At 43.2% G+C, this 121,896-nt stretch overlaps 2 protein-coding genes and 1 long non-coding RNA gene across 9 annotated transcripts; 2 read left to right on the top strand and 1 right to left on the bottom strand.

Moving 5' to 3' along the window:
- The first annotated feature begins 532 nt into the window (after positions 1–532).
- On the top strand, positions 533–43,423 carry Bbs4 (Bardet-Biedl syndrome 4). Of its 4 annotated transcripts, XM_040730234.1 has the most exons (17): positions 533–836; positions 12,006–12,048; positions 13,528–13,607; positions 15,167–15,230; positions 16,268–16,379; positions 17,322–17,394; positions 22,784–22,837; positions 24,978–25,105; positions 27,776–27,830; positions 29,603–29,671; positions 30,936–31,088; positions 31,187–31,358; positions 33,432–33,501; positions 34,090–34,231; positions 34,729–34,930; positions 35,333–35,494; positions 41,634–43,423. In XM_040730234.1, the coding sequence occupies exons 1-16, from the start codon at positions 813–815 to the stop codon at positions 35,443–35,445; spliced, it is 1,554 nt and encodes a 517-aa protein (XP_040586168.1). In that variant the 5' UTR covers positions 533–812; the 3' UTR covers positions 35,446–35,494; positions 41,634–43,423. The 4 variants fall into 4 exon arrangements, with proteins under 4 accessions (XP_040586168.1, XP_012968436.1, XP_040586169.1 ...); XM_013112982.3 differs by lacking the exon at positions 41,634–43,423 and having other exon boundaries at positions 534–836; positions 35,333–38,510; XM_040730236.1 differs by lacking the exons at positions 533–836; positions 41,634–43,423 and having other exon boundaries at positions 12,020–12,047; positions 13,526–13,607; positions 35,333–38,510.
- Positions 41,797–58,909, bottom strand: Adpgk (ADP dependent glucokinase). 2 transcript variants are annotated; one of them, XM_005069630.4, is made up of 7 exons: positions 58,560–58,909; positions 53,147–53,372; positions 52,347–52,409; positions 47,842–47,962; positions 44,926–45,122; positions 44,276–44,374; positions 41,797–43,267 (listed from the first exon to the last, which is right to left on the bottom strand). In XM_005069630.4, the coding sequence occupies exons 1-7, from the start codon at positions 58,892–58,894 to the stop codon at positions 42,716–42,718; spliced, it is 1,593 nt and encodes a 530-aa protein (XP_005069687.2). In that variant the 5' UTR covers positions 58,895–58,909; the 3' UTR covers positions 41,797–42,715. The 2 variants fall into 2 exon arrangements, with proteins under 2 accessions (XP_005069687.2, XP_005069688.2); XM_005069631.4 differs by having other exon boundaries at positions 41,797–43,264.
- LOC121133544 lies at positions 58,888–73,560 on the top strand. 3 transcript variants are annotated; one of them, XR_005870423.1, is made up of 5 exons: positions 59,047–59,470; positions 59,782–59,921; positions 62,145–62,422; positions 67,880–67,995; positions 73,211–73,560. It is a non-coding gene; the product is annotated as an uncharacterized LOC121133544 (long non-coding RNA). The 3 variants fall into 3 exon arrangements; XR_005870424.1 differs by lacking the exons at positions 59,047–59,470; positions 67,880–67,995 and adding an exon at positions 58,888–58,966; XR_005870422.1 differs by lacking the exon at positions 67,880–67,995.
- The last annotated feature ends 48,336 nt before the right edge of the window (positions 73,561–121,896 follow it).

The raw sequence follows: 121,896 nt of genomic DNA, 5'->3' as shown, positions 1-121,896 counted from the left end.
TTAGTAACAGAAATACTATATGCACTTTTGCACATTGTCATTATCTGTTAGTGTGCCTTGGCAATTCTTATCATGTAAATAATTGCCTCTTTTCATATGCCACGTAATATGAACTTATTATAATTTATTTAATTTCTGCTTGGGAGTTTTGGGTTGTTTTTCAGGCTTTGGTTGATTCCAAACAATGACACATTGGATATCTTTGTATGTAAAGTCATGTCTATACATATAGAATAAAGTCCTATAACTGAAACAACTGGGTTAAGGGTTATGTGTATTTCTAATTTTGGTAATTGTTGCTAAGCTGCTCTCACTGGAAGTTTGACCAATTCATTTCTACTGGTGGTGAAGAAAGCATGTTTTCCTCATAAATATGTCAGTGTAAAATTTTGTTGTCAACGTTAAGAGGTACATCAAATCTCTTGCATTATTTCTCTTCCTGGCAGCTTTATTTTTGTATGTTCAGGGGCTAATTGTATTTATTGAGTGAACTGTTTCTTTATAAGCTTGGCTTCTTTTTCTGATATCTAACATGCTACACTCTAAAGTCGTCCAGTCCGGTGCAGCGATTATGTCTGACCAGTGGCTGCGCGTTCTCTCACCTTTTCCTTCCGAGTTATGCCATCTGTGCCGGCCTCCACTCCGTGGAGACTCCAAGAGTTTACAACTCACCCTACCTAGCTTCCACTCAGCAACCTACTTCCTTCCTGGCTCAGGTTTTTCCTCCTTCCTTCCTCGGCCTACAACTTCCGGTTCTGCTGGGCGTCTGGGAAACGGTTGGCTTCCGGTCGCGCAGCGGTGGGCGGAGCAAGATGGCTGAGGAGAAGCTTAGGATGGTAAGCGCTGAGGTTCTCTGAAGTATCTTGGCATCCACAGGGCGGGGCCCTGCAGGGCGGTGAGGCCGGGCGGGGCGCCGAGGCCCGCAAGTGCGTACATCGAGCCCCTCGCTGCCGCCGTAGGGAAACGACGCAGCCAGGTCGCGCTCCCCGCCAGGCTGGGCGAATGCGAGCCTGCTGCGCTCGATCTGTATTGGGACTGCCTCTCCGCTTGGGCAGAAGAGCGCGTTTTACACTGGACATGCTGTTTTTCCTACTCTCTAGTTTTTTGTTTTTGGTCGGGGGCGTACTGCATCTTTGCTAGACAGCTTTTGATAACCCATGGATTAGAAATTGGATAGGACGAAGCCTGGAAGCTCTCATCGCTCCTGCCCTCTCTCACTGCGACCCGTCCATGTTTTCTCTTGTGGTTATGTTTTGGAAATGTAATTCTGTGTTAGTTAACTCCACAAAACAGCCTACGTGAATTCAGGCTGACCGTTTAGTCGGCTTTTTGCATCACTGTACATCTCCCGACCTTACTTGTTGGTGACTGTTTTGTATATACATAGTATTTGCCATGTAGTCCAGGCTGGTTTCGGATTTGCCTCAATCCTCAACCTTAATCTCTCTAGTGCAGGGATTATAGGAGTGCGTCATCACTCCCACCTGAATTTTTTAGTTAATGTATAATAATTGTACGTTTATGAGGTACAGTGTGATAATTCAGCACACTCGAACTGTGTATAATGGTCAAATCAGTGTAATTAGCACTTCTATTTTAGCATTTATTCTTTGCGGGTTTGGAGCCTTTAAACTCCTTTCCCCCTAGTGCTTTATAGGATATAAATTGTGAACAGTGGCCGTCCTACTGTGCTGCAGAACATCAGCATTTGCTCCTCCTGTCTATTGGTATTTGATTCCTATTATTGAACCTTTCTCCACTCCAAGTTCTCCGTTTCCTAACTTGTTTTCCTACTTTCTCAACCTCTTGTTCTACTCTATTTTCCCATTAAAAAAAAAAAAAAAACCTTTTTTAGCTTCTACAGAGGAGCAAGAAGGTGCCTTGGCTTTCTCTTCTTGGTATATTTTACTTAGTATAATTTTTCTCACACTGCTGCAGATTAGACTGCACTCGTTTTCATAACTAAATGATACATGCATACCACAATTTATTTACCCGTTTGTTTGTGAATCTCTTGTTGGGCTCCTCTGTTGATTCTCTACTTTAATACTGTGAGCAGTGCTGCAGTAGATGCACAGTATCTCTTTGACACGATGGCTGTATTTTCTTGAGGTATGTACTCAGTGGGAGGATCGCTGGGTCATAGGGATATTTTGTTGTGGTGAGCTAGGGTCTTCTCACATATCCCAGACTAGCATCAAATTGCCGTTCTCTTGTCTCAGCACCATGTTCTTGCCACTGGGCAAGGCCTGATTATTCTGTTTTTAGTTTTAGGGTTTTTTGGTGGTGGTTGTTCTTGATTTTTTTAAGACAGGGTTCCTCTGTGTAATAATCCTAGCTGTCCCAGAACTCACTGAGATCTATCTGAGTGCTGGGATTAAAGGTGTACATCACTACTGCCCATAGTCTATTTTTAGGTTTTTTTTAAGGAATATGTTTATAGTTGGATCAGATTTCTGAGAAATTTCAAATGTGAAACCGTGTCCCTTACTTTATTGCTGCCTTTCAAACCCTGCCCTGCACTAATGGAATGGTTTTAGTTTTTTTTATTATTATTATATTTGGAAAACACCATGGGAAATGTACTAAATTAGCTGTCTCGGTTTTATAATGTAGTGTTGTCTTAGGTAGGGCCCTCTGTTATTTGCCTTTTTATTTGCAGAGTAATTGCAGCAGTCTATAATCAGAAAACTCAATACAGAGAAGGAAGCTTAACGCATAAATTAAAATTAAAGTTAGTATGATTAATGTTACTGGGTTTAAGATATTGGCTCGGACATTAATTTAAGACAATAGAAAGTATTGGCTGGCTGGCTGGAGACTATACTAGGTGTTCAGGATCCCAGTGTAGCACCAAGCCTTTCTTAGGGTGAACTTTTAAGCATAAAAACCATACTCTGATTTAACATAATTCAGTGAATAAGAACAGTTAGATGGAAGTAGAACTACAGAAGCCAAAAGGGAAGGTTAGCACATTTAGAGACATTCCCAGAACTATGAACTTTGATAGATTAGGCCTTTTTTTTTTTTTTTTTTTTTTTTTTTGGCAGGTGGTGCTTTCTGTGTGCTGAGTTTTATGGCTTGAATGATACTTCCACATGGAATGAGCTGTGCTAAGGTCTTGGCCTACTAAGGTCTGGAGGCCTGTTATAACCATAGGAGAAATGCATAATGTACACAATCTTAAATATTAGATATGAAGAGTAATATAATTCCACAATATCACTGTACTATGCCTTTTTACTTTTTTTTTTTTTGAGGTAGGGTATTAATATGTAGCCTTGTATATCCTGGGCTAGACTTTAACTAACTGAGATCCTCCTGTCTCTTCCTCCCATGTGTAGTGCTGGGATCAGAGATGTGTGCCACTGTACTTAGTGTGTATCTTACTGCTATAGAAGATAAGTGTGCAACAGACCTTGAATTTAATTTGTTTGGAGGCAGAAATTGTTCAGTATGTTCGAGTATAATTATATTAAGAAAGAATGACTTTAGGTTTTTGTTTTTTTCGGGGGGGAAGTTTTGAGGCAGGGATTGTCTGTGGCTTTGGAGTCTGTCCTGGAACTGGCTCTTGTAGACCAGGCTGGTCTCAAACTCTCAGAGATCAGTCTTCCAAGTGCTGGGTTCAAAGGCGTGGGCCACCATTGCCCGGCATGGCTTTAGTTTTGAAATGACTTTAATACTTGGCCCTTCAGTTACTTATTTTCATTGTTAAATTCACTACTAGAAGTTTTGGTTTTTTGTAGTAAATTTGTATTTTCAGTGCATGGAAACTAGAATTTCAGGGGTGGGGTTGTTTGTCATTATTGTTTTGAGATGGGGGTCTCATTAGGTAGCTTTGGTTGGCTTTGAGTGAGATAATGTAGACCAGGCTGGCCTCAAACTCACAGGGAAATTCCTGTCTCTACTTCCCAAGTGCAAGGATTATTTGTTCACTTAAAAAGTGATCTATGGGCTAGAGGCTAGAGAGTTGGCTCAGTGGTTAAGAGCACTTGCTTGAGGATCCCCTTCTAGAGGATCCAGGTTGGGTTCCTATAACCCACATGGTGGTCTTCATGTTCGGAAAACATACATAGATCTGTAAATGGATACTGTTGTTTAGTAAGAGAGGAGCTAGAGGTGTAACATCCTGGTGTAGTACTTACATAGCACATGTGAGCCTAGGTACATCAAGACAAAAAGTAGAACTACAGCAGGACAAAACATACCAAAACAAAAATAAAAGCCCTCACTTTCCCCACCATAGTTCTAGCCTTGGCATTGCTGTCATGGTTAAGAGTTGTTCTAGGATATACCTGCTGGTGAATTGCTGGGTCATTGCATGTGTACAACTTTAGCTTAATTGTTTATAAAAAACACTTAAGGTGTTTATCATAACTTACGCTTCTACCAGCAGTTCTTTAGATTTCTTACATCCTTAAGACACCAAACATGCATGTAGCACACAGACATACATGCAAACAAAACACTTATACATATAAAATAAATAAATCTTTTTTTAAAAGGATGATTGCTTATAGGCTGAGTGGGGAAACCCAGCAGTGATGGTATAGTCAGTCTTGGCCTCTGTACAGTATTCTTAGAATATGATCTGCAATGGGGGGAGGGTATTGATAGTGTATCAGATTGGATAAAGAATCTCTTTATAGGCCAGCAGTACCAAGGCCAAGGGAGATTCAGGTTCTTATGACTTGTCTAGTACCTATGGCATGTCTCGGGAAGAGAACAGATCAAAAGAGGCCTGGGGAAAGGGAGTAGTAGGAAGGGGAGGAGGAATGGGGAGGAAGTAGGGAGAGAGATGCTTTGAAGCCTTTAATAATGTCCCAGTAGTGTCCTAACCATTGAGGGTTATAAGCTAGTAACCATTTAATTGTGTGTGTATCTATATATGTCACAACTCTTCTGTGAAACAGAAGTTCTTAATTGTAATGTAATTGAATATGAACTCTTTTCCTTTTTATATACTGCTTAATCCTTTCTGTATACTTTAAAAATTTTGCCTTTCTGCTTTAGTCTTTAGTCCACTCTAACAAATTTTCTTTTTGAATGTTTCCTCTGAGGTCCATTTTATCTAGTGTGTTAATATTGATACTTTGGTTCCTTTTTTGTAATTTCTTGAGATATCTTTTCCTATCCTTTTTCTTTGCCTTAATATCTTAATTTTCTATTCATAAAATAACATACATCTAGTTTTTAATGTTTTACCTTATTTTTCGCATCTTTTTGTTGATTAATTTAGTGTATATGTGTGCGGGTGCCTTTGTGGGTGCATAGTACAGCACATGTGTGGAGGTCAGAGGACAACCTAAGGCCGTCAGTTCTTCCCCTATCGTATGGGGTCTAGGTTTGCACTCAGGGTGGCAGGCTTGGCAGCAGGTGCCTTTACCTGCTGAGCCATCTCACCAGCCCTAGATATTTTTTGTTTGGGGATGAGTTCTTGCTGTGTTTCTTAGATCGGTTACAAACTCTGGCTTAAGTGTTCCACCTGCCTCAGCCTCATGAGTAGCCGGGGCTATAGACACACGCCACTATACTTTGCTTCATAATTTTAAAGATCTTTTTTGATTTTTTTCTTCTATCTGAGAGAATTTCGATTTGCTTTTCTTGTCCTTCTATCCCTCTAGTTTTAAGTGTTGGAAGTCATATACCTGGAGCTGCAGAGTATTTCCTCCTTGGAGAGGGACCTTGTGACTCTAGTACCTGCTGAGCTTCCTGAAAAGTTCTTGTAAGTTTCCTTAGTCCTCCAGTTCCATCAGGAGGGAGTGTTATAGTTTGGAGGAAATAGCTACACAGCACCACCCCACTTCTGCCAGCGCTCTGACCTTCTGTCACTTACTTCGGAGGTGTGGTACTGGTTATTTTTCTCCATTTTTGGTTTGAACATTATTGGGCCTTTGGCCTATTATGCCATAGCAACAGTCATTTATTCTCAGAAGCTTGATTAAGGTTATGAGTTTACGCTGCTCATTGCAAAAGTGAAATTTCCCTCTATGGCCAACCAAAGACAGCAGTAGCAGTAATCTGTGCGCCAAAGAACAGATGTCTAGAAGGCAGTTTAACAAGCATGTCATGTTTGTTTAATAAGACGTGAACAGTTGCTTCTCCGCTAGAGCCTATGACCTCTACAGCCACAGGTCTTTTTTCTTAGCTTGTAGTACCAGACAGATGTTTCCCCTAGTGATGCCAGCCTTCAATCCAGTCAGAAAGTAATTGATTACCCTAGTGGGCACCTCATGCATGTTGGTAGTGGAACTACCATACAGAGCAGGACTGTTAGCAATAGTCATCTCCCCACCCTCACCTGCCTACAGATTGCTTTTCCACATTTGGAAAGCCAACCAGCAATGCTGGAGCTCCCAGCTCAACCCCCACCCTGACGTCTCCGTGTCTTCCAACTGAAGTATGTGGTGTTTTAAGCAGTAAAGTCCTCCTATAGTTCTGGCTTGCCTTCAACAGCAGTAGCAGTAGCCTGTATTGCTTTGGAGGCCTTAGGGACCTCCTTAGCCAATAACTCATGGGAGGTAGCCTATCCCTTATACTAGGATTTTTACCTAACAACCTTAATGTTGCCTGAATGCCCTTTCCTCCCCATGCATGCTTTTATTCTGATTCCCTAATTGCTATTGTTACTACCTTTCCAGATCCTTTTTGATATCTGTAATACTCTTAATACCTAGTATTATGTAACAAAGGCTTTTCTTTTGCATATATTTGTGTACATGCTGTGTGTATGTATGTTTCCATATGTGTAGGCTTATATCTATGGTGGGTGAGTGTACACATGATGCATGTGGAGGCCCAAAGGTATGATATCTGGTCTTTCCCTGTTGCTCTTTAATTCTGTTTATTGAGGCAGGGTCTCTCATTTGAACTCAGATTGTACCAATCACTAGTCTAGCTAGCCAGTTTTCTTAGAGGATATTGTTTCTGCCTGCCATGCCACCCAGCTTCTATGTGGGTTCTGGGGATCTGTATTCCAGTTTTCACACTTGTAGGACAAGTGTTTTCTCCATGAAGTATCTCCCAGCACTAATGAAAACTTTTTATAGAGGGTGGGTAGGATCACTAAAAGTCTATTGTCTGCTGCAAGCAAGTGCCAGATGGTCTTGGGTGGCTAAGGAGATGCTAAAAATGAAACGGTAGGTGGGCGGTGGTGGCATACGCCTTTGATCTCAGCACTTGAGAGGCAGAGGCAGGCAGATCTCTGTGAGTTCGAGACCAGCCTGGTCTACAAGAGCGAGGTCTCTGGAAAAACAAAAAGGATCCAGTTTTCTGTTTCCACTGTGGGTTGCAGTGATTGAACTCAGGTTGTCAGGCTTGTGAGGCAAAAGCTTTCACCTGCTGAGCCATCTCACTGGTCCTTCTTTCTTTAAAACTTTTTTTTATATTTATTTACGTGTGTATGCCCACGCACGTGTGTGTACAGTAACACACATGTGGAGGTCTGAGGCCCTCCTTTTACCATGTGGATTCTGGGGAATGAACTCAAGTTGTTAGACTTACTGAGCCATCTTATAGTGCTTTTAGGCCCAGTAGACTGGGCATCCAATCCTGCTTTTTTTCATGCCTAATCCCTCAGTAATGTCTGTCCCTCTACTGTCTTCCAGGGACCTTAGCCTGTAATAACCGAGTCCCTAATGATTTATGTGAGCCAGTCCATCAGAGACTTTATTTACCTTGTATTGCCTTAGGTTATGCAGCCTTTGACTCAAGGAAGGATGGGTGGTATATTACTGTTCTGCTTGCACAGCACTGGGACCAAACACATCCACCTCCATGTCTATAGTCTCAGGCTATGAGAAACTCTTTGATTCCCTGTTTAAAAGTCTTCCCCAGCCTGCCAGGCATTGGTGGTGCACGCCTTTAATACCAGACTAGGAGGCAGAGGCAGACAGATCTCTGAGTTCGAGGCCAGCCCTGTTTATGGAGTGAGTTCCAGGACAGCCTCCAAAACAATACAGAGAAACTCTGTCTCAAAAAACCAAAAAAAAAAAAAAAAGGGGGGGGGGGGCGGGGGGCCTTCCCCAGTCCAAGAGTTCAGACACAGACTAGTCCCTAACTAAGTATCACAGTTTACTATTCAGGGCCATTATTGAGGCCTCTACACACTGAATTGTGGGCTTTCCCCTTCCTGTCTTGAAGGTTAGACTTGAGGGGCATCTTCTCACTTCTGTTCTTTTACACTCCAGTTCTTCCCATGGGTTCCAAGTTCTTGGGTCCTAGACAGAGTGCTTCAGATCTGATTAGTATTCCTTCCCTTGTATCCTGTCAGCTGTAAGACATGGCAAGGTAGCATCTCCATGTTACCCTCCCCCTTTCCTGCTAGATCAGAGGCTGATGTAGAGGACAGCACTTACAAATTTTTTAATGTAGGCAAGTTCTTTGGGACAGATAGCTGAACCTCCGTTGTATGTCTTCTTGCCCACAGTAAAGTTTATACAATAGTGTTAAAGTCTGTTTAAGGTCTCGTCCCTTAGACATATGCACTATATCAGAGACTGCAGTGTATTCTCTAGTACATCAGTGGGTTGGTCCCCTTTTATTAAGGAATTTTGCTACCTCATACTATATACTATATACTATACACTATACTGGGATTCCTCTGTAAAGACACTTCAGTCTTAGATGGTGTGGCCTTGATCAGATGTCTTATCACCCATTGCAGGATGCATGTAACTGCCACTATAAGAAGGAGGCATAATATGCCGTTCTTTTTTTTTTTTTTTTTTTTTGGTTTTTCAAGACAGGGTTTCTCTATAGCTTTGGAGGCTGTCCTGGAACTCACTTTGTAGACCAGGCTGGCCTCGAACTCACAGAGATCCACCTGCCTCTGCCTCGCGAGTGCTGGGATTAAAGGCGTGCGCCACCAACGCCCAGCCCATTCTATCTAGGGAAATATAGTCATGTCAGAATTATCCCTGCTCCACCCTCAGACAGATCAGCCTCAGTTAACATGTGTCCTCACCCATTATCACAGGGACCATGCAACCGCTCTTCCCCACTCCTCTTTGGTTCTATTGGTCCATGTTTGGGTACCAGTTATGTTAATGCATCATTTCTTGGGGCTATATGAACCAACATTTGTCCTCACTAAGAAAGGTGCTAATAACAAACCAAAAAAATGATTCTCCTTGACTAGTTGGTGAACCAGTGAGTTTGTGTGTGGGGTTACTTTTGGGAACATGGATGACCTAAAGGCAGTTACATCACAGGAAATCCCACCCTAGCATTGGTGAGGCTCCCCAAACCTGCATTCCTGCATAGCTTCAGTCTCTCCAGCAATTATTTACTACTTTCATGACCTTGTGTGTGTGAATCTTGAGCTTCATGAGAACAGTAAGTATCTTTAACTCCTTGAGTCTAGTAAGAGTCTCTCCTTCCTCCAGGAGAAAGAAGCCACATAGCATTTTCCTTTTGTGAGTATTGAAGACATTTCAGAATGCAGACTTAATTTCTGCATGCTGCAGGAATCATCAGAAACTTTACAGCCCATTGTTATCTGCCTGTTTATTCCAGTGTTTTTAGTTTTGTACTCCTGCCTTGTACATACCACAAGCTACACTTTTCCTTTGTGTAGCAAGGTGCTGAGAATACTCACATGCTTTTGTCAATTTTTTTGCTTATTTCATTCATTCTATGATGGTTCTCTTAGTTCCTAATATAATTTCTTTAAAAGTTTAAGAGTCTATAAACTGAAATTCTGAGTCCTCTATTGTTGGGTAAAGCCTTCCTGCCAGCCTGGTCCCAGAGCCGCATCAGTCCCAAATGAACACACAGGATGCTATATTAATTATGAAGCTGTTGGCCTTGCTTGTTTCTTACTGGCTAGCTTTGGCTTAAGTATTTACTTGATAATTGTTAATCTAAGTATTTCTTTTACCGGAGAAAAGGGTCCGGACTTCTTACCCTTATGACAACTACATGATGACTCTCTGTGTTTCTCCTTCCCAGAATCCTCCTCGACTCCTAGTCCCACCTATCTTGCTTCCCTATTGGCCAACAGTGCTTTATTGACATATACACAGGACTTCCCCATCACTCTGTGTTTACTTTTTATTAGTATTATTATTACTGTTATTATTTGCGGAACTGAGAAATAAACCTGGATCTCATACATGCTACGCCTGTACTGTACCACTGCATGACATCTCAGCCCTTTAGAATTTGCTGAGCTAGGACTGGATTTCAGTGGGAATTACTTAGTGTGCAGTTTTTGACTACCCTTGCTGTACTTCTCTTTGTTGCTTTTATTGTTCGTTTTTAGTTTTTTTTTTTTTTTACAAAAGATTGTGTGTAGGGTTTATCTGAGTATGTGTGGGTGCACCACCTGTGTGCCTGATGCCCACATAGGCACCCCATGAGTGTTGGGAATTGAACCTGGGCCCTCTGTAAAAATAGTCAGTGCTCTTAACAACTGAGCCATCATCTCCAGTCTTGTTTTGTTTTTTGAAACCAGGTTTGCTTATGTACCTGTGGTTATCCTCAAACTGGAGATCATCCTTTCTCAACCTTCCAAGTGACGGGATTGTAGGCCTGCATCGCCATGCTTGGCTTGGTACCTTCCTCATGATATATCAGAGTGTAGAGTTTCTTTTGCCAGTTATGGAGATACAGTTAGTAGTATTTGTTGAAGAGGCAGAGGTAGGAGGATCATGAGTTTTAGGCAACTGGAGAGATGGCTCAGTGGTTAAGATAGTTTGCTCTTGTTCTTGCAAAGGACCCAGATTACATTCTCAGCACCTACATGCTGACTCACAACCATCTGTGACTGATTCCAGGGATCCAGTGCCTCTTCTGACCTTCGTGGGCAACACACACACACACACACGCACACACGCATGCACACACACGTACACACACACACGCATACACACATACACACTCAAACGCACGTGCACATGCATGCACACAGGCAAAACATTCATATACATAAATATTTTAAAGTGTCTTTTATTACTTCTGAAAAAATTACAGCCAGTATTCCCCCCCCCTTATATTAAGGCATCCATATCTTTTTGCACTTCTTGTTTATGTTTTGAGACGGGCTCTTACTATATGGCACTGGCTGTCCTAGATAGATTGCTAGTCTCTAACTCTGATATCCTACTGGGTCTGCCTTCCTGAAGACTAAAGGTATGTGCCACCACAACTGGCCCATGTCATGGTGTATAATGTATAAAATTAGGAAAGTGATACAAGAAAAATCCATTGAAAGATTTTTCTAGTAAGTTAACAGTACACTATCTTCATGTCCAGTGCCTTCCTCTTTTGCTCTCCACCTTATTTTTTAAGCCTCTCACTGCACCTGGAGTTATTGATTTGGCTAGGCTGGCTGGCCAGTAAGCTCCAGGGGTCTGCTTGATTCTCTTTCCCCAGTACACACATGCTTCTCTACCAGCTTTTATTTGAGTACTGACCACTGGAACTTGAGTCTTCATGCTTGTGCTAAAGGTACTTTACTGACTGAGCTGTCTACCTTCCTTCTGTCAAACAGAGATCATGGGCTGGTGAGAAGACTTAGTGGATAAAAGGGATTGCTACCAAGCCGGACAAGAGTTAGGTCCTTGGAACCCCTATTGGTGAAGAGAATTAAAGACTCTTGAAAGATGTCCCCTCTGCACATGCATGTGTATGTACACACACACACACACACACACACCCTGTAAAAAAAATTCAAACATTTTCTGGTTTGGTTGCTGAGAAGTAGAGCACTAAATGAGGTATCTTAACAATTTAGTATATTAATATGAGTATATGTTGTACATTATTATTTTGGTACACTATAAATGCACATATAATATGTATTATACATTATGAGCAAGTTGGATAGCTAAAAAATAATGTGGTAATTTAAGTGATAATCAGAATGCCTCTTTATATATCTCTTCATTTAATGGATTGAGTACATTTCTGGTGAGTTACTGATCATTCTTGTTATGAATGTGCTTTCAATTAGGAAAACATGGGGCTGCTATAACACAGATAACTTCTTTCTTTCATTTCAGAAAACTCAGGTTCCTGAATCTCAAAGACCCAGACCAAAAAAAGGTCTGTATGCAATTTCATTATATACTATATATATATATAGTTGTTACCCATTTCTTTGTCTCATTGATTGTTATATATACCAGAGCTTTGTAAATTGTGTTAGGAAAAGCAGTAATGGTTCAACTCTTACATAATATCAGCCTTTTTATTTTATCCCATTACATTTATTATTGACATGTAATGTACTTAAATGTTGTTTGGTTAATATGTCAGTGTACACTAATTTTTAATTCGTGTAATAAGCATTCAGTTCTTGTACAAAACAGACTGCTAATTTTATGTATGTTAAGTGTGGCATTTAATTTTACTTTAAAACTTTTTTGTTTTTTTTTTTCCAAGACAGGGCTTTGCTGTGTCTATTTCCTGAGGGAAGAATTTATGCCCCATTTATCTTTGTTTAAGACTGGCCCAAGCTGGGTGGTGGTGCCACACACCTTTAATCCCAGCACTCGGGAGGCAGAGGCAGGAGGATCTCTGTGAGTTTGAGACCAGCCTGGTCTACACAGCTAGTTCCAAGATGACCAGGACTACACAGAGAAACACTGTCTCAAAAATTGGGGAGTGGGGGAGAAAAACCTCCGTCTCAGAAAAACAAGCAAGAGATTGGTCCAAACTTACTGCATAGCTCAAGCTGGTCTTGAACTTAAAATACTTCTTTCTCAGCTGAGATTTATGAAATTCAGTTGTAATTTTGCAAGTATCTGACTTAATTACTAGTATTTTTATACCATTTCTAGATATGAGAATCATCCTGCTATTACCTCACTTAATAACCAAATGATTGAGCTAGTTAGGTAGGACTAGTATATGCTGTGATTGTCAATCCAGTATGTATTTTACCTTTTCCTTAGAGCCAGATCCATGGGTCAGTTGGCCACAGGCCTAGAAGAGGACTGTATATCAACCAAGAATTATTCCAAGGGTCAGCAAGATGGCTCAGTGGGTTAAAGGACGTGCTGCCAATCTGATGATCCAAATTCAATTTCTAGGACCCACATGGTGGAAGGAGAGAACCACTTTCTCCAATATTGTTCTCTGATTTCTGCATGTGTGCTATGTGTACCCACACATGGAGAGCCACAAAATAAACAAATATAACTCAGAAAACAAGATCTTTACATAAATTTCCAAATTCCATGAAGAATTTAATGTGCTGTTGGTTTTTTTTTATTGTTTGTTTTTTTATAAGTGTGTCACTGTGGGGGCAGGCTTTGAGGATTCCTATTTATTTATTTGTAATTCTATGTGCACTGGTGTCAGAATCCCCTGGAACTGGAGTTAGACAGTTATGAGCTGCCATGTGGTTGCTGGGAATTGAACCCGGGTCCTCCTGAAGAGCAGTCTTTGCTCTTAACCACTGATCCGTCTCTCTAGCCCTTAATGTGCTATTGTAATTACTTAGTTAAGACATGAGGACATGCTAAAAAAGAAAATCAAACACTGATTATATTGTTTGTTATGTCAAAATATGATTTCTAGCTTCAGAGTTTCCTGTTGTGGAAAAACTGAACTGGCTGATCCATCTCCACTATATCCGGAAGGATTATGAAGCATGCAAGGTGAGAGACTACAACAATGGAGGGAATGAGAGGCAGGCTGGGCAAAACTAGCAGGGTCTGAAGCACATTGTGGCAGTTGATGTCTTGAATTTGCACCCCCTACCTTCCTGCTTTAAGCTTTTTGGTTTTCTTTGTTTTGGTTTTTTTCGAGACAGGGTTTCTCTGTGGCTTTGGAGGCTGTTCTGGAACTCCCTTGGTAGTCCAGGCTGGTCTCGAACTCACAAAGATCCGCCTGCCTCTGCCTCCCGAGTGCTGGGATTAAAGGCGTGCGCCACCACCGCCCGGCCCTGCTTTAAGCTTTATGTGTAGCTTTGACTTTAATTTTGTCTCTTCAGTGTGTTTCTGTATAGTAAATAGGACCAGGTTCCTTCCTGCTTAAAACTATCACGATTTTTCCCATTATACTAAAACCCTTTAGTATGACATTTTTAGTCATCCTCTTTCAACCCTCTCATTTGACTTAGCTTTTCTTCTACCCCTTGCCAACATACAGTTTGAAACTTTTTGCTTTGGGAAGCCTTCCTTAATTCACTGAGTTAGAATCAGAGATGCTGCTGTCTATTGAGCTCTGAAAGTACCTAAGCCAAGCCCATCGCTATATAGAACCCATGTGATTTACTCATCAGAGGATCCTAGTGTCTGTAATTAATGGTGCTTAGAAGGCTTCTCCTGTTTTTCTAGCTTCACTCGTTAGATTTTAAATCGGGTTGAGAACTTTTTTCTGTCATGAGCTATATAGTAACTTAATTTAATTTTTTTGAGATATGGCCTCACTTTGTATCCCTGGCTAACCTGGAACTTGCTAAGTAGACCAGGCTGGCCTTAAACTCACAGAGATTCACCTGCCTCTGCCTCCTGAGTGCTGGAATTAAATGTGTGTTTGCCTCCATGTCTGGCCAAGACAGTAATTTATAGATTTTAGTGTTGCTGTAGTCATCATCTCATATTTGTCATCATCATTTTGTTGTTTTTTGTTTTTGTTTGAAACAGGATTTCATGTAGCCCAGGTTAACCTCAAATTCAATAGGTAGTAGAGGATGACCTTGATTTCTTGATCTTGTTTCCACCTCCTGAGTGCTGGGATTGTAGGCATGTTCGATAATGCATGGCTTCTTTTTTAAATAACACAAAACAGAAAACTTTTTTAAAAAATTTAAATTTATGTGCTTGAATATTTTGCATACATTTATGTCTGTGCACAACATGCAAACAGTTCTCGAGGAGGCCAGAGATGGTGTCAAGTACTGGAGTTACAATTGTGAGTTGCCTTGTTGATGCTGGTTATCTAACCCCAGTCCTTTGGAAGAGCAGCAAGTGCTCTTAACTGCTGGGCTGTCTTTCCAGTTCTAAAAGTATTCTAAATGAAGGATATACAGAAATATCCCAAGAGCCCTTAGAGTGCTAACCTTCGTCTAAAATAAGTAATCATAAAAAAATTCTGAATGAACTACCTAATTAGTCATTATTAGTGTCCTCTGTATCTCATACATGCCCCTTGTCTATTTCTACTGTTTTCTTGGTAACGCCTAATCACTAACTCAGGTGTTCTTATTTTTTAGGCTGTGATCAAAGAACAACTTCAGGAGACTCAGGGGTTATGTGAATATGCTATCTATGTCCAAGGTAAGACATGTTGTTTCTTTTCTTAGTGGAAAAATATATTTAGCCTAGGTCCTTGAGAAACAAAGAACTTGGGAAATACTTAAATTCAAAAATTTTTTACAAAAGTTTTATTCACTATCCTTTGAAATTTGAACACAATTCTGTGTGTGTGTTGTGCATATACCTGGAAGCCAGTACATGACATCGGGTGAATATCTTTTTAAATATATTTTGAAATTATTGTTTTATATGTTTGAGTGTTTTGTCTGAATATATATCTGTGTGTTATGTTCATGCCTGGTGCCTGTGGAGGCTAGTAGACAGCATTGGAGCCCCTGGAACTGGAGTTACAGATGGTTGTGAGCCACCATGTGGATACTGGGAATTGAACCCCTGTCCTCTGCAAAATAATATTCTTTTTTTTTTTTTTTTACGAGACAGGGTTTCTCTGTATTGTTTTGGAGGCTGTCGGTCCTGCCTGGCCTTGAACTCACAGAGATCCACCTGCCTCTGCCTCCCGAGTGCTGGGATTAAAGGCGTGCGCCACCACCGCCCGGCCAAAATATTATTCTTATGAAGAATTTCTGTATCTGCAAAAAGACCAGTTACCTGATGCCGGGCGTTGGTGGCGCACGCCTTTAATCCCAGCACTCGGGAGGCAGAGGCAGGCGGATCTCTGTGAGTTCGAGGCCAGCCTGGTCTACAGAGCGAGTGCCAGGACAGCCTCCAAAACTACACAGAGAAACCCTGTCTCGAAAAACCAAAAAAAAAAAAAAAAAAAAAAAAGACCAGTTATCTGGGTATAGATGCTGGGAACAGAGTGGGTAGGTGGAAGTTAACTTATTATAGATTTTACCTTACTAACACTTTACTTGCTTTTATCCATTTAGTAATGACTGGTTGGATTAAAAGTTATCCAAAGGCTTTCTCTGATGTGGTATCTTATCTCCTCCTCCTCTTCCTCCTCTTCCTCCTCCTCCTCCTCCTCCAGTTTTTCTGATGCCAGCCTTTTCTTCCAAGAATATGGTTTATTTTCTATATTTTCTTTTGCTTGGCAGCACTGATTTTCCGCCTGGAAGGAAATATCCAAGAATCCCTAGAACTCTTTCAGACATGTGCTGTTCTCAGCCCTCAGTGTGCTGATAATCTCAAACAAGTGGCCAGATCTTTGTGAGTATTGGAGCAGTCACAGAAGACCACATACAATCTTTTCTCCTAGCCGGGTGGTGGTGGTGCTCACCTTTAATTCCAGCACTTGGGAGGCAGAGACTGGAGGATCTCTGTGAGTTCCAGGCCAGTCTGTTCTACAGAGATAGTTCCAGGACAGCTAGGTTGTTACACAGTAATACCCTACCTTGGGGTGGGGGGGATTTCTCCTGGGCCAGGCATTGGTGGCACACGCGAGACAGAGACAGGTGGGATCTCTATGAATTTGAGGTCAGCCTGCTCTACAGAGCGAGTTCCAGGCAGCCAGAGCTATACAGAAAAGGCTGGGGTGGTGGTGTCACAAGCCTTTAATATCCAGCACTTGGGAGGCAGAGGCAGGTGGATCTCTGTTAGTTCAAGGCCAGGGCTATACAAAGAAACCCTGTCTTGAAGAGAGAGAGAGAGAGAGAGAGAGGGAGGGAGGGAGGGAGGGAGGGAGGGGGAGAGGGGAGAGAGAGAGAGGGAGAGAGAGAGAGAGAGAGAAAAGAGAAGAGAGAGAAAGACAGAAAGAAAGAAAGAAAAAGAAAAAACAAACATAAATAAAAAGGCTTTCTCCTGAAATGCATTCTGGGGAGGGCCTGTTGCTGGCAGCCAGATTCCTGATAGGTAGAAGGCTGGTACTAGCTCAAGTTTTTAAAAAATTTCAACATTTTTAAAGTCTGTGGAATATGTAGAATGTGGAATATGAATTTGTAGAGTTAATCTTAGAAGACCTTAGGTTAGCTGGGTATGGCAGTACACACATGTAATCCTTGTACTTGAAGGTGGAGCCATGAGGATCAGAAGTTCAAAGTCATCCTTGGTTACACAGTGAATTGGAGGCTTGCCTGAGTTACATGAGAACCTGCCTCAAAAGAAACCAAAAACAGTGAAATATGAATAACTGTAGAAAATGTATTTTCACAGATTTCTTCTGGGAAAACATAAAGCCGCCACTGAAGTTTATAATGAAGCAGCTAAACTTAACCAGAAAGATTGGGTAAGAAATGCCATTTCTTTCTTAGCATGTTATTGGTTCCATTTATCAAGTGGCTTTTTCTTTGGAGATATGGTTTCATTATATGTATAGCCCTGGCTGGTCTCAAAAATCATTGTGTAGAGCAGACTGGCCTCAAACTCAGATAGATCTGCCTGCCTTCTGCGTCCATAGTGACCAGCCCTTGGCTAGAATTCTTAGATGATCAAACTGTCTTTTTGATTCTTTTTTCAGCATGGCATTTCTACATAACTTTGCAGGCATTGTTTTATAGTTTCCAGCTGTTAGTGTTGCTGATAGTTTCTCACTGGTCTGATCATCCCATCTTATTTCCAAGAGCTTTAAGAACTGAGTTGTTTTACCTTTGGAATCTGAAAGCATCAGCAGTAGATGTCTTCATTGCATGTTTTGTATTTTTTCCCTATCTGCTTGGCAATCAGCTGTTTCTTTTGCCTTTCTTTGGGTCATGGTAACTTTAAGAGGCTCTTTATTTTTCCTTCCATCATCTTCCCTTTCTTATTAGTGTATATTAATTGTAAAAACAATGTGTTTCACTGTGACATTTTCATAGTTTGATCATAGTCACTTCCTGTATTTCTTTATTTCCATCAGGTATTCATATAAATTGGGGATTATGTGTAAGTACAATACAAAATCAGACTAAACATTCTCTTTGCAAATTAACAGATTTTTCCCCCCTTGAAAAACCACACCACTGGTTTTGGCATTTACTTGGTAGTCCTAGAATTTCAGGGCTGAGACTTACTGAAGGTTAGTTAAATGGTGACCGCTGTAGCTCAGAAGTATTAATTCTTAGATAAGGAGCTCCAAGAAGCAAGGAAGAGCAGTCCCTGATAGAACCTTTGTTTCAGCCACAGCCTCTAAAAGGAAGGCTGGAAAGTACCATTTAAATCTGGAACTCAGCTGGAATTGGATTCTCTAGTAAAGTGTCTCTGGTGGATGAGCAGTTCCCAGTCTGTACACTGAATGTCACTTCCTATTGAAAAACCTCGGCATCAAAGCACCGGGCACTGAACTGAACCCTCTGCCCAAGAACTGGGGCCAGACCACTGGCTGCAAATGCAAGAGGTGATTTATTGAGTACACAGGCGCCTGCAGATGCTACTGCAACTCGGGTGCAGAGCATACCGGGCTTTCAGGGAGTACAATATTTATAGAGTTTCAATGGTTACATAAGTAACAGGCATTTCATTGGTTCATCTTGGGGGCAGGAGTAGTTCCCACGGACTAAGTTTCCTGATATTACTTTATGAAAGACCCAGGCATGCTTCAGCAATTATTATCCTGGTCCCATGACTACTATGGTGATCATAGACACAACTGGGAGCAAGGGTAGTTGCCAAGGACTAGGTGTCCTGGTATTGTCATATGAAAGTTCCCAGCACGCTTCAGTAATTATTATCCGGGTCCCATGATTGCTGTAGTGATCAGACACAATTGGGGGCCAGGGTAGTTGCCAAGGACTAGGTTTTCTAGTATTGTCATATGAAAGTTCCCAGCACGCTTCAGCAATTATTATCCGGGTCCCATGACTGCTATAGTGATCACAGACATCCTGTTTTGAGGGTGAGACATCTGGTCTGGGTTTCTTTCATTAGGCAACGGCCTGGCCTTGCTTTTCTTTTCCTAGGGGGTCCTGGGTAGGGGTCTTTCACTATCAGACACAGCAGCTCTGTGGCTTTTAACTTGCCTCTCATTTTCTATTATTTTACTCTTTACACCCATTTTTACATCTTTGCATTTCTCAGTCTTATTGCCCAGATCACTGTTTTTGCTATTAGCTATATATATCCTAGTAGCCTATCCTTTCCCTTAATTTCAGTAGTTGTATTTTGATTTCTAATTTGTCTTCTCTCCCTCCCTCCCTCCCTCCCTCCCTCCCTCCCTCCCTCCCTCACTCTATCTTGTTTGTTTGCCTGTTTGAGACAGGGTTTCACTATGTAGCCCTGGCTGTCCTGGCACTTGCTCTGTAGGCCAGGCTGACCTCAAACTCACAGAGATCCGCCTGCCTCTGCCTCCCAAGTGCTGGGATTAAAGGCGTGCGCCACCATGCCTGGCTTTTCTTTTCTATCCCCACCCCCTCTCCTCTTATAGCACTCTCTCCGAATCTTAGTCTTGAAGTTCTGTAAGTTTCCACAATTACCTTTGTCTTTCTGCTTTCCTTTTAGTTCTTTTTATACTGTTGACTGATTCTTGAAGAGACCTTCCTATCAGAGAAGTAGATTGATTATACTAGAGAGATAGCATGGTTCCCCTTGGAGTCCTTAGGGCACTATTTATTAAAAGTTTAATAATATTTTATTTATTGTGTGTTCACAGGGCATTTGGAGTGGGGGCAGGGGTAACCCATGTGAGCTCGTTCTCTCCCTTCACCATGGGTGGAGGGTTTGAACTCAGGTCTGTGGACTTGGCCAAAAGTACCTTTGCCCAATGAGCCTTCTTGGCAGCATTATTATTTTCTAAGTATATTTCAATCTCAGTTATTTTTTCCCTCAGGGTGTGATTCTTAAGTTAATTTTTTATCACATCAATATTTATTTTTGTGTATGTACTTTATGTATATGTGAGGACACATATGCTCTGGTGAGTGTAGAGGTTAAAGGACAGCTTGCAGGAGTTGGTGCTTTCCTTCAGTAGATTGTCAGGGTTAGTGGCAAGTGCTTTTGCCCACTGAGTCTTCTTAGTGTCGTCTCCCTTGTCTTTGTAGACAAGGTCACATTTAGCCCAGGCTGGCCTTGAATTAGCTGTATAGCAGAGGATAGCCTTGAATTCCTGATCTCTCTGTCGTTACCTCCCAAGGGCTGAGCTGAGTTGAATCATTAGTGGCCAGTGTGAAACTACACATCCAGTTAGATTAGAGCTGGAAGCAGCTCAGGAGGCTCTGGGCCCTGCAGGTGAGCATGAGTAAATACACACTCATTTATTTTCTGATTTTTGGACAAAGTAAGTTTTAGGTTCTGGTAAGATATCTAAACTGAGATCTGTCCAGTGCATAGTTGGATGAAGAGTCATGATATTCTAGGTTATATATAAATATTTTGGAGTCAGGAACATAAAGTTAGTAAGTGAAACCATGAAACTGGTTGAGATAGTCAGTTGGCAGTGAGTTGAGGGTGGAGCTCAAGAAGAGCAGAACAGAAAAAAAAGATGGAAGATGAGTCAGGAGGGCTGGGCAAAGGGGAGATGAAGTATGTCTGCTGCTCCATGTAGCTGAAAGAGTTCACTTGGTATTATGACTCACTTGGGACATCAAACAGCCAGGTATCATCTTGTGGGAAACCTTTTAGCTCTACTTTCTTGTACTCATCATGAGATTCCACAATCTGGTTCTAACAAGGAGTTAATACCTTAATGCTATTGTCTGGACTTCAGAATGAACTGTTAAGTAGGGGGCATTTCCACTGATGTCAAGAGAGAAAGCTGAGACTTTGGGGGATGCAATGACATGGCAAAGGGCACACAGTGAGGTGGCAGAAGAGCAGAAGGAAGTTGCAAGCGCAGTCTAGGATTGCTAAATATAGCCTAAGAGTTTTCTGCAGTGTCTACTGCCTTGGCAAGATGTCCCTGGATACTCAGAGAGAGATAGGATTTGACTCCAATTTGTTCTATTTTCCTTTCCACATTTCCTGTGCTGTTCATTGTTTAAGGCATCCTGATGCTATCTTCTCAAATATCACCTATAGCAGTGATTCACAAGATTAAGGGTCAGTTAATATGCAGAGTATTAAATGACAAGAAAGGTGTTTCTCTTGTCTGTTCATGTACTTATAACCTGATGAAGTGGAGTACATGTAAGTTTTGGAGACAGGCTTGAACTGAAGGCACAGTTCTTGGTAATGTAAACATTATTTCAGTTGTAGTTTAAGAGAAATTAGAGCACTTGCATACATAGCAAGTGCAAGGGCTTGAGTTTGGCCGTCTGCAAAGCCAGAAGAGGACATTGAATCTCCTGAAAGTTAGGTTATAGATGGCAGTGAGCCACCATGTGGGTGCTGGGAATGAACCCAGGTCCTATGCAAGAACAACAAAGTGCTCTTAACTGTGAAGCCATCTCTTTAGTCCTGAATTTTTTTAAAGACCATGTCGTTTGAGAAATGTACTGAAATACTTGTGAGTGAAATGTTACAACTGTTTGGTAATTGGTTATAAAATAATAGTAGACAGGGTAAGGATTGTATGGTTGTAGGACTTATTAGTCTGTGGTTTTGCTATTTACATTTGTACATAGAATACAAAACTAAACAAAGAAGAAAAAAATCCCAGCACTGTCACTTTCTGTGTTAGGAAAACTATCTAACCTCTCTGAGCTTTGGTCTCCTATAAAGCTAAAAAAAAAAAAAATACTGATGTGGCAGATTTCTTGGAAAATTAAATATATAACAACATCTGGCATGGAGCCTACTATATAATAGGTGATCTACCACTGATTGCTTTGTTCCAGAAGATGTGGAACAAGACGCATTAAACTACTTGTCTGTGTTCCTGAAACAGGGTTGCATCCCTACCACTTGTAGGGTGCTGGGCCCTTGCTGCCTTCCAGGAACACTTTTCTTAATCCTGGTTTCTTTTCTAAAGCTGCTAATGTCAGATTTATTACAAAGGAATTCCGGAGGTTTCACAACACTTATGGTCAGAAGACAGATTAGTCTTACAGTGAACTAGAATTAGAAATTGTCAGCAGCCAAGGCAGTCACTGTGGATTTTTGATTCATCTTTCTTTTCTGCAGGTCCGAGGCTGGCAAACTCTTTTTTTGCAAGGAACTATTTAGTATACAGCCATTACATGTATTTATATAGTATTGCAGGTTTTTACACTTACAGCTACTTAACTCTGTAGCTTTGGTTCTAGTGTAGAAGGAAAGGAAGTAACCCTGTTCTGATAGAATGTAATTTACAAAGGAGAAGAATGGACTTGCCCCCACTGACCTCTGCTATAGATTTCAGTAGATTAGCCACAGATCTGGGAAGATTCTGTCAGCTCTTTTGCATCTTATAATTTTTTTTAAATTTTATGTCTGGGTGTTTTTGTCTACATGTATGTCTGTGCACCACATATATGCCTGGTGCTTGGAGGCCAGAAGAGGGCATGTAACTCCTGGAACTGGAGTTACAGATAGGTTGTGAGCTGCCATGTGGGTGTTGGTACTCAAAACTCAGTTCCTCTACAAGAACATTCAATGCTCCTAACTGCTGAGCCATCACTCCAACCATACATTTTATAATTGTAATTAAAATGATATATACTTAGGAAGTTTTTTTTGTAGAATCCCGTGTATTTATGAACACCAAAAACCCCAACTACAGTCTTTAGACTGCTGTGTTCAACTGCTTACTGTAGACTAACTCCTCACCACTCTCTTTTCTTTTGTAGGAGATCTGCCACAACCTGGGGGTGTGCTATACTTATCTAAAGCAGTTCAACAAGGTAATTCATAAAAATGGTGATGGTGGTTGACGGGAATTTACTGTGGTTCATTTGTCACAGAAGAGCCACTGTCTACTATTTTTGGTTCTACTGTCTGCAGAGCTTGGGTAGTAAAAATTGCCTTTTATAGTCATTGCTGTGTTAATACTTATCATTACTCATTTTCCCTACTTTCTTATGATTTATTTATTTTTATTTTATGTGCATTGGTGTTTTGTCTGCATGTATGCCTGTTGTGAGGGTGTCAGATACATTGGAACTGGAGTTACATATGGTTGTGAGCTTCCATGTTGGTGCTGAGAATTTAACCTGGATCCTTGGAAGTGCAGCCAGTACTCTTAACCACTGAGCCATCTCTCCAACCTATTTTTTCCTACTTTTGATTTAAAGGGGGGGCAGAATTCTAGACTATCAGTGGCAGTCCAGTTGCCTTCTCTCTCCTTTCTCTCCACCTCCCATTAAATGTTCTAGTATAGAAACACATATACAGTAAGACACGTATCAAAAAGTGGACCTTCTCAAGGCTGGAAAATGAATTTATGTGTGTTGAATTTTGTTTTATGATAAGATTTTTTTTTCTGATGTGAATTTATATTTCACTCTGACAAACTCTGTGCTCTAAGACTTTAATATAAGACAAAGCATGTTAATCTTACCTTGGTTATCAAATTAAGAAATAGTTACCTGTTTTTTTTGTTTTGTTTTGAATTAAAATTTGGAAATTTTTAATTTTACTATGTGTATTGATGTTTTGCCTGAATGTATGTCTGTGCACCATGTGTGTGCCTTTGGATGCCAGAAATTTGTTCCCCAACTGCATGTTGGGAATTGAACCCCAGGTCATCTGGAAGAGCAGCCAGTGTTCCTAACTACTGATTCATCTCTCTAGCCCTAGATACATTAATTGAAGAACAGGTGAATTTTTGAGAGTTCCAAAGAGTAGTGATGGTGATTATAGTTTCCTTCGTAAACTGAGGCTTTATCCTCCTTTTTTTTTTTTTTTTTTTTTTTTGCTGCCACCAAGACTGACTCTCATTAATACCCATTTAACAATGCTTTGCAAGACCACAGTATAAACTAGTCTATCTTTCAGGATATGACAAATGTCTGCATATAGCAAGTGGAGTGTAAGAATTATTCTTTGTAAGTCATATATAATACAATATGTATTCAGTGGGACACATAGGTTTTCTTTTTCTTTTTTTAAAGGTTTATTTACTTATTACGTATACAGTGTTCTGTCTGCATGTATGCCTGCAGGTCAGAAGAGGGTACCAGATGTCACTACAGATAGTTGTGAGCCACCATGTGGTTGCTGGGGATTGAACTCAGGACCTCTGGAAGAGCAACCTGTGTTCTTAACCGCTGAGCTGATTAAATTTTTCTCTTCAGAGACTTTTTGATCAAGTACATTCCTGTTCATAGTATAGCTAAGTCTTCAGTATTAGTCTTTGGACCTGTAGTGAGGTAGAGCATTATATTTAGATTTATTATAATGCCTAACAGGCTAAACAAACACAACACCTTTATAGAAGCCCTTTTTGAATTGGTGAATGAACAAGTTTTTTTTTTCAGCCTACTAAGATGTAGGCTCTTCCAGAGCAAAAAGTTATTTTATATTTGCTCTTTGTTGTGTGGTGTTGGAGACTAAACCCAGAGCCTCGACGAGGCAGGCACAACCATAGCATTATTTTCTTGTTAACTCTAGTATACCAGGCATCTGGACCAGCAGGTCCACAATGAGTACTTGTTGAGTGAATAAGTGGAACAACTTTGGTGTTTGTTTGTTTTCACACTGTAGAGGCAAACAACCCAGCTGGTGAAGGTTGTACAGGCAGTCAGGAGTGTAGGTGTGGTTGAGTTTGCAGTGGTATCCTATACTGTACTATAATGTCCCGTTGAGGTTTTGAAGTTTAAGTCATTAGGTATAAATACCAAACAGCAAGCATTCAGAAACTTGATCATCACATATGAGCTCAGCAAAAGGCTATGCTTGGTTTTTAGGTGGTAAAAGCTATTTTTTGAGACATGATGTTCCCACATAAGAACATCAAAGCTCTGCCTTCACATTCACCATAGAAAACCACTGTCCTTCAGCAGTATTGATTTGGTTATCTTTACTCCATTAAACTTTAATTAGGCACAAGACCAATTGCACAGTGCCCTCCAGCTTAACAAGCATGATCTGACTTACATAATGCTGGGGAAGATCCACTTACTGGAGGGAGACTTGGACAAAGCCATTGAGATCTACAAGAAAGCAGTAGAGTAAGTGTCTCTTTCTCTTAGACTCTAAAGAGCTTGCCTACCCTTTTAACATTGTAACATGAAATTATCACCTACAAAGTTCACCCTCAAGAACTGCACAATTGAATATCAAAAAAAAATTATTAACCCCTCCACACAAATCTCAGTTTTCTGTAATCTACCATTTTTGTTGGGACACATTCATAACTATCATGGAACCCTTGCAGCCCATGGGCACAGGTTGAACACACCTACTGGAAGCAATGAGAAAAGCAATGGAACAGATATGTAAACTCTTAGGAGAACAGATTGTTTCTTTTTTCTACAACAGTATCTTCACAGGCCAAGTGGAGATTTAGGTTCTTTAGTGTTTTTTTTTGTTTTGTTTTGTGTTTTTTGTTTTTCACCTGCATGATTAAAGGTGGGTAACTTAACTGTAACATGCATTCTAGACCATATGGAAGCAAGATGATACTGGAAGCTAAATATGGAATAAGCATCTCTACCTTTAAATAACCCTAAAATTGTACACTTTTTGAAATTTGATAGGAGCACACAGCTGTAAAGGAAGAGGGTGGGCATCCACTCTGGCATGAATTTGGGGTCAGCTGGTAGTGTAATCATCTAGCTTAATACTTTATAGCAGATCCTGTGTTCCTAGAGATCACATTAGGGACAGAAACCTCCTAGCTCAGTAACAGACATGTGGTTTTATTAGTCTGAGACCATTGTCTTGTATTACTGTTATTTTACCTTTTTATGCCGAAGATACCATCTTGCCCATGCTTAATCAAACACAAGTGCTACAACTCAGCTGCACTCCAGTCACAATATCATGGGTTTTGTTGTTGTTGCTGTTTAAAAAAATATCAAGGTAGCCTATTAACCTCTCGATAATGGATGACTGAATTTCTCATGCTACTGTCCCAAGTTTCCTTTCTAGGGACACATGAACTCTTGTCTTTTCTGTATAGTATTATCTTGTTTTATTTATTTGAGACAGGATCTCAGCATGTAGCCCTGGCTGCCTTGAACTTGCTATGTAGACCACATTGGTCTGGAACTTATAGAAAGCCTCCTGTCTCTGCACCAGGCTTGATTTTTTTTTTAATAGGACAACTTTACTAAAATACTCAGGTGTTTTGTTTGATCACAGAATAGAATGTGTGTGACTCATGAACTAAAATTTTGAATTGGTGTAGAGTACCGGTCACTTCTTAGATTCATCTATCCAGGGTGAATTTCCTGCCTATATCACTCATAGCATTTCTTTATGCATTTTATTTAACTACATTTTGTGACAGAAAAATCTCTTGTATTTGGTAAGCTACAGCAAATTCTATCATCAAAAAGGTCAGGTTTATGTAGACAAGTAGGAAGGATCCATCAAACAAATCAAAGGCTTCAGTAATGCTGGAGAGTAGGCTTATTCCTGACCCTTGTCCTATATAAATTGGCATTTTGAGTTAATACACATAAACCCAGTAAGGGTACTGACAGTGACTGCTCAAGAGAGTTGAGTCACTTTCCAAGGAGAAAACCAGACAGTTGAGCATCTGAGATGGTAGGTTCAGGACCCGAAGCTCTGCAGAGAACTGTTCTTGGCAGGAGAACGGATACAGATGGAGTCAGAAGAATGGGAAGCACAAGTTACATATGTGGTTTGGGACAGGGCATGATCAAAATGGATCCTTACTACAGAAAGGTGAGAGGCAAATTCTCTATTGCACTGAGAAAGCTGTTTGGCAGCTCAGGCATAGGTTGGGCTTTGGTGGTTCTGGACTTTCTACAAGGAACGAGCATTTTCCTTTCCTTTCCTTCCTCTCTCCCTCCCTCCCTCCCTCCCTCCCTCCCTCCCTCCCTCCCTCCCTCCCTTCCTCCCTCCCTCCCTCCCAAGCAAGAGACAGTTCCTTGTTCTTTGATGCTTTAAACATTGAAACTGATGACCCTATATTTAGATGATCTCACCTCTGTTGCTTTGGCTTTTTGACAAAGACAAGTATCAGTGAGAGACTGAGAAGGCAGATAATACTTAGGTGAGTGTTTTCCCCAAGACCCAGCATCAAAGTCTGTCCAGGGCTGGAATGTGCCTTTCTTCTTTTGCTTAGTTTGGCAAGTTAGTTTAGAGAGCAGTGTCAGGGGCCTTTGAGTCCTAAATAACACAGGAAGAAAGATGTCTACCATTGTTAAGCAGAGAGACTTCCCAACAGAGGGACTAGCATAACTGTGCCCTGACTGACTTGGCTTGAGCTTGGTTATTTTCAGTGTGATGAGTCATTCCACACAGTTCTTTTTTAAGGTTGCTGGATTCTAAGCCCCATTTCATTCTGCTAAGCAAGCTGGGCGTTGGTGGCGCACGCCTTTAATCCTAGCACTTGGGAGGCAGAGGCAGGCAGATCTCTGTGAGTTTGAGGCCAGCCTGGTCTACAGAACAGAACAGCCTCCAAAATAATACAGAGAAACCATGTCTCAAAGGAAAAAGAAAACAAACAAACCATTCTGCTAAGCAGGTCTTCTCTGTTTCCAGGATTGAGATGTTTTGCTTTTGAAGGAAATTGCCAAACTGCCCTCAGTTGACCTGGGAACAGAAGAGGTTTAATAAAGGGTCCTGAGTGTTGGCAGTGGGGCAGATAGCTGTCCAAGTCTGTACCTCACAACCATTGTTTCCTTGTGAGCATCTCTATGTTACAGGTTCTCGCCAGAAAATACAGACCTTCTTACAACTTTAGGATTACTCTACTTACAGGTAATGAAAACTGTTTATTTACACATTGGCATTAGAAATGCTTTAGGGTTTGTATCTATGGTGGTTTTCTTCATTTTTCTATTTGACACATTTTACTAACAGTCACAGTACACACAATAAACACTGGTTTGCTTTTATATACTAAAGAATTAACATTGGTTCTCAAGACAATTCTATTTCAGTCTAGAGTAGTAGCAATTCTTATGCAATAGGGTGTATATATATACATATATATATACACACACATACACACACATACACACACACATATATATATGTGTGTATATATATATACACACATACACACACATATATATATGTGTGTATATATATATATATGAATGAAATGGCTGTGTGACTTGGGGCCATTATCTTATTGTTGGGTGGAAGGAAGAGAAACTGATGTATTTTTACTACTTTGTGGGGCTTTGAGGCCAAGACTGTTCCCATTTGTTCATCTTGCTAGCTAAGGTCCTGCAGGAGATAGGAGTAAGGGATAGAATTTTAGAGAGGAAACCTCCCCTTCCTTTCAGTTCCTAATCGTGGATGGGACTCTTAAGTCTGCCACTTCTGTCCACCTGAGTCCCTGAAGCCCCAGATGTCTTACCCTGCCTACCCTGCAGGTTCCTGCTCAGCTGATATGAATCTGAAGTAGTTTTTATAACTATTGCTTTAAGAAGAACCAAGGGTTTACCTCTCAGTCCTCTGGGCTTTATTGTGAGCAGGCTCAAAGGACATGAAGCTAACTACCATAGTCCCAGCTAGGAGGCATTAATATTGATCAAAATGAGTGTTTCTGAAATGGTTTTTTGGGCAGAAGATATTTTAACCTTATTAGGAGAAAAATAAGAAAACCACAAACATGGAGATTTGCATTTTATTTGGCATATCACTTTTTTTGAGTCTTTATTTTTTACATTCCAATCCCAGTTCCCCCTCCCTTCTCTCCTCCCACTTCCTCTACTTCCTCCCTATGCCACCTCCCATCTGCTCCTCAGAGAGGGTAAGGCCTCCCCTAGGAAGTCTACTAAGTCTGTCCCATCATCTCGTTGAGGCAGGACCAAGGTACCTCCTCACCCACCACACCTCTGTGTCTAGGCTGAGCAAGGTATCTCTCCATATAGAATGGGCTCCACTAAGTCAGTTTGTGCATTAGAGTTAGATCTTGAGCCCACTGCCTGTGGCCTCATACATTGTCTCAGTTGCACCATTGTCCCTATATAAGGGAGTCTAGTTCTGTCTTATGCAGGTTCCGCATTTGTCAGACTGGAGTCAGTGATCTTTCACTAGCTCGGGTCAGCTGATTCTGTGGGTTTCCCCATCATGGTCTTGACTCTTTTGTTCATATTATTGTTCTTTCACTTCAGTTGTATTATAGGACCTTGGCCCAATGGTTAGTTGTGGATTTCTACATCTGCTTCTATCTGTTTCTGGAAGAGGGTTTAACTTCTCTGGGGTTGTGGATTGTAGACTGGGTCTTTTGCTGTATGTCTGGTATCCACTTATGAGTGAGTACATACTATATTTGTTTTTCTAGGTCTGCATTACATCACTCATGATGCTTTTTTCTAGTTCTGTCCATTTGTCTGCAAATTTTAGGATGTCATTATTATTATTTATTATTACTATTACTACTATTACTACTACTATGGTGGGATGGGATCAAGAAAACTCACAAATGACTGCATGTTTCCATTCAGGGTACAGTTGGCCAGACTTCAGAACTGACATCTGCCCCCTGAGGTAAATCCTTTGGTTTGCTTTCTTTCAAGCTCGGAGTTTACCAGAAGGCATTTGAACATCTTGGGAATGCACTGACTTACGACCCTGCCAACTACAAGGTATTGCAGGCTGTTGAACCACAGAGCCTTCCTATAGATAGTCCCATGCTCTCTATAGATGATTAGACCCTAGGAAACAGGGGATAGGTTTATCATTTTAACACCCAAGAAGTTTACTTTGTGTGTATCGGTATGTTGGTACTAGGGAACAAAACCAGAGCTTTGTGTGTGCTAGGCAACTAATCTACCACTGAGGTACATCCCTGTCTCAGAAATCACCTTTTATTTATAATTCTCACTTTTAAAAGTTAGTTTTGGGGCTACAGAGATGGCTCAGTGATAAAGAGCACTGGCTGCTCTTCCAGAGGTCCTGAGTTCAATTCCCAGCAACCACACGTTGGCTCACAGTCATCTATAATGAGATCTAGTGCCCTCTTCCAGTGCACAGGAAGAACACTGTATATATAATAAATAAATAAATCTTTTTTTAAAGGTTAGTTCTTACTGAAATAATAGTTAAGTGTTGATGCTCAGTTTCTTTAAAAGGAGTACATTTGTGGTAAAAGACTGTCACAAAGTTCAAGTGCCATTAGAATTCATGTGTTGCTTGAGAATTTAGACAAGCTTCCACAACAATTGTCTTGATCCTAATGAATTTGAAATTATAACTTCCAGATGTGACTTGGGGGTAAGAAAGAGAATGAACATTAATGAGGGAGACAGCTGTTCGACACAAACTTGGTCATCATTTAGGAAGTCAGTAGCCTGGCTCTGTTGGTTCCCCACCTGATACCTTTCCTTAAAGAAATGATAGGGCTGGACTGATAAAAACTAAAGCTAAGCTCGGCATAGTGACTCGTGTCTTTTATCCCAGAACTCGGGACGCAGAGGCAAGGCAGGTAGATATCTGTGAGTTCCAGGCCAGCTTGGCCTACAAAGGGCCGGACAGCCAGTTGTTACAGAGAAATCCTGTCTTGAAAAACCAAAAGCAAACAAAAACCCAAAAACTAAAGCCTCTATGTGAGGTATCTGAGCATTTAGTAATTGTAAGCATTTAGTATACAAAGTAAGGCAGATGAAAGGCAGCCATTACTAGAATACTGGTTTCCCTAGCTAGAAGTAGGAGACAAATGGAGCAAGATAGAGCCAGTGACATTATATGGTTTTTATACTGTGGGATTCCAAAGACATTTCTTACGAGTACCTGTCCTAGTAGTTTGTTGGTCATGTCTGTGCTGATGGGCTTACTGTGTACACTCAGGAGACTGTCTCATGGCCTTCTTGGATGACTGAATTACTAACTTTACATGAACTATGTTTTCAGGCCATCTTGGCAGCAGGCAGCATGATGCAGACCCATGGGGACTTTGATGTTGCTCTCACCAAGTACAGAGTTGTAGCTTGTGCTATTCCAGAAAGTCCTCCACTTTGGAATAACATTGGAATGTGTTTCTTTGGCAAGAAGAAGTATGTGGCAGTGAGTGTTCCTTATAATCTTTGTTGGATACTCATCCATGTGGGTATTGGGTCTGCTGAGCTTGTCTTATGCTGAGTTGAGTGCCCCTGTTTCTACAGGCTATCAGCTGCTTAAAACGAGCCAATTACTTGGCACCCTTCGATTGGAAGATTCTGTACAATCTGGGCCTTGTCCATTTGACTATGCAGCAGTATGCATCAGCATTCCATTTTCTCAGTGCAGCTATCAACTTCCAGCCAAAGATGGGGGAACTCTACATGCTCTTGGCTGGTAAGGGACATTTATATAAAAATCCCTTCCTGTGAGTCATAATGAGGGAACAGTTTATTAGAATCATAGTTAAATGTACTAAAGTAGACATTCCTTTGGAGATCCTATAGGAATTTGAATTACTGTCTTAGAGTTTGAAGAAGTTTAAAATAAAAGGTGTCCAGGTAGTGGTGGCACATGCCTTTAACCTTAGCACTTAGGAGGCCAGTCTGGTCTCCTGAGTAAGGTCCAGGACAGCCTCCAAAGTTATAGAGAAACTGTCTCAGGGAAAACAAAAACAAAAACAAAAAAGAAAGAAAAGGTGACCAGGTATCTGGTTGCTTGTAACCTGAAGGTTTTGAACTCAGTCTTGACAGGTTAAATTAAAATCATCCTTTTTCTTTTGAAAAGACTGGATCCTTGCTGGCCTGAAACTTACTATAATCTTCAACTCAGAGATCTGTATGCCTCTGCTTCTAGAGTGCTGGGATTAAAGGAGTGTACCACCACACCTAGCTTTTTTAAAGAAGAATTTAAAATTTATTTTTAAATGTCTGTGTGTAAGTTTGTGCACACGAGTCTAGAAAAAGGCATTGGGTTCTTTGGAACTAGAGATATAGAGCCATCTGATGTGGGTGTTCTCACAACCAAACTTGGGGATCCTCTGCAAGAGCTGCAAGTACCCTTAACCATTGAGCAATCCCCTCAGAGTTCTCCTTTTCCCTATTTTTTTTTTTTTTTTTGTGCTGGAGATTGAACTCTGGGCCTTGCATGTAGCTTAGGTAAACATTCTACCACTGAGCTGAACTCACAGTCCTCATATATATTGAACCTAATTGATTTGAGCTCACTAATTAAGAACCTGGGTGTAAGTACAGTGGAGTTCTGCCAGGATACTAATTGTATATACTCAGGGTTGATATGAGATTATATGACTAAACATAATAAATGTTTAAACTTTGGGGGTTTATCATGGTTACTAAATCCTTTGATCCTTTGTCCCTTTTCAAAAACAAAACAACAACAACAAAAATTTATACCACAGTGCACATATGGAGGTCAGAGGACAACTTGAGGGAAAAGTTTGTCCCTTCCAGGAACCCAACTCAGGTCATCAGACAGCAAGCACCTTCACTCATGAGCCATCTCACTGATCCCATTGTTATCTTTGTTAATATAACTGGTAGTTCAAATGAAATAGACAATCATTCTAGCCCCAACTTCCATTTATGCTATACAAAATAAATTAAGGTGGGCAGAGGTGGATCATGTCTATATCTCTGGCTTTTGAGGTAGAGGTAGGGAGATAATGAATTTGAAGCCAGACTGAGCTACATTAGTGAGACCCCTTATACTGTTTCAAAAGAACACAACAAAAAGCATTTTAAAGAACTTAATAGTCCTTTTAGGGAGTTTTTCCTAGTGTATATTTTGATCATTACTGTGGTGTTTTCAATTTATGAAAGATCAAATGCAACCACATGAAGGTTGTTTGGAGAACACCAGAATACAAAGCTTGTTCAAATTTCAGGAGAGGCGCAGAACCTTACTGTAAGAGAAGAATGTCTCACTGCTTACATTAGGGCAGAAGCACCAGTTCTAACTTGACAAAGTAGAGCCAGCCTCACACGGCCCTAAGGACAGACTAAACTTGAATGTCCACATAGTATATGGCTGTGGAATGGTGCATGATCCTTCTGTATTCCTAGGTCTCATAGTTGCCTGTTTGACTGCTGGGAAGGTGGAGCTGCTATTTTTAGGTTTATATATTAGACTTTCAAGATATCCTGAGTTTAAAAAAAGAGGGGAATTGTCTGTGGCTCACTAAGTTTTAAGGATCATGGTCATAGGTGATGGGGAACAAGTGAGGACTCTTAGGTAGGACAGTAATGTGGTCAGTTTGTAGGTCAGCAGGAGGATGGAGGCAGGTATAGACAAATGGAGAACTTGGTTTGGGCTTGAACCCATGACACTGCAGCTAATTGCTGTGGTGGGGCATCTGAGCTGAAGGATGAAAGCGACTTTATTTTGAGAGTGGTCTAAAGTATAATTTTTGCTGTCTAAGATAAGCTCTCCTGATTTTCTCTGTGGCAGTGGCATTGACCAATCTGGAAGATACAGAAAATGCAAAGAGAGCATATGAAGAAGCTGTCCGCCTGGATAAGTGAGCATTCTGTTCTGTGGGGAAGGGCCAGGGAGTGTTATTCTGCAAAGTGTGCCATAGGACTAATGCTGCTGGAGTCAGCTTAGCACTGTGCAGCATAAATTTGGAAGGTTGTGGTTTTTAAGCCAAGCAGAGCATAGCAAGAATTAAAAGCCTGAGAATACAATTCCTGAGTTTTGTAATCTAAAGCAAGTCACGAGCTGGCAGCACTCTGGTTTGGGTTGCTAATAAGCTGTGAGCTAACCAGATGAGCAGGTGAGACTCTGGGCTCAGCTTAATGAAAGACAAATGAGATTCCTGGGGGAATTTATTCCCCCATAATTTGCTACTCAGCAGGTCTGAGACCTCTTGTTCAGCCCTTCCCCTGGTGGCTTTGTTGGTGACAGACTTGGTCCTTATCCTGCTTGGCTGCTTGGGCAGTTAGTTCCTTGACTCTGTCCCATGGGTCGGTCAGTCACATAGCACTTTGCTGTATAATGGGGACAACCCTAGTTAGCTTTGTTTGGATTTCATATAACGAGAAGGATCTTCAAATGACTAATTTTTGCAGAGCCCCAGTCCCACAGAGTCCCTGTCTCTCTGCCACAGATGTAACCCTTTAGTAAACCTGAACTATGCTGTGCTGCTGTATAACCAGGGTGAGAAAAAGGGTGCCCTGGCCCAGTACCGGGAGATGGAGAAGAAGGTCAACTTTCTCAAGGACCACAGTCCTCTGGAATTTGATGCTGAGGTATGTCTCTTATTAGCAGTTATCACTATCCTGTCTCTTGTTAGCATCATTACTATCACGTCTCTTATTAAGTAGGTGTTAGTAGATGAAAGGTATCATAAGCTCATGTTTCTTTGGGCTTCATGTTCATTGCAGCATGAATTTGCCAGTTAGTTACAGTCTGAGACAAACTTTGCTAGAAGAAAGTAACAAAATAATTCAGGCTTACTGAGCTGTGTTCTCACTAATACAGCTTATCAGAACAGGAAGTTTGACCAGGGAAGCATCAAACTTGAATTATTGGATTTTGAGATCCTGTAAGGAGTCCTCTTGGTATCTAGTAAGCAGCCTGTATTCTTTATTAGAGAATGACTTCCTTAGGCCAAGTGCTGTAATCCTAGCACTAGAAAGTGATTTCCTTATTATAAATATTTTCCTCCTTCAACTGCTATTACCAGCAGGCAGCTTGGCTCTGCTGGTCTTTTCAATGGCTTGTTTTCTTCCTATGCGGGCACAAGATGGTCGAGATGGCTCAGAAGTTGGGAGCGGCCCTCCAGGTTGGAGAGGCACTGGTCTGGACCAAACCAGTCAAAGACCCAAAGTCAAAGCACAGGACCAATTCAGCCAACAAATCTGCTGCTCTCCAGCAGCCTCTGGGCTCCAATCAAGCTCTAGGACAAGCAATGTCTTCAGCAGCTGCATACAGGAAGCTCCCTTCAGGTAGGAGGCTACACAGAGCTCTGTGAAGACTTAGTGGGGATAAGCTACTTCTATCAGCAGAGATCCCAGCTTTGAGCGAGACTTGCACTCTGCAAACTAATGGCCAGTTTAGTACTAGCCAGAGAGGAAAAGCCCAGAGTGACCAAACTGGCATTTGTTTCTAAAGGGCAAGCTGTTAGGTAGATAATTTTTAGGTTTAGAAATGCATTACTAAGTGCATGCTGTTGTACATTTTTGCTTTAATTTTCACAAGCTTAATGTTTTATTTCTTCAGTTATGGGCATCCCTCCTAGCTGAAGGATGCATTACAGTCTTGGTAGTCTCAGACAATACAAGGTTCCCTCTTAAATGATTTCTTCTGAAATGGAATATCTAAGAATTCAAGTTTTGTTTCCTTGCAAGGTGCTGTCGGAGCCCAGCTCACAAAGCCACCATCACTTCCATTGGAGCCAGAGCCAGAGGCCACTGTGGAGGCAAGCCCAACAGAAGTATCAGAACAAAAGAAAGAAAAATAGCAACAAACACAAGAAAAACAGGATGACCCTGGAGTAGGGAGTCTCTTAGGTGAGACCATGTAGAAGGTGGTCATATGACCAGGCAGGTGGAGGCCAGCCCTGTTCCCTGGGTGGGCACTGCAGAATTAAAACAGAACACAGGGTGCGCTGTGATGATCAAGAGGAGCCTAAAGCCCACGCAGCTCTTACCTGGCCCCATCATCAAGGAACGAGGGAGAAGAAAGACATGCTAGATAGGCTTGAAGCCCCACATGTATAGCTCCAAGAGTCAGCAAGATGATCAAAGACCATTACTCGATGAAGGACTTTTATCTTGGTAAAGGGAAAGGGACCTCTGCTCAGCAGCCTGTGGTGATGAAGCCCCATTCTAACTGGACTGGGGGAACACATCAGTCCCCGCTGTAAACAAACCTTGGATTAAGAACCTAGTTAAATAACCCCACCCCTCTTTAGATTAAGTTGAGACCCAATCTGGAATGTATTCTAGCTCTGTTTGCTCAAAGAGAATCTAAAACAAGTTCCTATTTTCATTCTTAAAAGAGGTCAGAGTCTGGAGCCAGATCATGTCAGTATAAGTAGCAGGAGTCAAGACTGATCTGGATTTGGCACCAAGGATTTAAAGAAAAGGGTGTGGGTAGGGTGACTGAGGGCATAGTTCAGTTGTTAGAGCTCTGGGTTCAATCCCCAGTACTTCTGAAAACAAAAAAACAGCTCTTAGCCAAAGAGTTTTAAGCAAGACAATCAATGATGAATGCTGACAGATGCTCTCATGGCCTTTGTAAAGATTATGGACTACCAAGAGGTCACATTAAAAGCTTTTTAAAAAACAAAACAAAACAAAAACAACTTATGGTCACTGTCTATCTTTACCCATTTCCAAGCCTTGTTTGAGCTGAAACCACCTCAGAGCCAAGCTGGTCTTGGGTATAGTGTGGCCTCACAGCAGCCTAAAAGGTTGGCTTTCTCTAAGGCAGCCCCGGTTTTCACCGTAACTGGCAGCTAGAAAACCGACGTACTATCAAGCCAGAAGAGTATGGAGTTTTTGATATTATGGTTGGGTCTGATTTGACAAACTGAACAGAGGTCCTCTTTGGTTCTCTTTCGTCAGAAGGCAAGCACGATACCAGAGGTGATTCCTTTGCCTAGGTAGCAGGTTTGTCATGGAGCAATCAAGAAAACTCCCTTCTGCATCTTGATGAATGGTGGGATAGACTGAGTTGATTGACCAAAACTAAAAGGTCTTGGTGAGAAATAATAAGGGTACAAACTTAGAAGGAGAGGAGAAAGAAAAATGTGAAAGAAACCCAGGAGCTAAATCAGCAGAAAGGAGGGCCTGGCTGTAGGTGAGATATGACAAGAAACTATATAGGGTAGGTAGGTAGATAACTCATTCTGAATTTAAGACTAGGAATATGGGTGAGTAGGATCGAGGACTTTTCAAGTCTGATTTTAGACAGGTTTGTCTTTGAGATAACCCAATTATACCTTACTAAACACCTAGATAACCTGACTTGAGAAACAAAATCTGTTTAAAGATTTTGCTAGAGAAGTGGTTTTCAACCTGTGGGTTGCAGCCCCTTTTGGTGTCATACAGCCCTTTCACAAGGATTGCATATAAGATATCCTACATATCAGATAATGCATACTATGGTTTGTAACACCAGCAAAATTAGTTATCAAGTAGCAACAAAATAATTTTATGGTGGGGGTCACCACAATATGAGGAACTGTATTAAAAGGTCAAATCAATAGGATGGTTGAGAGCCACTGTGCTAGAGAAATCTGGATTTTTGTGCTAGCTCAAGAGCTTGGACTTAGAAAGTCTCTTAAGATGAAAGCAGCTATTTAAGGAGAAAAGCAAGAGTAAAAGGGGAAAAGTTCAGAAGGGAGGTCAGTCTTGGGAGTGTGACTACCACAAAATTACTGTCAGGAAGCACAAGTCTATTGGGGAGGAACCTATAATTGGGAAAGAAAACCCATTTCAGAAGGTACATGCCAGGATTAGAACCTACGACTGGGCATAGCCCCTGATGGTTCATCACCAAGCAGCTCTTGGGGGAGCAGTGGAGAAGACCTTATTTTTTAAGACAGGGTCTCATGTAACCCAGGCTAACCTCAAACAATGTAGCACAGAGAATAGCCTTTATTCCTCATCTTCCTTCCTCTACCTCCAAATGCTATGGCGAATAGGTGTGCATCACCACCCCAAGCTAAAATCTTAGTATCTAACGATAGACAAGTGCACAGTGCTGTTCTCTCCAGGTGAAGTTTGGCAGAAACTAAGAGGCCTACTTAGTTTTTCCATCCCTCAGGGGCAGTATGGTACCTGTCTTCCAGGAATAGTCACAAAGCAATGCCTTCCATAGTGCTTGGACATAGGTTTTCTTAGATAACAGGCTACACATGTCCAATCTGCTAGGTGTCTGGATTTGCAGTTTCTCTTTCATTCTGAAAAGAATAAGTTATTCTATGAAGACAGGTCACAACACAATTTTAACAGATTTAGGAAAATGAGACCAAAATAATAATCACAGATACAGGTATGGTTTTGACCCTTCAGAAAGACTGAAATCCAAAACATTGACAATACTAAGTGCTAGCAAGGCTTCAGCATAGGTAGATACCTTGGAACTAAATTTGGCAGATCCTTAAAAAAATTTAAACTAAACATATAATACAAGAGTTACACTTAAAAGTATTTGCCAAAATGAATTGGAAACAATCTCAAATCCCCTACACAGATGCCTAAACCTGTAGGAATCAAGATATCCACAAGTGGGTGAATAAACTTCAGTAGAGCCAGACAAAATGTAAAGTGCAAAAAGGAGCTATATTAAGCTAGAAAATATATGGTCAGTGCATGATACTAAGTGAAAATGCCAGTTTGAAATACCTACAAAGTACATGATCCCAATGATATGTTCTAGAAATTTAGCCATTCCACAATGTGAGCATATTTCAAAACTACGTTATCTACTATGTATATGTACATATATGTGTGTGTGTGTGTTATATATCTCCAGTAAAAAAAAAATACTAATAAATCTGTCCTCAGGTTAACACTATGCATAGGAATTTAGTCAAACTACATTACAGGACCTAAAACTGTTAACACTGAGGTTATAAAGTGCCAAGAGCCAGCTGGTGGTGATGCATGCCTTTTATCCCAGCACTGGGGAGGCAGAGGAAGGTGGATCTCTATGAGCTCGAGGCCAGCCTGATCACTACATAGAGAAACCCTGTCTCTAAAACCCAAAAGAATAGCTGGGTGTTGATGGCGCACGCCTTTAATCCCAGCACTCGGGAGGCAAAGGTAGGCGGATCTCTGAGAGTTCAAGGCCAGCCTGGTCTACAAATCGAGTTCCAGGAGAGCCTCCAAAACAATATAGAGAAACCCTGCCTCAAAAAAAACCAAAAAATAAAAATAAACCAAAAGAATAAAATAAAGAGTAAAGTGCCAAGAAACCCTGAGACTGCATGGATTATGTGTCATTATGTTTCTCAGAGAAGACAACTATTAGGACAGTAACATAAACATCAGGCTACAACTTGGAGAAAATAGACCCGACAAAGACCTTATCATACCTGAAAACATGAAAAAATCTTATAGCTCAGTAATAAGAAAAGCAAACATCATGCCAACTCAAATACCCAATTAGAACAAAGTGTTGTGCAACTTTATAAAGGAAAGTCTAGTGTGGCCAACTGTCATGTGGGAAACAAAAACCAGTGAGTATCCACTAAAATGCCTCCAACTGAACACTGAAGATTCCCACTGTTAGCAAGCACAGGATAGAATCAGAACAATTAGAAGTTGTCAGCATAAGTGTAGAATGGTTTAGCCACTTCTAGAAGGTCTTTGCCTGGCCATTCTCATCCTACAGATTCCCACCTGAGAAGTACCTATTCAAGCTCTTATTGGTGAGAGCTTATTCACCTGAAAGTGTAAACCTGCATGTAATTAGAGGCATAAAATAGGAAACATGCATGGCTCTCCAAAGTACACTCAATGAGCAGCTTTATACAGGAACAGGCAGTGAATATTTCACCGATAAACCCAGAACAGGCAAGTTTTTAAAAACATTTTTAATTTATTTTTTTACATTCCAATCTCAGTCTCCCTTCCCCTCCCCCCCCCCCAACCTGCTCCTTAGAGAGGGTAATGCCTCCCCTAGGAACAAGCTGCTTGTTTCTGGAAGTATAAAATAGGGGTCAGGGTTAGGGATGGGATGACTTGGAGCAGGCATGCTGGTGATGGACACACATTTGCTGAAACTTACCAAGTGATAAATGTGCATCATCATCACAAATTTTTAACCTAAAACGTAACCAGAAAAAGCTGGGTTACAACAGCTTCCAAATGACTTAAAGTGGTCTTAGACCCAGAGGTTGCCTGTTCAGCTTAGTGAGAATTCGTGATTTATTAAACTTAAAAGTATGTGCTACATACTATGCTAAATACATGCAGAGCATCTGTCTCTCTTATCAACAGCCCTGAGAGGAAGGTACCAGGATAGCTCCATTTTACAGCTGAGGTAAATGAGGTTAAGCCAAGGCATTATCAAGTAATAATCCCCAACTCAAATACCCTTCATGAATATGGATTATGCCTACTGATGTCTACCTGTCTCAGGCCCCACAGTAAGGGAATGAAATACGGGATTGAATGGATAAGGGTTACCCGCTTCTAGCTGCCATCTTACCTTTTGTCTAGTGGTGCTGCAGGCTGCAGCTTTTCTCAGGTTAAATCAGTTTCAAGTGAGTGGAACAGGGAGTGCACAGTTTCTAGGTAGCCTCTGTTACTGGCTAGGGGATGTTCATACCCTTTGTCTCTTATACTGTGTGGGAGCCAGGTGGTGGTGGCACGTGCCTTTAATCCCAGCAGAGGCAGGTGGATCTCTATGAGTTTGAGGCCAGCCTAGTATACAGAGTTCCAGGACAGACTCTAAAGCTACACAAAGAAACCCTGTCTTGAAAAACCAAAAAAGAAAAACAACAAAAATTAACCCTGTGTGGAAACCTCAGTCAGATGCCATCCACTGCCCCACCTGTTCTGTTTCACCCACCTCCACACCCTCATGGAATGGGCTCCAGTCTCTTTTATGGCCTAGCCTCCTCCACAGGAAGGCATTCTGCAGACTGTCAAGTCTGTGTGCATTTATGCTATACAACACAGTTAATATCTTCTCACATACATTCTGGTACATTTTACTCTCCCCACAAAATTGACCTGTCAACTTTAGACAAACTTAGTATGACAGTGTAGGTGCTGGGATCTGAACTGGGTGGGTCCTCATGACTGCAGTTTGCACTCTCCAGCCTCCTGAATCTAGCATCTGTTAATGCCCAAGGCCCATCTGCTGACAAACACTTGGAGGGGCTAGGGCTGGAGCTTGGTGCCAAAGCTGGCCCTCAAGGGGAAGCCAACATAAAGACTACTGGCCTAGGTAGATACTCACTACACTTCTGTCTATACTATAGTCTTTACTGCCATTACCAGCAGCACCCATCAAGGGGGCAGAAGCCGAACAAGTAACTTGAAGACTATGGAAAAGAACACGAGAGTTTACAAAGTCATGGCTTTAAGAAAGTTAACTCTTTTCACTTCAGCTTTCCTAATAGGCTGAAGCCATGGTGGTACACACCTGTAATCTCAGCACTTAGGTAAGCCCCACCTAAAAAGAAAAATCAAACAAACTTTTTGAGACCAGGCTGACCTCAAACGCAAAGATCTGCTTGTTTCTGCCTCCCAGGAAACTAATTTTCTTTTTTTTTTCTTTTTTTTGGGGGGGGGTTTATGAGACAGGGTTTTTCTGTGTAGCCTTGACTGTCCTGGAACTCACTCTGTAGACCATGCTGGTCTCTAACTCACAGAGGGAAAATAATTTTAAATGAGCTTCCTTGGAGGCAGAGGGTTAAGCAGCAGCCACCAACATCCTTAGTGAAACGTTTGCTTCCAATTTCAAGATTCATAATTATGTAGGCTTTACTTTTCTCTAAAAATAAATAAGACTTTCCCTCTTACCCGAAGCAGGGAGGAGAGGTTTGTGGTTCCACGAGCAGCTGCAGGGACTGGTGTGGATGGCCCCTGTCCTGGGCAGACAAGCTTCCGACTGCACACACACCTTGCATTTTGAACTAGAAAGCTATTGGCTCTCTGACATGGCTATACTTCCGCTTATCTTCAGGGTAGCTCCACAGCAGTAGCTTCTGAGACTTTAAGCTTGAGAGACCTACTGCTTGGGTCAGCTCGGGGACTGCCAATGGCAGGAACAAAGAACAAATGCCTCAGCAGCCAAGTGACAATGCAAGTTACTAGATCCTTCCAGAGTCAGGTAAGAAGAAAATCAATTAGATTTTAAAAGCACACAGAAATCTTGATTTATTAAAAAAATATACAACATGACACATTTATTCATGATCTTGGGGCTCTTATGAGGTCAAACTCTTTGATGGCTGCGTCAAAGCAAACACAAAGCACACGTGTTCTACACAGAAGCACATTCCAGTTGTAAAGCAAACCTCTTCAAGGCTCAGCAGGAACAAGTACCAGGGTTCTGCAGAGAACTCTTCCAGGGCTGAGCAATGAGGCTGAGCCCAGCCAGCCTGTCTACAGAGCTGGGGCAGGAAGGCATGGTCCTTCTGAGCAAGTTTAGGGTCATCAGGAATCTTAGGACTGGCCAAGCATCTCCAGTTGGTAACCATTAAAGCAGAGGACTATTTTGTCCGTTCTTGTTGCTCTGACCTATGTCTGAGAGCAGGAGGCTGAGAAGGTATGCACATCAAATATTGTCACTGTAACCCTGAATGGACAGCTTGATTCTGCCCAAGGAGCGCAAGCTGTCATGACTGCCTTCTCCTTGCTTTATGAGCAGTCAGGCTTGTGGGAAGGGACTGCCCTTCTTTAGAGGGCAAAGAGAGAAGTGCTCTGTGTGGCTGGACAAGCTCTCCAAAGTGTATCATGTAACACATGATGGTACATCAACTGGGGACCCAGGAATGGAGGTTTTAACCTTTGTAATACAACATTAAAAAAATCCAGTTTCATTAGTACATAAATAAGTTTCAATTAAACCTGAAGTGTTTTTATGTAATTGCCAACAGGCTGGAATGTATCTGTACAGTTTAATCTGCTGTGATTTCTTTGGCTGTCTTCCAATTAGATCTAGGAACTGTTCTGACACCAACAGCTTATTTTCCAAGCTATGTTCTTCCTGGAATTCTTAAGATAGGTGGTTTTCATTCCTCACACAAACTGCTTACAGCCTTCCTAATGAGGGTGTGCTTCTGAATAGAAGAGGCCTTCAGCTGAAATGGCATCACCAAGGCCGACAGTTCGAATAGGGTCTTTACACACCAACACAGGTGTGAAGTGGAAGGTTACTCCCTCCCTGTGCCATTCCACCACCGGCTTATTTGGGTTTAGTACAATTTTGGAGCCGGGCTCCGAATGGGATGTCATGAACTCCTGAGGTGCCCTTAGAGATACGCGGCTGGCATCTATGGTTTCAGTGGCACAGGCTTGTGTCCCAGCCACACGAGCTCCTGCAGCCACAGCTGCAAGCTGGTTGGCCCAGTGTCCATCCACGGTTGCCAGGATGTGGTAGACCAGTGTGTGGAAATGGATTCTGGTGAGATCTGAGGATCTGCTTTTACTCCTCCCATGTTCTTTCAAGATCCAGAAGAGAATGTCACTGACCATGCCCACATCAGGAATACCATCCCAGGAGGAGAGAGAAGCATGGGGTCCAGATGCTGACTGGCTGAGAAACAGCAACTCCTGTTCATTCAGCCCGAGAGAAGTCACTGCGGGAAAGACCTGCTAACAAAAATAATGACAGGTCTCTTTTTGGTGGACACAAAAAGCTCCTGGAGTATTAGGATACAGCCAATGACTAAATGCCAGACAGGCATCATTTTCTTCTTACCATGGCCCCTGTCTCTGAAACTAGTTTCATGTATTAAATCTTTAACTGTCTCCACCTTCATGACCACTTGGGAAACTGTAGCGTTGCCTCAACACCCTCCAGACCTATTCTTAGTATGTGTTACTGTAAAAAGGGCAGAAGACATACTGTGGAGGCTCTTTCCTGTGCCTTTGCTTCTGTACACAGATCAGATCTCTTACCACTGAGGGCTGGCTCATGGGTGTCAGCAGGCATCCTGCCTGATAATACTTCCATGTTTTCTTACAAATGCATAGAAAAGCACTGGAGCTACAAATGAAACTGATGAGATTCCTGAGGGCAGGTATCTGGGAGGAAGCAGAAGAGTTTGATGAGGGAGCTCTCACTCCACATCTTCTCACACTTTCTGGGTATAGGTTCAAATATTTCCTAAGTTCATGAAGCTAATGAGTAACCAAGCTGACATGCCAGCCGAGGTGTGAAAAACGTGTTTAGGCCTGGCTCACCAGGACTTACCCAAACCATCCCTGCCATCTAAAGGGAAGTGACTTAAAAGAGCTAGCACTAGGGAGTCATGTGCACCTCAAGTTTGTGTTTAATTGAAAGCAGCTGAGTTGGGCTTTCAGTTTGCCTCTGGAATTTGAAAAAACAAAAACCCCAACACTCTTCACTTCAGTATCCTCACTTTAAAGGAAGAATCAGGCCCATCAGTTATTCCGGCACAGTCCTAACCCAGTAGGAGACATTATCCCCAACAGTCCTGGCTCCATTCTGGCTCCCCTGTACTCAGATCTGAGTGATACAGCACTCACATGTCAGATAGTAATCCTCACAGAGCCTAGATGTCTGGTCTCATGGGAGAAAGGAACTTGCTTTTTAGCCCTCAGGGTCAAGGGCAGCCTGTGAATGGCCTGTGTTGTTACCTGATGCACAATGCTGCTCATGAGTTCCCTGTTAGTCATACTGGCCAGCTCTAGGTGAATTGGAATGCCAGTGGGGATGTCAGAAATGGAGGTCACAACCTGCAGAGAGGACAGCAGTGTCATTAAGGATAGAAGTCAGGCAGGAGGGAAGGCAAGATTAGGCCCTGAGAAGCCTGGATGTACTCAAAACACCCTTTGCATCCTTAAGAACATAAGTAGCGTGGGTCCCCACCTTCTCTGGACAATAGCTACTATTCTCAATAGAAAAACTCTACGCTGCAGGGAGCAACCAGGGATTTGGAATCTGAGGACACAGAACAGCACCCATATGTTAATGCTGTCTTCTTTTCCTGGGGCCTAAACTGAGCAGTTGGTCCCAGTGTATACAACCTGCACGATCACAGCATAACTAGTGTGAAGTGAGATGGTACAGAAAACACAGGACATAGCTACAAACCCTGCAGCTTGCAGCCACACTCAGTTAAGCACAGGATGTAGCAGCTCAGGCAAGATGTCTTCAGTTGCCTTACTCCTGCTACTGCTTTGACAGAGCAGAGCCTAAGACAAGGCAGCATCAGCTAGAGGCTCAGTGGCAGGAGCCTGAAAGAAAATACCAGCTGAGACCTGTAGGTCTGTAACAGAACTATTACCTCCAAGAGTCTCTTCCTTTGGAGCTCCTTGCTTTGTCCCTCCATCATGTGCAATCCAGAGAGGACCACCAGGTCAGGCTGGAACTCCTCCAGGCTAGACACAAACACCTCCAGCATATTCATGGCCCCGTTGGAGAGGTCGTGAGAGAAGATGAACCGGTTGGCATGGGGAGCTTTAAACGGGCCCCACTCCTCCCCTAGAAAATCCCAGTCAACACAGTGGGAAGAAAGGAAGAGGCTTTCAGTCTCCCAGCTGCAGGACACTTGCAGGGCCTCACAGGAGCCTTGGCTCCGAGCAGACCCCTACAGCGATGTAAGGTCAGCAGGTACTGCATCCAGGATACGACTGCAGTAAATAAATCGAAACCTAAACCCAAATCTAATAAAGAAACAGAAACAAGGTGAGCCCTGTGCCTTTTAAGGTCATTAGCTCTCCTTAAGTTCCAAGAAAGCTCTGCTGAACTAAAAGCACGGGTCACAACTACAGAGCACATGACCGCCCCATACGAGCACACAGAATGTAACAGCATACATAGCATATCAGCACACCCAACAGACAGGCCAGGCTGCCCTCCCAAGGGCCGCACCCTGAGCACTTTTCACTGAGGTGGAAGCTATACAGGCTGAAAGCTGGAGCCTAGCTGACTAGACCTCTTCCTGCTGCCCCCTGGAGGTTTCTGAATTTGTGGTCTAGACTATCTGGGTGTTCCAGCCATTTCTATGCAGAATTGCTTTGGAGTAGTGACTGTTCAGTGGCAAGTTAAAGTGCTACTTCTTTGCTAAATGTGTCCTCCTGTCCCACCCCCATAAAGATATGGTTACTTCCTTGGCAGGGCCACTAATGTGCCCTATTGTAGGCCCTGGCACAGTACTGCACTGACCTGTTCAGGTCTCCATCTCCATCAGCCCCTGAGCTGAGGGCATGCCTGTGCTTCCCTCATCACATCCCTCCTGCTTCTCTACAGTGCACCTGCCACAGCCACAAGAGTGAATTAGCAAAGAATAGGGGAATCGGAGAGCAGACAGATGAGCTAAATGACCATGAAGACAAAAAAAAAAAAAAAAAAAATCAGTACTTCTGCAATCAAGACTGCACAATGGTAAAAATAACATACTCTCCACAGGACACTGCTACCATCCATCCAGCTTAGCCTAAGGGAAAAGAGCCACACACATTTTAAAAACAACTGAGTTCTTCAGGGAATGGTTAGGCAAAAGTACAAAGGCTTCATCAAGAAGACAGGAGAGAATAATAGAGAGCTGCTGGTTCCACAAGACAAGGACTGAATGAGTGGCCTGAGACTGATGGAGCTTAGCCTGTAATAGCAGCTAATGCTCCTATCTACACAAAACTCTGTGTTAATTTCTACCAGCAATTTCTTCTCTCAGTTTATCAACTCAGTGAAACCTCTGGAGTGACTCAATTGATTCCCAGACCAAGCCTGAAAGTGAATTTTTCTGGGGTGCCCTGGTGAAAGAGAGAAGAAAAAGAAAAGAAATAATACAGGTGACAGGTGTTCCTGGAATTTACTAATCTAGGTTACAGAAAAGCCAGGAACTCCTTCTGTTAAGGTTGTCAAGGGCTGCTGCCATCAGGCTCTACCTGGAGCCTATGGCAGTAAGACATCACATAAGGTTAATTGAAGGCCATTGCTTTGTTCAAGAAAATAAACCTAGCATCCAAAGAACAAAAATGGGAGGCTAATCAGGCCAAGGACAGAGATTCTTCTCAAGACAGCAGTACCGCGTCTACTCCCGAGTCACTATGAGAAATTGACTGCAAAATGCTTGGACAGGCATGGCTGTCTACGGAGTGGCAGGGACAGGGCTCTGACACACACGTCAGCTATCCAAAACCTGCCAGGCAGTGGTCCTGAAGCAGTTCACTCCCAGGTTCATCCGTGCACCATGTTTAGTGCTAAAAAGTCACACCTATGTCCAATTTGGGGAAACTGAACTTAGCAACTCAAAGCTTGGGTATTATTAAATGTCGATTTCCTACTAAAACATTCTGCTTCTAAGTTTAGACCTGCCCTCCATTAAGTTCCTGGATGTTTCTAGTATGTACCAGAGAGAACTGGGAACAACCAATCTCTTCTGTGTATTTGGATAAAGGGGTACTTTTCAAGAAACATATTTGTATCCCACATGACAGTTAATTACTCTAGATGAGGATCCCTGTTTGACTTGGAAGTGACTCACTGAAGAACATTAAGTACCGTTTTAAGACACCCATTAGTCTGTGTGGATGCCCAGTCAGGAACTAAAGAGTTCTTGAGCACAGGAAATGATATAACAGAGAAATACACAGTTGTGTCCAGGAATTAAAGATTTGTCCAGGAATCAGACCTCTATTCTTGTAACATAAAATCCACTGAGATGGGTCACTTTGGAATATTTTTTTTGTCACTTTGGAATATTATGTAACAGAAAGAAACATAACTATCACTACATTTCCCCTCCAGAAACAAAATGAAGTGTTCCATGAAAGTTTGCCAGAGACCCAGCATCAATTTCAAGAGCCTGGAAGGGCTGGGCCTGAAAAGTCCTGGGTAGAATACAGAAGAGCTAAGCAAACATTTGTTGTCCTTCTTGGCTCTTGGTTATTATAAGCATGTTCTGAACACATTTTTTACTTTTAATCAAGACAGATCTCTCCTGCAGCCTCTTTCCCTAGGCTCATCCAGTATAGTCTGCAGACGGGAGCACTGTCTTCAAAACTGTTACACTCTTATCATCCTCCATGGAGACAACAGCTAATGTCAGCTCCCTAGACAGTGGGCTGGGACATCTTTGGTACAGGAGCTTGCTAATTGACAAGGACTTCTGGCACAGTCACCCTGCACTCCTTAGCCCTCTTCCCATCCTCCCATCAGCACTCATGTACTCTACCATCCACACCCCTGCATTCCTTACCTGCCAGGTACTCTAAAATGAGGTGGAACTCATCCACTTCCTGCAGTGACTCTGGTGGAACAAACACATTGTCATCAAGAAGTTCATGCAGCTTTGGACCAATTGGACCACAAAGAAGAACCTAGAGACAATAAGGAACATCAAGTTAGTCTCCCAGAAGATCAGTTCCTATCCTGCAGAATCCAAACAGCATCCCAGGAGTGTTTGAGCCAATTCTGTTTATTTAGCAAGCTATCAGAATCCAGTTGAATTTCAAAAGTTCCTGTTTTGGAGGTTGTAGCACAGGAACTCTTCATTGCTAGGGCTCAGGTCTCTAAGAGTATGACCACAGTGTACCTAGAAAATGGAGAATGACAAAGTCCTAGTTATTCAATATCTATTCAACTTCTGTGGCCCATACTCAGTTACAGAATGTATGTGTCTTCTTCAAGTCCAGACATTGAAGGCCTAATCCCAATATGATGCTGTTGGAGCTAGAGCCTTTATGAGAATGAAGATTAAATAAGGTCAGACAGAACTAGGAGAAAAAGATCTGTACACCACCACCCAAGGCTAAACTGGAACACAGCTGGCCATTCACAAGTCAGCAAAGGGAACCTTAACACCTCCATGAGTCCTTCATTTTGGACCTTTGAGCCTCTAAAATTGAGAAAGTAAATTTTTGTTTTAACACAGTTTATACACACACCCTATATTCTCAGGGGTGGAATAGGTGTGTTTCTTTCTTTTCCAGAGATGGTATACGCTAGCTATGTAGCCCAGACAGGCCTCAAATTCACCCTCTGCCTGTCTTAACCTTCTGGGTGGCTGGAATGGCAAGAATTACTGGTGAAGCTCCTAGTCTTTTTAAAGTGTGCAGACAGACAGAGAGACGTGGAGTGTTTGCTCAAAACTGTCAGATAATAAATAAATACTTGTTTGAATTTTTATACAGTACAGGAAGAGGGCTACTTCTTTTTGCCAGATTGCAATGACCAGTGACTTAACCTGTGAGATTGCATACTCTCACACAGCCTTTCAAGCTTAGGAGTTATGCTCTGCAACTTTTCCAAACCCTTTTTATTCACCCTGAACCTGGGCTCCTTCCCTCCCCCCGACTGTTACCTCTAGAAGCCCTTTCCATCTCAGCTGAACCACAGCTTCTGTCACAGCCCTCAAGGCCAGGCTAACAGACTCAAAACATGAAGCAGGATTTGGGGGGGAAATCCCTAACGCTGGTTCAGATCGGTGCACCCTACTCACACACTTCAAAGCCATCCTCACTGGCAAATGAGCTCCATATTTGTATTCCGTTTTGTACACAGACTCTTCAGCTTCTGGGTAAAAACACATCTCCCTCCCTGCTCTCTACTTTGCCATGAGCCTCCTGTCAGTTCTGAAAATTCTACGTCCTGCCACTTTATTTCCTTCCCCTAATTCTAGCCTACAGTTTCACTTCCAAGAGAGTAAGAGCCACATGCTAAAACAACAACAACAACAACAAAAAGGTTAAAATAGGAAATGATGGTTTCAAAGCACTTGGACACTAGGCAAAGTACAGTGATCCATGTGAAGCATGAATGAACCTGTTCAGTCCTACAAATACATCTCACTGTGAAAGGGCTTCCAGATGTTCAAAATCTAAAAGAATTTATGATTCAGTAGCAGATCCCCAACAAAGGAAGTATTATTAATAAAAGGAAGTCCTTCAGGCAAAACAGCAACAAGAAGAGGTAGAAATACGGATCGAAAACAGGAACAAAGAACAATGGAAATGCTAACTCTAGAGTCATAGCCGATTAAAAGACCCAGAACATGGTGAATTCTACAAACATTTAGGAAAGTATAAGAAATATCAAAATTCATATAACCCCCTTTTAAGTGGGGTAGGCAAAATGACTCAGCAGTTACGATACTTGTTGCCAAGTCTGGTGCCTAATTTGATCCCTAGAATCCATATGGTGGGAGGAAGACCCAACTCTGAAGACGCATCTTCTGACCTCCAGAAGTGAATCGTGGCATGGGGTGTATGTGCATTCCCCAGCATCCCACACCCCAAGGAATTAAAAAAAAAAAAAAAACAAAACAAACAAAAACCTCACCCGGAAGTGGTGGTGCACGCATTTAATCCAAGCACTTGGGAGGCAGAGGCAGGCAGACGTCTGTGAGTTAGAGCCCAGTCTGGTCTACAGAGCAAGTTCCAAGAAATCCAGAGCTATACACATAGAGAACCCTTGTCTCGGGAAAAAAAAAAATCAAAAAAACCTTGAGGCGAAGGAAATAATCTCAACTCATTCTACTACAGAATGCCATTATTATCTTCATAGCAAAATCAGACATTATAAGAAAAACACAAATCAGTATCTCCCCATGGAAACTGACACAAATATTTTAAACAAAGTTTTAGTAAAGGGAACCCAAAAGAGTAGTGTATTATAAACTAAAAAGTTTATCCCAAAGATGCAAATTTGTTTTAGCCCTGGAAAATGAGGTGTAGTTGACAGGCCCAGCAACATATTTAAAAAAAAAAAAGAAGCCAGGCATGGTGGCACACACCTTTAATCCTAGCACTTGGGAGGCAAAGGGTAGCGGATCTGAGTTCAAGACCAGCCTGGTCTACCCAAGTTCCAGAACAGTCAGAGCTACAGAGAAACTATGTCTCAAAAACAAACAAGCAAATAAATGGCATATTATTATTTCAGAAAGGACAAGCCAATATTTAAAAGGGGGAATGCCTGGAACGACGGCTTAGGGGTTAAGAGCCTGGCTGCACACGTGCATATGCATGCACATGTCTGTTAAAGGCACTGGTCTGCTACCTGACTTCCCTTTCACTGTTGCACGTCTAACAAACAGTTCTGCAGCTAGACTTCATTGGGTTCAAACTGGGTCTATTAACAATAAGCAATGAACTATTTTGACTTCTGTGTACCTCACTTTCCTACCTCCAAGGGAGATAATAAAAGGAGGGCTTCCCTTAGGCACTGTGAGGACTACATAACTGAGTATGTCTGTATGTGAGTAGTACTTTGAACAGTGCCTGGGTTATAGTAAGAACTATACAAGTGTTAGCTCTTATCACCACCTCTGGAAGACCTAGTTCTTAATTTCTGCTAGTTCTCAGGTAATACCTAGTCCATATTGGGATGCATTTGGACAAGTTAAACTGAATTCCTGAGAGAGCAGTATAGAAAGGTAGACACTCCAAAGTGTAGCTTTTGAATAGCAGCTCTGCCATTTTCTGGCTTAGGTAACCTTGGAAACTCTACTTAGCCTCTTGGAACTTCTTAATTATAAAAATCATAATTAGACTGTTGTAAGGACAGAGCAAGTGCCATATGGGTCTTTTCTCCTCTCAAGGCTAGGTTTGTTTAGTATAACGTCTTCCAATCAGACTGGCCCTTGGCCACCTTCTCCAAAGACAGAACAAACACTGGCCTCAGGAGAGAAAGGTTAAAACAGCTGGATGGTGGTGGTGCACGCCTTTAATCCCAGCACTCGGGACGCAGAGGCACGTGGATCTCTGTGACTTCGAGACCAAGCCTGGTCTACCAAGTGAGTTCTAGGACAGGCTCCAAAACAATACAGAGAAACCCAGTCTCGAAAAACCAAAAAAAAAAAAAAAAAAAAAAAAAAAAAGAAAGGTTAAAACAGCATCTAACTAAGTAGTTTTCTTTGGCAATGAGTGGAATGGGGAGGCCAGTTGGTGCTTATTGCTACTATACTGAAATAATTTTTATTAATCTGCTTATCATTTTGGTTTTGGATAGATACATTCTTTTCTCTTTTGGAAGCTCTAATCCAAACTTTGTTTTACAGTACAATAGCAACCACTTCCATGCCGGCTTCTCCCTTTACATCTATCCCAATACTTTACACATATCACATGCAAATAATTAATATTTATTTATTTGAGAGTTTTTTTTTTTTGAGGCAGAGTTTTATTATATACTCCAACCTGGCCCAGAATTTGGGACTTTTCTGGGACTGCAGATGTGTACCACCAAACCTACAACATCAAACGGTTTAAGACTTGAAGACACACCTCAACTTACTTGCCTGTCTCTGGAGTCACCACACCTGACAGCTCCCATGTTTTAGCACTTTGGATTCAGGCTCACTAACACAGCCAATTCCATTTTCTCTTATCACTCGTATTAACCCTCCGCCTGTCTCCAGAGTTCACAGGCTTTTAGCCATTATGTATTCATAGGAGCATGGGCTTTTAGGTCAGGCTGTCTAGACAGAATTTGAGTCTGCATCTGTATTAGTGTGAATGTCTCTAGGCCTCCCATATCCCATCAACAGCAGAATTAACTAGCTATGACTGCTGAAGAATCAATCTACACATGGTAAGTACCCAAATAGCATTAGTTACTACTATTATCCCCTAACACAATACTGCTTTCTAACCAGATGCCCAGGAAGAATCACAGACTGAATTAAGGAATCAAGACTCACTCTTGCTCTTAACATTGAGGAAACACTAGTTGAAAGACATGTTTTAATTTGGAAATGTGACCTACCTTTAAGTCTGTGTTGGCGGCAAACCTCTGTCCAATTAAAGCTGCATTTCCTCCTACATAGTGCTGTAAGACAGTTCAACATTATCAGCATTCAAACAAGTATAGAACCCAAGCTTAATCATTTCTACGCTTAAAAAATATAGCCAGGTGGTGGTGGCGCATGCCTTCAATCCCAGCATTGGGGAGGCAGAGGCAGGTGGATCTCTGTGAGTTCGAGGTCAGCCTGGTCTACAAAGCTACACAGAGAAACAAGCAAGGAGAAGAGGGAAACTGTGGCCAGGATGTAAATTAAATAACTAAATTTATTTAAGAAAAATAAAACGTGCCAGGAACACCTTTAATCCCAGCACTTGGGAGGTAGAGGCAGGATCACTGTGAGTTCAAAGCCATCCTAGTCTACAAAGCAAGTCCCAGGACAGGCTCCAAAGCTACACAGAGAAACCCTGTTTCAAAAAACCAAAAATAAATAAATACATAAATAAGAAAAAGTAAAAACAGACACTCAAATAAATGGAAAGAAATAAATTATAACCTAAACTAGGAATAGAAATGTTTCCAAACGTTTAGCCTGGTAACAAAAAAGGTGGGGAGGGTGTTCTGAATGACCCAGAACAGAAATCTGAGTAAAAATCATAGAATTAGTGGCACACCCAACACAAAATTTTACAAAAAGGGCAAAACCCACAGAATTGGACCACCATCTTGGTGTACACTGGAAAAGAAAGCTGCTTCTAAGACCATGTAAAAAAGGCTCTCCCCTACCCACAACACAGTCTGTAGCGCTCTTGAGTGGGGCAGACCTGGGCTCCAGGGAACTCAGACGCAGTCTGGGCGATATCATGGAAGGTTTCTTTATCACTGAAGAAGCGTTCAGCAGCGGCTCCCTTTCCCATGAAGTAGACAAAGGCTTCTTCCAGATCACTTCTTGAGTGCAGAACAGCATGATCTCTTCCACTCCTGGGACTGAGACCAAGTGCCTGCAAAAGCTTCACGCCAGAGATCACCACATCCACACAGGCATTGACTCTGGAAGGAGACAGAAGAGGAAAGAAGCTGAGGCATGGGGGCAGCAACTCTGCATTTAGCTTTAGAGACCAGCTTTGGAGAACTGCATTCATTCACAGAGCAAACAGCTGGCATGGACTTGATGCCAGGGCAATAAAGCAAACATCATATATCTAAGGAATGATTTTATCTGCACATATATTGGAACTCTTTTTAAGTCTGGCAAACTGTATTGCCAGTTACAAACTGAGAAGACAGATACTCAGCACTCAGAACAATATCATGGTAATAAAAATGCATTTACGAAAAGATGCTGTAGAGCTACGCTGTCGGAATGCAAGTCACTTTAATTTTTGAATCTGTTTCCTTGCTTATACAATGGCAACAACACAAGTTAACTTACAGTAAAGATTTAATAAATTAATGTAAGCTTTAAGGTAAAACAAAACTCTTGTCAAAAGGCAGCTAACAGACACTTTCCTCCAAAGACAAAAGGACACTGGACAGAAGGCACTAACCACCAAATACTCTGAGTTGAAGCTGCATCTAAAATTGAGTATGGCTTGGAAGACTTGGGCAGGCCTGTGCCCTTGTAAGCAGGTCAGTTCACAGAAGTGGTCCATGCACTTCAAAGGGCTGGTGAGAAATCAGTACAGCATCACCTGGTTGGTTGTATGAAATTGTAAAGTTTCATCAACTTAGTAAAGCCTTCTTTCAGAATGGGGAAGACCAGTCTCACACTGTACTTCCAACACCCGATGGCTGTGTGTGTATGACTGGGGAACCAGTAATTCTAAGACGGCTTATCATTTGTGATGATGTAATACTTAGAACCACCAGCTTCATAAAGTTGCTACACCTGGTATGGAGGGCTTGCTTTCTTTAACTGCCTATCCACCCTGCAATCCAGCATCTGCAAGCTTAGCCTCCAGTATCACTGCCAAGCAATGGTTTCAGTTCTTTCATCCCTTCACCATTTGTCAGGGTCTCCAGATAACCGCCTTATGAACCACACTAAACTGTGTGTTTTGAGTGAAAAATGAATCAACCTGTCAAACTACAATCCACCCCCACACCATGCCCTACGTTTACATTTAAAAACATCTCTGGGTAAGAAATAATGTTGATAGTGGGTTTGTGCTGGCCACAGAAAGGTGCTGAGCAGTTGGAACAGGTTAAAACAGCTGCTCAAAAATCTATCTTTTCCATTTCCATCAGATATTTTCAACAAGGAACTTTAGGGGCACTTGCCTGTTCATAAAACTTAAAGCTCTTTTCCATTACTGTTACTGTGAATTACAAAACTTCCAAGACTTCCTTCTCAGCATTCTTATTCCAACAGTTTTCCTACTGTAATCCAGATGGCCCCAAGCGCACCATCTTCCCACCTCAGCTCCCAGGGCTGCAAGTTCAGGAGTGCACCACCACAGCTGATGTGCCCTGTTTCTTTCCAGTGGCCTCTTGCCGACTTTCCCACACTCAGTTCTTGTTTAGATGTAGCTATTCCCTTGCCTTGACCTGAAGAAATCTTTCTGTTCTCTCTAGATCTGTCACACAAGTTACTATGGAATTACTATGGAATATATTTTCTATTATGGTCTTAACAAGATTTTCCATACACATGTTTTTTGTTGTTGTTGTTTTTCAAGACAGGGTTTCTCTGTGTTGTTTTGGAGGCTGTTCTGGAACTCGCTCTGTAGACCAAGCTGACCTCGAACTCACAGAGATTCGCCTGTCCGTCTCCCGAGTGCTGGGATTAAAGGCGTAAGCCACCAACACCTGGCCACATGTTTTTGTTACTATATAATTTTGATATTTTTCCCAACAAGGAATGATCCATGTCCCCTCCCCTTAAAACCAGGTAGACCAGACTCTGAGAAATCTGATCCTATGGTTAAGCCATCTTGCCTGATCCTCTTCAGGCACTCTCCTAGCCTAGTCTCCGTGCTGTGAGAATCTGAACAGCTAGGAGATGCCTCCTGTAGGTGTAAAACCCCAGTGGAAGTCCAGCCATGATCAATCTTAATGATAAATCTGGTCCCAGTCACTGTCCTACTATAACTGTAGAAGACTCCCAAAAGCTAGTAAGTTGGACCCAATCATATCTTAGAATAATAAAAGATCATGAAATATGGCTGTTTTAAGTTACTAAGTTTTGAGGTGACCCATTACTACGTAACAATAGAAAACAGAATGTCATCTTCTTAGAGTTTTTTTTATTATCCCATCCTAGGAGGAATTAGTTCTTTGGGACAACCTTACCCTTATCAGTAGCTGAACACAGCACCTTTCACAACTGTTATAGACAATGGTAGCCCCAACCTCACCTATGTGGAAACCCTATGGTGGCTTGAGTAAGAATGGTCCCCATTAGCTCATGTATTTGAACACGTGGTCCCCAGTTGGTGAAACAGTTTGGGAAAGATTAGGGGGTGTGGCCTTGTTGAAGAGGTGTATCACTATGGGTGGGGTTTCAAAAGCCCATGCCCTTCTCAGTGCTATCTCTCTGCCTCCTACTTTTGAATAAGGATATAAACTCTCAGCCTCTACTCCAGTATCATGGTTGCCTGCCTGCTGCCATGTTCCCTGTCATGATGGTTATGGACTCATCCTCTGAAACTGTAAGTCCCCAAAAACTCTTCTGTAAGTTGCTTTCATTGTGGTGTCTTGTTATGGCAATAGAGAAGGGACTAAGACAAACCCCAATCACCAGACTTAGGGCCTTAGGGGAAGCAATTAAGGTTAAATGGGTAGCAGAGGTGGCCCCTAATCCAACAGGAATGGTATCCACTACAGGAAGAGACATCACTCTGGACTACAAGTAAAAGTCATGTGAGAACACAATAAGCTAGCCAGCTACAAGGTAACTGGAGCCCCCAGAAATCAGCTTAATCAGCTTCTCTAGAAACTACTCTGGAACCTTGACTTAGGATGATAAGACTTCAGAGCCACCAGAAAGTTCTGTTGTTTTTTAAGCAATTAGTCTGAATTATTCTGTTTTAGCAGCCCAAGTTGTACAATAATGAATCTATCTGCTTCTAACAAAGGCAGCAGAAACTTGGCTTCCTCCATACATACACAGTCAGAACTCAACACACACCTGGCACCGCTCAAACATGATCAAGAATCTGATAAGAGAGTTGGGCAGTGGTGGCACACACCTTTAGATCCAGCACTTAGGAGGCAGAGATAGGTGAATCTCTGAGAGTTCGAGGAAGAGAGTTCCAGGACAGCCTGGGCTATACAGAAAAACCGTGTCTTGAAAAAAAATTAAAAAAAAAAGGAAGAAGAAGAAGAAACAAAATCATAAAAGGAGGACTGGAGAAGGCTCATCAGTTAAGAACAGGCTGCAGGGCTGGAGAGAGGGCTCAGAGGTTAAGAGCACAGACTGCTCTTCCAGAGGTCCTGAGTTCAATTCTCAGCAACCACATGGTAGCTCACAACCATCCCTAAGAGATCTGGTGCCCTCTTCTGGCCTGAAGGCATACATGTAGGCAGAACACTGTAGACATAGTAAATAAATAGATCTTTAAAAAAAACAAAACAAAACAAAAACACACAAGCTGTTCTCCCAGAGAACAGAATTCAATTTCCTACTACCAGTTTGGGTAACTCACAAGCACATATAATTCAGCTCCAGGTGATCCAATCCTGGCCTCCAAGGGGACCTGCACTCATACCCACTCCCACACATATACATTTAAAAAATTAACTCTTAAAGTAAGACTTGGATAAAGAAGGCTAGAGAGGAGTTGGAGAGATGGCTCAGAGGTTAACAGCACTGGCTGCTGCTCTTCCAGAGGTCCTGAGTTCAATTCCCAGCAACCACATGGTGGCTCCCAACCATCTATAATGAGATCTGGCGCCCTCTTCTGGAATGCAGGCAGAACACTGTATATATAATAAATAAATCTTAAAAGAAGGCTAGAGAGATGGTTCACTGGGTAAGAGCAGGATCCTCTTGCAGAAGACCCAGGTTCAAGTCGCAGCTTACAACTGTTCATGATTCCAGTCCCAGGGGATCAGAGGTTCTTGGCTGGCACTGCACAGACAAACTCGCTGACAAAATACTCATACACATAGAAAAAAAGAATCTGATAAAGGGGGTGGGTGAAGAGACTATGGACTTGGAAAGAGGTAAGAAATACACAGTAAAAAAGAGTGCTTGGATACAAAACTAGTTCACATGTGAGTACTTTCAAAGGTTAAGTAATATTGGGAAAATAACATGATTATTTCATTGATTCAGGTCAGCTTTGCTTTACTTCACTTAGCCACAACATCCTCACAAGATAGAAGGGTACCTGACAGGCTTGTTTTTGTAGGGCCTCTTGTGACTGCAACACCAGCACAGGAGTCAGGAGCAGGCATATCTAAGTTTGAGGCCCACTACTGATTTACATAAGTTCCAGACCAGTCAAGGATGCCCTAGTTCAAAAAGAAACAAAAACTCAACAAATTCAACCTAAAGAAAAACATACAAAAAGAAAGAAAGATAAAAAACTTGCTGTTGTATGGCATCTTTGAGATGACAAGAAAACCAAGCCGAACTGGAAGAGGGGGGCTAAGGTTTGTGTAAAAAAAATTCCATTTCTAAGAGTTTTAAAAAGAAAGAGGGAGTGCCCTCTTTCTTATATGGGAGAATCGTACTTATATGGGAGAATCGTAAAAGTATGGACTGTCACTCAGTATGGGGAAGAAAGTAGTTACAAGAAGGGCGTGCTAATCGTGAAGGGCACAGAGAGCTGATAATGAAACCGTAACAAAAAATGCTGACTTTGAAAATGAGCAGTTTTGGTACAGTGATCTTCGGACGAGATGACGTAAAGAAATAAAGTCAACAGCTAGAGACAGAAGGCATTCAGCTTCAAGTTCAGAACAGAAAGAGTGTTGGAATAGGAATCTGACCGCCAGAGAACAGTCCGCCGAGAAGGGCTGGAAGTCGGGACAATGGAGTAACCTCAAAAAATATAGGTGACAGGCAGAGTTAGATTTCTAAGAGGCTAGGTTTTACGCGGAGAAGAAAAGGGCAAGGCCAGCCGAGAGGGAAAATTGTGCGGTGCCCCTGCAGAGATGACGAAAGGCTCGTCTCACACGTCCGACACTTTTGCCAGGAGGGCAACGCGGACACCAGCGCGTCCAGGGCAGACCCCGGGGCGCGCGCACTTCCCGGGGAGGCCCAGAGCCGCAGGCCCCGCAGGCACTCACCCCACAGCCACGCGGCGCCAGCGCCGGGCGGGCTGCACGATGAGGGCATCCCAGGCGGCCGCCAGCCGGCCCTCGGGGGACAGAGGTCCGGGGGACACCGGTCCCAGCCGCAGCGAGCTCCAGAGAGAGCGCAGCGCCGAGCCCGGCAGCTCCGGCTCCAGCAGAAATACGCAGCCCACGGCCAGCGCCAGGAAGCCAGCGCACGCAGAGCCGCGCCACATCGCCTTGCGAACACACCGCCGCACTGGGGGCGACAGGATCCTCTCTCGGCTTGCGCCTCCTCCCAGCTGGGCGCGTGATGACGTGTACGAGTTTGCGTCACACCCGCGCGCCATATGCTCCTCCCCCTACGGGCGGAGCTACTGGTGACCATAGCTGTGGGTGGAACTATGGCTGGAGTGTGGAAGGTGTTCTGGGCGGAGCTATGGGTGGGCTCTGGGCGGGGCTCTGGGCGGAGCGACAACAGCGCGAGCACTGGGGAGTCTGTTTGTTCTCGTCCTGACGCTGGGTGGCACTGTTGTGCGGTCCCGATCTTGGATGAACAAAGACTGAGTGTGGCCCTAATCCCTGCTTCCTGAAACTCACCTGTAGTCCAAGATAGAGTAGGGGAAACACGTTTGCGTCTCTAGTAAAATGAGATACGTAGATAACGAAGCAGGCAAACCTCGCGATTATGTAAAAGTCAGTCGGTTTCCCGGTGACACAAGCTGAGCCTGAAATCTTTTTCGATTTAGAGATCAGATTCAACACTCAGGCCCCTAAAATAGTCCTTTTAGGGGTGCTTTTTCTTTTAACAACCTCAGAATAATCCACAAAGACATGCGATCTTATGTACAATATAGAGGGACTATAGACATCCTGGTTTAATTCTTCTCGGTGATGCTACGGAAATCCAGCCCTGTCTTCCCTTGGTATGATGCCCAGCTCCCTCTCAGCCTCATTGTCTACCCTGGTTTCTTTCTATTTTTCTGTTTTCCAGTTCTGCTAGGCCCTGACCAATTCTCTACTCTGTCATGACTTTTGGACTTGTTAGTGAAAATATATTACCCAAGCTTTGATCTTTGACATTAGTCTTCGTTCTCCTTCAACCCACCCAGCTGACCTGACCATTAAGTCCTTTTCAAAGGAGAACTTCTTGTAAGAAAAGATTGGGATGATTTGGGAAAGGGAAGCCAAGAGGCATATGAGATCTGTGTAATTCCATGAATGCTATTTTTCCTAGAGTTACCTATGCCAACCTGTTCCAGAGAAACTGTTTCTGTAGTGTCCCTCAGCTGCCAAGTTTCCGTGTCACCAGAGGCGACTCACCATCATCTATTTCCAAAACAGCAGATCCATTAACTGGCCAGAGACCGTTTACTGGTTTGTTTATTCACTTACGCGTTTATTAAATAGGGTCTCGTGTAGCCCAGACTGGCCTCAAATGCACTATGTTGCCAAGGATGACTTTGTACTTCTGATCCTCTGCCTCTGCCTCAGTGGACTGTGCTCGGATTATAGATGTGCATCATCATGCCTACTGCTCGGGAAGAACCCAAGGTCTTGTGCCTTCTAGACAAGCACTCAACCAATTAAGCAGCATTTTTAGCCCCTGTTTGTGGAGAACCAGTACCAGGTGTTTATGATTAATTGGGTGATGAACTGGCAAAGTCATGTGGTTGAATGTCGGATGGAGCCCATTAAATAAGTTCTCACGATCACTTTAGAGAGGACCAGAGAGAGCTGAACTGTGAACTAAGCACACAGCCTGGGAGGACTAGGGGAAGACTCCCCAACAATGTGAAGTTCCCTTGGAATGCTACTAAGTTTTCAGCATGTCACACATGATTCTTCTACTTCTTTCCAGCCTAGCAAAAACTTGTTACTTAGTCTCAGAGGCTAAATAGCAGGAGATGGAACAAAGGCAAAGTTTATTTCTCATGTGAAAGTCCAGATGTGGTGTGGGTGCCACTGTAGGCTGTGCCAGCAAGCTAGATCCCATCTGGTAGTTTTTTGGGGCAATCTGGTCCTCTTCTGAATTGGGTCAATGTGGATTTCTATTGGGGAAGACAGGGAGATGAGATTTGACCTCAATTCCAACTGCAAATTAAGAGGTCCAGTGCTCCAGGAGCTGAAGGACAGACACCAGCAACAGTTTATGCAGACTTGTGTGACTTCTGGCCACACCAGTCACAGCAGCCTTGATTTCCTCTCCCACTTTATCGGGACGCAGGAACAGGCACTCTTCTCTCTGGGAACTACAGTCTCTCTTGAAATGCTTTTTTTTTTTTTTTTTTTTTTTTGGTTTTTCGAGACAGGGTTTCTCTGTGGCTTTGGAGGCTGTCCTGGAACTCGCTCAGTAGACCAGGCTGGTCTCCTCGAACTCACAGTGATCCACCTGCCTCTGCCTCCCGAGTGCTGGGATTAAAGGCGTGCGCCACCAACACCCGGCTTTTTTTTTTTTTTTGAAATGCTTTCTTAATGAACGAAAGTCATTTCAGATTATCTGTTTGGCATCTGGAATGTCTGGAATGCTTCGCTAGTCAGTTGTTTCTCCAGAAGTTAGATTTCTAGGGACAATTATACACAACAGCTCCGAGTGAGCAGACAAGGTTCCATTGCCTGAGCTGAGCAAGAGAGAGAGAGAGAGAGAGAGAAGGCTGAGAGAGCCTCATGACTACTCCCCCAACCCAAATTACTTCCAGACATGGCCTTTGCTATTTGTTTTCTCTCCTAGGACCTTAAAATGAGATGGGGGGAGTGTGGGGGGATGACGATTGCATTCCAGAAAATTCCAAGAACAGCACAGGCTCCAGGTGTTCCATTCAAGACTCTGACTTGGAATGTCATAAAGCACATCTAGGATTTAAACAGGAAATAGCAGAGCCTATCAGAACATGAGTGCACATCACCCCCATGATCTGAAAGGTTTTGAGGAGCAAGTTGGCTCCCACCTTGGAGCAGAAACTAAAGTAGGACCAAAAGGTCTCCATGTTGCTGGGCTAATCACCTTTTCCACATCTCAGGGCCTCTGGGTTGTCTTCCAAGCTGCTTTCTGGAAACTATCTCCTGTTAGGTGTTTGTTGGTGCCAGAAACACTGCCAGCCACAGGTCAAAACAGAACTTTAAAGGATAGAGGCATAGTAGGTATGGGAAGCTGGATTGAGAAGCATTCACAGAAGCCCTGAATATAAAGGATATATACATATATGTAGGAGGAAGTCTGTATGCCGCCATTAACCATGTGACTTACTAGAGGCGCATACAGATGAGGTAATAAAAGGGCGGTTTACCACACTGCTAACCACACCCACTTTAGGCATGACTAAAGACGTATACGGCCAGACATAAAGACGTATATGTACGTAGGTCGTGAACTACGTCACTAGCCAGGCCCACTTTTGGGCATGGCTAGGGGGCGTTACGGGGAAGGTATAAAAGACAGCACACAGGAAGTCTCAGTCTCTTTTCCCTGAGTTCGGCTTCCGGTTCGGCAGCGGAAAACTACTTGGCTCATCTGGGTTACTTGTTTGGTATCTTGTGAGTAATTTCTACAATAAATACTTAGTTTTACTTTCAGTAAGTGTGTGTCGCTTATCGTTACAGTGTCATTTGGAGCTACACATATAATATCTCAACTCCAAAGAGAGAAGAGAAGGAAGAAAGGATCTCAAGACCCCAAAGCAAAAGGCCTGTGTCTTGGTCAGTGGGTGCCCTCCTCTCTGTCATGCACTAATAGAGCTCTAGAAAGGCTCAGGAGATGGACTGAGGCAGGGGCATGACCAGAGAATGTCAGCAACAGGCTGTGAGAAGGGCACAAATGTCCCTTGATGGTAACAGGATTCCTTGCACAGACTGGGAGCAGCATCTTCTCATCTCAGGAGGTAGGTGACGAGGCACTGGCCCAAGACTTCTACTTTGGGATGAACTACATTGGATGGAGAAGTGCTGAGCTTGGGAAAGCAAGAGGCTAGAGCTGTTGGGGTTTTTGTCTATTGAGCATCCAGGGGCTTCATAGGACCAATGAAATACAATGAAGCATGGACATCCACACAGTGTTCTCTTGACATCTCAAACGACTACTAGCCAAAACCCTTTCAGCCCACAGGCTCTCCTGCTTGGGTTGTGTTCTGAAAGTGTGGAAGCCAGCCGGCTGGCACCAGAATAGCAGATGTTGCAGGGATATGGTTTGTGCTTCTGTAATACAGTAGTTTGGAAAGAAATTGAAAGCTATCCTAACTCTACTGACTTTTCTTCTTCAGCTTGCAATCTGAGTTTGGCTTTCAGCCCTCACATTGAGTGGCTCACAACTGGCTGGAAATCCACCCTCAGGGGATTCTACACCTTTGGCCTCTCAGAGGACCTGCAGCCACATACCCCTCCACTCCCATGAACATACTCATAATTATATATGAAATCTTCTTAAAAAGAAGTGAGCCAGGCATGGTGGCACACACCAGCACTTGGGAGGCAAAGGCAGGCAGACCTTGATGAGAAAAAAAAGGAGAAAGAAAAAAAAAAAAGAAAGGAAGGAAGGAGAGGAGAAATAAAAAGAGGAAGGGGTAAAGATTACAGAAAGAGGAAAAGGCAGAGGTATAGTAGGTATGGGAAGCTGGATTGAGAAGCATTCACAGAAGCCCTGAAACCTAACTGAGCACTATACAAATGCAAAACCATCACACAGCTCACATGCAAGAGTGAAAACAAGATACTAGGGAATAAGAAAGAAAAAGGGAGACTTACAAGGTGAACTGCTGGTGCAGCTGTGCTGAGGTGGACTATGAAATTCCCAGGTCCCTTCAGCTCTAGCAGTTTCCATGTAGTAGTTATTGCTGGGTTGGTGGAGGAGCCAGTGAGAACAGATGGTCAGGGAGGGCTCCATGCTCCGTGGGGTTCAGTCACTTGGGGGAAGGGAGGCTCTAGGACCTTTCCTGGTGGTTCTCAGGGACCTTGGCAATTTACAGCAGCATCCTCTGATCTGTAGGTCTCTGATTATGAGGAACGGTACTTACCTTGTAGCTGAAGTACTTACCACTCTAGCTGATTTTGTTGATTGAAAAGGGCTTCCAGCTGGGCTGTGATCCTCCCTTTTCTTACCTGCTTCACTGCAGAGATCTCTCCTGGCTTAGTGGGTTTGCTTATAGACCTTGTCTTTTGCAAAGAGCTCACTGTATGTTGTCTTTGCTGTTTACTTTCCTTGAGTTTCAGGATTCTTCTCCACTATCCCACCTAGAAGTCTGTCTTTGCATTTTCTTGCCAGTCATACTGATGAGGGTCATACCCAATGACCTCATTTAACCTTAATTTTTTTTAAAGACCTTATATCGAAAGTGAGTCACATTCTGAGATGCTGGGAGTTAGGATTTTGACTTTTGTGTGTGTACGTGTGTGTTACATGTACATGTGTGTGTAGATGTGCACAACAGTATGTATGTGCATGAAAGTCAGAGAAGGATATTAAATATCTTGCTGTCTGTCACTTTATTCTCTTAAGACAAGGTCTTTCACTGAACATGGAGCTGGACTTGTGGCTAGCAAGCCTTAGCAATCCTCTGGTCTCTGCCCCCTACAGCTCTGAGATGACAGGTGCTTATAACTAAGTCCCGCCTTTTATGTAAGTGCTGAGATCCAAGCCCAGCTCCTCATGCTTGCACAGCAAGTATGTTTACTCATGGAGCCATTTCTCTAACCCCAAGATTTCAACTTCTAAATGTTCTGTTTTGGGAATGGAGAAAATACAGTTTGCGCCATTTTCTCCTTAGTAACTGCTGCGGCTACATTGGCATTTTATTCTATTCTTTGTTAATTCTTACCTACAATATGTTACAAAAATCAGGAGTCAGCCGGGCGTTGGTGGCTCACGCCTTTAATCCCAGCACTCGGGAGGCAGAGGCAGGCGGATCTCTGTGAGTTCGAGACCAGTCTGGACTACCAAGCGAGTTCCAGGACAGCCTCCAAAGCCACAGAGAAACCCTGTCTCGAAAAACAAAAAACAAACAAACAAACAAAAAAATCAGGAGTCTTTCTCCTACGTCCATGTCTTTTACAGTCCTCTCATGGAGTGGTGTGATCTCTCCTGTCCCCCAGTCTAGGCTATGGCAGATGTGATGTTCCAATTCTGAGCCAAAGCCTTCAGCAACATCCTTCCACTCTTTTGAAACTCTGAATTGACACATGATCAAGCCCACTAGTTGTGAAAGACACATGGCCTAGCTACTCCCATCTCCCCAGCTCCCAGCCAGCCAATCCTAAGAAGAGCAAAGTTACCAGCTGATTGATATTAGCCAATACCAAGAATAAGACCATTTGAGACCCAAAGAACAACCCAGCTGAACTTAGCCAAATTACTGACTTACATACTATAAACTAAATAAATGATTACTTTTTTTTGGTTTTTACGAGACAGGGTTTCTCTGTTTTGGAGGTTGTCGGTCTAGCCTGGCCTCGAACTCACAGAGATCCACCTGCCTCTGCCTCCCGAGTGCTGGGATTAAAGGCGTGCGCCACCAACGCCCGGCATGATTACTATTTTTATGCCACTAACTTTTGAAGGTTTTTTTTTTCCTTTTTCCAAATAGGGTTTCTCTGTGTGTGTAGCACTGATTGTCCCAGAGCTTGTTCTGTAGACCAGGCTGGCCTTAAACTCACAGAAATCCACTTGCTTCTGCCTCCTGAGTACTGGGATTAAAGGCGTGTGCCACCACTGCCCGGCTCCATACTTTGTTTTTAAACCCTGAGACAAAAATCAGAGAAGACCAAAGATGGCTGTGGTCACCTCCTTCTATGGCAATGGTTCTTATCTGTAACTCAGACAGGCCATAGTGCTTAAGCTGGGAGTAGCTAATCTCTCAGTGGCCAGTAGTTGGAGTAGGAGTCCACAGAGCTCCTTCAGCAGCTCCTGCAGTAGTGGCTGGGCCTACAGGTTCTCATGTCCTTTCTTCCTAAACTCCCAGAAGGAGCAAGCAAGCAATTCACAAAATCCCCATTTATATTTATACCTGTCCCCACTCCCAGTCAATTAATGCAGCAACTAATCTACTATATCTTCTTCTGAGGGGACATTATAGTTCCTTGAAGTCTATTGCAAACAAGATTAATGAAGTGATTCAGTTCTAAGGTTGAAACTGTAATACAATGTTTTTGTTGTTGTTGTTGTTTGTTTGTTGTTTTGGTTTCTTTTAGTTTTGGCCACTATTTACTGTTTTGAACAATCAAGTTTAGCTTCAATTATAAAAAGTGGATGATAGTTCACTGGAAAATTAGTCTTAACAAAAACATGGTATTTTCACAACAAATACCACATATATTTAGTTAAAGTTATGTTAGCAAGTTACAAATGAGCATGGTTACTGTTTTGAACAATCAAGTTTAGCTTCAATTATAAAAAGTGGATGATAGTTCACTGGAAAATTAGTCTTAACAAAAACATGGTATTTTCACAACAAATACCACATATATTTAGTTAAAGTTATGTTAGCAAGTTACAAATGAGCATGGTGGCACAGGTCTTTAATCCCAGGACTTTGGAGGCAGAGGCAGGTTTTTCTGTGTGTGTGTCTGGTCTACATAGAGAGTTCCAGGCTAGCTTGGGCTACATAGTGAAACCCTGTTTCAGAGAGAGAGAGAGAGAGAGAGAGAGAGAGAGAGAGAGAGAGAGAGAGAGAGAGAGAGAGAGAGAGAGAGAGAGAGAGAAGGGAAGGAGAGAGGGAGGAGTAAAACTCACAATGTGGGCTAGGTTTTTCTGAGAAATGCTATTAAAAAACAGATTCTGTTGCTTGATTTTCACCCAATTCCACTTTGCTAAGTCTCAGAAGGCAGAAGACTAAGAGACAGTTTCAGTACTGTTTTTGTGCCTGGGAGAATCTGGGGGACCTGCTCCAGTGTGACAGTTTGATTTATCACCACAGACTCCATACGATGGCTTTCCATCTTTTAAATAGCCCAGAGATGCCAACCTGGAGGGAAGTGGAGAGATTCTGTTGCCGCCTCACTAGAATCCCGGTTCATGAGCTCTGATTTGCATAGAGTTAGAACAAGAGAGAAACCACATCTTACTGCAAATAGCAACATTTTTGCAACAAAGGCTTGGCACATGTGACGATTACTCAACCCATTACAACACGAGTAGATACATATTGCACTTTAACCCCCAGAATAAATTCCCCCCCCTCCCCCAGGTAAAAGATTGAACCTAAGGACTTGGCCCACGCTAGTCATTCCCCCTGTTATTATCTCTTTTTAAGGAATTTTAATTTATATTTTTAATTTTATATGCATTGGTATTTTGCCATTGGTGTCAGGTCCCCTGGAACTGGAGTTACAGACAGTTGTGAGCATCCATGTGGGAACTGAACCCTGGTCCTCTGGAAGAGCATCCAGTGTTCTTAACTGCTGAGCCATCTCTCCAGCCTCTATTATTATCTTATTTTGATACAGGGTCTCAATTTAGGGTCTCCCAGAATTGTCCAGTCAGTGCTTGAACTTTCATTAATGTTTCAGCCTCTGGAGTAGCTGAGATTCCTGCAGCACCAGGCTTTGTTTTTTGAAGTGTGTTTTAGTCTACAATACAGTCTAGTCGTGCTATAAACCCTGTTAATATCAACACTGAAAACTTTGTTGTCACAACAGCTGTTTCTGTGGCTATCCTGGGATCTGGGAAAAGGAAACGCCTTATTAATGCCCATCCTTTCTAACCCACCTCGTTAGGCCTCTTGGGGTGGGGAAGAAAGCAGTGGGCCTCTTCTGCTTGAAAGCAAGCTCACAACATCATACATGTGCTCACAATATTGCTTAGAAATATAGAAGAGTAGCTGGGTGTTGGTGGCGCACGCCTTTAAATCCCAGCACTTGGGACACAAAGGCAGGAGGATCTCTGTGAGTTTGAGGCCAGCCTCCAAAACAATACAAAGAAACCCTGTCTCAAAAAACAAAAACAAAAACAAAAAAAAGAAATATAGAAGATTGAAAAGAAATTATTTTTATTTTATTTCTGAGACAGGGTCTCACTGTGTCGTCCTGGCTGGTCTAGGATTCACACAGTTCTGTCTGCCTCTGCCTCCCCAGTGCTTGAATTAACCATGCTTGCCACTATGTGCAGTTTACTAAGGAAGTTTTAAATCACCCCTAATACTACTGTTCAGTCTTTTTAGTTCCTATTTTGAAGAGTAAAAAAAAAACTGATTTAACCTATGAATAAAATCATTTTAATGTATACACATGCATGCATATTTACAGAAATGGACTTTTATTTCCTACTCTGATTTAACCTATGAATAAAATCATTTTAATGTGTACACACATGTATATTTACAGAAATGGACTTTTATTTCCTACTCTTTTAGGTGCTTTGGAGCAACCCGGGGCCTGGCACATGGTAGGCAAGTGTTCTACCACCAAGCTACATCCCTGGCCAGATTTTATTATTTATGCTGTATTGTGACCATTTTACCTAGCCAGGGTGAGCATTTTGATATATCACTAAGGCATTTTATTCAATGAGATTGTTCTTGTTGGTGCAGGCTCTTATTTATTTAAAGTACAAGTAGAGGGTTAGACTGTGCTCAAATGTAGGGCTGTTTGTAACAAGAAAAATAAAAGGACCTGGGGACAGATACTGGGGCTCAAGTTGAAGATCAGGGAAGCAAAGCGGCCAGTCACTAGTTCTCATCTCAAGCTCAGGCTGAATGGGCTGATTCTGTCTCCTCGAGCTCTCACCAAGCCTCAGACTGTAACATCTGCTCAGCATGGCTGGAGAATGAATGCCTCATGCTGAATACTGAAGACCCTGCTTTTGTCTTTTATACCTCCCTAGTGCTGGAGTTAAAGTATGTGATCTGTTAGTCTTTTAGACTAGTTCAATCTCTTGTATCCCTGGGTGACCTTGAACTCACGGAGAACCTCTACCTCATGTCATGAGTCCTAGGATTAAAGGTGTATACTACCACCTCCTAGCTTCTGGCTGCTGAGATTAGAGGTGTGTGCCTGTTTTCTGTGGTTTGTGGCTGACTTTGCTTTCTGAATCCTCATGCAAGCTTTAATAAATCATAAACATATATTACCACAGCTGTTGTGCACAATGTCTAAACATTCCTAGAGCAAAATCCTTGTTGAGTTTCTTTTTTCTCTTTTGAAACAGGGTCTTCCTACGTAGCTCTGGCTACTCTGGAACTCACTATGTAGACCAAGCCGGCCTAGAACTCACAAAGCCTGCCTTGTTGAGTTTGTCACACAGAAGGATTTGCTAGTCCCAAGGCTGCATATGCTGCGTCAAATGTTTCTGAATGATGTAGTCAAACCTCCTTTGGAAGTAGGGAAAGGCAACCCCACCTCACACCTCTATCTTTCTGCTCTGCGGAATTCCCAGATCAGGGAAAGGGGGCGCGCTGAGTACAGCACAGCCACACCAGAACTCTAGGACAAGGAGGGCAGGGGTGTGGGCGGGAAATGATAGTCTGGGTGAGGGAAGTTCTTAAGGTCCCATAGTGGTGCATTGGATTGACGCTTTGGGCGACTGTTTCTCCAGTGGGTATGGGATCCCGCAGCAATGAAGTTGCTTGGACTCGGCGTCTCCGGTTGCAAAGAACCTAACTGGTCTTCAGGAATGAAGCCAGCCGCTGCTGTTGTCCGCTGAACCACGGGGCTCCAAGGCCCGGAGCTTCACACAAGTGGGCGGTTCCCCGGGGTTGCCAGCTCGCGAGGCGCGCCTTTTCGCCAGCAGGGGATGCTGCGAGCACACCGCTAGAGCCGCCGCAGCGCTAGGCGAGCCACTCGGCGATCCGACCCACAGCTCTGGACCTTGGGATCTCTTTCACAGAAGAACACACACACACACACACACACACACACACACACACACACACACACACACACACACCCCACACACACACACACCACACACACCACACACACCACACACTCACACAACACATACCACACACACACACACACACACCCCCCACACACACACACCACACACACCACACACACCACACACTCACACAACACATACCACACACACACACACACACACACACAACACACCACACACACCAAGATTACCACCTGGGGCAGCCTTCCTGAAGTCCTCCCAGATCATCCCAGACCTCTGCGTATGAATGGAGGAGCCACTTCTATCTCGGAGAGCACAGGAGACAGCCCAGGAGGAACATTGCTCCATGTACACCCCACGTGGCCCCTTCTGGTCTGGAAACTCCACAGAGCAGGTGTGAGTGCATGTGGAGGTAGGAGGATGGCTTTGGGTGTCATCCTTAGGAATCCAGTCTCTCACTGGCCTAGAGCTCACCATTTAGGCTCGACAGACAGCTGAGTCTTAGGGGTCTTCCTGTCTCTGCCTCCTAGTGCGGGATTTTAGGAGTGCCACCATGCCCAGCATTTTCATGTGGTTTCTGGGGACGGATTCCAAGTCCTGTGTAGAAGACAAGCACTTGAGAGGTAGCACTTAGCTAACCCCTCCTCAGCCCTCCCATCCCCGAGGTATATATGTATGTGTGTTTGCCTTTGTATATGGAGACCAGATGTCGATGCTCGATAGAACTTTATTTTATTTTTAGACAGTGTCTTACTGGGTAGCCTAGGCTAACCTGAAACTCGATGGATAGGCTGGTCACAAAGATCCACCTGCCTCCGCCTCCCCAGTGCTGATTAAAGGCCTGTGCCGCCACACCAGGCCTCACTTTTATTTATTTATTTTTTTTGGTTTTTCGAGACAGGGTTTCTCTGTGGCTTTGGAGGCTGTCCTGGAACTCACTTGGTAGTCCAGGCTGGTCTCGAACTCACAGAGATCCGCCTGCCTCTGCCTCCCGAGTGCTGGGATTAAAGGTGTGCGCCACCAACCAAAACTTTTATTTTTTTGCCACAAGGTTTCTCACTGAACCTGGGGTTCATCTACTCAGCTAGGTCGAGTAGCCAATCAGCTCCAAGGGTTCACCAATGTCTACCCTCCCACTGCTGTAGTTATAGACACTGCTGCTGCCACTGACTTCTGTCTGGGCCCCGGGATTCAAACTCGGGCCTGCTTAGAGTCAGTTTAGCCACTGAATGGTCTCCCTAGTACCCCACAGAAGTGTTTTTTCAAAGAGAAGAAAACATGAATCTTACACAAATGTAAATTAAGAACCTATGTCTGCTGGGTGGTGATGGCTTACATCAGTAATCCCAGCATTTGGGAGGCAGGAGCAGGCAGATCTCTGATCTCTGTAGGTTCAAAGCCTGTCTGGTCTACACAGCAAGTTCCAGACAGCTAGGGTTGTTACACAGAGAAACCCTGTCTCAAAAAACAAACAAACAAACAAACAAAAGAACCTATGTCTAAGATGTTATTTAATTCATGAGTAGGACTGGCAACATAGGCAGAAGACAGTAGGAAAACTAACTTCACAAATGACTGATCAAGTAGATTATGAAATGAATTTCATAACTGATACAAAACTGGCTTCTTCCACAGTTGGGCAGGAATGGGGGTGGGATGATTTCCCTCTTCACTGCACAGCATTTGTTGGTGGTGGGAGGAATGGCCCTGTAGGCCCTGAGATGGTAAGTATAGGAGAGCCATCCCTGATCCCCACCAGCTACAACACTCGGGAGAGCAGACCCTGTACCACCAGGGCAGCACAACAGAGCCAATCCTGTTAGTGCAGGTGTAGTGAGTCAGCCCTGAACTTGTGACCATGGGACAGCTTTCCCATTTCCTATCCGGCGGACTAACCCTACAGCTGCCCAGGCAGCAGACCCAGGGCTATGACTTGGCCTGCCCCAACATGAACCCCCTCTATGATCTGCTGGAGTGTGTGAAGGCACCTGGCTCGCAGGCCCAAACACAGGGTCTCCATAACACAGCGTGGCAGCAGGATGTCCAGGAAGAGTCCTAGTGGAGGCCCAGCATTGAATGTGCAGTGGAGATCAGGGACCTGGAACCAGAACAATGATATCTATCTATCTATCTATCTATCTATCTATCTATCTATCTACCTACCTATCTATCGGTTTTTCAACACAGGGTTTCTCTGTGTAGCTTTTGGAGCCTGTCTTGGAACTCACTCTGTAGACCAGGCTGGCTTCAAACTCACAGTTATCCGCTTACCTCTGCCTCCCAAGTTCTGGGTTAAAGGCGTGCGCCACCACCACCCAGCCCGATGACTCTCTGCAATGAGCACTTACAAACAGAGATATATGGACAAAGGGGTGTATGGCATGACTTGTGTCACACCCCAGCCTCCATGATGAGATTTTTAATTCCTTCCTCTTTTATTTCTCTCATTTTATTTTCTTCCTTTTTTCTCTTGAATTTTGTTTTATGTGGGGGGTGCAGGGGTAGAGGGTTGATTCAAAGGGAAATGGGAATGAATGGAATCAAGATACATGGTGTGAAAAACAGAATAAAAGAAAGAGAAAGGGGGGAGGTGGGATTGACATTTGAGGCATGCATGTTTCTAATTTAAATAAAAACATAAAAAAGAGACTGTATCATAAAACCAAAAAGAAAGAAAGAAAAAGGAATAAAGAAATAAATTGTATTATTTTCAGTTTTCCACAAGTTAGAGTCAAAGAAAATGAAAAATAGCAATATCTATATGCAATCAGGTCACCTGGATGTGCACACTAGGCCAGTACTCCATGGACCACTTCTTAATCCCTATTTCAAAAGTCTGTCCAAATTTTTCCTGGCTGCTTGGACAACAGGTTTGTCATGTGTAAAAATTTCCAAAACAGCTTAATAGCAGTGGGATTCATTTTCTAAATGAACTCGCACAGGAAACCCTTACATCTTAAACAAAAATTTCAACATTGAAATGATTTGTTACTGTAAACTACCTATCACTGTAGAGTGTCGAACGATGCAAAAGACTTTTAAGTGAAAAGCAGTCTGTCTTCATGTCCTCCTTGTTCTCATTCTTTATATCTTCCAGCTTCTTATGTAACTTATGACTGCTTTACATGCCTATGCAAACATACACATGGAAGATGCTGGGTATGTGTGTGTGAGCCAATGCCTGCATGTGTGATTGCCTCAGTGAAAGCCAGAGGAGGATGCTGGGTAGTCTGTTCTTCCCATCTCCACTTTATTCCCCTGAGGCAGGGTCTTTCCTGAACCTGGAGCTAGGCTGGCCTCCTGTCCCATCCCCCACAGTGCCTGGGTTACAGATTCCTGTGCAACCATACCTGCATGAGTGCCAGGGATTCAATTCATGTTCTCACATGAGTAACAAGCACTTTTACCCACTGAGCCAAATCCCCAATCAAAAAAACACACATTTAAGAAACACAATTGCAGTAAAAAACAATCTGTTTTTCTGTATCTATTTTTTTTTCAACTAAAGACTATACTGTGGATGTTTTTCCATATCAAAACATAGAGGGTGCCGGGCAGTGGTGGCTCATGCCTTTATTCCAGTGCAAAGGATCTCTGTGAGTTCTAGACTAAGCCTGGTCTACAAGAGCTAGTTCCAGGACAGGCTCCAAAGCTACACAGAGAAACCCTGTCTCAAAAAACAAAACAAAACAAAAAAGCTATAGAGGTCAACTCTGTGTTTTATTTTATTTTTATTATTTCATTTTGTTTGCAGTCCAAAGCCTTGTACTTACACTCTATCCCTGAACTATATACCTCCAACATTACTTCAGTATTTTGTTTTCTTTCTTTCTTTTTGATCTAGGTGGTGATTCATGGAAGATGTCAACTGGAGGTTAGGGCTATAGGACAATTTACTGCCACTTCTGCCTCCTTTTAGGATAACAACGCTCGGGGGAACATGACTTTTTCTCTAAATTATCAGCCATCTAAGATAGCTGCCGTACCACACACCCATTTCTCAGCCACTGCCCTCCACGTATCTGGACACCGCAGTACTCACGCCTGAAGCCAAGAGTAGCCACTCTGCCTTGTCTGGCCTTGCTTCATCTTTTCTCGCCCACGCCGCCCTGAGACTTGGACCTGCTAGACCTGAACCCAACACCACACCTTATATCTTAGTTACTTTTCTACTATCCTAATAAAACACCATGACCAAAGAAACATCTAAAAGAAAGTGACTGATTCATTTGGGCTTATGGGCTTAGAGGGTTGGAATCCATGGTGCCTCAGCAACAGCAGGGTGACAGGAACAGCTGAGAGCTTACATCTTGATAAGTAGGAGGCGTGTGTGTGTGTGTGTGTGTGTGTGTGTGTGTGTGTGTGTGTGTGTGTAACGGGATAAATAGAAGACCCAGAGATTCATATTGGGGTTCAAGCCTCAAGCTGAAGATCAGAAAAGCAAAGCAGCCCAGCCACTAACTCTTACCTCTACCTCAGCTCAAACCAAAGGGGCGATCCTCACACTGCTCCTGACTTCACTGCTCCTCAGATTCACTCAGACTGCTATGCTCTCTTCAACCTGGCTAGAGACTAACTCTCAGAATGATTTCCTATCCTCAATATGGCTGGAGAACGAATGCCTACCTCAGTATTTTAAGTATTTAATAATGTCTCATGTTTTGTTAGTCACATTCAGGCAATTGTGCTCTATATTCTTTGGCATAAGTAACATAAAACGGGAAAGGCCTATTTTGGCTCCTTGTTTCAGAGGGTTCACTCACTCCACAGTTGCTCAGTCCCATACATTTGGACAGAGTATAGCATTGAGACTGTGTAGAGGGTAGGACCTTAACGGTGGGCAGGAAGCAGGGGTGAGGGGAATATAACATCTAAAGCAAGGCAGCGCCCAGTGACCTACTTCCTCCAACTAGTTTCCAGAACCTCCCAAATGATCACCAGCAGCTGGGGACCAAGCATTCAACACAGGAGCCTATGGAAAACATCTTATAGTCAAACCAAAACTGTGAGGTCATGTTATTTATTTTCTTAGAATTCTATTAATGGGTACTTTTATATTTGTTTGTTTTTTTGGGACAGGGTTTCTCTGTGTAGCTCTGGCTGTCCTGGAACTTGCTCTGTAGACCAGGCTGGCCTTAAACTTACAGAGATTCACTTGCCTCTGCCTCCCAAGTGCTGGGATAAAAGGCGTGCACCACCACCACCCAGCTTAATAGATATTTTTTAATTCTTCTAATTTTATGGTATTATAAACAAATGCTACAATGAACTTCCTTAATTTTTATAATAAAAATTTTAATTTATTTTTTTATGTGTGTGCATGTATATGTGGGCCTGCTTGTCTTTATGTTTATCACATGTGCACATGCCTAAGGATGTCACAAGACAGTGACAGATTCCCTGGAGCTGCAAGTTACAGGTAGTTGTTAGCCATTGCATGCAGATGCTGGGAACCGAACCTGGGTCCTCTGCAAAGCAGCCAGTGCTCCTAACTTCTGAGACCTCTCTAGATCCACAGTTCCATAGTAATAGTAACAGCAACAATAATAACAACTATTGTTTTAGATTTTGTGTATGTATGTATGCATGTATGTATGTATGTATGTATGTATGTATGTATGTGTGTGTATATGTGTGTGAGCCTTCGGGTCATCTAGAAGAGCAGTAGGTATTTTTTTTTCTTTTTTTAAATTTAAATTAGAAACACTCTTATTTTATATATCAATCCCAGTTCCCTCTCCCTCCCATTCTCTCATGTTCCCCATCCTATCCTTCTTCTGCTCCATAGAAAGGGTGAGGCCTTCTATGGAGGATCACCAAAGTCTGTCACATCATTTGGGTCAAGGCCTAGGCCCTCCCCTGTGTATCTATGTCCAGAGAGTATCCCTCTATGGGGAATAGGCTCCCAAAGCCAATTTGTACACTAGGGATAATTACTGGTTCCACTGCCAGAGGCCCCATAGACTGCCCAAGCCCCCCAGCTGACACCTACGTTCAGAGGGCCTGGTTCCATCCAATGCAGGTTCCCCAACTGTCAGTCTGGGATCCATGAGCTCTGCCTTGTTCAAGTCAGCTGTTTCTGTGAGTTTCCCCATCCTGATCTTGACCCCTTTGCTCATCACTCCTCCCTCTTTACAACTGGATTCCAGGAATTCGGCTCAGTGCTTAGCAGTAGGTATTCTTTTTTTTTCCTATTTAAATTTAAATTAGAAACAAGCTTGTTTTATATGCCAATCCCAGTTTCCTCTTCCTCCCCTCCTCCCCTGCCCCCCCCCGCCAACTCCCTATCCTATCCCCTTTCTGCTCCCCAGTGAGGGTAAGGCCTTCCATGGAGGGGGGATCTTCAAAGTCAGTCACATCAATTGGAGCAGGGCCTAGATCCTCCCCCATGTGTCTAGGCTGAGAGAGTATCCCTTTATGTGGAATGGGCTCCCAAAGTCCATTTGTACTCTAGGGATAAATACTGATCCACTGCCAGAGACCCCAAAGATTGCCCAGGTCTCCTAACTGACACCCACGTTCAGGGGGTCTGGGTGGGTCCTATGCTGGTTTCCCAGCTATCAGTCTGGGGTCCATGAGCTCCCCGTTGTTCAGGTCAGCTGTTTCTGTGGGTTTCTCCAGCCTGGTCTTGACCCCTTTATTCATTACAGTAGGAATTCTTAACCACTAATCCTTCTCTCCAGTTCCTAATTTTTTAAAATTCGGAGACAAGGTCTCAAGTAGCCTAGGCTGACCTTGAACTCTCTGTAGCAGAAGATGACCTTAAATTTATGACCCCTCTGTCTTTACCTCTGGAGTTCTGAGATTACAGACAAGCACCACCATGCCTGGTTTTACATGGTTCTGGGCCTGGAACCCAGGGACTTCCCATGTGCTAGGCAATCACTCCACCAACTGAGCTACAGCACCAGCTCTGGCTCCGTTTGATTCTTTTGAGTCAGGGTCTCACTATTGCAACTTACTATCATCCTGCTGTACGTAACCTTCTGGGTGCTGGAATTACAGATGCACTTCACCAAGCCAAGCTTAATCTGTATGTGTGTGTGTGTGTGTGTGTGTGTGTGTGTGTGTGTGTGTGTGTGTGTGTGTCTTGGCAGTGGAGTTCCTGGCCTTAATGGAATGGTAGCTCCATGTAACACTTTAACATAGGCTTCTGAGCTGCCTTCTCCAGAAATTGTAACACTTTTATTTCTGAAAAATGTCCTCTTTTACACCCCACCTGCATTGGGTGGTATCATCTATTAAGTCCTTGCCAATCTGATAGAGAGAAATGATGCCTCATAATTTTAGCACACCCTTCTGCAATTATCTCTAGCAAGTAAGACGTTCTGCTTTGGTGAGAACTCTCTGCAGAAGAGTTCTCGTAGTGTGGTTGGAGGACCCTGGGGCACCACAGACTGGGTTCTCAGATTCTGGGAGGTAGGCTCTCTTAGTGGACACATTTCCTCTGCTTTTTGTCATTGTGGAGCCACATGCTGCCCCAGAGGCTGTCTCATTGCTGGTGAGTTCATGTCTCCCTGCTTCGAGGAACAGATCCCGTCACTCAGGAGAGACCAGGGTTTAAGGAGGCCTGTCACAGGATGCAGGGATGATTCCCTAATGCAGGAAGGCCAGTGCCTGGACCTTCTGTAATCAAGATCACTTCTCGGGAAAGGATGGAGCACGGAGTCCTTCATTGTCACTCATGACCCTGTCCCTCCCAGGGAGCTGCTCCCTTTTCTGCTTGGTCTATTTGTTCCTGGACCCAGAGCAGCCACCCGACCTTACTTTGCCTTTCTTTCAGCTAAAAGGATCATTGCTGCCTAGAGCAGTGGCTCAGATTCCCAAGAAATCAACCACTCTGTGTGACCCAGGAAGAGGAAGCAGACTCCAGTGGGCCCATTTCGAGGGGCCGAACCAACGGCCCAGAGTCTCCACTCCATCCCACATGTCATTTTGGTAAAGTGGCTGACTGGATATTTGGGTCATTGCCCACAGACGGTTTATCTGGAGAAAAAGCAGGAACTCTGGAGGGAGACAGAGCTGGGTTTTAGTTTCAGTTAGATCCCTTACTGACTGTATGTCTGAAGGTCTTGAGAGCTACACAGTGAGTGAGATACTGTCTCAAAAACAAACAAAGGAGAACAGAAATTGAGGAAGACACCTGGCACTGGCCTTTGGCTTTCATACTCGCACCCCACAAAGTAAGATGTCTACTTAGATCACAAGTCACATCTGGACACAAACTACACCATTTCATCTGGCATATCTGCCTCTCTATCTGGAAGAGAACCAAAGTAGACTCTTACTATATATGAAAAGAAAAATCCAGATGGATTAAGGGCTGAAAAATGCAAAAATTGTTAGAAATCTAGCAAGCCAAATACCATACAACACCGACATCTCCCAGAATAGCTAAATGAAAAGGTCATGTGGTGTCAGGTGTTCAGGGGACTGTGGAGCAATGTGGGGGTGTCAGTGGTACAGTCAAGCTGAATCTAAGGCTCTAAGGCAGGATCTAAGGAAACTGAGCATGCACAGTCCCACCGCCCAGAAAGTCCAGTCTTGAGTAAATTGTGTCCCCCTGAAGACTGCATGAAAAAGCTTAGAGCAGCAGTGTTGGGCAAAAGCTCCAAACAGGAAGCAACAATAATGTTCTTCAACCTAAAACAGAGAAAGTATGGTAAGTTTATACAACAGGGGTCTCAGCCATGATGCTGAAGTAAAACAGCTAGCAGGAAGTGAGCACGAAGGGTGTTTAGATAAAGTTTAATTGTAAGCTATGGCGTGCGCATAGGATGCAGGTTCATTGGGATGGGAAGTCCTGGAGGGGATAGGAGGAGGGCTGGGTGCTGGTTAGAGTCTTTCCTCTTCCATCTTCCTTGGTTGTCCCTGAGGCTTGGAGGGAAGGGATATGAGATTCTGTTTCTTGATCTGGGTCCTATTATACTGAATGTATCTATCTCTTAAGGGTTCACCTGTCTGCAAGCACACACATATCTTGTATGTATGTTATAATTCAATGAAATTTTGGCAATACAGGTTGAGCCTCATACAATCTTTTTTGTATGTCTATGTGGTATATATACACGCTCATATGGGTGTGAGCGCCTGTGTATGAAGTTGTGAGTGGAGGCTAGAGGACACTGTTGGGTATCTTTCTCAATTGCTCTCTATTTTTTTTTCTGTGACTGAACACTGAATTCAGCATTTCAGCTCGGTTGGCAGGCCAATGAACTCCAGGCATCTGTCCATCTCTTCTGGGATTACAGACAGTGGCCACCACACCCAGTTTTTATTGCCTGGGTGCTGAGGATATGAACTCACATAGAAAGCTTTTTACTGTATGAGCCATCTCTGCAACCCCATGGGCTTCATACAATCTAAATCTTGGAAGATTTTCTCAAACCAAGTTTAGAAACTAGATATAAAAGACAGATATTTTTGCCTTTAAGTATGCATTTTAATACACTTTGTGGCAAGATGCTGTAAGCAGAGTCAAAAGACAAACAGATTTGGAAATTGTATTTGCAATGCAGATGATAGACAAAGGTTAATCACTACAATATGCAAAGAGCTCTTATAAATTGATAAAAAAAAGGAAAAGATAAAATCCAAAGGAGAAAACAGGCAATGAATAGGCTGTTCAGAGGGGAAAAAAATCAAACTGTATGGAAAGATGCTCACGTTCATTAGAATGCAGGGGAATGCAAATTAAAGTAATAAAAGATACTCATTTACACCCTTCAGGCTGACAAAATTAAAAAGAGCTTCTACGAAGACGATTGCATGTTGAGGGGGGAACCCCTACTCTCAATCATTGCTGGTGGAGATGTAAATTATTATAGCATTTTTGGAAATAAATCTGGAAAAATCCATCAAAATTAAAAATAATATGCCCTTTGGCTTAGCAACTCCACTCCTGGGAAAGGAAAGCACCTAAGGGCCCATGTGCAGAGGTGGTGTAACCCTGGTTGTTGATGTGTTCATGGTGCATACCCATGCCCCTGCACGTGCACACACAGTGGAGACCAAGCATGTCAGCAGAGAATCGGTAAAAACAGTGTGCTCTCCTTTCCAGTTCAAGGAAAAGGCCTGGGGTTTCCATCTTCTTAGCCCACAGGAGCCCTTTCCCTGGGGCAGACGTGGACAGTGGGTAGCAGCCTTTCCTCCTTGACTTAGCCACAACACTGACACAGAGCAGGGCATGGAGGAGTGGTTTTCTAGTATGGAACCCCTCTCAATGAGACTCAGATTCTGTCACTCCATGATCAAAGAAAGAAGAACAATAAAAGAGGTTACAAAGGTAATTCTTGGGGACATCTATTGTCCCATTAGACTGGCTTTCCCAGGCAAGGATAGGCGAGCATCCTTATGATAAGATGTAGAACCAATTCAAGCATTCTTATGATGAGACTTAGAACCAACTTGAGCATCTTTATGATAAGATGTAGAATCAATGAGAACATCCTTATGATGAGACACAGAACCAACTCGAGCATCTTTGTGATGAGATTTAGAATCAACAAAAAACAATGGTTTCTAAAAAACTTCATCTCCCCAATAGGGGCTGGAAAGGACAACATGGCATATATAGAAATGTTTAAAATTATAAACCAGGTTAATAAACTACATTAAAATGCTCTATTATTCTACACTGAAAAAATACATAGAATAAAAAAATAGATCTTTTACGTCTTTTTTATTTCTATGGTTTTAGGGATTGAGCCAGGTCCTTCTGTGTCCTAAGCATATACTCTTCCACTGAGATATACTGTTCCTTGCAGCCCAAGAATGGGTTGAGGATGGTGTTGGGTTTGCAGTCTTCTGGCCTCAGCCTCCTAAGTGCTACAATCATAGGCATGTGGCACCATAAGATGTATGTAGTTATGGTAGAGTGCTTATCTAGCCTGAATTAATACCACACACACACACACACACACACACACACACACACACACACACACACACACACACACACTTTTTTTTGAGACAGGGTTTCTCTGTAGCTTTGGAGGCTGTCCTGGAGCTCTCTCTGTAGACCAGGCTGGCCTCGACTCGAACTCACAGAGATCTACCTGCTGTGCCTCCCGAGTGCTGGGATTAAAGGCATGTGCCACCAATGCCTGGCTACACTCTTTATAACATATCTCTTCATTGAATTTAGCTTTTCTTGTTGTAAAATTACTATTATATTGTTACAATCAAGATTTTCACACAATCTATATTCTCTTGACAGTGATGTGAAATTTTTCTATCTCTTTTGAGTCATTGTAATTCTGAGATACTTTTAAAAATTATTTTTGATCTAGAGAATGCTTTAGCAATACAAAGAATTGCCATCAAAATTGTAAAACAGTTTTTGAATTTGAATTTGGAATTGAATTGTAGGTTTTACTTATTCAAATATTTTAGCGACATGGCTTAGGAAAAAATCACTGAGGCTCTAGAAACATGGCTTAGGAGCTAAGAGTGTTCCTTACTTTTCCAGAGGATCTGAGCTCAGTTCCCAGCAGCCACTTTGGGACACTCACAAACTGCTTGTTGACTCTAACCCCAGGATCTGGCACCCTCTTCTGGCTTCCATTGGCACCTGCACACACAGCATGTACACATATACAAATAAAATTAAAGAAATCATCTCTATTATAGAAAACACTACACATTATTTTAATTTCAGTGTGGAAATGTCTACCTTTTAAATTACAGTTTTATATTGTATAGTTTGGGGAGTTGTATTGTAATAGGAAGAGCTGGCGTCATACAAAACAAATCTGACAGTAAACTGAAATGATACTGTGGCTGAAATATTCCTTTGGCCACCATGAGCAGCTGCCAATACCACGCTAATGTGTGAGTCCCTTCTGTACCAAGAGCCGGAACAGAGAGCAATGTGAGATGGACGTGCAGCCCTCCTGGGAAATGGGATTGCACTGTGTAAGAAACCACTGCAGTCTCACTGTCTGAGTAGAAGGATTTGACAAGTTAATTAATTTGTCTTTTCCTTAGCTAAGTGCTTCTGCCACTCAAACTCTCCCCGAAATCTGAAGTGGCTTGTGTCTCTGGTGTTGGCAGAGGTGTAACCCAGGAACCTCTGTGATATCCAGATGCAGCTGTCTTCTGCACTAGGGAACACAGAGCAAAAGGTTGGGGATCTGTGTTTCCCTGAGGCCTGAACAATGTTGTCACCAGAATTGATGCTAGGTGTTGTCTGTAAAGATGTTGGTGCTGAGCACAGATCCTGCTTATTTGTGACCTAAGAGCCCTTCTCAAGTGAGGCTGCTTGAACTGGACGTTCTGAAAGATCTGATTTTAATTTCCCAATCTAATAAAAGCATTCTTCTAAAAAAAATCCAAAAAGAAATGAGGCACCAGAAAGGCAAAAAACAAAACAAAACAAAACCCTATACAAATAATGGTACATTAAAAAAATTCTTTTATATCACTTCAAATTTCCTCCCTTCCTGATCAAATAGTCATGTGACAAGGACTTAGAGGGTGCCTTTGCTTACAAACCAAAACCAAAACCAAGAGCAAAACCAAAATCAAACAAACAAAAGTACCAAATCTTCACTTGGGCCTGAAGATGCCCCCTGCAGGTGTCTCCTTTATCATCTTAAAATTTTGTCCAGATTCCTGCTCAACCACCTGAACATAGATGGTTAATTATTTAAAGTGTTGATGTGGGGGACTGGAAAGATGGCTCAGTGGTTTAGAGCTTGTACCGTTCTTGCAGAGGACTTGAGTTTGATTCTTATAACGTATATTGAGTGACTTAGCTGCCAGTAACTCCAGTTCCAGATATGATGCCCCCTTCTGGCCTCTAAGAGTATCTGCAAGCACATGCACATACACATAACCAAAAGTAATGTTTTTTATAATTTATTTAATTCTATTTTATGTGCATTGGTATAAAGGTGTCAGAGTTCCTGGAACTAGAGTTACAGACAGTTGTAAGCTGCCATGTGGGTGCTAGGAATTGAACCTGGGTACTACAGAAGAGAAGCCAGTGCTCTTAACCACTAAGCCATCTCTCCAGGCCTTAAAAGTAATCTTTTTATAAAAGAATGTTCATGTAATCCTAGATCTTCGTGCTGAAGGCAGCAAGGTTTCAGGAGCAGGGGTCTGAAGGGGCTGCACCTTAGCAGGGGAACTGGATTGTCATTCAAAGTGTAAAACATCTTGGGTTGGGTGATAGTAAAGTGTTTGCAAGTACAAGGGTTTGAGTGTGGTCCTACTTGTAAGCCCAGAGCTGAGAAGCTGGAGGCAAGCTGATCCCTGGGGTTCACTGGCCAGTCAGCTTAGCATAGTGAGTTTCAGGTAATGAGAAACTATATCTCAAAAAGTCAAGGTCGAAAGTGCCTGAGGAATGACAGCTAACATTTTCTTCTTGCCCCCAAATGTGCATTCCCCATACACCTGAACACACACACACATGCACACACACACACACTCACACACTCTCTTGCACACACTCGTTCACACTCACAATACACAACACACTCATGTATACACACACGCACACACTCACACACACACACACACACACACACACACACACACACACACACACACACACACCCTCTGTTAACATCTTTTACAGAGCCCACAGAGACTCACAGGCTTAGACTGAAATGATAGCACACATCTCAGTCTGACTGAGATTTCTTTTTTTAAAATGAATATCAACATGAAGCCCCCCGTTTTTGAGACAAGGGTGTTCTCTGTGTAGTCCTGGCTGTCCTGGATCTAGCTAGCACTGTACACCAGGCTGGCCTCAAACTCAGAGCTCCCCCTGCCTCTGCTGGGAGTAAAGTTGTGCACCGCCAATGCCCACTTGATATTCCCTGACTGCGCACACATCTCACGTGTTCTTTCCCTATACAATCCTGGGGATCAAGCCAGGGCTGAGCACCTTTAGTCCCCTTGTCTTTCCAGCATGGCTCTACTGAATAGGTTTCTTTCCTATTTCATTACTACCTTTCCATTTCTTTCCGGGGAAAATGACTGGACCTGGTTTTGGGGGACTCCCTAAAGTCAGACCTTAGAACTCCAGGAGCAGTCACAGGAGTGGGTATTGCAGCTTCACGTTCTGAAAGCAAGGAAAATTCCCAAGGAGGAAACTGTAGCTTTGATTTAGGAATTTCCAGGGCCCTGAGAGGTGGGGTGTTCCTCTCCTCCATCTGGCAAACTTGAGGTAACAGTGAATGCTGTTACACTGCTTTGCAGTGAAACCAGGCCACTGTTCTGTGCCTGTTACCTCGCCCTGTCCAAGTGGGAGTGGACCCAGAAGAGGCACTGTGTACTGCACAGTGGCTGGACTGAACGCTGACCGCAGAGCTTCTGGATACTGCAGCTCCAAACAAATCAGGCCACACCCCTGCAGCGCTCTACCCTTACACCTGCTGGGAGGTGGTCCTGATGAGCAGGCTGCTGTGATCCTGCAGTCTTTGGGCTACTTATTAACCATGCTTGCTGATTCGCGGTGTGGGATCTTCCCCTCCCTCAGAAACCAAAGGAGCGGAACACATTATCTAGTGGAAATGAAGGTTCTGTCTGTCTGTCTGTCTGTCTGTCTGTCTGTCTGTCTGTCAGTCTGTCTGTCTGTCTGTCTGTCTGTCTCTCTGTGTGTGTCTTCCTCCCTGCTATGACGTCTACAATGTTAATAACCTTCCTAATAAATTTCACACCCGCAAGGGCAGCTCAACCCTCACATCAAACCATCTTTCTTCCCTCTCTCTAAACCTAATGCTGACTGTCACTTCCAAAGGTAGACATCAGGGTACAACTGAAGAGAAGGAAGCAAAGCAGCTCAGTGTACAGGAGTAAATAAGTGGGTTATGAATGGAAAGTCAATACCACATTAATCTAAAAGGAGGCCCAGAGCCAGCAAGGACATTGTCGCTTAGCTCAATTCTGCCAGGTGTCTGAAAGAGAGAGGCTATGTGTCTGTGGAGATCACTCCTGCTTTGGAGGCTGACAAGATCAAAGAGAAGACTATGACCCTGAGTGGCCTTGCTTGGGAGACATATTTATACACGATGCACTGAGCTGGTTATTAATACCGAATTAATTCTAGCCATGCTCTTGTATCTTTTGTATTACACAGCCTTCTAATGTGAGGGTCCTGAAATGCTGTGAAATATTTATTTGGTTTCATGGTATTCTGGCAAACGACTCCTCAGATTCTCCAAACTGGTAGTATTTTTTTCCTTTTGTACGCTAATGCGTTGGTCATTGTTGGTTGCTTCAGGGTGGGGACTGGTGATAAGCTAATGTGTTGGTCATTGCTGGTCACTTCAGGGTGGCAGCTGGTCACCAGAAAGACTGAGGTAGGGTTAGGGTAGCGGTTCTCAACCTGTGGGGGTTGAATGACCCTTTCACAGGGGTCACACATAAGATATCCTGCATATCATATATTTACATTACAATTCATAGCAGCAAAATTACAGTTGGGAAGGAACAATGAAAATAATTTTATGGCCGGGGGTCACCACAGCATGAGGAACCGTATTAAAGGTCACAGCGTTAGGAAGGTTGAGAACCACTGTGCTGGAGAGATGGTGCCCTGGAGAGTGGAGAGGGGCTTGAAGGTCGCTAGTTGGTTCCCAGTGGCCAGTGATGCAATCACTTGCGTCTGTGCAGCGGAACCTGCATCTGGAGAATGGTGATCCCAGCCGGGGTTGTTCTGTCCACCAACCTCACACTATGCATGCTTTCATCCATATGCGTTGTACTGTCCTTTATAATAACTGGTGAACTCAAAATCATACAAAATACAAACTCCTGGTATGGGTGTAGGGGAGGAGGCGTATGTACACATGTGTTCATGTGTGCGAAAACCAGAGGACACTGGGTACCCTGGTCTGTCCCTGTTTACTTTAGTCCCTGAAATAGTCTCTTACTGAACCTGGAGCTATGTTGGCAAACAGCAGACCTCAGCTACTTGTCTCTGTCCTTTTCAGCACTGGGGCTATCAGTGTGTGGATCGCACCTGTTTTCTTGGATGGGAACTTGAACTAAGATCCTCGAGAGGATCTCTTACCCACACAGTCATCCCCCCAGCCCCAAATCAAACTCAAAAAAAATGGTAGATCAACAATTGTCTCAGTTTCTGTGTGTACTCAGGCCTACCAATGGAGTGGATGGGGTGGTACACACCTGTAATCCCAGAATTAAGGAATTGAGGCAAGCAGGAGGATCTCCAGTCCTAGGGCAGCCTGGGCTACACAGCAAGACTTTGCCTCACCTCTCCCACTCCCAAAGAACTGGGGACAGTGTGAGGACAGATTGGCACAGGCCATACACATGGCAACACTGCTCTGGTCCCTGGATGATGTTTTTCTTGCCTCTGCCATTATCCCTATAGGTGTTGCAGGGCAGTTTAAGAGGCTCCCCGGGCCTAAAGCTGCTGGAGGCCACCACCTTTCTGGTAGAGCCATCTGCAGAGGGCGGGCAGATGCTCCCCTGAAGTTCTGGGTGAGGTTGCCAGCCTGCCCTCACTCTTGATGGCTGACTTTGGAGTCTAGATCTGAGCTGTCCCAGTTGCCATCTGTGTGAGGGGACTGGGAAAATGGCTCTGTGTGTGCCTTAGGGAGCAGCAGATGGCTGAGTTTGGCCAGTTTATGAAGATCTGGCCAGAAAACCCATAGCCAGCCCCAAACAGGAAGCTGGCTGTGGAGAGACACGCAGAGATAAGAAGCCACCCCCTCCCCTAGGTCAGTGGACAAGCAAGAGGGGATTCGGTCCCCAGAATGCCTTGGGCTTCCTCACCATCTTTACCTTGCCGGGGCTCTATCCACATAGTTGTCCCTAAAATCACGCATGCTCCAGTGATCACCCTGTTTTTTCTCCCTCAATGCTCACATTCCGGGTGTGCGTGGCTTCAAGAAATTTTTAAAAATTACTCTTATTTATTTGTTGCCCATGTGTGCCACATCACATACATAGACATCAGATGGAAACTTGCAGGAATTGGTTTCCTCCCTCCCTCCACCATGTGGGTCCCAGGGATTGAATTTAGGTCATCTGGCTTAGCTGCAAGTGTCTTTACCCATTGAGACACCTCAGCAAACCATCGTCCTGTGTGTGTGACTGAGCTGAGATCCTCATGCCTGCCCTCCAAAGACATCCTTAAATGTCTGAAATTAAAAAGGAATAGTGAACTGTGTGATACAGAAGTCAGCCTTTATCATCTTCCCAGCTGTGACCCTCTCAGCACACTCTCAAGAGTTAAAGGCTTTCACAGCTCCGGACAGTGTGTCCTGACCAGTTCCTGTCTGTGTGCTTATAAACACCTGTCTCACTCATCATCCGCCTGGGGGTGGCAATGTCCTGAGCAGTCATCCCTGGCCCAGGGGGGCGGTGGCCAAGTGGAGAGGAACTGACGCCTCTGGCTAAGAGCTATGAGTAGGTTTGGAGGCAGCTCTTACAGCTGCCCAGGCTTCCGGTGATTGACATTCTGACTACAGCCCCTGAGCCAGGACCACCCTGAGGAATTCCTGTCATTGCGTAATAGACCACATAGATTTAAGATGCTAAATTTGGGGATACTGTGCTATGTAAACAATACAAGTTTCATTTCTCTTCAATGGCTGATCATTTTGTTATTTTTAAAGCTCCCCTTATACAGCAAAGTTCTATGAAAGAGCCATCCATTCCCATTTCCCCCTCCACCCAGTCCCGTCTACTCTAATCCATTCATCAACTGTCTAGAAGCTGTGCTGGCAGCACTAAATTCTAACTAGTTGAAAATTTCTTTTTATTTCCCTTAGATGCACGCTGCATGTTTCAAGAGGATTCCTGTGTTGGTGACTTGTGAAGAAAGTCCTCCCAAGAGATGCAGGACAGAAGCCAAGGGCACCTGGGCAGATGTAGCCAGGTTGCCATGTCAACACTTCTTACTCTTTCGTGTGCTACTGTTCTTTAGGGGCTTTCATTAAAATGGTGACTCTCACCTAGTATGATGAGGCTTGGGACCTGTGTGTGTTTTTATGTATTTACAGGTTCATGTATGTATGTATGTATGTATGTATGTATGTATGTATGTGTGTGTATACATGTTTGTGCACACATGTGAAGGCCAGTGTTCAGTTCAAGTGTTATGTTTCTCAGAAGCCATTCACCTTGGTTGTTTTATTTGTTATTGTGTGTGTAAGAGACACATATGTGTGTGATAGTGTGATATGTGTGTCATAGTGTGTGGAGCGTCAGAGGACAACTTTTTGGAGTCATTTCTCTCTTTCCATTTTCACCCATTCATGGGTGTTCCAGGAACAATCTCAAAAGCAAGCAATTAACACCCAGAGCCATCATGCCAGACCCCGTCTTATGTTCTTTTAATTTAAAAGTTTTTTGGGCTAATTTATTTTTATTTTATGAGTATTATATTGGCTGATTTTGTGTACCAACTTAACACAAGCTAGAGTCATCAGAGGGGAAGGAGCCTTGGTTGAGGAAATACTTCCATGAGATGCAGTCATATGATATTTTCTCAATTAATGATCAGTGGGGGAGGGCCAAGACCGTGGTGGGTGGTGCCATCCCTGGGCTGCTGGCCTTGGGTTCTATGAGAAAGCAGGCTGAGCAAGCCAGTAAGCAGCATCCTCCATGGCCTCTGCATCAGCTCCTGCCTTCAGGTTCCTGCCCTGCTTGAGTTCCTGTCTTGGTTTCCTTCAATGATGGACAGCTTCCTTTTTGGTCACGGTGTTTCATTGGAGCAATAGAAACTAAGATGGGTGTTTTGCTGGCATGCTTGTCTATGTACTGTATGTGTGCCTGGTGTCCATGGTTGCCAGAAGAGGGTGTTAGACGTCTTGGAACTTGAGTTACAGATGTTCGTGAGCCACCTTGTGGGTGCTGGGACACAAACACAGGTTTCCTGGCAGAGTAGCAAGTGCTCTTAACTGCTGAGCCATCCCTTCAGCTTCCCATCATGTGTTTTGAGACAATGTCTGTCACTGGGGCTTAGGGCTCACTGATTAGGCTGGCTGAACTGTGAGCCCTAGGGATCCACCTGTCTCTACCTCTGCAGTGTAGGGATTACAAGTGAAAATCACCAAATTCAACTGTGACTGTTGGGGATTGAACTCAGGCTCTCTTGCTTGCATTGCAAGCACATTACTGACTGACTATCCTCTAGGCGCTAAATTCTGTATTTCTAACATGGCCCCTGATGCTGCCCATGCTTTACATTTTACACTGCAGTTGGGAGCTACGGGACTAATCATAGCGATCTTTTCTTATAGGAACACATCCTACAGTGAAACGCCATTGTACAGTGACACCATTGGGCTCACTTTGGTCATCTGTGGTGTGTCTGCTCCCAGGCCATAAAGGTTCATACAGAAATTTGTGCTTCTGTGATTGGCTGGGCTCAGTTTAGTACTCCTCAGTATAATTTAGCACTCTCCAGTATAACTGCAGTGAGGTGTTGATATCGGCCCGAATGTCTGTAAGGATGTCTGAGAGTCCCCCTCACATTGCTGGCACCTGACACAAGCTGTTGGAGGGGCTGCTGACTGCCATACTTTCATGTGTCCTCTTCCTGTGGTTGGGGCTTCTTACTTAGTTTGGGAGCTATTCTGAAGTGTACTCAGGATTTATTTTAATCAGATGTGGTAGGATGTACAGATGTGGAAATTATTGTCATAGAAGCAGAATACATTGTGCAGGGCCATGGTGGGAAGCATCAAGGCTGGTGGAGACAGAGAGAGGCAGGACAGCAGGGCCCTTTCTTGGGAAGAACTTCGTGGGGCAAGGTAGGTATACTGAGTAAGTTTACAACTGGACCATTTGAATCGTTTGGAGGGATTTCAGGTTGCATATAGGATGATATCTAGGTCTCCAGAGTCTGGCCTGTTTTAAATTAGGATGGGGAGAGTATTAGCTGAGTGTGTGTGTGTGTGTGTGTGTGTGTGTGTGTGTGTGTGTGAGAGAGAGAGAGAGAGAGAGAGAGAGAGAGAGAGAGAGAGAGAGAGAGAGAGAGAGAGAGAGAGAGAGAGAGAGAGCTTGCTAATGGAAGTGGCTGGGGTGTGGGGTTGGCCTGGATAGCCTGGTTGGTTAATCAAAGGCATGTTCACAGGGGCATCAGTTTCTATCTCTAGGCATCCCCAAGGCAGTGACTCTTAGGAAATGAGGAGTCTTCTTTCTCTCTCCCTCCTTCCCTCCCTCCCTCCCTTGCCCCTAGAGAGACTGGTCTTTACATGGGAGGTAACCATGGAAAGACCAGTCTCTCTAGGTCAAGGTCCACAGTGCTACAGCATCAAGGAAACTGTATATAGCCAGTCCAGTGGCAGGGTTTGGAGAGACAGAACCCCAAATGTGAACAGTGCAAAGGCAGAGGGTTCCTGGACAGTTGGGGACCTTGCCTGGAACTAGCACGGTGACTCCTGCTGTGCTGTGGTGATTGAACAGACCTGGACTCCTTGGACATAAGAGGGATGTAAATTCCACTTCCGGTGAGAGGGTGGCAAAGTCAAGTTGCCAAAAGGCCTGCTGCTATTGCATTTACCACCTTGAAAAAGTGCAGTTGGCCACTCGTTGTTTCAAGCAAGTATGTGAGTGCCGAAGTGAGTGGATTCTTCTGGTCAAAATCTTTCCATATAAAAAGTCTTTCCAGGCGCTGGATAGTCACCAATTCAAGCAGAAAGGTTTTCCTCCGCAGAATTCTAGAGATAAGCAAGTAGATTTGAGTCTTGGTTCTTGCTCATTTCTGCCCCCTTCTGGAAGAGCACAAACTTAGCTACTCCCACCACTGCCCATACCCCTGCCTTCCCACCCTCCCTTCTTCTGGCTACAGTGTTCTGTATCTAGTCCTGGTGTGATTTAAATGAGGAGATCCGCTGAAGATTGGTGAGGGAGGTGGTGGTGGTGGGGTTGGGCCCTGGGTTGATTGGTTGGTTGATTAAAGATGTGTTTGTAGGGGAATCACCCACAGACTTAGATTGCAGCTCCAGGAAGGTAAGATTTTTCGTAAGGATTTGGCTGTCCATGGCTGAAGTGTGGTTTCTGTGAGGGCCCCATCACATCAGACCTGACTTCCTATCTTCCTCCATGGAGGTGCGAGCGGAAACTTTCTCTGTGGCAAGAACAGTACTAAGGACTTAGGTCGGTTCTCCTGGCAGCAGCCTCCAGGCCCGTCCTGCGGAAACAGACATGCTGCGCGGAGTTTGCCGCCTCTTCGAACCCCAAAGCGTCCTCAGCTCACAGATGTAGGGATGGCAGAGTTTCCAGATATGGGTAGGAGGAGGATAGGAACGTTTACTCTGCCTTTCTTTCTACGTGAGAGGCTTTCCAAGATAGAGGGTGTCTAAAAACACCCTCAGAGTAACTCAAACTTCCGTGCTCCGAGTGGTGCAGGCTCGATACTGATGCATTCAGTGCACCAGGCCATGTACATTGTGTGATTCTTATCAGCTGCTAGAGTCTTTGAGGTGCCTTCAAAGCTGCCCGTGGGATAGCTGAGGAGTCCCCTCTCCCCCCAGTGCTTCAGAAATTGCCATGATACTGGGCAACTCTAGGATGCTAGGGGTGGGTTGTAGGGTATACTCACTCCAGTGGTTGATGAGCCAGGGCCCGAGAAAATGGTGCCCCCTTGTGACAGGGTAGGACTTCGAACACCTCACAGCTTTTCTCCGTATGTTCTTGCAAAGGTCCCTGTGGATCTTTCTGGCAAAGACATTTCACACATTTTTAACTGCTTGGCAAGTGGTTTACAAATCCTTCTAAATACAGCAGATTAGTCAGTGGAAATCCAAAATTTTGGAAAAAATTAATTGAAAGAGCTATTGAATCGAGGAGAGTTTGCTTGAGTAAATATTTTCTCTGTGGAATTCTGATCTATTCATTTAATAATCCTAATTATGGTTTTGTTAGTTTGGGGGTTGTGGTAGAGAGTGCCTTATTCTCTCAGGGCCATCATTGGGTTAAGAGGCTTTTGTTTTTCAACAAACATTTGTGATGTTCAAAGTTAACAAGAAAATGTGTTGTGCCCCCCCATGGCTGATTCCTTGTACAGCTTTCTGGGAATTCATAACAGACACATGCAGGAGTGGGATCCCTTCTCTTTTTTTGGCTTCAGAAGAGCAGCTCAAATGCAGAGCCAGGGCCAGGCCTTTTAGGCCTTGATGTTTTTGTGTGCCTAGTATCCTTCTAAAGCACTCTCCCTTCTTTTCTTTGGTGGCCTCCCCCTCACATCATTCTAACCAACTCAGCTGACACTTCCCTCAGGTAGTCTTGTCTGATTCTGTGTCCTCACCAATAGACTGGTGTCCATCTAAGGACCCCAGGCAAGTCTGTTGATGTTGGATGCTTCCTTGCAGGCCTTGTGGGCACCTCGTATTAAGAATGCCCCATCACCCCCTTCTCCCCCTTCTTCCTTCTCCTCTGTGAGCCCGCTTCCCCCCTGCCCCTGCACTATATGTCTCCCAGCAGGGCACTGTGGGCCACCAAGGAAGCTTACTGGTTGTGTAAGTGGACATTCATATCTGTTGTGGTTTCAGGAATGCGTAAGTCCAAGGGCTTTGGAAAGCTGTCTCTCAGCTTTGCTTTTTCTTCATTGGTTCTCTTTGTGTAATGGCAGGAGAGCTTCTTACAGGTTCAGCATGATCCATTCTCATAGGATCAAATCCAGCATTCATGTCTGTCCTAGTTAGCTTTATTTGTCAACCTGACATCATACAGAATCTTCTCAGAGAAGCCTTGACTGAGAAATTACCTATACCAGACTGGCCTGTGGGCATGTCTGTGGGAGGTTGTTTTAATTATTCATTGACATGGGCCCAGCCCTCTGTGGGTAGCTCCATTCCCTGGGCAGTGGGTCCTGGGAAGGAAGCTAGTTTAGCATGAGTCTAGGAGTGAGTCAGTAAGACACACTCTTCCATAGTTTCTGCTCCAGTTCCTGCCCAGATCTCCCAGGTTTACCCTCTCCTACTTCCCATGTTCCCCGTGTCTTCCAACAACAGTGCAACTATATCACACCCTTGGGTTGTTGTGGGTCTCTGTTTTTCAGACTGTGAACTCCTTGACAAGAGGAGACCCCTTTGCAGTTTGATCTTCCCTGTACCTTGTGCAGGTCTTGACTTAGAGTGGGGATCTATTACATGCAGGATAAGGGATGAGAGAAGCTATTAAGAGGATATAGATGTTACTGGCATCTTAATCTTGTATCAAGATAGGAAGAGTAGTCAGGATCATGGATAACAGAATTGAACCCACAAAGAGCTCAACAGCTTGGAAAGTTGGTTCAAATATGCAAAGATAGACTGAAAAGAATCACGTGGAAGGATTCGGTCTGAAAAAAAAAAGATTTGGGTGTAGACTGAAAGTGGTAGAAATATCTGAAAAGGAGCCTAGTAGTCTTCATGAGGCTACTTTAAAATGCTAGCATGACTGTGGGCTACATTCACAGTCTCTTTGTTACTCAACCACACATGCTGCTGCAGAAGCCATAGGAAGCTTCATTAGAGCCCCCACAAAAAGGGCTCTGTGCTCTTGACTGCAGTGGCCTTCAGGAGAGTGGCTTCACATTAGACTTTATACTGCCAAAGACCTGGAAAAGGTGTTTCTAACATAAAGGTGATTATAGATTGAGAATTTCAATTTTTGTCAGTTAAGGACACAAGGGAACAAAACCCTTTCATAAAAGAAGGGCACAGGGCTGGAGAGATGTGTCTCTGCAGATGACCCATATCTGGTTCCCAGCATCTTCAACACATGGCTCACAACTACCTCCAACTCCAGCTCCAGGGAATCTGAAGCTTCTGGGCTGGGGGCAGCACATGTACACACCTCCAATCAAAAATACACACACACACACACACACACACACACACACACACACACACACACACAAAGGACAGGATCGAGGACTAGACCGGCTGCCTGTGCTTGGAGTCTACCGCTGTATCTTCCATCCCAGCGGTGGGAGCCAACACTGCCTACTCTCCTGCCCCACCCACGGGTCCAGGTAAATCAGGGTCCATTTCTGGATCACCAGCCTGGGCCTGGGTTCTGCCACTGAGGCTTCCATCCCTGTGGAAGCGGCAGGAGCCAAGGTACCATAGTTTCCTACTCCACCCATGGAACTAGGACTAGACCCGCTGCCGCCAGTGCTTGGGGACTGCCATGGCTGCTTCCATCCCAGAGGCAAGAGCAAACTCACCCCAGCATCCTAGTCTCCTGCTCCACCCACTAAGACTATCAGGGCCTATCTCCAGGCCACACTCCAGGGGTATACCACTGGGGCTCCTATCCATCCCAGTGGGATCCAAAGAACCCCAGCATCCTAGTCCATTTTGCCACCCATGAGACCAGGAAGTGGAGAGGTACCAGAACAGTGGACTTGCCTACACCCACCAGAAGGGAACCCTGATCCCACACCTATCAGGAGAGGAAGAGGCACCCTCTGGAACCCACTGCAAGAACGGATGGGAAGGAGACAATATGAAAACACAAGGAGCAACAGAAAAACCAATATGACACCACCAGAGTCCAGAGACCCTACACCAACAAGACTGGAACACCCCAACACAAATGAACTAGAAGAGAATGACATAAAAACACCTTCATGGAAATGATAGAGGCCCTCAAAGAGGATGTGAGAAAATCCCTTAAAGAGATGGAAGAAAAAACAATCCAAAAATGCAAGAAATGGAGCAAAAGACAAAGCAAAAATTGCAAGAAACAATTCAAACAGTGCAAGGGCTGAAATCTTAAATAGAAACAATAAAAAACACAGTCTGAAGGAATGCTGGAAATAGAAAAGCTGGGAAAACAGTCAGGCACTACAGATGCAAGCATAACCAACAGAATACAAGAGATGGAAGAGAGAATCTCAGGTGTTGAAGATACACTAGGAGAATTAGATTCATCGACCAAATAAAATTTTAAGTCCAACAAATCCCTAGCACAAAATATCCAGGAAATATGGGACACCATAAAAAGACCAAACTTAAGAATAATAAGTATAGAAGAAGGTGAAGAAACCCACCCCAAAGGGCCAGAAAACATATTCAACAAAATAATAGAAGAAAATTTTCCCAGCCTAAAGAAAGACATGTCAATGAAGGTACAAGAAGCTTACAGAATACCAAATAGAGTGAGCCCCCCAAAATCCCCTTGACATATAATAAGCAAGACCCCAAACATACAGAATAAAGAAAGAATATTAAGAGAAGCTAGGGAAAAAGTCCAAATAACATATAAAGGCAAACCTATCAGAATTATACCTGACGTTTCCATGGAAACTATAAAAGCCAGAAGGTCCTGGATAGATATTCTACCAAAATTAAGAGACCACAAATGCCAGCCAAGACTTCTATACCCAGCAAAGCTTTCAATCAATATAGATGGAGAAAACAAGATATTTCATGACAAAACCAGATTTAAACAATACATGTCCACTAATCCAGCCCTACATAAAATTCTGGAAGGAAAACTCCAACCCAAGTAGTTAACTAAAACCAGAAAAACATAGGCAATAGATAATCCCACTTTACCAACAGGCAAAATAAAAAGTGGTGGAAATCCACATACAATTCCACCACCAACAACCATTCCAAAACAAACAAGAATGAGGTATCAATGGTTCTTAATTTCTCTCAATATTAATTGTATTAACTTGCCCATAAAAACACACAGGTTAACAGAATGGATTCGAAGACAGAATCCATCCTTCTGCTGCATACAAGAAACACACCTCAGCTTGAAAGACAGACATGATTTCAGAGTTAATGATTGGGAAAAGATTTTGCAATCAAATGGACCCAAACAAGTGAGGGCAGCAATCCTAATATCTAACAAATTAGATTTTAAACTAAAATCAATCAAAAGAGATGAAAGAGGTCACTCCATACGCATCACAGAAGAAATCAACCAAGATGAAGTCTCAATTCTTAACATCTATGCTCCAAATACGAAGCCATCTACGTTCGTAAAAGAAACATTACTAAAACTCAAAGCACATATAAAACCTTACACACTTGTAGTGGGAGACTTCAACAGCCCACACTCACCACTGGACAGGACCACCAGACAGAGACTTAACAAAGAAACAAAAGAACTAATAGAAGTTATGACCCAATTGGGTTTAACAGACATCTATAGAACACTCCATCCAAACACAAAAGAATATACCTTCTTCTCAGCTCCACACGGAACCTTCTCAAAAATCGACCACATACTCGGCAACATAGCAAACCTCAACAGGTACAACAAAAATGCAATAACTCCATGTATCTTATCAGACCATCATGCCTTAAAGTTAGAATTCAACAATAACACAAATCGTAGAAACCCTGCAAACTCATGGAAATTGAATAATACACAATTACATCACTCCTGGGTCAAAGAAGAAATTAAAAAAGAAATTAAAGACTTCCCAGAATTCAATGAGAAGGAAGACACAACATACCCAAACTTATGGGACTCTTTGAAAGCAGTGCTAAAAGGAAAGTTCATAGCACTAAGTTCCCACATGAAGAAACTGGAGAATAGTCACACTAGAGAATTAACAGCACAGCTGAAAGCTCTAGAAAAAAAAGAAGCAAACTCACCCTGGAGGAGTAGACTTCAGAAAATAATCAAATTGAGGGCTGAAATCAATAAAGTAGAAACTAGGAAAATGATACAAAGAATCAATGCAACAAAGAGTTGGTTCTTTGAGAAAATCAACAAGATAGACAAACCTTTATCCAAACTTACAAATGGCAGAGTATGAGCATGCAAATTAACAAAATCAGAAATGAAAAGGGAGACATAACAACAGACAGTGAGGAAATCCAGAGAATCATCAGGTCATATTTTGAAAAGCTGTACTCCACAAAATTTGAAAATTTAAAGGAAATGGACAATTTTCTGGATAAATACCACTTACCAAAATTAAATCAAGAACAGATAAGCAATTTATATAGTCCTATAACACCTAAGGAAATAGAAGCAGTCATCAAAAGTCTCCCAACCAAAAAAAAGCCCAGGGCCAGATGGCTTCAGTGCAGAATTTTACCAGAAATTCAAAGAACGGGTTATACTAATTCTCCTCAAAATATTCCATGCAATAGAAGAAGAAGGGTCTTTGCCAAACTCTTTTTACGAGGCTTCAATAACATCGATACCCAAGCCACACAAAGACACAACTAAGAAAGAGAACTTCAGACCAATATCCCTCATGAACATTGATGCAAAAATACTCAATAAAATACTGGCAAATCGGATCCAAGAACACATCAGAAAACTCATCCACCATGATCAAGTAGGCTTCATTCCAGGGATGCAGGGATGGTTCAATATATGAAAATCCATCAATGTAATCCACCATATAAACAAACTGAGAAACAAAAATCACATGATCATCTCACTAGATGCTGAAAAAGCCTTTGATAAAATCCAACACCCCTTTATGATTAAGGTCTTGGAGAGATCCGGGATAACAAGAACATACCTAAACATCATAAAAGCTATATACAGCAAACCAACAGCCAACATCAAACTGAATGGAGAGAAACTCAAGGCAATTTCTCTAAGATCAGGAACAAGGCAAGGCTGTCCCCTCTCCCCATACCTCTTCAATATTGTACTGGAAGTTCTAGCTAGAGCAACAAGACAACAAAAGGAGATCAAGAGGATACAAATTGGAAAGGGAGAGGTAAAACTTTCACTATTTGCAGATGATATGATAGTTTACATAAGTGACCCAAACAACTCTACTAGAGAACTCTTACAGCTGATTAACACCTTCAGCAATGTGGCAGGATACAAGATCAACTCAATAAAATCAGTAGCCCTACTATATACAGATGATAAAAGGGCTGAGAAAGAAATCAGAGAAACATCACCCTTTACAATTACCACAAACAACATAAAATACCTGGGGATAATGCTAACCAAACAAGTGAAAGACCTGTAATGAAAGAACTTTGAGTCTTTAAAGAAAGAAATTAAAGAAGACACCAGGGAATGGAAAGATCTCCCATGCTCTTGGATTGGTAGGATCAATGTAGTAAAAATGGCAATCCTGCCAAAAGCAATCTACAGACACAATGCAATCCCCCATCAAAATCCCAGCACAATTATTCACAGACCTTGAAAGAACAATTCTCAACTTTATATGGAAAAACAAAAAACCCAGGATAGCCAAGACAACCCTGCTCAACAAAGCAACTTCTGGAGGCATCACCATCCCTGACTTCAAGTTCTATTATAGAGCTACAGTCCTGAAAACAGCTTGGTATTGGCACAAAAATAGACAGGTAGACCAATGGAGTAGAATTGAAAACCCTGAGATTAATCCACAAACCTACGAACACCTGATTTTCGGCAAAGAAGCTAAAATTATACAATGGAAAAAAGATAGCACCTTTAACAAATGGTGCTGGCATAACTGCATATTGGCATGTAGAAGACTGCAGATAGATTTATGTCTATCATCATGCACAAAACTTAAGTCTAAATGGATCAAAGACCTCAACATAAATCCAGCCACACTGAATCTGTTAGAAGAGAAAGTGGGAGGTATCCTCGAATAAATTGGTGCAGGAGACCACTTCCTGAAATAATACCAGTAGCACAAACACTGAAATCGACAATTAATAAATGGAACCTCCTGAAACTGAGAAGCTTCTGTAAGGCAAAGGACACAGCCAGCAAGACAAAAAGGCAGCCCACAGAATGGGAAAAGATGTTCACTAACCCCACATTTGACAGAGGGATGATCTCCAAAATTTACAAAGAACTCATGAAGCAAGTCTCCAAAACACCAAAGGATCCAATTAAAAAGTGGGGGACTGAACTAAATAGAGAATTCTCAATAGAGGAGTATAAAATGGCTGAGAGACACTTGAGAAAGTGCTCAACATCATTAGCCATTAGGGAAATGCAAATCAAAGCCACTTTGAGATATCATCTTACTCCTGTCAGAATGGCTAAAATAAAAAACACCAATGACAGTTTGTGCTGGAGAGGATGTGGAGAAAGGAGAACACTCCTCCACTGCTGGTGGGAGTGCCAACTCATACAACCACTATGGAGATCAGTTTGGGGATTCCTCAGGAAAATGGGACTCAGTCTACCACAAGACCTAGCAATTCCACTCTTAGGCATATACCCAAAAAATGCTCATTCACACAGCAAGGATGTCTGTTCCACTATGTTCATAGCAGCATTATATGTAATAGCTAGAACCTGGAAGCAACCTAGATGCCCACAACTGAAGAGTGGATAGAGAAAATGTGGTACATTTACACAATGGAGCACTACTCAGCAGAAAGAAACAATGGAATCTTGAAATTTGCAGGCAAATGGAAGGCACCAGAGGAAACCATCCTGAGTGAAGTAACCCAGACACAAAAAGACAAACATGGTATTTACTCACTCATATATGGATTTTAGATATGGATCAGGGGAGTGTCAACCTACAATCCCCAGTGCCAGTGAGTCTGGGAAACAGGGAGGTTCCCAAGAGAGATGCATGATACCCCAGAGAAGTGGAATGAGGCAAGATCTCCTGAGCAGATTGGGAACATCAGGGGAGGGGAGAGGGAACCAGGAAAAAAAGAGGGGGATAGAGCAGGAAGGTTGAGTCGAGGTAAGAATAGAGGAGAGCAGGATGAGAGATACCATAATAGATCGAGTCATTATAGGCTTGAGGAGAGAGCTGACACTAGTGAGATCTCCAGAGATCTACAAGGATAATGCCAACTGGCAAACTAAGCAATAGTGGAGAGACTACATTAATAGCCCCTCCTTGATGATAAGGTTGATGACTATCTTATATGCCATCCTAGAACCCACAGCTAAACACTAAACTGCATTCCTGGTACCTAGTGACAGAGATGGAGGAGTGATGAGCAAAGGGGTCAAGACCATGATGGTGAAACCCACAAAGGCAGCTGACTGGATAAAGGGGAACTCTTGAATCCCAGACTGATGCCTGAGAGGCCAACAGGGGACTGATCCTGACTCCATGAATGTAGTGTCAGTGAGGAGGCCACAGAAATCACTGGGGCCTTGGCTAGTAGATCAGTGTTTACCATGGTGTATGAATGATCTTTGGGAGCCCATTCCAAATAGAGGGATGCTCTCTCAGCCTGGACACATGGGTAAGGGCCTAGGTTCTGCCCTGGATGAAATGACAGACTTTGTAGATCTACCCAAGGAGGGCCTCACCCTCCCTGGGGAATGATGTGGGGACTGGGTGGGGGGTTGGTGGAGGGACAAGGGAGGAGGGGTGGGAGAGGGAGCTGGGATTGACATGTGAAGCATTCATGTTTCTAATTTAAATAAAAACATATATTGAGGGGAAAAAAAGAGGACAGGATCTAAGATAAAGAACACACTTAGTTTTAGGTGGATCCCAGAGGTCACTGAGTGTTATTTCTTGCATGAGCACTGGAGCAAGTCTTGGCATTTGATCACATCCCCCACAGACAGAAAGGACCCCGCAAGTTATTAGCATGTGATGTGGATTTTACTGATGACTTGGGTGACAAGATGGGAAAGGAAGCAAGTTTGCAAAAAACAAAGAGTGAACTCCTTGGTCTTGAATCCCCTCCACGGCCATTTGCCACATCTGCATCCTATCATTCCCTGTGCTACCTCCCAGAGCAGGGAGGAGCCCCCAGACTGCTTGTTGACCGAGGCAGTGGACTTATAACACAGCCCTCTAGCCCCCTAGGGGGGCCCTGGAGAAAGTGACTGCCCTGTGCTTTGGGAAAGCTCAAGTTGTCCCCCAACAGAAGGCACTGCGAGGGGGAAGGAAGCCTACTCTCCTTGTTAGCAATCATTTTCCTTGGCTCTCTGGCTTTTTGTCTTGGTAGAGGCCCCTTTTCCAAGGTTACCTCTTGGGAGAGCTCCAAAATTTCCTGGTGTATTAAGCAGTGCAATTTAGCTTCTTGATTTCTCATTCTCTAGCCTGGAGCAGCCCTGGGGCTTCTCTTTGCATAATTAAAAGATCCATTAAGGTGTTTTCCCAAACAAAAGAGCAGTTTCTCTGCCTCAGAGGACTCTGTATATCCTCTGAGGACAACCACCTCAGCTGCAGTCAGATTTTAAAATAATGCAGATTCGAATACACACATGGGCACGTACACTCACAAGTGCGCACACATATGCATACACACACACACTTGTCTCTAATCTCTTTTCTCCAGTTATATGGAAAGAGGTGTCAGACTTTTTTTTTCTGTGGTGGACACATAGGGGAAACATGTTGTTAGCTGAAGTTGCTGGAGTGATTTGCCAGCATTTGTGAATTTAGGTCCACGTGCATACAGACACACTGAGAGAAACAGGCACCTTCTCCATGACTGCAGGCATAAGGGGAGTGTGGGGAACCCTGCACACTTTCAGCTCTGAATTAGAGATGACTGCCCTTCAGGTCTCAAGACATCCTGACCTGCTGCTCCAGTCCAGTGTCTGTCTTGATACACAAATACTTCAAGCACACAGCTCTGTGACTTTCTTCCTGCTGCATGTGTGGGTCCTACCAACACTGCCCTGATGACCCTCCTCTGTCCTGATTCCCCTCTTTTGGACTTTCCCTTTTGGAACTGAATTCCTGCAGTCAGATGCCACCAGTCCAGACTAGCCCAAAATGAAGTCACTTATGTTCAGTACCACAAAAGCAAACTGAGTTGTGAAGGAAGATTCCCCAACAGACTGACTTTTCCTGAAAACAGGAGATTCCATACAGGAAAGTCCCCTCTGCTCTTACCTTACAGAAAAAGCAACAGGATGCCAGAACTGTGACTGAATACACCTCTTTTCTTCATAAAGTACTTAGCCTTAGGTGTTTTGTTACAGTAACACTCAGGGAACTAATATAGACGGTCACTGTGGTAAACACCATTTCCCTTGTGAATGAAAACTGGAAGAAAAGCTTTCTGCAGAGACTGACAGAGGCAACTGCATTACTGTGGAGTGACTGGAATGTTGCCGGTCCAGAAGCAAATTACCTCATCGTGAGCTAGTTCTAGCCCTCGGAACAGCCACTCCTTGTCTGCCTCTGTGTTGGAACTAACATTCTGTGACTGAAAGACAAAACTTTTTGGAATTTGTTAACTTAGCAGGCCACTAGCTTCCATCGGTCCAAAAAGCTACAGATGTCATCAGCTAGCATCTTGAGCCTATAGAAACCTTCCCCCATCTCTCTGTAACTGCCTCTCTGATGTACCCACAAATGTGTTTTAAACTTGCCTCTTTATGACTTTCTTTGTTCTGTAAAACTATAAAACTTAATGAAACTGCTTCCACATTGGAACATGGAATTTGGGGTGACCTAAATCTGTGTCACCAGGTCATGGCCAAAAGCTTTGGCTTTTGAGTCACGAGGCAGAGAATAGACCCCAAGCAACCTTTGGCACTGTGGCAAGATCGGAGGGAGGTTTCCTTCACTTTGCAAGCTTGTGGGAGAGGATTTGTATTTGGGAGGGTGGCTCCCCAGAGATGGGCCCTGGGGGCTTGTCACAAGTAGCAGTGGCAGGTAAACACAGGCCCTAGCAAAAGGGGAATAAATCTGCAACTGCCATAGGTAACTGACCAGCCTCACTCATGACCACATGTGGGATCCCTCCAGGGACTCTCAGAAACACATGAACAGATATGTAGGCAGTGGGGTCCTTCTTGAGCCAAAGAATCAGTACCCACTGTGTTCTCTATCTTCAGAGCTTTCCAGCAGGCTTTGGAGGAACAAAAAGAAACCAGGTTTTCTGTAGAAGAAAATAAAACTTCACCTTTGCTTGTAGCCAGTTCAAACAACTGCTTGTAGGAAAGGTCTGGGCTTCTAGATGCCTGCCTCATGTGTGCCTTGGAGATGAGAGGTTGCCTGGCAGAGCTGTTGGTGGCTGTGGTTTGGGCTGTGGGGGCTGCAGACTCCAGACTACACAGACAGTGTCTGCCTCCAGTACCTGCCGTTCCTCAAGGTGAATGCTCTCTCTAGCGGGCCATTCTGGCCGCATCTGAGTGGTTTTCTGCTGGCAGAATCATTTATTTCTGGTGTCAGGGAGGCCCAGACGGCTTTTCCCACTGGCTGTAAATGCTCTGAGCGTCATCGATTCCTCCCATCCCTGGAAATCTGCTGGAGCAGCAAGTCTGGGATTCCTAGCCAAGGAGGGGTCACGAGGGCAGGGCCTAGTGACTTTGTTCCCTCCCTCAGTGGGGGTGGGTAGGATGCTAAGGCCTCCTTGGTTCCCCTGGGAGCTGCTCTACTGTCTAGACATTGTGTTGTAGTTTCCCCAGACTGCAGCTGGGAGAGTGTGTCTGCTTGTCTGTCTGTACACTCCTGGGCTTGCAATGCTACCAGACACTTGCCTAGGGATAGCCTTGTCATAGGCCAGCCGTGTGGTCAGTGCTTTTTAAATCTCTTGCAAGATGTCCCAGAGCTCAGGAACCCTTAGTCCTGTCACAGGACATGGCCCACCAGATATTGGCTACTGCCAATATCTGTAGAGAGGGGTGCTCCCAGCCTCAGTGCGACCCAGCATGACTCCCGTGTCTCTGATTGTAAACCTCGTGTAAGCATGCCTGCAGGAGTGCCTATGTGTTGGTGACAGCATGTGAGTGCCTCCAAGCCCTCTTTGTGTTTGCATTTGTTTCTATGTGATGGTGGGAGTGCCTGTGGGATTCTAATAGGACAGTGTACTTATGAATGTACACTTACTTGGGTGTAATGCTGTAGGCATTTGTTTTTTTTTATTTAAATTAGTAACAAGCTTGCTTGACATGTCAGTCCCAGCTCCCTCTCCCTCCCCCTCCTTCCCCACCCCCGCCAACCTCCCAATCCCTCACCCCATCCCCCCCTCCACTCCCCAGGGAGGGTGAGTCTTCCATGGGGGATCTTCAAAGTCTGTCATATCATCCTGGGCAGTGCCTAGGCCCTCACCTATGTGTCCAATTTTGTGTAGTACAGGTTTTCAAAGTATGACCTGATGATTCTCTGGATTTCCTCAGTGTCTGCTGTTATGTCCCCCTTTTCATTTCTGATTTTGTTAATTTGCATGTTCTCTTTCTGCCTTTTGGTTAGGTTGCATAAAGGTTTGTCTATCTTGTTGGTTTTCTCAAAGAACCAACTCTTTGTTGCATTGATTCTTTGTATTGTTTTCTTTGTTTCTACTTTATTGATTTCAGCTCTCAATTTGATTATTTCCTGGAGTCTACTCCTCCTGGGTGAGTTTGCTTCTTTTTGTTCTAGAGCTTTCAGGTGTTTTGTTAATTCTCTAGTGTGGCTATTCTCCAGTTTCTTCATGTGGGCACTTAGTGCTATGCACTTTCCTCTTAGCACTGCTTTCAGAGTGTCCCATAGGTTTGGGTATGTTGTGCCTTCATTTCCATTGAATTCTAGGAAGTCTTTAATTTCTTTCTTTATTTCTTCCTTTACCCAGGAGTGATGCAATTGAACATTGTTCAATTTCCATGAATTTGTGGGTTTTCTGCAATTTGTGTTGTTGTTGAATTCTAATTTTAAGCCATAGTGGTTCGATAAGATACAGGGGTTATTCCAATTTTTTGTATCTGTTGAGGTTTGCTTTATTGCCAGGTATGTGGTCGATTTTAGAGAAGGTTCAATGTGGTGCTGAGAAGAAGGTATATTCTTTTGTGTTTGGATGGAATGTTTTATAGATGTCTGTTAAACCCAATTGGGTCATAACTTCTATTAGTTCTTTTGTTTCTTTGTTAAGTCTCTGTCTGGTGGTCCTGTCCAGTGGTGAGAGTGGGGTATTGAAGTCTCCCACTATAAATGTGTGGGGTTTAATGTGTGATTTGAGTTTTAGTAATGTTTCTTTTACAAATGTGCCTTTGTATTTGGGACATAGATGTTTAGAATTGAGACTTCATCCTGATGGATTTTTCCTGTGATGAATATGAAATGCCCTTCTTCATCTCTTTTGATTAATTTAGTTTGAAGTCTAATTTGTTAGATATTAGGATAGCTACACCCACTTGCTTCTTAGGTCCATTTGACTGGAAAATCTTTTCCCAACCCTTAACTCTGAGGTAACATCTGTCTTTGAAGTTGAGGTTTGTTTCTTGTATGCAGCAGAAGGATGGATTCTGTTTTTGTATCCATTTTGTTAGCCTGTGTATCTTATAGGTGAGTTGGTACTGAGGGATATCAATGATCATTGATTGTTGATTGTTGTTTGTTTTGAATTCATTTTTGGTGGTGGTATTATGTGTGAGTTTTTCCTCTATTTCTTGCTCTTGGCAAAGTGAGATTATTTATAGCCTGTGTTATTGTGCGTGTAGTTAACTTCCTTGGGTTGGAGTTTTCCTTCCAAAACTTTTTGTAGGGTTGGATTTATGAATATGTATTGTGTAACTCTGGTTTTGTCATGGATTATCTTGTTTTTTCCATCTATAGTAATTGAGAGTTTTGCTGGGCATAGTAGTGTGGGCTGGAATCTGTGGTTTCTTAGTGTTTGTAGAACATCTATCCAGGACCTTCTGGCTTTCAGAGTTTCCATGGAGAATTCAGGTGTGATTCTGATAGGTCTGCCTTTATATGTTACTTGGCCTTTTTCCTTTGCTGCTCTTAATATTCTTTCTTTATTCTGCATGTTTGGTATTTTGATTATTATGTGACAAGGGGACTTTTCTTTTTGGTCCACTCTGTTTAGTGTTCTGTAAGCTTCTTGTACTTTCATTGGCATGTCCTTCTTCAGGTTGGGAGAGTTTTTTCCTATGATTTTGTTGAACATGTTTTCTGCACCTTTGAGCTGGGCTTCTTTGCCTTCTTCTATACCTATTATTCTTAGGTTCGGTCTTTCACTGTGTCCCATATTTCCTGGATATTTTGTGTTAAGGAATTGTTGGATTTAAGATTTTCTTTGGTTGATAAATCTATCTTCTAGTGTATCTTCAGCACCTGAGATTCTGTCTTCCATCTCTCATATTCTGTTGGTTATGCTTGCATCTGATTCTTTACCCAGCTTTTCTATTTCCAGCATTCCCTCAGTTTGTGTTTTCTTTATTGTCTCTATTTCAGTTTTCAGGTCTTGAACTGTTTGAATTGTTTCCTTCATCTGTTTGGTTGTTTTTTCTTGCCTTTCCTTACTTCCTTTAAGAGATTTGTTGATTTCTTGCATTGTTTGTTTGTTTGTTTTTTTCTTCCATTTCTTTAAGAGATTTTCTCATATCCTCTTTGAAGGCCTCTATCATTTTCATGAGGTTGTTTTTAAGGACATTCTTTTCTGTTTCATCTGCATTGGGATGTTCAGGGGAGGAGCTGACACAGCTGCCAAGAATGTGGTACTGGGCTTTTTGGTGCCTTTTCTTTCTTGGAGATTCTCTGAGAGGGTGGGGTTTGGAGAGAGAGGAATGGGACTTTCTGGATCAATCAGGAGTGAGTTTGGGGGTTCCAGCCAAACAATGGTATCTTGTAATGGCATCTTGCCTGTGAACTTGTAACAGTGGCCACACCCCTTCGGGTGTGGCTTTAGGTGTGGATGGAAGCATGAGGCATGGTTTCACTCTCTCTCTCGGGTTGTGGATCAGAATGGAAAGGCAGAGACAAACAGCAGTAGTTCTTTATTGTTTTTTTGTAAGTTGTTCCCCAATAAAACACCCATTTATCATTTATTTTGGGTCTAGTGAAATCATTACACCCATGCCTTCAGTGTCTTATCATAGCAATAGAAAAGTAACTAATATACATGCTGGCGTGTGTGTGTGTGTGTGTGTGTGTGTGTGTGATGTGTGTACTAGTGCTAATCACTCATAGCATGTGTGCCATGTTTGAATGGGATGTGAGGGAGCTTGTGTAGGGCATAGGACTTCTCGTGTATGTGCACCTCTCATCCCTCTCTCTGTTCGTCCCTTCCTGTCACTCAAAGATTCATGGAAAATTCCACGGAGGAGGTGGTGGCTGGGGAGGGAGACCTCAGATACAGTGTCCCTGCCCTCAGAGTTGCTCTGGAGTCAGAGGGGACAATATTTCCCAGGCTTTAAAGCGCCTCTCCTGAGAGAAAAACATCCATCTGCTTGTCAAGGGGAAATGGCCAATGTTGAATGTACCCATTGGCTTCTTTCAGTAGCACAAGATAAACATTGGGAAAGAGAGGATGTCCAGGAGTTACCCAGTTTGCAGGCAGAAGGTGGAGGCCATAGACTGAGTCCAGGATAGTCTTCCAGCAAAAGATTCTCAAAATAAGAAGCAGTCTCTGAGCAAAGGATGGAAGTATACTGAAGCAGTGACATTCTTTTTGCCCTTTGGGAAGACTTAGGTGGGACCTTGCAGATCCTTTCAGATGGACGAATGGACTTCTAACACAGCCCACACATCTCCTCAAAGTGGAAAAGGCCAGTTTGGAGAGTGTGATAAATGTGACCTTTGTAGCTGTGGAGTGGCTCCAAATCAGATTTGTGGGAAACTCACAGAATTTTAAAGAGAAATTGTCTAGCAACAACAACAACCCCCAAAGTTTGAATACAAAAGGGCTATAAATAGTAAAATAAAAAGAGATTCCCCAGGCTTCCAAGTTAGATAGGAAGTTTTCAGGGATTGAGCTACCCGCTGACAATACGACCCACTAATCTTTAGAAAGACAGATGTCCCAGGGATGGATCCCAGACTGCAGTGTATGGGACCAAGAATCAAGAACAACACAAGTCAGACTTGGTGACCCTCCTAGTACTCAGGAGGTAAAGGCAGAAGAATCATGATTTCAAGAACAACCTGGGCAACATACTGGGTTCCACGTCTATTCAGCGTGAGCCAGTCTCAAAGCCAAAACACAACAGTAAGCAAGAGAAACAGAGAAAGGATCAATGGATCAGGAAAGCATTCCTACCGTGGAGAGAATGGGTGCAGTCAAGTGAGGCTTTTTGCTCCTGGAGTTGAGGGGACTGATGATATCTACCCAGCTAAATTTCCGTCACTGTCTCACAGTGGCTACATTCCTGTGCTGGTTAGTTTTTTTCGTGGCCATCTTGATACAACCTAGAATCACCTCCTGTCATAGTCACTGTTCCATGGTGGAGAGACTCCATGACCAAGGCAACCCTTAAAAAAAGAAATCATTTATTTGGGGGCTTGCTTACAGTTTCAGAGGTTTGGCTCATTATCATCATGGCAGGAAGCATGGTGGCATGCATGATGCTGGAGCAGTAGCTGAGAGCCACATCCTTATCCACAGGCCTAGAAAGAGAGAGAAACACTGGAGCTAATGTGGGCTTTAAGAAACCTGAAAGCTCACCCCTAGTGACACACTTCCTCTAACAAGGCCACACCTCCCAATCCTTCTACTCCTATCAAAGAGGTTTACTCTCTAGTGAGTAAGCACTCACATATATGAGCCTGTGGGGGCCATTCTTATTCAAACCACCACATCTAGGAAGAGGGGATCTAAACTGAGGAATTTCTCAGGTCAGTGGCCTTGCCTATAAGAGACTGTCTGATTGATGGTTGGTGTGGGAGGACTCAGCTCACTTTGGGCAGCACCATGCTCTAGGCCAGCTGGTTCAGGATCTGTAGAAAAGACAGCTGAACATGGGCCAGTGTGTGAGCAAGAGGGCAAGCAGAGTTCATTCATGTTTTTTGCTTCAGTTCCAATTTGAGTTCCTGACTTTATTTGGATGGATCATGACCTGGAAGTATAATCCAAATAAGACCCCCCCCCAACTTGCTTTTGGTCAGAGTGTTTTGTTACAGCAGTAGAATAAAGCTAGGATGAGGTTCCTCCCACTTGCCTTCTTCTAAAACGGGGGACTTGGTTCCTTGGCATATCCCATTTCTGTCTCACCATTATAGTTTAGGTGTGTTGAGGTCAAGTAACTTTTCTTTTCGATTCATTAGTAGTTTCTGGATCAATAGGAACTCAGCCCAAGAAGTTCCATCAACCTCTGTTTCTGGGTTATGTGGGTCAACAAGAATTGTTCCACAGGGACCCTGGCCTTTTTGAGTATCACTTTCTTTATGTGAAGTACAGGTGGCCTCATTGGTCTCTCTGATACTTCCAGAGTCATATTCCCTTTTTTCCTTTTTAAATATTTATTTGAAAGATGTGTGAGTGTGTGTGTGTGTGTGTGTGTGTGTGCATGTGCAGTGCCCACAGAGGCCAGAAGAGGGCATCGGATTCTCTGAAATGTCCCTGGAACTGTGGTTTTAGATAGTTGTGAGCTGCTATCTGGGTGCTGGAAATCTAATTCTGGTCCTCTGGAAGAACAGTCAGTGCTCTTAACCACTGAACTATCACCACAGTCTCATATGAATTAAATTAATTTCTACAGTCCTCTGAAGAATAGTTTCACAATTTTTTAAACAGAGGCCAAGAGGAGTGAATTTAATTCAAAAGAGACAATGGCAAACATCTGCCCATGTTTCTCCCCTGGATGTTACTTCTTCATCATTCATTGTGACCTTCTGTTCCTCAAGTGTTCTTTCGGGGTAGTGTTCTCCAGTTACCACTACTAAAGGCTAAGTATCTTATTGACATTTTGAATCCTTGATAATTGCCCTTGATAAATATGTCCATGATTTCTGATATTCCTCATCATGTATATTTTAGGGCTGGAGAGATGGCTTAGCCTGTGAAGCACTTGCCTTACCTTGTAAATGTGAGGGGATCTGAAAGCTATCCCCAGAGTACACATTAAAAAGCAGTTACACATTTGTAATCCCAGCCATATGGAAATCGAGGCAGAGACAGGAGGATATCTGGGGGTTTTCTGGTTAAGTTTCTGGAATCACACCCTTGGTTTTCTTTTGACCTACACACACACACACACACACACACACACACACACACACACACACAAAGAAAGAGAGAGAGAGAGAAAGAGAGAGAGAGAGGAAGAGAGAGAGAGAGGAAGAGAGAGAGAGAAAGGATGTATGCATATCTGTACATGCACTCATGAAAACACAAACACACATACACAAATCTTATTTTACTTTTTTTCCTTGCTTATTGTTTACATTTTTCACTAGAATGTAAAGGTACTAAATGGTAAAGGATTTATTTCTCATTCTATTTACTTCTATATCTCTACTACCCATAACTATCTGGAGCACAGTAGGTCCAATAACTGGACATGTTATTGAGTGACAGCGTCTGGGAAGTGGGCATTTAGTTGCTGCAGGCAAGGAGCCACTCTTCTGTGAGCAAACATTTGCTCTTTTAAGCTACTTAGTAAACCTCTAGATGAGGCAGGGTCAGGCCTCCTGAGCCCTTGCTTTAAGCCCCATTGGTCTGAAGATTGCAGAGTTTTGGAAAATAATTGGCATGGTCTGTAGACTGGAGGTAAAAACTAAAATCAGAATCAGGATGCTCTGGGTCTGTAACTGGCCTGCTGTTTCATGATGGTACCTTTGATCCCTATTTCCTGGCCTCTGGCTCCACAATCGAAGACTCTCACTTGTCTGTTTAGAAGGTAGCTGCATTCTCTCCCAGGCTCTGTTTCCCTAGGATATGGGAATTAAAAACAAAAAGTCTCAAAACCACTTTGAACTGCTTGGAGGAGGGTGCCAACTAAGCGGAAGATGTTATTAATCAAAGACGACTCCTTTGAAAACAGAAATCACAGCATCACACAATCTCCCCCAATCACAGGGTGGAATTAATGAGGAGTGTGCTCAGGATTCACAGCTTCAAAATGATCTTCCAGGTGGCCAGAGGAAATTCACATTTACACTTCCATCGGAAACCCCTCTGTAGACATTGTGAAGGGGAGGGCTGAATTTTCTGAGATCACAAATGGCCACCCCCTTCTCGAGAAGAAGAGAACCCCTGATAAAGACCACCTGGTATCTGGGGACCCTCCCGCTAATTAGAAAAGTGCATCTAATTTCACGGAGTTCAGCTCATATTAATTTATTCTGGTCTTGTTGGTAATGAAGCCGTGTGTTTGTTTCTTAAGAGGGAAACATCAGAGAGGAAAAGAATGGGCGTGAGCCTGTGCTACCCACCCCCTCTCCTTTCTGTTAACTGAGGGAGTAACATACAACTATACCCACACTACCCTGTCACTGAGGCAGCACTTGTGACCCCAGTGTGGTTAATTCAAAGTAGGAAGTCTGTTTTAATATGACTAAAATACTAGTCGAGTAGAGTCACCATGTTATGAATCATGAGCATACCTTCAATGTTGACCAAAATTTGTGTAACTATTTCTACAAACACAGTCCGATCATGGTCACCCCAACTTCTTGTCTGTACTTGCATTGCCCTGCTATGAATGGACAGTACCCTTTGGTATTAAAATTCTAACCATGACAAATATTGAACAAATCTACTTAATTCTTCAGAAGCAGGTGGCGACTGTTAGGCACACACTGGGACCTAACACTCTGTTCAGTATTTCCATGTCTTTACTGAATCTGGTTTCTAAGGCCTGGATTGTCATTTCCATCAGTCATGTGCCTGTGCTTTCTTGGGTACCACTCAGGTGCTTATTATTCTCTTTGAGTTCATTGAGCTATTTGTTCGTGTTTTCTTTAAACTTCTTGACATTTTTGATGAAGCCTATGATTTTTTTTAAAGTTATATGTCCTTGGGGTTCATCTAGGTAGCTCTTACTGGAGAACACTTCAATAGGACTGGTGGGTTTGGGGGGCATATACTGCCTTGGACTTTTATATTATTTATGTATTTATGATGGGATGGAGGCATGCAGACGTCTTTCATTTGTTGTGTACTAGGTGTGAGATTCTAGGCTGCCTCAGACTGGACCAGAGCCCAGGGTGTATGACCCAGGCTAGGTCAGGAGGCTGGATGTAGCATGGATGGGCTAGGGCCAGATGGGCTCACCAGACTGGGCTGGTGCATAGGTGTGCCATTGGGGCCACTCCTGGAGCTTGGGGATGTGCAGATAACATAACACTCTGTCTTGAGCTCACTTGATTGCTTACTCCCATGAGGCTTTGGGTTGTATCCAGGAAGATTTTTCTGGCCCCATTGTGGATGCTGGAGCTTCTAGTTTTCCTTAGTTCCAAGTTTGTTCATAGCCTGCTGAGGCTAGCCTGCTCCAGTATTTTACACTTATTTAGACACATATTGACCTTCATTAATCTCTAGAGCAGGGGTCATACTCTGATATGTATGTCAGTGTCATTTCATGATGACTACAGGTTAATGGAGGTTTAGACAAGTGTCTACAGATAGAATTTCCTCCCTAGGTGGAAACATACACACCTATGAAGAAGAGTAAAGAGGGCTATGTGTATTAGTTACTCTTCTGATGCTGTAACAAAACACAGTCTGAAAGCATCTTAAGGAGGTTTTACTTCAACTTGGTAGTAGGGATGGTGTAGGGCCCGAATTTCCATGTGGCAGCAGAGGCTGCACCCCCACCCCCCATACCAAGTGGGGCAAAGGCTACTGCAGTTTGCTGTGGTTCCTCCAGCACTCCCTGCTGGGTGACGTTTGCTGAGGGCAGAACTGTATGACCTTTATTCCTCCAATGCTCCTTTTTCTTTCTTCCTTCCTCCCCACCTCCCTTTGCACCTTTTTAATTGAGTCTTTACTTCATACTGAACTCTGCGGCAGGCACGCGTGCACGCAAACACACACACACACACACACACACACACACAGAAAGAGAGAGACAGACAGAAAGGAAGGGAGTGGGGAGTAGGAAAGGGAGGGCTATAGAATAGCCAATTGGTGTAAGTGGAAAACAGGATCTGACTCCTGCTTGCTGGATGAACTGGTCCACCAGATTCAGTCGCTTGCACACCCCCTCCCATACCTCAGGAAAGACAAGCTGCTCTCCCCACTTTCAGGACCCAATGAGGGTGCTGGGGCCTAGGATTTCAGCAGGCCAGTTGGAGAGTGTCCATGTGTGGGGGACAGCTGGGCACAGCCTCCGTGTCCTGGCTGCACACCTGTTGGAAGTTATATTTAGAACAGTAAATCTTGGGGAATGGGGAGAGAAGCCAAAGGAGAAAAGGGGAGGAGGAAAAAAAAGAAAGAAAGATGAAGCCCAGAACAGGATGTTAATCCTAGAGCAGTAAAGCCACAGACTCCTTAAGGGCAGAGAGCGGATGGTGTGCTGTGGGCATGCGGCGGGGGAGGGGCAGCGGAACCGCATGGGAATTAGAAAAAAACCTGACTGCTGATGTGACTGGAGAGGTGACAACTCTGTGCTAGCACAAAGGCCTCTCCAGAGGACCATATGTGTGTGTGTGTGTGTGTGTGTGTGTGTGTGGCATATACATACATACATTCCATGCATACATATAATATTTCCTGTCTGTGTGGTTTGTGTGCAGGTGCACATGCACATGTGTGTGGAGTCAGAGGTTGGTGCCAAATATCTTTAACTCACTTTATTTCCTGTGACAGGGTCTCTTACCCAGCCTTAGCTATTAGGCTAAGCTGCCGGTCAGCAAACTCCAGGACTCTCCACCTGTCCAGCATTGGGATTCCGGACACACACATTCCTGCCAGGTTTTTATGAGGGTGCTGGTGATCTGAACATGAAACTTGTGACCTTGAGGTCTAATATGGGAGAATTTGAAGGTGAATATTATACAAATCTGGGTTGCTGAAGCACTTCCCCTTTAATCTAGCCACCTACAACAAGCTATAGGATAATGGTAAGGCTAGTTTAAAGAGACTGCTGCAGTTCAAATAGCAAGAGCAGCGGCTGGGTCAGGGGACCAGACCAGGGTGGAAGACTAACCACAAGATCTTCTTCCCAGAGGAAACCCCAGCAGTGGTTTACAGTGTTGCTAAGTGCTGTGCTGTGTGGCAGATAGATTCCTCGCAGAGGGCACAGCTGGAGTCCGAGTAATTTTAGTTTATGAACAGCACATTTTAGTAACCCTCCATGACTCACTCATTAGCTTAGCAGCTAGCAACCCTCTGGCAGACCCGATGCATGAGTCACTTGCCTGTAAGAATTAAAAGAAAGGCCTTGGCCCTGTGGGTCATGTTCCTGTGGCCTGGTAGGAAGCCGCAGGCCACCATGTGCACACCGCTCTGACTAGTGGGTCTCGCTTACACGAGGGCTTGTCTCTTTCATTATCTGTTCTCCAGAAAGTACAGTATCATGAGAAACTTCTGTACTGATCCGACCCCCGACCCGTCAGCATACAAACAGGCCTTATTGATTCCCATCTCTAAAGCTTGTTTCCTTGACTTCACACTCCCTCCAGCTAAGATCACAATTCCCTCCTTGACCCTGCAACAAAACTCCTCAAAAGAGCTGTTTCTGCAGTTTATCCATTGGTTTAACCAACTGAAGATAAATATGTATTATATTTGAAGGTTGCAGAGATTTCTCAGTGTTGTTGTTGTTTTTTTTCCCCTGGGGGGGGGTGGGTGTTCTGAGACAGGGTTGGAGGCTGTCCTGGAATTAACCAGGCTGGTCTTGAACTCACACTGATCCGCCTGCCTCTGCCTCCCAAGTGCTGAGATTAAAGGCGTGTGCCACCTTGGCCAGTCTAGATTTCTCAGTGTTTAAAGTGCTTGCCATGCAAGTATGAGGACCTGAGGTCAGATCCCTAGATCCCAGTAAACGTTGGGTGGGTGTGGTGGCCTACCTCTAATTCCAGCCTCTGAAGATGGAAACAGGGAGTCCCATAGAGCAAGCTGGCTAACAAGCTTAACTCTATTGGCAAGCTCTGGGTTTGACTTGAGAGACCCCAGCTCAATGAATGAGATAGAAGAGTGATCATTCACTCTGACATCAACCTTAGGCCTCCACAGCTATTAGCTGGAGGCCTCAGTTTCTCAACATATGGACCTATTTTTGGAACATGGTGGTTAATTTGGCCAGGAGTGTGTGTGTGTGTGTGTGTGAGAGAGAGAGAGATCTGAGAGAGAGAGAGAGAGAGAGAGAGAGAGAGAGAGAGAGAGAGAGAGAGAGAGAGAGAGAGAAGTGCATGCATACCAGTCAGCAATATGGAGCTTACCAACTGTTTGTAAATTTAATCTCAAAACTGAAATAATCTTACATCATTCTGTTCATTAGATGTGAGTCACTCTTTGGTCTGGAGAGGTAGCTCAGCAGTTAAGAGCATTCATTGCACTTCCCAACACACACACACACACACACACACACACACACACACACACACACGAATTACTCCAATGTCCAGTTAATGTTCCAGATATGACTTCCAGGATATGGTAGCAAGAGGGGCTGCTGAAAAGGTAGCCTATCACAACTAGTAACTTGTTCTCTGTCACTATAAAGTAGCTGTGTTCTCTAGAGCTGTATTTAAGTGCAATCATTCAGTGTGTATTATTTTTTGTCTGTCTTCATTCACTCAGCCATTTATTATGTTTTATTTCTGTTGTTATATTTATTGATTATTCATTTTTCATTTTGGAGTAGCATTCCATTGTATAAATATCTCACAATTTGTTCATCCAATTTACTGACCAGTATTTATTATTTTTGGTTATTATGAGTAAATCATACACCCATACACATAAATAAAATTAATCTTTAAAAAACCAGCTGTTTTTTAACTGTGTAGTGATAACTAATTGCAATTTTAATTTCTGTTTCCCTGGTGACTAGTGTTGGTGAGGTGACTGTTTGCACATTTGCCCATTTTAAAATTAGGTTGTTTGTTTATTCAGTTTTGAGAATACTTTGGATTCATGTCTGTTATGCTTTAAATCTGAAATGCCTCCCATTACTCATGCTTTGAATTCTTATTCCGCCAGTAGCAGGCGTGGTGACACATTATTTATGTTTTATTAAAGCTTGCCTGAGGATTCAGAAGGCAAAGTCAGTCACAAGCTATAGATATCAGGCAGTAGTGGACACACATTTAATCCTAGGACTCAGGGTTAAGAGGTAGATGGATCGCTGAAGTTCAAGGCCACAGTGACTACACAAAATTGATGCAGTTCTAAAAGAAACAGCTCACACAAAGGTGATCTCAACACCTAGCATCACACGCCTTTAATCCCAGTACTAGAGAGGTATAAAAGATAGGAGCAGGGTCCTCAGGAGTCAGTACCAGGCATTCACTCTCCAGCCATATTGAGGATAGGAAGGCATTGATTCTCCAGCCACGTCGAGGACAGGCAGCAGTCTGAGGCTTGGTGAGAGCTGAAGACAGGCCCTTTCAGCCTGAGGTAGAGGTAAGACCTAGTGGCTAGATGCTTTGCTTATCTGATAGCTTGAAGCTTGAACTCCAATATCTGTCTCTGGCACATTTATTTTTCGTGCTATAAGCAGGCAGCTAGGTAACCTGTAGGTGTGGGACAGGTCACTAGAGGTGGCCTCTGAAGTCTACAAATGACATCTGGTCCTGCTGCAAGCTCTACTCCTTGGTCCCTGTGATGCAAACAGCTTCTGCATGTGCTCTTATCTCCAGGAGCTGGGCTACTGACTGCGATACCTTCCCTGTCTGCTGGAAAAGAAGCCTCTGAAACTCTGAAAGGAAGTAAGTATTCTGTCTTCCATTGTGTAGATCAGGCAATTCTTCAGGTACAAGGCGCACATGATATTTTTATTTTCTGCTTGTGGTTTGTCTCTTATTCTTTTAACATCATTTTTCAAAGATAGGAAAACGTAGTTTTCATGAAACCTAAGTAACTCATATCTAGGCAATCTTTGCCTAATCCAAGGTCACAGTGAATTTTTCTTGCATTTTCTTCTATGAGTTCTGCAGTTTTAGTGTTTATGATTAAACCTACAATTCATTTTGAGTTTTTTTAAATAAATGATGCAAAGTGTGAATAGTCTCATGCCATTTAAGACCATCTCTGCTGAATTCTCTCACATTGCATTTCTGGAATCAGTTTTCTGTAGACATGTGGATGACTTCCGGGTTCTGCTGGTTCATTGATCTTTCTTTGCAGCACACTGTGAGGACTGCAGCTGTACAACAAATCTTAAGATTACATAGTGTTGACCCCTGAACTTTGTTCTTCCTTTACAAAGCCTTCATGGTCCTTCTGGGTCTCTTGTATTTCAATAGGAATTTTAGAATCCACTTGTCTGTTTCTAAAGGAAAAGCCTGCTGAGATTTTGAGTGGGATTGCACCAAATCTGTCCATTGATTTATGAAGACGTAACCAGAGAGCCATTCAACCCTGAGGCCAAAGATTATATCTCTCCATTTGTTTAGGCTTACTTTAATTTTTTCCATCAATGTCGTATAGATCTCAGTGTTCAAGTCTTTAATATATCTTTCAGATTTATTCCTAAATATTTTATATTTGTTTATATATTGTAGGTTTTTTTTATTTCAGTGTCTGACTACTCGTTGCTGTTATCTAGAAGTATAATTGATTTTTTTGGGCATATTGATTTTATATCTTGCAAACAATGCTAACTAGCTATTGATTCTGGTAGGGATTTGTTTTGTAGATTCCATTAGATTTTCAATATAGCAGATCATATCTCTTACAAGTAAAGACCAGATTTTTTTTATCTCTTCTTTTGGCCCCACTGCTTAGACTAGGACCTCTAATTTAATGTTGAATAAGTAGAGAAAACAGACATTTTTGCTTTGTCTTGACCTCAGGGGTATGTATGTGTGTGACAGTCTGTCTAACATTAGCTGGAGGCTTTTCATAGATTTTCTTTGTTAAACTGAAGAAATGTTTTCCATCTCTATCTCGCTGAGGGTTTTCAGGTAAGAGGATTTTGTATTTTGTCCAGTTATTTTTTCTGTATCTATTACAATGATGATATCTTTTTTCCTTTTTTTGTTTATTCATATGGTGAGTCAAGCTAATTGACTTCCTCATTCCTTGCATAAATTCCACTTGGTCTTGATGCATTTATCCTTCTTTAATATATTGCTAATTGGATTTACTAAAATTTCATTTGAAACTTATGCATTTACTATCATAATGGATACTGGTTTAGCACTGTGGTTCTCAACTTTCCTAATGCTATGACCCTTCAATATGGTTCCTCATGTTGTGGTGACCCCAACCATAAAATTATTTTTATTGCTACTTCATAACTATAATTTTGCTACTGTTGTGAATAATAATGTAAATATATGATATGCAGAATATCTGATATTTGACATCAGTGAAAGGATCATTTGACCTCCCAAGGGAGTCTCAATCTTGAGAATCACTGGCCTTGAGTCTTCTTGAAAATACTGTAGGCCTCACTGTACAATGCACCAACTGCCACTGCAGAGGCCATCTAACTTTTCCCCGCATGCCAGTCCTTCAGGTCTTCAGTGAGGTGTGTTTTACCCCTTCCACACCCTCTCTAATAAATGTCTCCAGATTTTTCATGTCCATGAAGAGCAAGCTCTAGTGGGAGGGAGGAAGCTCCTCCAGAAAGGGTCAGTCATTTTTCCCTCACAGCACAGATCTCTCAGAGCCAACTTGATGAGGTCATGGTTTCAGTTCATAACCAACTGGCCTGCAGATTTGAGTCTGTAGGGAAGGAGGGCATGGGAGATGAGCGTGGCAAAGGAAGCTGCTTTACTTCATGGTGGCAGGGTGCGTGTATGTGTTTGTGCGAGGGGGCAGGATTCAATAGCCTACCACTACCCTTTTGGGAGCTATAGATGAGTCAGTGGGTATGGCAAAACAGCCGTTAGTGAATTTTATGTGGAGTGAGGTCAGCAAGGGCTAAAGGGACTTGCTGCGTGTTGCCTCAGCATTGGGAAGGGGCTGTCGCCTTGGTGTAATGCTGACAGGGACTGTCTGCACTGTAGACTGCTTGTGTTGTAAAAGTAAGGATAGAATAGTGATAATTAGTAATATTTTAGTAATATTGAGGTATGGTATTCCTATAGAGTACCAAGTTGAGAAGACCAGGAAGTGGTTGGGTGTATGAGCTAGAATCTTGGGAGGTTGATGTGGTCCAAAGATGTCAACTTGCAAGCCTTGTGAGGATGGTCAAAACCTTAGGAATCTGTGTGCCTAGTAAAGGAAGCATCATGGCAGAAGGGGGATCCCTGGGAGATGCCAATGCTTAAGAAGCAGAAAGAGGAAGTAGGGGTGGAAACACTGGAGAAGAGATCTCAAAACAAGTTCTGTAGAATAGAGGGAGCCATCTCTTTCTGGCATTATCAGTACAAACATCAAACAAGTTTGAGCATTTGACTATGAGGAATTTGGGTGCTAGTGTGTCTAGGAAGAATAGTGAGGAAACCAGGTTATAGTGGGATAGTGGGTGCTCATGCATATGGAGGCCTGAATTTGATGTTGGTAGTCATTGTTAAACACTTACTCTTCCATCTCATTCATTGAGGCAAGGTGTGTCAGTCAAATCAGAGCTCCCCCTATGGCTCATCTCTCTGGCCTGCTTACTCTGAGGGATCCCCTATATCTGCTTTCTGAAGCTGGAATTCCCAGTGGGCAACAACACACAACCAGCATTCCTTGGGTTCTGGGAATCTGAACTCAAGTCCTCACCATCACATGACAAATGCTTTAACCACTGATTCATCTCTTCAGCTCCATCTGTGAGTTTTAAAAGTGTATGTGTTAAAGGTTTTAAATTATGTGTATATGTGTGTCTGTGTGTGGGTTTGTGTATGTGAGTACAGGTGCCCATAGAGGCCAGAGGAAGGTGTTGTGTGTTCCTAGAGCTGGAATTAGTTATAGGCAGTTGTATGTCCTGCCTGAAGTGGGTGCTAGGAACCAAACTTGGGTCCTCCAGAAATGCAGTGCATATTCCTAACTGCTGAGCCATCTTTCTAGCCCCTAATATAGCTTTATTGAGATATGTCTTATAGAAAATATATCTCACAAAATTTGCCTACAAATAGCATAGTGGGTTTTTTGGTATATCCATAATATTATGAAGCCATAACCATGATATAATTTTAGAACATTTTGTTTTGTTTTCTCTTTTTTCAAGACAGAGTTTCTCTGTGTATCTCTGACTGTCCTGAAACTTGCTTTATAGACCAGGCTGGCCTTGGACTCACAGAGATCCTCCTGACTCAGGCTTTTAAGTGCTGGGATTACAGGCATGTGCTGTCACTGCCCAGCTATTTTAGAACATTTTCAATACCTCATAAGGAAATTTTAAACCCATTAGTAAATAGATAATTAGACAAATCATTCAGACACATGCCCATTCCTAACTCCATCTCTGCTTCCCAGGGTACCACTAATCTATTCTCTGTCTATTCTGGATATTTTATGTAAGTGAAGGCATATGACATTGCCATTTTTTATGTCTGGCTCCATTCAGTTAGCAGAACATGTTTAAAGTTCATCCTTGTCATAGCATATACTACTGTTTTGTTTTTTATCATCCAGTAATATTCCATTGTGCAAATGTGCTGTTTAATTTATCTATCAGTTGAATAGGTATGTGAATTCTTTCCCCTTTGGTGGTCTGTAAATAGGGCTGCATGAACTTGTATGCCTACATTTTTGTGTGGGCACCTGTTTCAATTCTTTCAGGTAAGCCACTAGCGATAGGATTGTTGGATTATATGTTTAACGTTTCAAGAAACTGCTAATCTGAATTTTACTAATTTACATTGCCACCAGCAATGTATAAGGATCCCAGTTTCTCATCCCCATCATTGACACTATTATCATTTATAGTTTTGACATCTATGAGCCATCCTAGGAAGTATGCAGTAGAATTGTGATCTGACTCAATTTACATCTCTCTAATAATTAGTGATTTTGAGCATCTCATCTCAAGTGGCTTGACAATTTGTAGACCTTTTATGAAGGAGCTGTAAGAGATTGTGGTCTCCTCTTGCCATTAGCAGATGTATAATTGCAAACATTTCTTTCCATTCCATGGGCTGTCGTTTCACTTTCTTTATAGTATCATTGGAAGCACAAATCTAGTTTATGTATCTTATTTTTTTTTTGCTACTTGTGTCTTTGGTGTCCTATCTATGAATTGCCTTCTAAAGTTCAAAATGTGGGGTTGTAATCCCCTCATGTGGTGGTATTTAGAGATGGGACTTCCAGAGGTTATTATAATAAGGTGACCTTGGGGTTCTCATGAAAGGGCCAGTGTCAGAATCCTTGTCTCAGGCCTGATCTTGGTGGAAAGTTGTTCAGTATTTCTCTATTAACACCTGTAAGTTGTGAGTATTCTTCAGGAGGGAATGTTTCAAAAGAAGGAGGTGGCAACACAGCGCAGCATGCTGAACCTGCTGTCCACTCAGAATGTTCCAGACCCCAGATCACACCTAGTGCTAGGATCACCACCTTTTCTTTTTAAAACGATCTGGGACACTACTCCTGGCACCAGAACAAGACTCTCTCTTCTCTCCCTTTAAGAAACTCGGTTTTAAATATGGCGGTTGGAGATGCAGCCCTACAGTTAATGAGTCTCTGGTGTGGACAATTATACCCCAGAATGTAACTTGGCTTGCTTCTCTCCTGCTCATGTGCACTGTCTGATTCAGTCATACACACCCACTCACAATTATAATTTCTCTGAGAAAATGCCATAGCCAGCTCTGACTGGCAGCAGGCCCAGCTTGGAGCACACACACATACACACAGGTACACAAATGCCTGCTGGGTGCTCACATGCTCAGAAATGTTTTTTTCTGTAATAGACAACTCTGGTTTCTTAGAAAGGGCTTTCCATTATACCCGCTGAAGATGTAGGTCAAGGTGTCTGTTTGCAGCAGGTGCTTCTGTCTTTCTCTGCTATCAGTCATGTTAATTGGACCAGGTGGTCACTTGCCCTAGGCTCCATAAACACAAGGACTTTTAGAAATCAACTATGCTTGTTTCAGGAATCAGGCTTTTGCAGAATAAGGGCAAGGGCATAGGGCGTCTTTACAGGAGATGGTGGGTTGGAAGTCATTGTCAACCAAGGCAGCTGGTTCCCTTTCTTCCCCTTTCTCTCCAGTGCAGTAAAGAAGTAGTTTTTTGCATCTTACTGAAATATCTGCATTCATATCACTTCAGAGCATTTATAAAAAATTCAGAGCCCCAAATCTCTGGAGATAGAGCCAAGGAAACAAATGCCCTAGGTGAGCCTTTGGCATGTGAAAGTTTGAAAAGCATGGGTATGTGGTTCAAACATCCTTAAGATTTCCCCTTTTGGATCAGGAGGCTCAAGCTAACTGACTCAGCATGTGTAGGTGTCCTGCTCCCAAGAGCTGTGGCTGTCAATTGGAGGGGTGGTTTGGCACCATCAGAATGGGCAGAGCGGGGAAATTGACCACCTTGTCAGTGTAGATCAAAATACTCCCAGTACTTATAACAGATTCCCTTTTACTTACGTTGGCTCCGGTAGGGTTACTGCAGTCAAATGACACCTAAGACACAAACTGTCAGAATGGCTCAGGCACACATTCTCATTCTCTCGTACACATACAGACACACACCAACTCACAAGCACACACCCAGCATTCTGGGCACTGTGGGAGAGATTTATTCTGGTAATAATCTCTTTGTAGCTCAGTCAGACTATAAAAAAAGTTGAGAACCCTTATTAATTATATATCTTACATTCAGCGAAACATGGTATTTAATTTAAATAATTGCAGGAGGCGGCTTTGAAACTTTGATTCTCTTCCCAGAACAAATGGCTTCCCTCCCTCACTGGCTTGCTGAGTTGATCTCTCGTGATGAAAGACCAACCTGTGCTGTCCCTTTCACAGAATTTTTGTCCTAGAGAATGATGAAATGCTTCCCCAACTGAGTACAAAGCCCGGACTGTGGTCACTTGGCCCCCTTTGAA

The sequence above is a fragment of the Mesocricetus auratus genome, unplaced genomic scaffold (assembly GCF_017639785.1).
Source record: "Mesocricetus auratus isolate SY011 unplaced genomic scaffold, BCM_Maur_2.0 Super-Scaffold_100022, whole genome shotgun sequence".
NCBI lineage: Eukaryota > Metazoa > Chordata > Mammalia > Rodentia > Cricetidae > Mesocricetus > Mesocricetus auratus.
This window is presented reverse-complemented; position numbering and strand designations above follow the sequence as displayed.

Coding starts and splice junctions, on each gene's coding strand:
- Adpgk (XM_005069630.4), bottom strand. CDS start 58,894: ATGGCGCGCGGGTGTGACGCAAACTCGTACACGTCATCACGCGCCCAG. Junction 47,963..52,346: donor CCGCCAACACAGACTTAAAG/GTAGGTCACATT, acceptor TATTGTCTCTAG/GTTCTTCTTTGTGGTCCAAT. Junction 45,123..47,841: donor CATTTTAGAGTACCTGGCAG/GTAAGGAATGCA, acceptor GGGATTTTCTAG/GGGAGGAGTGGGGCCCGTTT.
- Bbs4 (XM_040730234.1), top strand. CDS start 813: ATGGCTGAGGAGAAGCTTAGGATG. Junction 12,049..13,527: donor AAGACCCAGACCAAAAAAAG/GTCTGTATGCAA, acceptor TATGATTTCTAG/CTTCAGAGTTTCCTGTTGTG. Junction 16,380..17,321: donor AAACAAGTGGCCAGATCTTT/GTGAGTATTGGA, acceptor GTATTTTCACAG/ATTTCTTCTGGGAAAACATA.